Source organism: Ictidomys tridecemlineatus, chromosome 5 (assembly GCF_052094955.1).
Source record: "Ictidomys tridecemlineatus isolate mIctTri1 chromosome 5, mIctTri1.hap1, whole genome shotgun sequence".
Lineage (NCBI taxonomy): Eukaryota > Metazoa > Chordata > Mammalia > Rodentia > Sciuridae > Ictidomys > Ictidomys tridecemlineatus.
This window is the reverse complement of record NC_135481.1, coordinates 193,896,799-194,018,694: the sequence shown is the minus strand read 5'-3', so window position 1 is coordinate 194,018,694 and position 121,896 is coordinate 193,896,799. Positions and strand designations below refer to the sequence as shown.

The 121,896-nt window shown below is 48.6% G+C and overlaps 1 protein-coding gene and 2 long non-coding RNA genes across 3 annotated transcripts; 2 read left to right on the top strand and 1 right to left on the bottom strand.

Annotated features, from left to right (window-relative positions):
- Positions 1-2,061: 2,061 nt before the first annotated feature.
- On the bottom strand, positions 2,062-74,368 carry B4galt5 (beta-1,4-galactosyltransferase 5). The gene is made up of 9 exons (XM_078051953.1): positions 74,098-74,368; positions 19,371-19,505; positions 13,529-13,642; positions 12,299-12,423; positions 10,884-11,000; positions 9,300-9,487; positions 8,538-8,660; positions 5,601-5,702; positions 2,062-4,874 (listed from the first exon to the last, which is right to left on the bottom strand). The coding sequence occupies exons 1-9, from the start codon at positions 74,351-74,353 to the stop codon at positions 4,727-4,729; spliced, it is 1,308 nt and encodes a 435-aa protein (XP_077908079.1). The 5' UTR covers positions 74,354-74,368; the 3' UTR covers positions 2,062-4,726.
- A 34,760-nt stretch (positions 74,369-109,128) lies between these two features.
- On the top strand, positions 109,129-115,944 carry LOC144378189 (uncharacterized). The gene is made up of 4 exons (XR_013439850.1): positions 109,129-109,290; positions 113,012-113,949; positions 114,272-114,417; positions 115,659-115,944. It is a non-coding gene; the product is annotated as an uncharacterized LOC144378189 (long non-coding RNA).
- Positions 115,945-115,955: 11 nt separating this feature from the next.
- On the top strand, positions 115,956-118,562 carry LOC144378190 (uncharacterized). Its single transcript, XR_013439851.1, has 2 exons — positions 115,956-116,884; positions 116,976-118,562. It is a non-coding gene; the product is annotated as an uncharacterized LOC144378190 (long non-coding RNA).
- Positions 118,563-121,896: the final 3,334 nt, after the last annotated feature.

The following is a 121,896-nucleotide window of genomic DNA, read 5'->3' as shown; positions in this document are numbered from 1 at the left end:
TTCTAGCAGGCCTGTACTCCCTCACTGCTTTTATAATTAAAAAAAATACTATTAAACCCCTGGGAACAAAAGCTATAAAGAGAAAGCTACTAAGAGCACGTATGCAAAACAGAAGTTGGGTCAAAAGTGGCCTAAGGGTCAAGGGCTAGCACCTCCCTGGTTGGCTCAGCTGCTCACTTTGTGACTTCAGGCAAGCTGGGGGCTGCCAGTCATCTAGAGCAGCTGTTCCCACTGCTTCTCAGGAGTCACCTGATAGTCTGGTGACAGCCCCTATCTCCCTTTGTCCCCTCTATACTAACGACTGAACCAGGGGTGATTTCCACTAAGCTACATCCCCAACCCTTTTTTGACACAGAGTCTTGCTAAGGTTGGCCTCAAACTTAGTGACCCTCCTGCCTCACCTCTCAAGTGGCTTGGATTATAAGCATGTGCCACCATACCTGGCCCTGGTGACACTTGAAAGCCACTCAGAGGCCAGAGGTCAGGGGTGCTGGTAAACACCATACTAAGAGCACTGCACCCTATATTTAACCCCCTGTCCTGCCACGCTCCACCCCCCACTCCAGGCAGAGGATAACCTGGCCCAGAACGTCAAGTGGGCAGTGGAGGGGCCCTGCTCCAGGGCAAGGGTGGTGTCCACCCTGCAGGGTTATTAGAGTGGGGGTGAGGGTCTGGGTTGTATCCAATGCTCTCTGCACAGACCCGGCCAGACAGGTCCTCCTCAGACAACCGCTGTCTTTACCGCCGGGTGTCCCCAGGTTACGGCATCCGTGGGAGTGAGAAGGAAGGGGTGGACTGAGGACCCTGGTTGGCTGGGTTCACTCTGGGACCGGCAGGAAGCCCTCCTCACCCACAGCCGCAGCTTCACAGGGACAAGAATTCCAAGCCCTCCCTTTTTGTTTAATATTAATTTTCTAGTTGTGGGTGGACACAACACCTTTATTCTATTTTTCTGTGGTGCTGAGGATGGAACCCAGGGGCTCAGGCATGTTGGATGAGCGCTCTGCCCCAGCCCCCACCCCAGCCCCCGCTCTCCTTTGTAATCTCCTTCCCCGCCACCAGTGCGGGCAGTTCCTGCAGGAACACCCCGTGTCCCGGGTACCTTGTGCCACCTTTCCTGGTGATGTCCCGATGCCTCAAAAACTCCATCTGCTCTCGCTGGAAACAGCCCAAACTCTCGGGCGCCCCGCTCTCCTCTAGCACCTCTGCCCCCCACCCCTTCCCATTATTTCCGGCTTTTGTCTCCATCACTTTGCGACCCCACCACCTGCCACTCCCGTGTCCTCCCGCTGCCCCTCCTGCCTGCCGGCCGCTCGCGCCTACCGCTGCTCCGCCTGGCCCGGCTGGCGTTTCTACTGGGCGGTCTCCAGATCCCCAAAGGCAGGGGTCAGGAGGAACCTTGCGATCTTCCGGGCAGGGTGACGGCCCCCCATGTGCACCCTGCACCCCAGCGTCAGCCCCGCCGCCTCCTCCTAAGGACGCCCTGCAAACCCACCGCGCGGCCCGAGGCCCAGAAGCCTCCTGGCTGGGGCCCCACAAGGCCCTGTCCTGCACGGCCTGGCCCAGCGCCCAGCCGTCAGCACCCTTCACCTGCTCTGCTCAGGCCACACCACTTTCTTTCTGTCCCTTAACTGCCCTCTGCGCCCCCACGGCTCTCCTTCGGATGCCCCCGGGGCAGGACTTAGCCCACAGCAAGCTGCACCTGCCTCTGCGCGGTTTTGCGGTCCGCTGGCCCCAGGCACAGCCCCCGCCTCACTCTGCGCCCTGAGCGGTGAGCACGCAGCAGAAGCCATGGGTACAACCTCTGAGCAGGGTCAGGCCCTAGAGAACCCTCTAGAACCAAACTCCATGCCCCCCGCTGTCCCTCAACTTCACAGGTATGACGTGGTAATCCCTAAGAGTAAACCAGGCACGGGGATGCCCACCAGGCACGGGGATGCCCACCGTGGGCAGACACACCTCTGCCACAGCATATACCAGGGACAGGTCAGCTGGCTGCTGAGAAGGGAAAGGTCCCCAAGGAGCCACAGTGTGCTAGACAGAAGAGAGAGGCGACCAAGGTTTGGTTCTTGAGTATGTATTTTTTACTGAAAAAATCATTCATAAATTAACATACAAAAATGTACAAACACATGAGTAAATAATGTAATGACAAAGGACTATTTTTGTGAAAAGTGTTTTTTAAAACATTTTTAGATTTCAGTGCAAAAATGTACCCCTGGCACCTCTTAAAACATAAGAGCAAGCTCAAAACAATGTAGTGATGGAAAGAAGCTAGCTACCTTTCAACGCCATCATCAGCATGAGTGGAAGCCATCGAGACAGTGGCTGTGGCTCGGCTCCTGATGTCCAAGGAGCTCTGACGGGGTCCCTGGCAGGTCAAATGAACATTTCTGCAAATATCACCCCCCAAACACCAGCGTCAAGGGAAACCTTTCTCGAACACAACAATCCAAGATGAGATTGGCTTATGGGGACCCCATCAGTAGCCTTGAAGAATTTCAGCTGCCGAAATATGCTCAAGGTCACATTTAGTTCTAGGGGTGTTTTTAACACGAGAATTCCATGCTGTGACAGCAATGTGCCTGGCTGTGTGATCATAACGGTTACACATGGCATCAACGTGGGGCATAAATGATCAACAGTGCACATGAAGAAACTCCACCTGATAGAAGACTCAGACATGACTGAAGGGAATCTGAATGGTCCTGCAGCAGAGGAGAGCTTTCCTCTGTCCTCAGGAGGGTGTGGTGGCCTCCCACGTCCTGCTCCCGCCTGCCCCACACACCTCACCCTGGACCAGAACGCATCTGTTCTGGCAGAGAGTTCCAAATGACACCCAGTCCGTCACGGGAAAGCAGACCACAGCCTTCAGTGATGAGGGGGATGAGAAGGGCCGGTGGGCGCGCGGGTGGAGGGGGACCACTGTCGGCAGCATCGGGCAAGGGACATCCGACGGGCCTGTGCGTGCCGTTCCCTCAGGGGATTAACGCATGAAATGCATTACATTTCTTTTAATACATGATAGAACTCACCAGCATTTTCAAGGGCAGGTACCTGCTCTCTCATATGAGCTGGTAAGAGTTTGCAATGCAATTTATTCCTAAATACCACTCTGTTCTTCAAAAGAACAAAAACTCGAACCAAAATAACCAAAAAACAAAAAATAAGGCCTGGCCAATCACTCCCACAGCTCGTGGGGATCATACGTCCATGGAACCCAACACACACACACACACACACACACACACACACACACACACACACACTCACACACGCCCTACACACACCCATGTAAACCATGAAAATTCAGGAGGTTGAAGGCAAACAAGGCAATTAAAAAAAATATGAAGTACTCTTCAGAAAGCACTCCCAATCACATGTGTAAATATGCTGCGTGGAAAAGGAGAGGAGCCGGGATTCTCCAGGATCCTGCACAAGTGGACAGAGCTATGAACTGAGGGCTTTGGCTCAGGGGAAAGAAAGAGGCACAAATTCAAACGCAAGACAGAATCTGACCTCAGAAAGCACGGGCGCTCTGCTCACCTCAAAGCTGGGCTGGAGTCTCCCCTGGACCCCAGCTGACCCAGGACCCAGGGTCACCTGCTCTCTGGCTTCACTCCCCCAGTGCAACTGCTCATCATTCTGTGTGGCTCAGAATAGAACCATGAGGATAAAGAATCTTCCCAGAAACAGAGGAGACAGGAAGCAGAGGAATCCCTGAAGCCAGCTGGTCGTGTAGGGCACAGCTCCTAGAAACTGGCCAATGTCCACAGGAGGAAGAAAAACAGAGGGAAACGCCCACTGTCTTATGATGTTGAAGGCCCAGAGATGACGTCCAGAGAGCCGGTGCCTGGGGAGCCCGGGTCTGCTTGGTGCAGACAGCAGCGCCTCTCCTGTCCCACAGGGCCCCAGTGGGCCTCAGGGCCATGGGGAGGGTCTGCACAGCAGGAGCCAAGCAGGACTCTGTAGGAGGGACAGGGAGGGAACAGAAAGGCCAGCTACTGGTGAGGTGGTCAGATTGTTTTGCTCTTGGGTGATGTGCCCTGTCTCCCTTCCAAGTGACCACAATTTGGGAGATGATATTCTTCAACTGCAATTTAACTGAGTTCCTGCTTTTGCCAACCAAAAAAGTGATCTAATGTATAAATCCTCGCTTTGAATTGGAGCCAGCTATAAAATTAAATTTTAAAAAGGCATTTTACATGGCTTATTTACAATTATACTTCTTCAAGAAGTGACTGTTATATGTTTATGTCTAGTTGTTGTACCCAAAGCCCTCCCCCACCCTCAATCCCTGCCCAAAGCAGATAATTAAAAAAAAAAAAAAAAAATGAAACCAAGAGAACACCAGAGATGCAGGGAATGGTGGAGATCCAGCCGCCGCCAGCCACGCTGCCTAGGACCCAAGGCTGGCCAGGGGACGGCAGGGCCTCGGCCGCTCACGGCCGGCCAGGGTTCTGGAGACTGGCTACGTCAGGACGCTGGGGTGGGAGACAGGAGAGAGCAGCAGGACAGACGTCCACCTCGTGGGCACAGAAAGCTGGGGCTGGCCCTCCATCCGAGCAGGTCCTCAAATGAAGGCGTTGTGCGTGTGCTCGGTCACGTTTCCTCGAACCTTGAGGTCCTCTGCTGGACCGCTCTGCTCTCCCCGTGCAGACCCAGGACAGCCGGCAGGACCGTGTCCGTGTGGCGGTGGGAAAGCAAAGGCGTCCTCCCGGGCGTCTCAGTACTCGCTCACCTGCGCCAGCTCAGGCGTCAGGTTGACAGTGATGTTCTTGTACAGGGCGTCGTAGGTGACGTTGGCGACATAGTGGAGGTTGTTGAGGCCGTCCAGCCCCTGCCGCTCTTTGGACTTCCTCAGCAGCGCGTACCTGTGGAAACCACCAGATGGCTCTCAGCGGGGACTCCGGCGCTTCAGAGGCACAGAGCAGGGCAGCCCAGGGGGACGGAGCCAGGCCAGCACTTCTGGGCCACAGGCGGTGGCCGGCCATCCTGCTGCGGCTTCTGGCGGTAGTTTCCTAGACACCCCCAGCTGCCGCCGGGCTGCCCTTACTGGTCACCTCGCTAACCGCCCAGCCCCGAGCCAGCGAGGAGCCACGGCTCAGCCCTGTTAACTGACTTGCTGGAGGTGACAGAGTGGGGAAGGGAGGTGAGACACTATAGACAGATCCAATGACAGTAAGTCCGTGCCCATCCCTCCCCCAGGGACAGAGCTAAGCGGTCAGAATTGCTTTCTACAGAAAGTCCACCTCACAGTCTGCAAGGCCCGGGAAAAGTCACTCTAGGAGCATGGAGAATGTCACTGTGCCCATTTGCACCTTACTTTTAAAAGACAAGAGGGAACCCAGCTGCCAAGGCCATGCGTGAAGCTCGGGAGCACCTGTGCAGCCCCAGCTCCGAGCTGATGAGGCGACCTACCCAGGGGGCTTCTCCTACCTCCCTGTGGGCTGAGAGGAGACCCCCTGAGAGACGTGGCTGCCCACATTTCCTCCAATGGTCTGTCCCCCTGGTACCGGCCTCACAGTTACATCAGAACACTGCAGCCTGGGGCAGGGAGGGGGCTGGAACGAGAGGTCTAGCGGGGACACGGCACCAACCTTCCAAGAAACTGCACTTCTCCTCGGTGGTGGTGAGGGATGGACTTGTACTTCCCCGTGTCACCTTCCGGCCGGCTCACGGAGTAGCCTGCGTTCTGCACTCTGCAGGAGCAAGACCCGCCTGTCACGCCACCTGGACTTAGAGTTAACCGCTCCCACCCGGGACCAACGTGCCAGGCGCCAGCCTGCACCACCCGCCAGTCAGCCGCTCAGCAGAGGCCAGCGGTTCCCACCCAGACTTTATGCTAACTGTGCTCATATCAAAGTTTTGCAATTTAATTGAATCATACACAAATTAACAACAACACAAACCGTTCTTTCCATGAAAAGAGTTGACTGCTTTGAAAGAAAGAACGGCAAAGTGTTTTTTTTTTTTAAAGGAGGGTTTGGCAAAAAAATCTGAATTTAAAAATGCTTAAATTCTGCACCCCCACCCCATACTGGAGAACCCAGGGTGCTTCACCACTGAGATACCCACTGGGTCTTTTTAAATTTTACTTTGAGACAGGGTCTGATGAGTTGCTGGGGTCACAGGTGTGCACCGCCATGCCTAGCAGAAATGCATGGATTTCTTGGCTGTTAGCTGCACAACTATTTAGTCTAAATAAATGCCTGCACATATGAACAAGGAGGTTCACAGTTATAACTTCTGACAGTCACCAACAGGAAAGGAGTAGAGCTTGTTCCATGGGCACTACCAGGGAGAGGGGCAGGACGGCACTGGGAAGACTCTCAGAGCCTTCTGAGTTTGTGTACCTGTGTGTCATCTGAATACTTAGAGAAAACTAACTTCAGTTCATCACCAACATTTACTTTATTTTCAAAAGCTAAGCCAGAAAGTAAACAGCCAGTGGGAATCCTTTTGCACCTATTCCTTATTATTACTCTTCACTCATCAGTATGTAAACACCCACCACTCACACCGGGAGTTCACATGAGCGTGTACGGTGCAAGCCTCCTGGGACAGCAGGGACAAACTGCACGCAACCAAAATGCCACTTTACTAGGGAGGCTTTGGTGATGTGGGCACTTAGCACACAGAATGCTGGCCACGTGCAAACTTAAGGTATCCACTTGTCCTAACGTAGCTTAAGGGCCTTAAAACAGTCCTACTCTGGCTGCATCATTTCTAGGGTTTCTTCCCAGGTGCGAAAAGGCAAGCGCTTTGTTATGTCGTACTCTACAGTAGGGAAAGGGCAGGCAGCACTCGACAGGGACAGTTAGAGCAAGCAGGGCACAACCGCAGAAGGGATTACATGAGCCACTCACCGAACGTGACTTACCCTACCTGCAATACATCTAATGACGTCATACTGCCGGTCAGACACTGGGAAGGGGCACCACACATGTCCTCACCTGATTCTCACGTCCCTGAGACTCATGCTACTGTGATTTCACACATCTAAAAAACTGATGCTATTTTTTATTTTTTTTAATACTACTTTTTAGTTGTAGTTGGACACAATACCTTTATTTTATTTATTTTTATGTGGTTCTGAGGATCGAACCCAGGGCCTCACACGTGCTAGGCGAGTGCTCTATGGCTGAGCCATAGCCCCAGCCCTGCTCAGAGATTTTATATCTTTGTTTTTGGTGTGGGGGGAGCACAGAGATTTTATACAATTTTTGGGGGACAGAGGTAGTTACTGAGGATTGAACCCCAGGCCTCACACATGCTAGTCTGGTGCTGTACCACTAAGCCATGTCCCTAACTTTCCACTTATCACTTTTAATTTTTTTATTTTTTCTGGTAGTACTAGGGATTGAACCCAGGTTTCTCAACCACTGAGCTATATCCCTAGCCACATCCCCTCCCCCCCCAAGATAGAGTCTCACTAAATTGCCAAGACTGGCCTCAAACTTGAGATTCTCCTGCCTCAGCTGGGATTACAGGTGTGCGCCATAGTACCTGCGCCACCTTCCACATTTTAAAGACAAACTCACTGAGATGGTAATGAATGTTATTTCTGGGTGTTCAGGTTGTGGGTAATGAATTTTTGTAATCATAAGTATATTGATAATAATGAGTATATTCCTTTCTTTTTTTTGAGAGAGAGAATGATTTTTAATATCTATTTTTCAGTTTTCGGTGAACACAACATTTTTATTTTTATGTGGTGCTGAGGATCGAACCCAGCGCCCCGCACATGCCAGGCGAGCGTGTTACTGCTTGAGCCACATCCCCAGCCCAAGTATATTCCTTATTATAAGAAAAATCATTTAGGTTTATTTTTACAGTCAAAAGAGAACAAAAAGAAAACAGCTGCTTTGGTGGGAGGTAGTTTTTTTGTAGGGTGGTAAGAGGCTTTTTTTGGTGTGTTTTTAATGTTATAACTATCATTTTTTAAAATACATAAAAATCATTTTTCTGACTGCAAATACTCTGGTCTTTGACATGAAAGAAAACTAGTTAGCTGCTAAATTCCAGCCAGAAGAACTGTGTGAAGCGGCTGTGGCCAGCGTTGTGGCCAGGAGCCCAGCTGGCTGCTCAGAAGGGCGGGGGCTGTGAGCACAGAGTGCCCAGCGGCCTTCAAAGCCTGAGAGCGGGCCAACTCACGGGCATTTTATGTCGACTGCACACTGAAATACTATTTTGAATATAGGGTGTTAAATATTTTGTTAATCCACTACCAAAATGAATTTTACCTCTTTTACTTGAATCTTTTAAAATATGGCTACTAGACGGCACACGCTGCAATCCCAGTGACCTGGAGGCTGAGGCAGGAGGATGGCAAGTTCAAAGACAGCCTCAGCAACACTTTGTCTCAAAAGAAACAATAGAAAGGACTCACTGGTACAGCACCCCAGGGTTCAATCCCGCATCCTTGGGGAAAAAAGAAAGGAAGGTGGCTCCTGGGACATCTGTGTCGTCCTGGCTGTTGCTCTGCCTGGCGGGCAGCCTGCACGCAGCCTCAGCACCCGAGCTAAGGGCAGTACCTGTTCCAGAGGTCATCGTCTTCTCCGCCCCAGCCCCAGAAAGCATTGGGAAAGCCGTTGATCTTCCGAAACTGCTCCACTGTTAAGCCGCTTACTCCACCGAAGAACTCCGTGTAGGGAAGCCTGCAGGGAGAGCGAGCATGTCTCCTGTGTCGAAGGACGGCCTCTTGTGCAGCGGGCCAGCTCAGCGGAGGCCCACGGCCTCTCCAAGCTGCTGGCCTGAGCCAGTTGAATTTGTCTCCTGGTGCTGACACACACCAAAGGACAGGACTGAATTTCTCCTATTTGGTTTTTAACCATAGCTTTACAGAGATGTTCCTGACCCCCAATTCAAAGGGAGTGATTCAACAGCTGTCTGTGTATGAGCGTGCCACAATCATTATCAGTGTACTTCATCACCCTCCGAGAAGCTCTGCACCCATCAGCAGTCACCACTCCAAGCCCCCAGTCCTAGGTGCCCATGATCTCCTTTCTTACAGATTTGCCCTAAGTGGACATTTCACACACAGGACGTGCTACTCTCCCCAGGACCTCTGTGCCTGGCTTCTTTCCTTTGGCCGGGCTCACGGCTGCCCTGCGCCATGGTGGGAGTCAGCACTTCATTCCTGGTCTGTCAGGCAGCACTCCACTGCACGGACGTGCCACAGCCTGCTGTCCCTTCACCAGCTGCTGGACACGGGGCTGCAGCTAACTGCATTTCAGGGTCTCTGCATCTCTCACCCTTTCAGATGAGACCTCATCCTTCACGAAAATGACACTCACAGATACATGTACTTGTCCAGCTTCGTGGCAAAGTGCCTGGGCATCTGTCCACACCCATAGTAGTTGCGGTCACTCTCTGGAATGTGGTCCACATCATGGAAAATCAGACAGTCCCAGTCCAGGTCCTTCATGGCCTCTCGAAAGCCGACATTGAAGAGCATGGCTCGGTTGAAGGGCTGGGTCCCCACCTAAAGGAAGAACTCTCTTTGAAAAGGAGCCTGGGAACAACCCCCACAACCTTTGCCAGGCAGAAAGAACCTACTAGAACCAACGGAAGAGACCCTGGGCTCCTGTGAGTGGGACCAGCACCTCTCATCAATGACACCTGGTGTGACCCAGAGGTCAAAGGACCTCTGGCCTCGACTTCTTTGGCAGTAAGAGGTGAGAAAGCCGAGCTTCTCCCCCCAGACTGCCAAAGGCAGAAGTTCCAGCCCGTAACGGCACGCACAGGGAGACCAGGTGAGGGACACGGCCACTTCTGCTTCTTACCACATCCCTAGCACCTGCCACCAGCACGCTGACCAATCTGCCATTTCTATTTCATAACCAAATATAATAATAGAGGATTTTGTTTGACTGGTTTTATTTTGAAGGTTCAACTAAGACAATTGTCCCTGAACACACCAGAGACTCCTGCCCCTGAATAAAGAGGCTGGTGACTTATGAAGACGCTAGTGCACAACAGGCAGCATTCACTCACCCTTGCCAATAACAAAACTCCCGACTCAGGATGGGCGCGTGAGGTTTAACCAAAACACCTGATCTGGTACTTACTGAGCGGACATGTTTGACTGCAATGTCAACCAGCCACAGCAATGCAGACACGAGAGCTCCTCTCCAGAGCACCCTGGGCTCTTCCCCTTGCACACAGAACTCCCTCCCCTGTTAGAACAGCGGGGCTCATTCCTTGGGCTTCACTCCCTGTGAGACCCCCTGGGGAGGCAGACCAGGCTCAGAGGCCTGCCTGGAGGGGGCACAGGTTTGCTAACAGTGTGCAGAGTTGAGAATCGGAGCACTGAGGGGAATCTGTCAACCATTCATTTGTCCCTAGAGCTTCTAGTTAAAGGATCACATGTTTAAAATGTGCCTAAGAAAGCTGGTCAGTAATGTGACTGTAACTGACCCAGGCAAAATACCACATGGGACTGGGGGGAAAAAAGACTTAGAAGGAATCTAATCCAATACTCCTAGATTGAAGCAAAACCAACCCCAAGGCTTAGAAGTCTGTGAAAGTCCTGGGCCACGCGGTTGGTTAACAGCAGGTGCAGACTCCTGACTCCAAGGCCGTGTTCTCTGAGCTGGACCAACAGGCAGCTCCTATCTTAAGAGTTGGGAGCCTAAAGACGTCACCCAGAGCAGCTGCCAGCAAAACCCCATAACAAGAGGCCTTTGTTGGCAGGCAGGCAGCCTTTCCATCCCAGATTGAATTTGCCGGGGCCGGGCAACGTCTCCCACCAAGCGCAGAAGTGTCTCTGCCCTTCCCCCCTCAGGGAGCTCAGCTCCCCGGCTCTTCACACCGCAGACGGGCCGGCGTTCTACACTGCGGTTCCAAAAGAGAAAGGAGAGGGAGGCAGGACCACGTACCTGCTCGACCACATAAAACGCAAACTGCAGGCGCTGGCGCTGGAGCATGGGGATCAGGTGTCTGAGCAGGACCGGGAGGTGCTCGTGGCGGTTCCGGAAGGGGATGAGGATCGCCACCTGGAGGTGATTACAGCAAAACAGGTCACCTCAACTTCTTAGTCCCTGAACTTCTTAGTCCTTGAATTTCTGCTTCACAGTGGACATCCCTGCAGCATGGCTGGGCCATCCCCGGGGAGTCCTTGACATTCTCTAATACAGACCTGAGCTAGCAAGTCCACCCCAGAACTAATCGAATCTCATTCTTACATCACCACAGCGTGTATGGGGAGGGCCTGCTCCACCAATCCACGCTAGAACACACCCAGAAGACACGCATTCTACACTGTGACGCGACACGCAAACACACCCACAGACAGGTAAACATGTGGGTAAATCAGAAAAAGCTTTCAGCTGTATGCACACTGCACACTTACAGACTATCCCGCACATTATCCCATACATAGCCAAAAGTGCACGTGTGTCTGTACGTTTTGTGGAAGCGCAGCTAGGACTGAATCCAAGAGTGCTTTACCATGAGCTCGGCACCAGCCCTTTTGATTTTTTTTAAACTTTATTTATTTATTTATGTGTGGTGCTGAGAATCGAACCCAGGGCCTTGCATGTGTGAGGCACGCGCTCGACCGCTGAGCCATAACCCCAGCCCCGCCCTTTTGATTTTGAAACAGGGTCTTGCTAAGTTGCCAGGGCTGACCTCAAACTTGTGATCCTGCTGTACCTGGCTCCGTGAACATATTTCTAAGAGCTTGTTGTTAGGCTGATTTTACATCCCAGTGCTGGGTGGGACACTGCTGCGCTCCAGCCCTGCCTGACCTCTGCGCACCACGAGGGCTGAAGGGCCCAGCACAGAACCCGCTCCTGAAGAAACACTTGCTGAAAGAACAGACTTAAGCCGAGGTCATGCGCTCGACCTGCACCACGTCAAGTCTCCTCTCTTGACCTGGTCACGCGGCACACCACTGGACAAAGCTCAGTGTCGACCTGACTCTGCTCTCTCTCCCACTGATCTTAGAGCCATCAGGCCTGAAACACGAGAGGACTGGAGAGGACTCCTGCAAACGTGTCACCCCGAGACCTACCACCCCCTGTGCTTTGCTAATACTCCTGTGAGGAAGACAAAAGGGTCTGGCTTCATCATCAGGGCGATGCAAATTCCCGGGGCCACACAAGAGTCCTGGGGAAAGCTCATGTCTTCAAAATATTCAGTATTTTGCAGTCTAAATGCAGACGTGTTGGGGGCGTGGTGTTAGAGGAGGGCAAATTAGAAAAGGCCACAATGAGGAGTTCCTGGGTGGTTAGGAAGGATGGCCAACCCCACATGAACCCTCCAGCACTTGGGGTCCAGCTTCACGGCCTACCTTCCACCGAGGCAGGCAATCCGAAGGCTTCCAGTGGCCTCCGAGCTTGATGGTCGGGTCTCTGGAGAAGAGTGCGTGAATGTCAGCCATTCCAATTTCACTCATGTTCACGTCTATTGGGCCCTCTGAAGAGAGAGGGAAAAATAAAATTAAAAGAACAAAAAATGATTGTTTTCCCCCTCTATTCAGGGTTTCATTCTCTGGAGAAGTTCTGAGACTTCGCATCTGACTGTGTGCCGGGGGACAGTGGGGTCCTCTGTGTGGCTTTCCACCTCTGCAGTTCAGCGGAGCACTGCCATCCATAAAGAAGCGGCTCAAGGAGTCTGGACTTCAGAGTTCGTCCCAGGGTGCAGAACGGCAGCTGAATTTCTCAGAGGAGGACAGAGCAGCTGAGCTCAGGCTGTGTTAGCCCGCTCCTGATGCAAGTCCAGTCACACTGCTGTCTCTGGACTCACCCGCCCGTGAGCCAGGGCCCAGGGGATCGTGTCCAGTCTCAGAACACTAGCCTTTGACTCAGGCTGAGGACACACTCGACAATCAATAAATGCTAGCAAAAGGATGACCTGGTAACACTAGCTTCTGTCTTAAAAAATAAAAAATAAAAAGCACAACTAAGAAGCCCCAAAGTACAGAAAAAGTGTAAGCTGTCAATGTGTCAGATCACACGTGGAGTTCCAAATAGAAAAAATATCCCAAACTGATGTTATTGGCTGGCTGGCTGAGTGATGCTGGGTACTGATGCAGGCTGCCTTAGCACTGAGCTACCCTCAGCCCCTATTATTTTTTACTTAGAGAGAGGGTCTTGCTAAGTTGGTGAGGCTGGCCACAAACTTGGTGTCCCAAGTCACTGGGATGACGGCGTGTGCCACTGCACCAGGCCCAAGACTTTTCAAACACGCAGCAGCTTGTGAAGAAAACAACATATGCCTACCCAACCGGCTATCAACAGTGTGATCTGTACCAAGGGGACACAGCTGGCCGTCTCCGCCTTTTCCAGGACAACTAATAGACCACAGCTTATAAACCAGGGGCAGGAGCAGCAGCGAGCCCAGGCGAGCCCGGGAGGCGTGATGTGGAGCCAGCACCAATGCGTGCAGCGGGCCGCTGCAGAGGCCAGGAGTGTTTATGGGCTGCAGAGAGGGAGACCAGCAGACAGACCCACTGCGAGTTCCACAAACACAAACACTAATCTGCTTCAAAGCAGAGGCTGGGGAGCTGCGCTCTACTCACTCATGGAAGGGAGCCTCTCGGGGCAGGGGTGGTTGGCGAAGTAGGTGAAGTCTTCAGGAAGGAAGGTCGTGGTCTGGAGGAAGGTCTCACTGTGGTTCAAGTCAAGAGGGTAATCTGGGGGGACAGGGGAAAAGCAACTCAGAGCGGTCCATGAGAGCAACGCCATCCCTCCTGCCTCTGGGGAGCAGGCAGGGGTGGCTTTAAGCCACCGCTTAAAAACGGGAACCGACTGATAGAAAGGGAACTGGAGGGGCCGGCTTTAGGCAGGCTCCCTTCCTGCCACAGGCTTCTTCTCTCCCTCCTATCAGCCCTACGGTGGCCTCCAAGCTGGTCGGCTACTTCCTACTACAGGAGGTGAGGAGGTCACCCCCTCCCTTCTCCAGTTCCTGCCCCACGGTCACACACCCAAGCTGGGGTTGGGGCCCCGGTGTGGACGTGATGGTGCAGTAAACATCAGGGCTGAGCACCAGGAAGCCTGCCCCTAGCTTCCCTGGAGCCACCTCCTGCCTTTCCTCTGGCTCAGCTCACTGTGGCCCGAGGGCTGTCAACTCCACTCCCTGCGGGAGGTGTGACCAGTGGCTTTCCAGCTGTGTCGAGGCCTGGAGGAGAAGGCTGAGCCTCATACCCCCCAGCTTCCTAAGGGGAGCGAGAGGAAGCGCAGTCCTGAAACCTCGTGCATTTGAGAGTTTCTGTCTTTCTCATTTTGGTGTGGTTCAGTTTCTAGAATTCTCGACTGTAACTAATTTCCCTTTGCGACGTGAAGGTGCTGTGTCCCTGCCTCCGAGGTGGCTGCTAGGGCTGAAGCCTTCCAGTTCTTGTTTGTTTGTTTCATTTTTATGTGGTGCCGAGACTCGAGCCCAGTGCCTCATGCATGCTAGGCGGGCACGCTACCACTTGAGCCACATGCCAGCCCCCCCAGTTCTTAATCTTTACAGGTAGCCAGTAATTTCTTTCTGGATGTATGAAGAACTTCTCACATTTCAAGAGATTTCCTATCAGGGTGCCTACTGAGGCTCTACCGTCCCTCACTGTGCGGCCACCTGGTCAGTCTTCTGTCCACGCAGTGCGAAGAGGAAGAGGAGCAAGAAGAGAAGAGGAGCCAGAGGTGTGCTAGGCGAGCGCTCTCCCACCGAGTTCCAGCCCCAGCCCTCTTTGACAGAAGGTCCTGCTAAGCTGCCCGTGCCATCGTGCCAAGCAGGGGAGAGGAGATGGCTTGGATGGGGGCGTCCCGAAGCTCCTGTAGGGCAGCACGATTCAGAGGGAGAAGCCGGGTGGCAAGGGCTCTGACTCAAATCCCCCCTTCCTAGTTGGACTGACGGGTGACTGCAGGCAGGTGGGCATGGCTGGAGGAGGGTCACGGGGGTGCCCTGGGAGACGCACCTTCCCTGCGGCCCCTCCTCCCTCCTCTTTCCCTCTCTGCTTCCAGACCTGCCACGAGCTGAGCAGTCCTCCTCTGCAGTGGCCCTTCTGCCACGACGCGCTGCCTCACCAGGTCCCAGAGCAATGGAGTCGGCCACCAGTGGACGGAGTCGTCTGAAACTGTGAGCCCCAAGTAAACTTTTCCTCCTTTAAGTTGTTCTTGTCAGGCACTTGGTCACGGTGACAGAACAGCTGACTGAAACAGTGGGACTCTTAGGTCTGAGGTCCCGTCCTCCCGTGTCCTCCCGTGTCCTCCCGTGCTAGGATGCCTGGGGAGGAGAACTGGCCTTGGCTGCTTTTCCACAGCGTCCAGCCCAGCTTCATCTTCGCTGCACCTTAATTCTTATTTCCAAAAACAGCAGACACGGGTGATTCCTGGCTTGTGGGGGACTCTGGTGTCTGGGCTGGCTGTGGCTGTCCCTGCTGCTGCATGAGCAGTCTGTTTTCTCGGGACGCAGACGTCCGTTACCGCGGGTTGCTCTTATCCTCCGCTTTCCGACCTCCAAGGCTTTTGGCTGGGGGGTCCTTCCCCTCCTGATTCTTAAGGATTCCTGACATTAAAAAATGAATGCACCTTCCCCTCACTTCAGTGGGCTTTGCAGAGGGTGGCAGCAGACGCCCTTTTCCTAGGGACTATAACTGGGGCCCGCGAAGAGGACCTTCTGCCCTCGCCTGCCTTTCCAGACTGATAGAGGGGAGCGCCGAGCGCACACCTCCCACAGGAGGGGCTGGTGCGCGGCGGACTGCCCGGGCTGGGCCTCTGTGCCAGCTGTGTGGCTCTTGCAGAGTTTACTGAAGTCTCTTTCCCAGGCCTTTTAGATTCGTGATGATTCCATGAAAATGAAGATTTGGTGTTCACATTCACTTTGCAACCTAGAACCGCAGAATCTTCAACTCAGATTATTTTTAAAAAAGCATTGCGAAAGGGCCTCCAAGAATGGAATGAATCACTAAATTCTTTCAAAATACATGGACTTGGCACCAACTCTGTAAGCACCTGTGGCAAAACCCCAATGAGAGGCGGCCTGAAGGGGATTTTAACTGGGTCTTAACAAAGGAAGACTCTGTCCTTCTGGCTAGAGCTGTCCTGAGACACTGAACCTGCACTTGTGGAAACCAGAATGTGAAGACTATAAACCAAGAAAGCCCGAGCCAACCCTCCTTCTGAAGGTAATAACGACTTCAAAATCTATGTGAAGAACCCAAGTACTATGACCCTGGATGATTCTGAGATGTGTTTCTCTTAAGAAAACAAAAGGATGTTTCCTTGCTGACCAACACGTCCCTGATGGGTCTATGAGGCGGCAAGGGGCCCTGGTGAGGAGAGAGGAACGGGTGGGAACAGCAGCACCACCATTAGACACACCTTGAAGGCCACAGGCCACAACAAAATCAGAAGAGGAATGGTCTAGGCAAGGGCAGTTTCAAGCCTTAAAGGCACAACCTCAACAGGAAACAGGAAATTTGGGGGGGAGGGGTCAAAATGAGACCAGAAATTTCCATCTGGAAGGATCCTGCTATTTGGGGTGTGTCAGAAGATAAACTGCCTTCTGCTTCCTTCAAATATCGAAAAAATAAACACAGTAACAAGTAGCATGAAACAAAACAATCCTTTTCTTCTGACTACCACATTAATAACGTGCCATTTAAGGGAAAAAAAAAAACAACTCTCAAATACACTACACCTTAGAGGTAAAACAAAACAAAACCCAATTTCCTCATTTCTTATTTTAAATCCTTTAAGCAAAAATGTCAAAAAGGGCTGGGGAAGAGGCTCGGTGGCAACGTGCTTATCTAGCATGCACAAGGCCCTAGGTCCCATCCCAGCTCTGCAAAAAATAAATTAAATTTACTTTCTTAGCAACCATAGAAACCTTTTAAAGAAATGGAAGACAGCTGGGCGCAGTGGTGCACGCCTGTAATTCCACCAATTCCAGAAGCTGAGGCAGAAGGATAGTGAGTTCAAAGTCAGACTCAGCAACTTAGTGAGACCCTGTCTCAAAAAAAAAAAAAAAAAACAAACATGGGGCTGGGGATGTGGCTCAAGCGGTAGCGCGCTCGCCTGGCATGCGTGCGGCCCGGGTTCGATCCTCAGCACCACATACAAAGGAAGATGTTGTGTCCGTCGAGAACTAAGAAATAATAAATAAATATTAAAAATTCTCTTTCTCTCTCTCTCTGTCCCCCTCTCTCTCGCTCTCTCTTTAAAAAAAAAAAAAAAAAAAAAACATAAAAATGGCTGGGGATGTGGCTCAGTGCTGATCTCCCTGGGTTCCATCTCTGGTACAAATAACCAACAAAAACGTTGTGGAAGAGGCAGAGGAAACGAGCAGCTCTGGCCCTGGGAAGATGGCACAGGGACTGCCAAGAAGTAGCGGGTCACTGCACGCCCCGCTCAGGGGGCCTCTACACAACATCAGTGTCCTCTGTGCCACTGAGTGAGGCAACTGCTCAAAGTCAGGCTTGCGGAATTTCCAAGGCAGGGGTCGGTAAGCCACTACCCAACCCCAAGAGTATTTTCTCCCTGTGAAAAACTGGAGGGGCTGGAGTGTGGCTCAGTGGTACCCCATCTTAGCAGGCTTGAGGCCCTGGCTTGGATCAACAGCAAAGGGAGACAGGAGGGGGTGGCTAGGGAGGAGACAGAGAAATGATGTGGTCAGAAGACAAAGCAGACAGGGGCAAAACAAACATCTGGGTGTGGGGGCACCGCAGCCACTCAGGAGGCTGAGGCAGGAGGATCCCAAACCCTCAGCAGCTTAGCAAGACCCTGCCTCCAGGTAAAAAGCAAAAGGGGCCAGGGGTGTAGCTCAGTGGTGCAGCGCTGGATCCAAAGCCCATCGGGGAGAAGGGGCGAGGGCTTATCACTCTGCGGACTCACGCCCTACGTTGCTGCTAAACTGGCCAGCGGCAGGCTGATGGTCAATCTTTTAAGGATTTAACTTCCCTTCAAGAAGCAATACTTTCTCTTGATTTCCCAAGTACCACAGGGTGATTCTCACAGCAAAGCAATTTCACTTTCTACAGTGAACTTCAGACCATCTCAGAACTTATGACAGGAGAAAGGACTGATTCAGAAGAAAGAACCTACTTAAAAATATTCACAAACGGGCTGGGGATGTGGCTCAAGCGGTAGCGCACTCGCCTGGCATGCGTGCGACCCGGGTTCGATCCTCAGCACCAGATAAAAAAATTAAATAAAATATACACAAACAACTAGGCTTAGATGGAATCTAAGAAGCCACAGAAAAGCATATTATCCTTGGTTAAATAGGAGGCAAATTTTGAGTGCTTATGCAAACATCTCAGACCCTTCTAGTTTTTTTTTGTTCGTTTGTTTTTTTTAAAAACCGTCCCTGGAAAACCTCCTTTTATAAGGTCTGTTGTATTCAGTTTCTGGAAAGTTAAAAAGAAAGGAAAAGCTTCATCTTAAGGGTGAAGAACTTGATGGGCACAGTCTTTTTTAAAAATGTTTTTATTAAGTTATTAATGAAATTTCTTGTTTTATTTATTTATTTGGCCTCTCTCAGGCCCAAAGCAATGGTGCCAGCTGACCGTGGCCTGGGACCTCCCAGACGGTGAGCCACAGTGAGCGTCTCCTGGGCTGGTTATTTCAGGTGTGTGTTAAGCGACGGAAGCTCACACACCAGACCCAACCACGCAGCAGAGACCAGACCACAGGTGAGCGCCACACCTGACCAGAGGGAAAGCCAGCACACCCACTGCACCTGCTCCAGGAGCTGCCTTTCTGCCACTGTGATTTGTGAAAACTGTCCCCAAATCACATGATCATCATGAAATGGAAATCCATTCAGATTCGACAACAGCACCCGTGAACGGGCTGGAGACGTCTCAGGCTAGAAAAATTCAAGAGAGTCCAGGAGGACAAAGAGCTGGACCACCTCTCCTGATTCAGCAACCAGCACCAGATTATGACACCGCAGAGCACCACGCAGACACGACCCCTCCCCACCTCATGTACCTCAAAATCAGATCAACAAGCCCAGTGTGAAGCCACGCAGCATGTCCGAGGAGACTGATCAAGCTCCCCTTCCCACCAGCTGGACAAACACGTTTCCTGAAAATAAGTCAAAATCATTTCTTCAAGTAGCTTCTGAACTCCTGCTCTGCTGTGGTCCTGAACACACACTTAACCTGCTTACTGCAGGACACTGGTGGCCACTACGGGGAAGGCGGTCTTTGAGAGTATTCTGAAAGGCCCTTTACCTGCCTGAAAAGCATGAGGAGAGGTAACAAGCCACCCATTCGCCCTCACGGCCTGTGAGCAGGAGTGAGCTAGGCGTCCGCAGCAGGGCCAGTGAGGCCAGGCCGCCCGCCTCGCCTTCAAACACACCCTTTCCCATTTTGAAGCCGATTTACCCCTTGGGAGGAGACACCCCAGGACTCCCTTTTACTAAGAACATACCTGAGTCATTCAGGCTGCTGTTCCTCTTGGCGTAAGCGCTGCGCACCACCTGCTCATACACCTGGGCACCTATGGTCCGCACGTTGTCCCGCAGAAGGATGCCTTGAGCCTGCATCATGAAGAGGTAGGTGTTCACTGCAGAACAAGAGCGTAGAGCACAGAACTCAGCAGCGTGCGACTTTGGGTTTCTCTCTCTCTCTCTCTTTTTTAACGTTTATTTTTGAGTTGTATTGAACACAATGTCTTTTCTATTTATTTATTTTTATGTGGTGCTGAGAATCGGACCCAGGCCTCACATGCGAGCGAGCGCTCTACCGCTCTTTTCTTTATGCACCTGTAAAACCTCTTTCAGCTCTAAAACCCGACAAGGCCACACCTCTACTTTCCATACTGGATCCAGTGTTTTCAGGACACTAACTGCTGCGCCCCTCCCCTGACTCAGGCAATGGCAAGGCCCTACTGAGGTGGATGGCGCAAGGCGTCCATCCTCTGGAGGAGCGCAGTATGCTTCTGATGGGCTGATTTGTTTTTGTATTCCTTTAATAAGTATAGTTTTGATTTCTCATATGACCATTAAGTATAAAGGAAAAATCATGACTTTCCCAATTAATGCAACTACTTCTAAAGCATAGATCTGTTTGCTCTAAATGCAATGATTCAGCTGTGGAGTGTAAATTGTTAATGTCTAAAGAAAAACTCCCTGTATTCCTGTCAAGGAAGTTTTTGAGAAATTAAATTAAAATCTAGAGAAGAAAAATTAATGTTAAGAAGATAGATTAGTGCTTAGTACTGGGCAACTTGTTCTTGTTCCTGTGCACAATGGTTTGTGCTCTTACTTTTGTTTGATTAAAAGTAATAACAAGTCAACTACTTGCCGCAACCATGGCACCGGTTCCAGTCAGTAAGTCAAGAAAGAATAGTCAAGGTATAGGCCAATAGTTTGGGACATTTGTAACTATTATTAAAAGTTAACTAAGCAGAAACTGCTCAAAGCAAAACGCAAACTGAAAGTACAAATGCTTGCTTATGCATAAGCCAAGATACATTCTTCTATTCTAATTGTAGCTATGTAATATTTTGTTTTGTTTGAATAATGATTCCTGTTTTGTAACCACAAAGTACTGTAAGCCTGCCAAAATGAAAAGTATATATGATCAACTTCACAAGTAAAGATTGGGATCAACACCTTCACTTTGGTGTCTGTGTTGTTTCTCCACCCCGTTCGTCTCCTGAGACCCCCTGTTGGAGCTGGTCTCCGACAACTAACATTTCCTGGAAGGCTCAGGGGAATTTCTGTGAATATTCATCAGTTGTAGAAAAGCTGGTCTCCAGCCCCAATCTCTGTCCTAGCACCATGATGCTAGGAAGACTTTTTTTTTTTTTTAATATTTTTTTTAGTTGTAGATGGACACAATATCTTTATTTTTATTTATTTATTTTTACATGGTGCTGAGGATCGAGCCCAGGGCTTCACACATGCAAGGCAAGCACTCTACTGCTGAGCTACAACCCCAGCCCTAGGAAGACTCTTATGAGTCCATTAAATCATTTTTAAGCGGTCTCTGCTCTCTCTAAGGTCACCTTTTCCACACTAGATGGCCCCCACAGAGAACTGAAACTGCCGACTCCTCTGCCTCTGCACACACTGGAATGGGGTCTGGCCCTGTGAACCCTGAAATGGCTCCACACTCCTGTGGGGTCTGTAACAGAATGCCAGCCGCCCTGCGTCCCACCAAACCAGCACAACGGTGCGAGGCAACAGGGAAAGCACAGGCAGCATGGTCTTGTCACCTGGGCATACACTGAACAGATGAGCATTCAGATTAGCCAGCCTAATCTGTCACTGTCATCTCTGCAGGGTGACCACCTGATGTCCCTTAAGTCTCTCTAGAATGTAAAACCAGGAGATCACAGACATGAACAGAACCTGTGCACCCTGTTTGCCATCTCAAACATGAGGGCGCCTATTTTCAAGAAACTGTGTGGCGTTAAAACACTCCCAATCAGGCGTTCTATTTACTCACTGTCCCTCATCAGGGAGAAGGGTGTCCTTCATGGGTGGCCAGTTACAATCCAAGCTCTGTGTCTGAAGGTAGAACCACCCCAACATTTGGCTAGACTCTAGCCCAGCCGCGGGCAGCACGGGCCTCAGCAGAGTGACCCTCCAGGCAGCGTGTGCAGCCCGGGCCACCAATTCTGCTCTTCAACAGAAGCATCCTGCTGACACTGATCATTATTACCAGAGTGTCCGGGACATAATGGGAGTAAACGGTGACTGAGCAGATGAATGAATGACGCTCAAAAGTCAATTTACTTTATTCCAAGCAGCTGTGTTTGGTATCTATGCTGGTAGTGGTGACGGGAGTGAGGCTGGGGACAATGACGGGCACAACTCCCCAGTGTTAAACCCCGAGGCCAACATGAAATGGACACGAGCTCGTCCAAAGATTCCAAGTCCCCTCTATGAGCAGAAAGTCAGTGTGCAGCGCGTCAGGAGTGGGGCGTGGCTCAGAGCGCTCTGCGCTGACCAAGGCGGCCGCTACTTTCCGACTCGGTCAGAAAACAGATCAGATATCATGGCTAGAAAAAGCTAAGGAAAAAGAGGGCTTCCAAACCCGAGCAACATGTAATTCTGCGAAACCTAAGCAACAGGAGTGACGTCTCATTTTCTAACTCCAGAATACAGCACAGTGCTGGCTCGCAGCGGGCCGGCCATCCGTGAATAGCCAGTGACCCTAAGATTCCAACTTTGCACCAAGTTTCTAACTTTGTTCTATGTTGTCATCTGGGCTATATAATATGTTGCTGTGGCCCTGAAATCTCCCCTCATCCCCACTGACTGCTAAACCAGTGACAGTGTTCACCGAGCAGCACGGCAGAGCCTGTGCTGGGCCTGCAGAGTCCACTCCTCCCACAGGGGCTCAGCCGCTTCAGCCTTCCCCCCTCGGCTTTGCTTCCAGCTGTGGATTCCTGTGCGATGGCCTCCTCACGCCTCTCCAGGCCCGTCCTGCTCCTCCAGAGCTTCCGAGAGCCTGTTTCCTGCAAGGCTCCGAGTCCTTGGGTATGCAGGGCCCACAAGCTTGCACCTATAACCAGCTCTCGGGTGACAGATACCATATTGCTGTCCCACCGCTACAGGGAACTTCAGTTACAGGATAAATAAAAATCGTCCGTATTTATTGTGTCCTGAATTGTGTGATTCTTTTTCTCAATCCTTGAAATTAACCTAAGAGGCCAGCAACTATGACCTAACTAACGCCAGTTGCCTTCGGCCTCGGGTTCTCCAGGCACCACGGAAGGCGCTGGAGTGACCCAGTGTGCCACCCTCTTAACCCTGCTTCACTGGTCCAGCTACACTGTCACCACCTCCCTCCCAGGTTTCAAGACCCACGTGGCTCTCAAGTCTTCAGCTCCCTCCAGACTGCAGGATCGTTCCTCCTCACAGTCCTGGCCAAGCAGACGCCGGCCCCCTCCGCCTTCATCCCTGAGCTGCCGCTGACCTGCAGGGGCTCTGCCCTCTCTGCCAGGCACATCCTATTAACCCCTCAAGCCCAGCTGACGTGGTTCTGGAGGAAGCCTTGGTACCAGGCCAGTTCTCTTCCATTTCTCAAACAGATCTCAAAGATTGGCTTTTGTTTACTTTGTCTTGAGTTTGCCGCCCGTGTCTCCTGTGCTAGTCTCGCTGTTCAGCTAATAAATTCACACTTGCTGATACTATTTCTAATTATCCACAGGAACTAGTACAATGCTTAAAAATAAAAAAGACTGAGGAAGTAAATATTACCAAACAAAAGGAAACAATCACAAATTCACAGGCTTGGGACCAGCTGGGATTTTAAGGACACTTCAACATCCTCTCATGCTTCCACACTACCCAGAAACGACGGATTCCAAGCACACAGACACAGTCCGCACACCATCTGCAAAGAAAAGTCTACCCTGGTTCAGGCCCAGTGTTTCCCAGTCCCCTTCACCTCCTGCCTCTCACCTGCCTCCCTCTCCATCCCCCCCCCTTGCTCTTTCTGAACACTGGCCCAGCTGTCTGCCTTCGACAAACCAGCGCCCACAGTGACAGAGTGGTCCAGGTGCACTAGGAGGAGCCCAGGAACAAGGAAAGCCACTAGGAGCCCTGCTCCATCTGTTGTGAAAGAACTGTCCACTCGGCCCCTTCTGGAGATTTGTGATGTACAGTGACTCAAGGCCCAGAAATTCCCAGAATGTTCAGCTACCTAACCTGCCACTTCCCAACCCAGCACCTTTCTCTGCATAATAACCAGTGACATGGGGCTGGGGATGTGGCTCAAGTGGTAGCGCGCTCGCCTAGCATGCGTGCGGCCCGGGTTCGATCCTCAGCAGCACCACATACCAACAAAGATGTTGTGTCCGCCGAGAACTAAGAAAAAATAAATAAATGTTAAAATTCTCTCTCTCTCTCTGTCCCCCCCTCTCTCACTCTCTCTTAAAAAAAAAAAATAACCAGTGACATGGAGTGGCTCTCTGCAGAGATCACCGTGGGAAATTCTGTTTGGGGGACTTCTGTGAGTGGACTTTAGAGGGCCCTCCCCTTGGTCAGGTAGGTATTGGGCTGACACCTGATGCCTGTTGTGGAAGCAGTCGCTCCTCAGACCCACACTGAGATCAGTGGAAGCGGAATCCCCTGTCTTAGCAGCAGATGCTAAGCTCCCTTCTGTTTTGTGCCACTTAGGGCCTCCCAGTGTCTCTGTCAGAAGCCTTACTACTCAGCCCAGGGCTCTGGCCCAAAGGAGGAACTCCGTGCCCTCCCACACCAGCGTTCCCTTTACGGTTCACACCTCTGTGACAGATACCATCTCAACTCTCCATTTAGGACATCAAGCCCTCCAGAGGTAATTCGCCTAAGGCTATATGACTGCAAGTTAAAACCCAAGAGGTAAAGTTAGGTGCTTCATGACCTAACTCATGCCCTTCGCCCTGGAAACTGCAGAAGCATGCGCCTGAGCCAGCAGCCGAACAGCAGTTAAAGCACAGGATTAAGTGGGCAGTGGCTGGCTGCTTGTTAATCCTGAGGTTCCTGCAAGTGCCTGCTGGGCACCTGCCCCACTGTGCGCAGCTCTAGCCCCAGGGCGCCAGGATGAGCTCCCTTGGCAGGCAGGGGACAGGCGGCAGGTAGGGGGCAGGCAACGGAAGGCTGCGGCCAGAACTGTGACTACAGGACGAGGACCCTGCGTGTGCATGTCATCAGATACCAATTTTCACCTCTTCCTGAGTCTAGGTGAGGAAGCTCTCAAAACCACAGTTCAGCTGAGAAAAATCAACCCCACTGAGGTTGCAATCCGAAACTTCCACCCAGAGGCCAGTGCAGCAGCCTTGGGCCAGGGCCTCATCCGCGGCAGGGGACCAAGGTTACCTCTTGCCAAGAGAGCAGCCTGCCCTCCTTTTGCCCAGGACTCTAACAGGAAGACCTACTCTCCCCCTCCGTCAGAATCCCGCCAGCCTCCATCCTGTCATCAGGCGACACATGTCCCCTTGAACACACTAAAAATGACCATGACTTGGAAAAATTCCTCACGAAACAATGAAACTGACTCTCCCGATCAGGAGCCACCTGATCTGACATCATGAACCCGACAGGGGAAGAAAGAAGCAGGACACTTAAGCATGCATGGCAGGCACCCTCCGCTGGCTCGCCAGCCCCTGGAGGCCAGCAGGGTGGGCTGAGGAGAAAGCCGCCCTCCAGAGCCCCTCCACACCCGCCCCTGCGTCCCCTGGAGGGCCACACATCTGCAAACCTACCTGGCCTCCCACTAGGACACAAGCTCCAGGGGACCAGGAGGGCACCCGGTGGCTACACAGAACAGGCGCCAGGGACACGAGGACACATGGTGAATGTGCTGATAAAGGGCGAGGACTGGGACAGGGCAGTGGACTCTCCTCAGCGCCACCCTGCTCCAGAGGGACCCGATGGGACTGGAAGCCTTTATTCCCCACAGCCAGCCTGTTCTCGGGAACCCAGCACGGTGTGAATCTGCTCCAGGAAAGGCCCGGCGCCCTCACCACTGCGCAGAGCAGAGAGCTTTCTCCCCAAAGTGCTCCCTGCTGCTCCGCCTGCTCAGAAAAGCTCTTTAAAAATGCCCCTTACTATAAAGCACAAATTTATCCAGAACTTGTGCGACATTAATTGTAACAGGAAACCCTGGGAAAAAAAGAAAAAACTCAAAGTTCATCCGAAGGCAAGTGGCTGAATAAGGACTCGCAGCGGGTGGAGTGCGCGAGGGCATAAAGGAGACCAGGAGTTGTTGGGAGGGTCCTGAACATCAAATGGCCCAGAGGCTCAGTGACCTGCCCCCATCTGGGGACTATTGCACACCAACAGGAAAGAGCTGGGACCTCGGGAGGGCTCCCATACGTCATGTGGAGCAAAGCCAGACACCAAAGCCATGTGTGGTGGGATGGGTGTGCGCATCGTCTAAGAGCAGCACCCCAACCCATGTGCCCACGGAGGGCCCCACCTTGGGCGTGGGGAGGGTGAAGGTGGCTGCTCCTCGTCCTGCCTTTGGACCTGCGTTCCGGTTACCTAGGCATATCCACGCTGTAGAGATCCATCAAGCTGCTCACTTGCTCACACGGGTTTTAATATGTACATTACGCGTCGATAATAGTTACCAAAAAATGAGGAAATCCATGAACTAATAACCAGGAAGAAAAACAGGGCCCACAGAAAACAATTCAAGTGACTTGTGAACACAGCACTCAGACATCTTAATGGGGTACACTTGAAGGACAAAAAGAACCATCAAGGGCTGGGCAGTGGCCCCATCTATAATCCCAGCCACTCAGGAGGCTGAGGCAGGAGGATCACAAGTTCAAAGCCAGCCTCAGCAACTCAGCGAGGCCCTGTAGCTTAGCAGTTAAGGCCTCTGGGTTCAATCCCCTGTTCAAAAAAAAAAGAAAAAGAAAAAAAAGCCATCCCTACGGATCCGGGACTCTGGCAGGTCTGGTGTCTGAAGCCTCATTTGAGTCACCCCCTGGCACGGATCTCAAGGGCTCAGGGCTGCTAAACCCTCAGGGGAAAGGGAAAGGCCGACTGGAAGGAGGCAACCACAACACAGCCCCATGCCTCACCCCATGTATCACATGCTAATCACACAAGGAAGTGTAACGCTCAAAGGCGGGCGCTCGCTGACCCCTCACCAAGGTCCCAGCTCATACCTAGGCATGGATATGCCCAGGAACCAGAACCAGATCAAAAGGTAGGACGAGGAGCAGCCACCTCCACCCCTCCCCCACGCCCAAGGGTCCCGACCCAGGCACCCCAGCATCCTCAGGTTGCACCTCCTAACACAGGCAAGTAAGAGGAGCCGGCTCCTCCTGCCCAATGGTCCTCTAGCCTATTTCAGAGGAGATCAGAAGAGAATTCCAAAATGTGGGGCATCACATAAAAGTACTGGAACTGTTCTAGATTAAGAGACATACCCAGTGCAGCCATGAACTCTGATTAAACCATGAACAGGAAACAGGAAGGGCGAAAGGCACACTGAGACAAGGGGGAAAAACCTGAACATGGAATGCACCAAGCCCACCTCGGGTCCTTCAGTGATCACAGCGCTGTGGTCATGCAGTGCCCTCTTCTTAGGAGGAGCACATTTAAGTGTGTAGAGGGCTAGCATCAGACGTCTACAACTTTACTTCCAAATGGTTAGAAAAATGTGCACATGCATGCAGGGGCCCTGTTCAGGAGTCTGTGGAGCCACATGGAATGTGGCAAAATTCTAGCAAGTGGCAGATGCAGGTGAGGGGGGTTTGCTAATCACCACTAGTCTCTCTCCCTGTGAGGCTGCCATTTCTTTCTTTCTGAAAGAAACACTTGTTGTTAATTAAGTTTGTTGCAACTGCCAGGTTAAGTAGGTTACTACTTTTCTGCCAGACTCCGAGCTGACCTGGAGCTCAGGTTGCTTACGGGGAGAATGTGGAGAGCCAAGGTTCCCCGAACGTGCTTAGCAAAGAGCCCTCATGACTTCCCACAGCCTCACAACAGACAGAACCCCAGTCAGAGACTGGTGACGAGCCCTTCCAACTGTCCCAAGCACACTGTCACCAAGAGTCATCACATAGGTGTCACGTGCCAGGACTGCCCTTCACTCCGGGAAACGACCTAAACAGTCGTCCCAGGGTCGTCTTGGAAAAGGCTAACAAGGAGGCCTGGCCTCCAGTCACATCTGTCTGGGAACAGAACTGTGCGGGGAGAGGGCCAGGAAAATCCTCCTGGAGTGGAGGTGGGGTCTTGAAGGAAGAGCCCTACACAGGAAAGGAAGAGCAGAAATAAAGACTTTCGGGTACAGGCAGAAAACACACCTGAGCAACTAAAGTCAGCCCGGACGGTCACCATGAAGGGCATCTATGGTGCGGCTAGAGCAGGAGCATCCAGACTACAGAAGGCTTCACATGCTGCACTTGGGGTGTGAAATTCATTCTCAAAGCCCTGGCATGGAAGAAGTGGCCAGGACTGCACTTCAATTCAAGGGGACCGACTCGTAGAAATCAATCAAACAAGTAGATTCACCCCTAGTCAAAATCTGGAGCTCCACATGATTATGGACTGAACTGTCCAGACCCAAGCCTCCTGGATGAATGAGTGAGGCTTTGTATGTAAAATCACGGTTGGTTACTCTAAGCTGGGCGCCCAAACCGTGCCAGTCTGTCCTTTCTGTCTACATGAAGCAGCAGGAAGAAAGCACGTCTTCAGAATCCTGAAGAGGTGGGCAGGAGGAGTGAAGCCATGGACACCCTCATGCTAGGCAGACAGGGTGGGTGGCAGTGAGGGCTGCAGAGCCAGCAGGGAGCTGCTTAGCATCCCCATCCCTGGGGGGTCCTTTCCCTGGGCTCGCTCATCACATTTCTCTGCTCTCAACACCCTCCAGACAACAATGTGGGAGTTTTAGGAAAACACTGGAGCCGATCTCTGAATACGTGGTTATACCTTATTCACATGCCCATGCTTTCAAAATAAAATTAAGGACGGGAAGAAAACAGAGAACAGAAGCAAAGGGGACTCAACAGAGGGAAACGAGAAAGGGGCTTGTGGCCACTCTCACACCGTGCCCTTCCCAGGTGAGAAGCATGTCCCCAGGACACAACAGGAACTAGGAAGGGGGGGAGGCACTCGGGCAGGGCGCTTGCCTAGTGTGTGTGAGTTCAACCCCCCGACTGCAAAAAAAGGGAAAACATAGTGTGTCAAAAGAACACTCTTTTTTCTTAAGTTGTGGATGGACACAACACCTTTATTTTATTCACTTATTTTTATGGAGTGCTGAGGATGGAACCTAGTGCCTCACATGTGCTAGACAAGCGCTCTGCCACTCAGGTACACCCCCCAGGCACAGATTTTTCTTATTTATTTATTTATTTATTTATTTATTTATTTATTTATTTATTTATTTGCTTGCTTGCTTGCATGTTAGGGTATCTGCAAAACCTGTGCTATCTAATTATTTATGTATTATTTTTATTTGTTCTACTTAGTTGTACATGACAACAGAATGCATTTCAATTCATCATACACAAACGGAACGCAACGTGGTTGTACACAGTGTAGACACGCACCTTTCATGCAATCATACGTGTACCTAAGGCATGATGACCACCTCATTCCACCATCTTTCCTATCCCCATTACCCCCTTTCATCCCACCTTGGTCCAATCCAAAGTTCCTCCATTCTTCCCATGACACCCCCCCCCATCATAGATCAGCATCCACTAATCAGAGAAAACATTCAGCCTTTGGTTTGGGGGGATTGGCTTACATCGATTAGCATAATCTTCTCCAACTCCATCCATTTACCTACAAATGCCACCATTTTATTCTCTTTTAATGCTGAGTAGTATTCTATTGTGTATATGTGCCACAGTTTCTTATCCTTCATGTATTGATGGGCATCTAGGTTGGTTCCACAGTTTAGCTACTGTGAATTCAGCTGCTATGTACACTGTGTGTGTGTATGTCATTATGGTATCAGAACCTAAAAAATAATTGAACTCTACCCTCAATCTGAGATTACCTGCTCCACCCATCAGGTGTTTTGTAAAAAAATGAATCCACTCATTCTGCTTATGAGGAAATGGATTCCTACGAAAATATTAATGCACTTATTTGAGTCTTTATGTGCTGTTCCCAGACCCCTGTGTGTCATCTCACTTCATCTGCACAGTAACGGACAAGCAGGTGGTTACCCCCTTTTACAGACGAGGAACTGAGTCTGAGGAAGTCACTGACGTCTGGAGCAGAGATTTCTCAGCAGTCTTCTGCCCAGAGCCCATGTCTTCAGCAACCTCACTGCAAGTGTCCCAGGGGCTCGACACCTAGCCCTCAGCTAGGTTCCCCACAACGCCCCCCTTCATCTGGATCCTTACTGTGTACATCTCAGGTGTAACCGGTTTCCAATACTCCACTTCAGCAGTGGTGCCAATACTCACGATGGCATGATGCATCCCACACATTTTATAAGGTTTATGAAATCTTCTAAATTTGAAGCTCTAATGGGGATCATGAATGTCGGCATTTCCAATCTATTTAAAATAGAAGCTCGTAGCAGGCACCAGGAGATGCTGAGGTCCAAGGTTGTGAGCACAAGGTGGCACACATTTAAGAAACAAATACAGCTTTCTTATTTTAAGATGAAAGAAATTTTTTGGCAACATTGTCACATCTATTCAAATGTTTTGGAGCAACTGTGTCTATTTTCACATAAAAAGTGGTTAAAGAAAACTGGGGGTGGGGTAGTACACATATTAACAGAGAAAATGATCTCAAAACTTATTTTGGGGCCCAGGCACGGTGGCACACCTGTAATCCCAGCAATTCAGGGGGTGAGGAAGGAGGATCGCAAGTTCCAAGCCAGCCTCAGCAACTTACCTAAGCAATTCAGTGAGACCCTGTCTCAAACTAAAAAATAAAAAGGGATGGAGATGTGGCTTAGTGCTTAAGCACCCCTGGATTCAATACCTAATACCTCCCCAAAAGAATCATTTGGGGAGAGAAACTCAATTTGATCTTCCCAGTCCTTCCCATTTCAGACAGAAATCCAGAGTCAATCTTTAGTTACTCTCCATGCAGTTACTCCCACTAAAACCAAAAACCGAAAGTGAACAGCTGTGAAGTACTGTGTAAACATTTCCACTGACCTGGGGGTCTATTACCTGTATATTATACTCTGTATAAAGAAAAATGCAATAATAAAAGATTCATATCCAAAAGAATGTTTTCTGAAGGTTAAAAAGTTCTTATTTCTTTCCTTCTTTAAAAGATAAAATAAATTCTAATTACAAATAAAAATTGTAAATTCTGAACGGCACCACACTGACCCCGTCTACAGGCACGTGCTCCTGCGGGGGGCCAGCAAGTGAAGATGCCCTAATCCCCTGCCGCACACCCAAGTGGAACCCAGGTCACAGAGAACCACCAACACCCTTGGGTGCTGCCAGCACTGAACGGATGCCTGGCGTCCTAGCTGGGGAAGTCACAGTGAGGAGGGACAGCGTGCTGCTGGGAAGCTCAGGGCACAGATGCCAACACAGGGTGGGTCCCCTGGGGGGGGTGTGTTTCCAGCCGATCCCCGCCCCGCCCCACCCTGTCTACAGTTCCAGGCTCCTACTGCTCAGACCCAGCTTTTGTCTTTTTTTCCTCTTCTTTCTCTTTTGAGGACTGAGGACTGAACCAAGGGTCTCACCCCGACCAGCCAAGTGCTTTCCATCACTGAGCTGCACCCTGACCTTTTTGAGACAGGGTCTCACTAGTTGCCCAGCTGTCCTTGAACTTGCCGTCCTCCTGCCTCCTGGTAGCTGGGTTAAGTTCCAATGGAACTCTTCCTAGCTTCTCCTGTTGTCATCCCCCAAGACCAGACCTGTCCACTCCCCACTTTGAGCTCTTTTCCAGCTGACCCAGGACTTCTCCACGTCTCTCCTCAGTAGGCTCTAAGTTCCCTAGGAGTACAGAGCGTCTGACTGTCCCCTCTGGGGTGTGGATGAATAGCAGCATTTGGCCACGTGTTAGTGATTACAGCTTGGCACAGGCCGCTGTGCTGCCATACCTGAACCACTTCCACATCCACGTTCCGTTCAGGAAAGGTGCCAATACGGTGCCACAGTCTTAAGTTGTCCCTGAAGAGCTTCTCAGAACCAGAACTGTCCACAGAAACCAAGAATTGAGGCATATCTAAGACTCTGGTGGTCTATCTCTTGGGAGCAGTGGATAACCCACCACCTAGAAAACAGCCATGACGGGAAGAGAAAGAAACCAGCACAAGATCCTCCTCCTGAGGGAGAAAGATGGAGGTGGCAGAGAGGGCAGTCCTGGCCTGAGGAGACCAGTGCTGGTCACGACCCTGCCCCTGGCGGGCTCTCTGGACCTCAGCTCCTAACCTGACAATGGCATTAGTAAACTGGAGCAAGGTCCTGACCCTGCCCCGGACAGCCCAGGAAGTCATCGGCAAACTTACTTTGTCAGGTTACAGAACAGCTTCCTGAATAAAAGGTGTCACAGTTTATATCTACGTTGACTGTTTCCCAAACACAAACCACAGAACTTTAAAGGGGATTCTATAAAATCACACAAACCCTGGAAATTTCGACTCATCTCTCTTCCTCTTGGACTTGAAAATCACTAGTTGCAAAGTGTCTTTGAAAATCTGGGGCTGGGGCTCAGTGGTGCAGCGCTCGCCTAGCCCGTGCGAGGCCCTGGGTTCCATCCTCAGCACCACACAAAAATAAGCAAATACAATAAAGGCATTGTGTCCAACTACACCTAAAAAATAAATATTAAAAAAAAAAGAAAGAAAATCTCTATAATAGAGGCTGGGGTTGTAGCTCAGTGGTAGAGCGCTTGCCTACCACGTGTGAGGCACTGGATTTGATCCTCAGCACCACACAAAATAAGTAAATTAATTATAGATACCGTGTCCATCTACAAATGAAGAGGAAAAAAATTGTTTTTTAACCTCACAATTATAGGGGCTGGGGCTGTAGAGCTAATTGGCTGCAGAGCGCCTGCCTAGCATGTGTGAGGTCCTGGCTTCAATCCTTAGCACCACATTAAAAAAAAAAGAAAAGAAAGGCTTTCCGTCTATCTACAACTACAATTTTTTTTTTTAAACAGTCTAACAATTAAATAATTGTTTCTCCCTTCTTCCCAAATGGAGAAACTGGCTTTCACACACCTCAGGTTTACAATCTTCCCCCTCCCTCTCCCCGCTTTCCACAAGGCTCCATGCCCCCTGCTGCCTGCCTGTCCTCCCAGAGGAGGGGCTCGGGAGCAGAGCCTGAGTCAGTGGGGCAGGGAGGGACGGGGCCTGCCCACTAGGGCCAGCATGAACCACAGGAGGCATCTAATTCTGCGTCCTCTCTTACCATGGTAGAGAGAAAATGAATTTTAATGTTTGTCTCCTTTGGCTCCTGGGAAGTTCCTCTCAATGAGTCATGATTTAAAAGAATGCAATTCTAGAGCAAAGAGCTTAATTTCTTCAACTCTGAAATGTTACCTGCCTACAACTAAATTTTTTCCAGCCCTTTGCAAACATGTGATGAAATTTTAAGACAAAGCTAGAAGCTGCTTGTCTAAATGACTCAAAAGCTAATGTTTTAGTTGGCTTTTGCATCACTGAAAAGACCCAAAGACCGAGAACTTACTAGAGGGAAAGTTTACTTTGACTCATGGTTTCAGGGGTCAGTCCATGGTCAGTGACTCCACAGCTCCGAGCCTGCAACTGGGCAGAGCGTCAAGGTGAAGGGAGTGGCAGAGGGTCACAGCTCAGGGCATGATAACCAGGAACGAGAGAGAGCTCCGCTTGCCAGGGACAAAATATAAACCCCAAAGGCACACCCCCAGTGACCTACTTCCTCCAGCCACACCCTCCCTACCACCCAGTTAATCCATCAAGTGGAATAATCCGTGGATTAGATAGATTATAGCTCTCATGAGCTACTCATTTTGCCTCCCAACATCCTGGCACTGTCTCATACATGAGCTCCTTGGGGACACCTCTTTTTTAAACCAAACAGCTAATAATGAAGAACTCTGGTGAGGCTCTGCTGAAATAAGCATCTCTTATCTCATTCATGGCAACGTAAACCGGCATCAACTGGTAACTGCCCGTAGAGGGCTACTTGGCCAGAGTCCAAAGATGCTCACAGCCACCCAAGAGCTCCTACCTTCAGGTGTCCACCCTGAAGAAACACGTACATACGTAAGAAGTCCACTCTCAGTTTGAGAATGGCTATGGAATACGAATTTTTATGGCAAAAAAAAAAATGAACTTTTAAAGATTTGGTAATAAGAATAGGAAAAAAAAAGGAGAGATGAGGGAAGATGTTTCCCATGGTATTGGAAGGGCTTGGTTCTTACTTGATGTGTTGAGTCAGTCATGGAGCTGAGGGACGTGACTGTCACCAACAGTACCTAACTTGGTTCTTGGATGTACAGACCAGCCACTTCCGAAAGTGAGGTAGGACAGAGCTTGAGGAACTCCTCCAGAAAAAGAAGTGCATTCGAGGATGTCTTTCTCAGTGACAGCTCTGAACTGACCAACCCAAATCTCCGATTCCAGAGTCACCGAGGAGGCCTTATCACACAGCACCTGCTCACTGTCTAGGGTCGCTCACTGTCTAGGGTCGCACCTTAGGAGTGTGATCTCAGGCGCTGCCTTAGCACGGGGTCGTTTTTTTAAAAGGTGATTGTCGAGTTCCTAGACACTCCAGGTGAACTGGGCAGCACAAAATAATCACACAGAGACAGAAAAATACCTTTTTCTTTGGGTCCTGTGATGGCTCCTCCAACCTTAGGTTCCGTGGAAAGAGGGAGAGAGCACTCGCTGAACCCTTTTACTGGGGAGAAGCCATTCAAATGAGGCAGAGGGTAGGATCACAAGGGAACAGGTGAGTGCAGCTCAACCCTTTGAGTGCCGCCCACTCCCAGGGTCACGCCTTACTATCCCAGAGAGGGAAAAGATGGAGCCAGGAGTCATGGCACTACCAGGCCAGACTACAGAGATCTTTCAGATCCCGAGGTCATCAGGACTTGGAGGTGACAGCATCTGGCGTGGCTGTCCACAGGTGATCAGACCTTTTGTATGAAGGGGACATGGAGACACACCAGGCTGTCTTACTAAGGGTTCCCCATCTGCACTGCTCCAGGCTCAAGTCCTCCCCTGCCTAAGCCGTGGCTCCACCTTGGCCTCCTCCCTAATAACTCCTAATTACCCTTCCGACTGGGCACTCCTAGCTTTAACTCTGCCAGCCAGGCTCCTCTATCTGGCCTACAATCCAAATGCACTCTTCCACGGCCTGTTCTTTGGTCTCGGTCCTGATCCTCTTTTGAAAAGGAGATTATTCTTCATGTCCTGTGGGGATAATATATTATAATCACATTACTGTTAGCTGAAGATTGTAACACACTAATGGGGTTATCTACTTTTTTGGGGGGGGGGCTGGGGGTGGAGCCCAGGGACTGGCACATCCTAGGCAAACACTCCACCACTGCATTCCAACCCCAGTGGGGATCTGTTCAAGAAGGCATCATTGTAGCTGATATCAACACCGCAAGTTTGAGATCAGAGCCATGCCTTCCAAGGAAAGGCAAGAGACGCCAGAGAAAGCGCTCCATCACTTCACCCAGAATCAGACATTGATTTTTCCTTTTTTTGCCCCCCAGCAGTGCTGGGGGTCAAACTGAGAGTTTCGCACGTGCCAGGCAAGCACTCTACCACTGAGCCACACCCGCAGCCCTGGTTTTAATTTCTTGGGTTGTATGATGTTCACCCACTAAAACAATTCAGACCCAAGTCCACGGAAACAGAAGGGCCAGCCTATTCGACAGGCAATGCAGAAACAGCAGAATGATTACTCAAAACTCAAGACTGTATTCTGGAACATGAAAAACAAATTCTTCCCACAGATTACTTCATTTCAAGGGGGAAAATGTGTATTAACAGTGAGGTACTCAGCTACTCAGGTACTACTTAATGAAGGGACTAAACTGGGTACCACTAAAACCAGAACCAGCTAATATTATCTTCAGAATATGCTTGCCAAGCACTTTTAACCTAAATCTAATCAAGATTTTGGAACTATCTTCTCGTTTACAAAATTATAGATCATTAAGGAACACATCAAACTGACATCAGGAAGTCCCAGAATGTAGGGTACTCCACAACCACTGGCCTAGAGGAGAGAGGCAGGTGGATAGACCAAAGGGACAGGGGGAACATGGCATGGGGGGGGGGCGCAGCTATAAAAACACTTTGAACAGCCCAGGGAAATCCAGATGTGGAGTGGATATTAGAAGATATTATGAAAGAACTGTTAATTTTCTTAGTTGCAACAGTTATACAGAGGAATACTGCTTATTAAAAGAGACTGGAACTTAAATATTTAGAAGTTAACTGTCTTGGTAACCACCAACAATTTAATTTCCCATGGCTCAGAAGAAAAAACAGAAACAGAGTTACAACAGGACAAGAACGGTGGCCCACACCTTGTCATCCCAGCTACTCAGGAGGCACAGGCAGAAGGATCGTAAATTGGAGGCCAGCCATAGAAATTTAGGGAGACCTTATCTCCAAATATAAAACAAAACAGGCTGGGGGTGTAGGTCAGTGGTAGGCAGAGACAGAGTACCTCTCAGATTCATCCCCAGAACAACAACAAAAAAGCAAGATGATGATGACTGATGACTCTGGGCGGAAAGTGATATGTCCCCTGCGTTAACTTTCCTGAATGAAAGTTTTTCATGATAAAAAGATGAATAAAAAATTTTTCAATTTTTCACAATTAAAAAGATGGATAAAATTGTATGTATTAATTTAGATGTATCTAAATTGTCAGTTAAACCTAAATCCAAGTATACTAAAAATCCCATAAGTGGGTCAAGAACTGTAATTCAGTAGAGAAAGGGACTCAAAGGGGAGGGAGGAGGAAGGAAAAGGAAATTTGAGGGAATGAAATCAACCAAATGGTGCTATGTGCCTGTAAGACAGAACACACCCCACTTTATATATGATCACAACTTACCAATTAGATGAACAGAAGGGAGATTAGTAAAGAAAGGGAGTTGGGGAGGCAAGGTAAAGTATGGGGAATTAAATGGAGCCAAATGTTACATGCATGCCTGAACAGGTCCCAGCAAGCCCCAATACTATACATTACTACAACATGCTAATGAAGACTTTTTAAAAATAACTGTAATTCAGGGAATAAAGATCCTAGTAATGTTCACACGTGGAGTTAAAGCATTTGGTGGCAATACTCCACTCCCCAAAATTCATTATTTGTTTTCTGGAATCATCAAGAATTCCATTTATGGGCCCGGCACAGTAGCGCATACCTATAATCCCAGCAGCTTGGGAGGCTGAGGCGGGAGGATCACGAGTTCAAAGCCAGGCTCAGCAACTTAGCGAGGTGCTAAACAACTCAGTGAGACCCTGTTTCTAATAAAATACCAAAAAAAAGGGATGGGGGTGTGTCTCAGTGGTTAAGTGCCCCTGAGTTCAATCCCTGGTACAAAAAAAAAAAAAAAATCCATTTATTCTTTTTCTATAATTTCACAGAAGGGCTAAAAGAAATTACAAATATACCTTCCGGCGGACACAACATCTTTCTTTGTATGTGGTACTGAGGATCCAACAGGGCCGCACGCATGCCAGGCGAGCGCTACCGCTTGAGCCACATCCCCAGGCCATCTCTCACAGTCTTTGAATGGCTTTCCACTGCATTCAAGGTCAAATCCAAATTCCTCATGCTTAGCATGACTTAGAAGAGCCCATAAAACCTGACCCCTGCCTCTGCCATTTCAGTTCTTGCCACTCCCAACTCTGGCCATAATGGACTAAGAGCAGCTCTCAGGTTCAGGCCAAGATCCCGGACAACGCTGACCCTGCTGCCTGAACTTAAAGACACAATACACAGACTTCAAAAGGAATCATGACACAACCAAACTAAATTCTGAGCTTAGGAAGAAAAGAGGGAAAGGGCTAGAGGAAAGGGAACGAGGGAAAGACTCCAATGAGGACCACAGCCAGCATCCCTGCCGCTCGGCCCTGAGGCTCTCTTCAACCCCACAGGCAGGCTCACCCAGGCAAGTCAGAGAGATCCCCAGGCTGGGGCTGCTGGGGTGACTCTCAGATAAAACCAAGCCCCAGGCCCGGCGTGGTGGCACACACCTGCAATCCCAGCATCTAGGGAGGCTGAGACAAGAGAATTGTGAGTTCAAAGCCAGCCTCAGCAACCACAAGGTGCTAAGCAACTCAGTGAGACCCTGTCTCTAAATAAAATACAAAATAGGGCTGGGGGTGTGGCTCAGTGGTTGAATGCCCCTGAGTTCAATTCCCCATTACCCCCCCCACCAAAAAAAAACAAAAAAAAAACAAGTCCCAGGCCAGCACACATCAAAATTAAAAACAAACAAACAAAAACTAAAGAGGTAAACAACAGTTAAAATTTAGTTGGGACAAAGACCTTTGGGTATGGATCCTGTGCTGGCAGCCACATAGCTCTGAAATGCAACAAAAATTAAATTACAATGCTCTGTAATAGATTTGGCACTCTTTTTAAATACTAACAAGACTGCCAGAGGGAGTAAGTTCACCAAGGGAAGAGAACCCTACCCTCGGGTCTCCTTATTCACTCGAGAGGCCAATTACCATTTCCCACCACAGCGTGGTATACCGGTGGCCCTGTGGATTTCCCGGATGGCCTCTGCCCCAGAGCCTATGCCAATCAATGCACCAACGCCCGGTTCCTCCTGCCAGGGAGGCAGCGCCGGCAATAACAGAACTGCCAGAGCCAATCTAGTATTGCTGGGTTTTGTTTCTCTTGTTGCCCGAAGATCCCAATCCCAACAAAGCTGGCCCCTCTTCCCTTGGTTCTCCCTTCTCAGAGTTATTTTTAAACTCAGCAAATGCCTGACATTCAGAATCTGTCAGAAGCCACCTGTGCTTCTCAGTTAGATCGCTGCTAGAAAGGAGCACTTTTTCAGCTCTAGGCCTTTTTTTTTTTTCAATCTAGCAAATCTTTAAGAGGTGAGCGATTTCACCTTCAAGAAGCAGCTGGACTCTAAGGCTATCCTAACACATCTCACCACTGACCTCAAACGACAGCGTGCCCTCCTGCCCAGACTCCTCAGGTCCCCTGCTCACTAAGGACCCTGGTCTCACTCCAACCCCAGCCCCACACAGCTCCACGTTTTCTGGATCCTCATCTATACAACATCTCTGTCCACCCTAGAGGGATTAAAATATGATCGGGTAAAAAGGTAAATTAAAAATTTATAAATGGTTACGGGAAAGCTATTAAATATATTAAGAATAAATGAAAAATTCCCTCACAAGAAAAAATATTGACCAAGTAACACTGACAGCAACCTTACATCCAAACTACCCCTGTAGATGAATCCACAGACAGACTCTCTTCCTGTGTTGCTCATTTGCAATTAGAGCACAAAACACTCAAAATGATGCTCACAGCAAGACACTAATACTAAGTAATTTTATGAGATTATATCTGCATTTATGAAAAATAATTGGTGCTGGAAGCAGTAATAAAAGCAGAGATGAAGTTAAGCTATTGACTAAATATCACACTAATACTAAAAAAAAAAAAAAAGAGCACCTTCTCCAAGACCCAGCCTAGATGGCCTGCCAACCTCTTCCCTCTTGGAAGCTCCGGGGGCTGAGCCTGGGTAGCCGTGAAGACCCCACAGTCCTAGTGCTGGAGCAGGGGCACACAAGATGCTTGGAGGTCGGCTGATCAAAGGTCCGTACCTGGGCAGGAGCGTGTGCACCTCTGTTTGGCCCTCTGAGGGAGGAGAGATGAGATCTGAAGGTGAAAGGTCTCCCCTATTTAAAAGAACAACTTAGACAGCATTAGTTCTGTGTTTGAGGCGACCGCCATCTGCTGTTTTTCTGGTGATTAATATGGGGATCATCCGGAGACACAGCGATGTCTTCGGTGTTCCTCCACCTACACAATCGTCCCATACCTGTGACTGGGGCACTCTAGGACGGGTACCTGTTCTTATCTTTAAGCAGTCATTCCATTTTGTACGTTTTTTGTTTCCTGGGGTATTTCTGCAAGTTTTTCAGAAGGACCTTTGGAGTATCAGAGAACACTACAACTTTTTAATGGCACTGCTGGGCAGGGCTGAGCGGGGAGTGCAGGGTGTCGGAGATGTCAATAAAGACAACCTGCGTACAAAGGAGACCTAAGAGCAAGCTACAGTGGTTTCATCCTCTTTAAGTCTTGTAACCTCCTTCCCAAAGGTCCAGCCTTAAAAGCACCAGCATGGACACTATGGAGCCTCACCAACCTCCTTCTCCATGTACCACCCCCCCTTCCCCTCCACCCAGGACAGCGCTGCGCCTCAACCCCTGACCACTGAGCATCGGTCACAGTGGACTAGTTCTCCTCACACACCACTTAGACTGTGAGCATACCAACCTCTGAGCCCACATGCCAGGGACAGACGTCTATTGGCAATTACGTTAAAGCAGGCTCCTCGAGAACAAGTAGGAAGATGAATACGTGAGAATGTTCATTCAACGAATTCCTGATTTCGGAGGTGGAAGTGTCTGCACCTGGAAAGGGTGGACACTGCCTTCTTCCCTTATGCACTAGAATGGATAAAACAAACATCGTATGTAATCGGAAGGCCATGTAAAGCCCAGGCCACACCCTCCAGAATCGCATCTCTGGTTTGGTTGATGGAATGGGTAAATACCTCTTAAATTATATGTTGGCATGTGCTCTAAAAGACATTCCACCCTAGGCGAGAGAATAAACAAATTTTATTTATTTATTTTTTTTAAGAAAGAGTTAGAGAGGGAGGGAGGGAGGGAGGGAGGGGGGGAGGGAGAGAGAGAGAGAGAGAGAGAGAGAGAGAGAGAGAGAGAGAGAGAGAGAGAGAATTTTTTAATATTTATTTTCTAGTTTTTGGCGGACACAACATCCTTGTTTGTATGTGGTGCTGAGGATCGAACCCGGGCCGCACGCATGCCAAGCGAGCGCGCTACCGCTTGAGCCACATCCCCAGCCCCCAAATTTTATTTTTTGAGAGCAGGGGAAAACTAAAGGCAGAGAATCAGATGACACTGCTGTTGGCCTGGACCTCCACCCTCCTGGTGTGCCCGTGCAGTACAGCACAGGCCACCGGGCTAAATGAAAGACAAGGTCATCCAGCTTCCCCGGGACAGCTCAAAGGAATCAGGACAAAAACCAACCCTGGAACTCAAACAGGATGGGAAACGTGTCCCAGCATTACCTACATACAGTCCAGGACAAGTGAACGAGCATGGGGTTGGACAAGAGGGCAGCCCTTGCCTGGGTGTATTCACCTACAGTTCCAAGAATGTGGACACTGTCCTCTTGCAGCCAAGAGTCACAAGTCCTGGAGGGGATACCACCAATTGGTGCAGGTGCTCCCGGGAAGGGCAAGAGATCTAGGGGAAAGCTCAGTAAGGAATGCTCAGGAAATCCACCACCAAGCCCTGGAAGACATCCAGGGGCAGACCGGCTCAGAGGACGAGCCCAGACGGAAGGGTGACTATGACACATGTTCTTCTCAGACTTCCTTCCTGTTCATGCCTTCATCAAAAGGAAAATTAAAGCTCAGAAGTTTCATTTAATTTTGAGGAAGGAGGCATTATTCCCATTTATAGAAAAATGAGTTGAGAATCCAGCGTTGCTCTGATCTGGCTTAAGAGTCCACTGCTAAGCGAGCTATTAATATGAAGGTCTTGGAGGGGCTGGGGTTGTGGCTCAGTCATAGAGCGACACCTAGCAGGTGCAAGGCCCCGGGTTCTATCCTCAGCACCACATAAAAATAAGTAAATTAAATAAAGGTTTAAAAAATATATGAAGGCCTTGGAGATCCTTGGCCTCCACAGTGACTTCAAATGACACTGCTGGTATTGTTACTGCTAAAGGACAGAAACACATGACCTCAGGGCTCCTGGAGCCCAAAGCAAAGTCCCTCCAATTTCCTAGATACATTAGTAAAAATTTTTGCTTAGCAGATGATTACACAGGGACAGGGACGATAAGGCCAATCCCCAAACTAAGCACAATACAAAGGAGAGAACAATGGATACTTGATTTTCCTTTTCAATTTTCATTACGGCTGTTTTCAGAACTGCTGAGATGACTCTGCTTATGGGAAATGACCTGGAAGGTTTACTTGGACTCTAGACTAAACAGGCTCCTCTTAAAAATAACCTCTTGCCTCTTAATTTTCTTCTCCCCTGACTCAAGGATTTTTCCTGCAACTGCCAGTCCTGATGAGAAACTGAGAATTAATTTTCATTCTGTCCTTGGCAATTCTCTGCCGCCTCAGTCAAGACAACACTGGACCCTGCCCACAATGCTGGCTGCCAGCTGAACAAACAACACCTTATTCGCATTCGGTGGACTTGACTCCTGAACCCCAAAGGAGAGTCAGTCAGGTTGAGGCATATCACTGCCATAAATGCAGCTATTGGGCAAAGTCTGAATATCTTATTTAGGAGAGCGAATAACTCACTGTTCCACTGTACATGCCTTAAAGCAATAGGGAGGCACTGCAGGACTTGCCCCGAAGTCAGCAATTTCTCAAATGAGCAAGCTACAAAATTATACTCTCCAAATACCTCTCACTAAAAACAATTTATCCCATTTTCAAAAAAAGAAATCTATTGACTCGATTATTACCTTTAAACTGGAATTTTTTCATGTTTTCCATTTCAAATGAGACAAACTTACCCCTTGATTTAAAATGCCACATATATCACAAAGTTCATGGAATCATGTTAGTCTGAGAATGCTCTTCCTGTCCTTGTTAATGGCAATCTGATCCTTTCAAATAGCAAATTATCCCACTCTGGTCAAAAACCTGCAGTGAAGCAGTATGGAGATTCCTTAGAAAACTTGGAATGGAATCACTTTTTGGCCCAGCTATCTCACTCCTCGGCTTATACCCAAAGAACTTAAAATCAGCATACTGCAGTGATGCAGCCACATCAATGTTTACAGCAGCACAATTCACAATGCTAAACTGTAGAAGCAACCTAGATGCCCTTCAATAGATGAATGGATATATATACACAATGGAATATTACTCAGCATTAAAAAAAGGAAAAAATCATGGCATTTGCAGGTAAATGGATGGAGTTGAAGAATATCATGCTAAGTGAAGTAAGCCAATCCCAAAAAAACAAAGGCTGAATGCTTTTTCTGATGAGTGGATATTAATCCATAATGGGGGTGAGGGGGAGCATGGGAGGAATGGAGGAACTTTGGATAGGACAAAGGGGAAGGAGGGGAAGGAAGAAGGCATGGGATAGGAAAGATGATGGAATGGGATGGACATCATTACCTAGGTACATGTATGAAAACACAAATGGTGTGGCTTTACTTTGTGTACAACCAGAGAAATGAAAAATTGTGCTCCATTTGTATACTATCAATTGAAATGCATTCTGCTGTCATGTGTAACAAATCAAGACAAATAATTTTTAAATTTTTTTAATTAATAAAAAAATGAATAAATTTAAAAAAAAAAAAAAGCCCTGCAGTGAATCCTCATCTTACTCAGAGAAAGCATCAAACTCTGAACAAAGCCTTCCAAGGCTCTAAATCAGAAGTCAAGGACTTTAGGGTTGAATCCTGCCTACTGCCTGTTCTTATAAGTACAGTTATAAATAAAGTATCAGCAAAAAGCATGCTTAAGTTCCTTGTAAAAAATGACCTAGCATTTGGTATAGCCAATGCATACCCTCCCTATACTTTATTTGAACAAGGGGGCGGGGATACTAGAGATTGAACCCAGGGGTGGTCAACCACTAAGCCACATCTCCAGCCCTTTTTATTTTTAGAGACAGGGCCTCACTAAGTTGCTTAGGCCTCACTAAATTGCTGAGGCTGGCCTTGAACTTGTGATCCTCCTGCGTCAGCCTCCCAGGTTGCTGGGATTACAGGTACATGCTACCTTGCCCAGCATCAGTTGAACAATTTTTAAAGCTGTATGTGAGGGCTGGGGATGTGGCTCAAGCAGTAGCGCGCTCGCCTGGCATGCGTACGACCCGGGTTCGATCCTCAGCACCACATACAAACAAAGATGTTGTGTCCGCCGAAAACTAAAATACAATAAATAAATATTTTTAAAAAGTTCTCTCTAAAAAAAAAGCTGTATGTGAAAACCAGAATTATAACTTCAGATGACAAGTAGCAAATAATAAACCTAACCCAAGAACATTAAGTTCTGAAGTTAAAATCCACTAAGAGTCAAAAGTGCTACAGGCACTGTAATAGCTATCATAATGCCTAATACAACATAATGCTGCATAAATAGTTGTTATGCTTTATTGTTACTGGAATAATGACAATAAGAAGAAAGGCTGCAGTGCGGAAAAAAATGCTCAGTGTAGAATTATTTTTCTGACTTTTTTTAAAAAATCATTTTTTTTTAAAGTTGTGAATGACAGTAGAATGCATTTTGAAACACTGTACACAATGGAAGTGACTTTTTTGTGTGTGTGTGGGGACTTGAATCCACGACCCTGAACAAACCAGGCAACTACTTCTGGATGCTTCAGCACAGGCAAAGCCAAGCCTGTGCATTCACACCTGCCCTTAATGGAGCAAGTCTGTCCACACCAGCTCCATGATCTGTATTCCCCCGAGCTCAACTGTTGGCCTCCCTCTCTCCACACTAGCCACGGTGGCCTCCTGGCTCTTCTGCAGACCCTCACGTGAGCTCCCACCTTGGGGCCACTGCCCATGCTGCTCTCTCCCCTCCGGGGCGTAAGGGAGTATTACACAGCCGTCCCTGCAGTGAGACCTTGCCTGAACACACTACTTAATATTACACTCTCCCCACGCCTCCCCAGAACCACACCTTCCCCCTTTTCTGCTTAGCACTAATCACCTACTATGACACGTGATTTGCCTTTTTATTTGTCCTATTTCACCCCTGTACAACAGAATATAACTCTGCACATGCAGAGATTTCTGTATGTTCTGTTCCTGTATCCCAGGCCCAGAGCAGTGCACAGTATTTGGTAGCACAGCAATAAATATTGTCAAATGCAGTTGAGAGCATCTATGTAATATACTTAGTGAGCCTAGGGGAAAGTTCGTGACTTCTATTCTAACTGGGGGGAGGGTGGATAAAATAGTTAACAGAGATAGTCAAGAATATGACCCAACTGAAACTAGAATATGAAAATACAATTTATAACACATTTCAAATACAAAACAATGCTCCAAAATCCAAGGTAAATTTCTCAATTAAAAAGGACTGGAAAGTAGGCCTGTGTGAAAGCACGTGTCCAGCACATGGAAGGCCCAGACGATCCTAGCACCACCACCACCACAGATGTCACCATTTAAATGACACATATCCTGTTACCCTCTTTCAGTCGCCCACGGTGTACTTTCCATCCCTCCTTTTTAGCTGAAATAACCAGAACCAGAGGGAAATTCCTCTTTTAATGGAGCAGGTTAATAAAACGGGATAAGTTAGTGAAAAACCACCAAACCTGCACTTAAAAAATTGGTGACTTTACTTTTTAAAGGAGTATTTAACAGAAGGAAAGAGCAAGGGAACTCAAAAAATCAAGGAACCCAAAAAAGGCCACTTTGAAAGTACTCTAGTTTTGGATTTAGCAGCTGTCAGGCAAAGGCCTTGACAAATGCGGCTTCTGTCTAAGGTGCTGGGTGCCATGGCACTCACCTGTGATCTCAGCAACCCAGGAGGCTGAGGGAGAAAGGTCATGGATTCAAGACCAGCCTCAGTGACATAGTGAGACCCTGTCTCAAAAAACAGAATTCAAAATGTAGCTCAGTGGTGAAGTGCTACTGGGTTCCATTCCACCCCCAACCCCCAAAAGACTGATATACCTGAAATAAACTCAGAAATTATATAGGTTTATATTCAGGAAAAAGCTTAAAAGAATGCTAATGACAGTTATTTAGAGGAATTGATGGAATTACTGAAGAACTTTTAACTTTCTAAATTATATTATTTCTTTCTTTTTTTTTTTTTTTTTTTTGGTACTGGGCATTGAACCCAGTGGTGCTTAACCACTGAGTCACATGCCCAGTCTTTTTCTATATTTTATTTGGAGACAGGGTCTCGATGAGTTGCTTAGGCCCTTGGCAAGTTGCTGAGGCTGGCTGTGAACTCCTGATCCTCCTGCCTCAGCCTCCTGGGATGCTGGGATTACAGGCATGCCACTGCACCCGGCTCCATGATTCTTAAATTTTATGAAACTTTATCTCGTTTTCTAAGTGAAAACTAAAACCCAGTGTATGGAGAATCAGCTGCCAAACAGGAAAGGTACAGAGAGATGGAAGAAAGAGGCAGGCAAGGCACACACCTGTAATCCCAGCAGCTCGGGAGTCTGAGGCAGGAAATCACAAGTTCAAAGCCAGCCTCAGCACCTTAGTGAGGCCCTGAGCAACTCAGCGAGACCTTGTCTCAAAATAAAATATAGAAAAGGGCCAGGGATGTGGGTCAGTGGTAAAGCACCCTGAGTTCAATCCCTGGAACCAAAAAATAATAAAGAAAGGCCGGCAGCTCCAGGATTGCACAGAGAGCAATTTGTTAGGGATTTAAGGACGGATGTGTCTTGAGTGGCAACAGGACAGGTGGACCTCTGGACGCAGAAACGAGAGAAAGGAGTTAATATGCTAAGCTAGACAAGCCGACTGACATCAGAACACACCTGGGCTTTCTCAAAGTTATTAACGTGTTAAATGCAGCTAAGAAGCAGACTGGGTGGCCAACACAAACCACTTGGTTGGCTAGCTTAATGATTATGCTTATCCCATAGGGTATGGGATGCACGCCAGGGTCACTAGCTGGGCAAATGGTGGGTACCACCAAGATGGCTGTAATCATATCACGATAGATCCCAACACAAGTTATTCTGATCTCATGAATAGTTAATGGTCGGCTCAGAAGTTGCAAAACATCTGCACATAAACGTGTTCTGTCTGGTCTACCAGATGTTTTCTGGTTTTCTTCCTAGCTATCAACCCTGGAGGAGGACTGTGTGAGTTTAAATCCTCATCAGTCAAGTGACTTTGGGCAAATTATTTAATTATTTTGTGCTTCAGTTTTCTCATCCATAAAATGGGGATAACAATATCCATAGTTTGAATATTTGTAAAATACTAAAGAATAAAGACTGGAACACAGTACATACTATATTTATTTAAACATTGCTAATAACTCACACAAAAACTCGGATTTCCAGCTTCTCTTGAAATACTGAATGATCTAGGAACGACAGTCAAAGGATCTCTACCATGAGGCTTAACTGTGGGTGTGAGGGGCTTAGGAGCTGCCTCTCCAACAGAACATCATCTTCAGCTGACCCAAGCCCTCGCCAGTGCCTGACCAGCCCTTACAGACACAGCATGAGTTATGCCCTCTGAGAGAAGCGAAAAAGATAAAAACCAGAACTGCTTTGTTACCTACCTTGCTTTTATATTCATTAATTTATTTATCCATCAACATCTAAGGAGCTCACAGACAATGAGACAGACATAAAGCTTGGTGGCTAAGAGCCAATCCTCAAAGACTAACCAGACGTGAGCGCTGGCTCTATCACACATTAACTGTGCAACCCTGCCAAATCACCTAAAGGCACGGTAGAGCCTCCTCATGCACAGAGGAAAGTCACATAGCAACCTCACTGGCTGGCAGAGAAGCAACACAGGCGGGCTCTGCAGAACAGGGCTGGTACCGTTAGCCCTAAATTTGTAAGCTCAGAATTGACATTTTAATTACTAAAAAAAAAAAAAAAAGCTTCTCCAACATTTGAAAGAGGCCACATTCCAAGGACACAACTGTGCAAATAAATAAGTGCCATGCAAAATTACTGGGGCTACATCAGAAAGAAATCAAGGCGTACTCCAGCGGACCATGATGCACTGAGCCCCTACTGGTTGAAATAATTCTCTCCCAACTCCCCAGTGAACAGAGATGACATGGGGTGAGGTCAGGCTTTCATTCAACTGGGACAGAAGTCTGAGCCCCCAACTCTGCCGGTGTGTGGTCCTAATAAGCTCATGTCCGAACTTCCTGGTCCTTCCAGAGTGAGAAACAACACATGGGAGACCCAGAATGCAGTGATCAGAAATCGGGCTTCGCTCAGTCAGACAGTGGTCACTTTTATGAGCCTTTTATTCTAAGTTTAGGTCTGTAGAAAAGTTGTGACTACAGTACAACTGCTTTTGTGTCCACAAGCTATTCTGAATATGGAAACAAGTAAATAACTTTTAAGACACTTTTAAAATCCATGGCGACAGTGAATCCTGTCCCCGGGAAACCCCGGCTCCAGCACTTAAACACCCCGTCCACATCAGGAGCTGACTGGACAGGTCTGCTCGGCCGGACAGAGCTTAAAGGCAGCAAGAGTCAGAGCGATGCTCATCCCAGACAGCAACCCTTCTCCACGTTACCATCCCAGAGCTCCCGCAGGTAGCTCTAATACATCTTTTCATCCCAGGGACTCTCAAAACAGTGATTTCCTAACCAAGAGACAATGAAAAACTGCGGCGCAGACAGGACCCCACTTGAAGCAGCGACGGAAGCGGGGGCTGGGCTCTCAAAGGCCAGACTCTGCAGAGCCCATCCAGAGAGCAAAGGCAGGGGGAAGGGCTGGTTCCCGGCATTCGTGGAGCAGTTAATTCTGTCCCGTTCCTTCATATCTGTCTCTTCGACTCTCAGGCATAACGAGGGTTTTGTGAAACCATTTCTAGTTGTACAAAATAGAAATCAGAACTCAGAAGAAACACATCCAGACAGGAAAATACCAGCGCCATCCTGGAAACCAACGCAACGCTCACGAACATTCAGAGCCCTGGCTCAGAGCTCTTGGGTCACCAGACATTCTTGGATAGCTTTTAAAGTCTCATTCTTCAGGAATAATAAAATAGCATCCTCCAAACAGAAATTTTGAAGCATTTAAGGAGAAAGGCTTGCCACAAGACAAACATGCACCAACAATGGCCCGTCCGGGCGCTGCAGAGGACCTCCTCCTCACCGGTCCTCGGTCTTCGGCTGGCTCTAACAGTCTCCTCTGACTCAGCACCTGGAAGGCTCGGCTGGAGGGAAGGACTATTTAAGAAGGCATGCATTATTAATCAGACCTCTGGCATCAAAGCAGAATGACTTGGAAAACCAGAAACTGTCCGCAGAGTAGGAGAAACAGTAACTAACAGCTGCAATCATTTTTGGCCCTCACGCCTTTCAGAAGTGTCCACTCCAACTCGTGTCTTCTAAGTTATCCTCCCCTGCCCCCTTCTGTTGTTTCGACCGAGGGTCTTTTTGCCCACGCTGATCCCGAACCTTTGTTCTGTTTTAACTCTCAGTTTTCGCCCTAATTCTGAGTTATTTTTTCCGATGAACTTCCCACCTTGAATTTCTTATGGTTACTCCTGCGCTGATTTGCCCTGTTACCTTAAGAAACGACTGGACATGCATTAGATAGCAAAGACGGGCCACGACGGGGCTAACAGCTCTGCAGAAGGGAATACCACAGCCAGGCTGTGCACTGTCACCTAGAAACCCAGAGAGACCATCTTCTCTACCCCAAGTCAGAGAAAGAGCCACCAGAGCTCTCGATTCCCAGAAGGCAAGCTAATGATGAAAATCATCCATTTACTCCTAACACCATGGGCAGCCCGAGCACCACCGACTGTCAGGCCAGACCCGCAGACAGTTCAATGGTCAAAAAAATGACCAGAGTGATTCAAAATTCAACTCCACTCCTTTGGCGATATTAGAAAATTAGGAATGCTAATGCCTGCCTTTAGACCAGCAGTTCACCACTAGGGACTAGGGTTGATTTTGCTCCCCAGAGTACATCGGGCAATATTTGATGACATAGCTATTGGTACCTAAGTGGGTACAGGCCACAGACCTGCTAATACCACAGCGCCAACTATCCAGCCCAAAATATCAACAATGCGGAGACCAAGGAACCAGCACTGCCTCACATCCACCCTGACACTGTTGGATACAGAGAGTGCTGGTGACAGGGAGCGTCGAGTCATGCTGCAGGGTCACTTACAGATTAACAAATAAACACATTTCTTTTCAACTCCCTATAAACTGTCCCTTCCTTAGTAAGTACAATACAGGTTAACAAACATCATCTCTTCTACAACATGAGGAACAACACTTGCATGATTTGTGTAAAGGTTTGCATGAAGTAGCTTCTGTTACTAAGGACTGCCAGATCCACTATCGTTGCTGTTAAGGATCTCCTGGTGGCTTTCTCATGGAGTCTGGATTTGCATAAAGTAGCTCCAGGTTTTGGTTATGACCAAGTAGTAATGGCAGACCAGAGATCCCTAGGAGAACTAGAAAAGCCAGAATACAAAAGAAAAAAAGTTTGAAGTCTTCAGAGAGCTGCCAAGGCAGCCCCGAAAAGATCTGAAAGAAGTTTGAGCCCTTAGGGTGGACCCACCCCTGAGAACTTGGACAATTCTGGGTGCCAGGAGGAAGGCCGCGCGGCAGCAGGCACACAGCCGGAGCACAGAACTGGAGTCACTCCAACAGGCAGAGAACTCAGCAGAGCTTGTGATGGTAGCTCAGGTCTGCAGAATCAAAACTAGAGGCAAAAGGCCAGGATTCTGGTGAAAAGGACTGAGTCAATTTCCTCCTGAAGGCATTTGCAGAATCTCAAAGAAAGCCTCTGAGGAGCACAGCAGAGTCTTCAGTGATTCCATGTGCTGGGGAGATAAAAACTGAATGAAGGCAGCATGGGGCAAAGGCCAAGGTGCAAGCCCAGGTCCTCAGCTAGAACCACTGCTGGGCACAGACAAACCACAGGCAGAAGGAGCCTGACTCCAAACCACATTACAGCTGTGCTCAGCTCAGGTGCTGTGTTAGGCAGCTTTCGGTTCCTGTAACAAAATACTTGAGATAACCAATTTAGAAAAAGGTTTATTCTGGCTTACAATTTTAGAGGTTCCAGTCTATAATCAGGTGGCCCACGGCAAGGCAGCACACCATGGAGGGAACGAGCAAAACCACTCATCGGGAAGCAAAAAGAAGTGAGGAAGGGACCTTGGTCCCACAATCTCCTTCAAGGTCATGTGCTCAGTGACTTAAAGACCTCCTCCCACTAGGCCCACATCCCAAAGATTCTACCACCTCTCAAGAGCATCATCCTGGGACCAAAACTTGACACACATGGGCCTGTGGGAGATGTCAAGACCCAAACACTGGTGGTTGCCAAGAGGATATATGGAATCAGTCCCCAGCCTATTTGCCTAGCAAATTGCATGAGTCACCTTTGACACAGATAAAAGCCATCCAGGGCTACTACAGTTTTTTATATACAGTGCCCAGTTTTCAATCAGAATTACCAAGAGACAGAACAAAAATAAAGAACAAAATAGGAAAAGATCCAGATACCACTATGGGTTTTAAAAATAACTCTATCCAATAAAGTAGAGGGGCTGGAGACACCGCTCAGTAATAGAGCGCTCTTTGACAATTATACAGTTTATTTTACCTAATCACTCCCAGGATAGTACAATAATCAGAAAAGGAATCTTTAGACAATAAGAAAGACAAAGGGAGACCCTTAAGACAATAAAGATGAAGAACCTCAACCCTCCTAGTTAAAGGATTTGAGTGTCTCCATTACTGCCCTCGGGTAATGAGAGCTTTAAAGATGCTAATCTATAACATGTTTAAACCAAGGTCTTATTATGAAGAGTTTCAAATGTTCAGCAAAAGTTCAAAGAATTTTAGTGAACACTCCCACATGCTCAGCATCCTGACTCTGACCACCACCACCCTCTCCATCTTTCCACCCATCAACCCATCTTACTCTGTGATGCTTTCCAGGTAAACACACAGATCAATACGCTTCCTGATAAAAACGTCAGCATACATACCATTAATTAGAGATCAATGTAGCTTATTTCTCTCCCTTCCTGGTAGGGTACAGTCTCACACCATGCCTAATGTACACATGCTGGGTGTGGGTAAACGTACGCCTGTATGGCCCAAATCTCTATCAGGAGTATGAGCATCACCATCACCCCTAAAATTTCCTCAAGCCCCTTCCCCAAGTCCTACCCTCCTTTTCCCCTCCCAGAAAAAGCGTTGTTTTCAACCACTGCATTTTGAACAATCAAGTCTCTGGCGTTGATCTTAGAAAAGTAATGATTAATGTACTGCCAGTACCTTTAATGAAATAATTCTGTATTTAGTTCGAAAGGCAGCAGCACCCTGGTTAATTGCCCAACGTAGGTATAACAACTCTTCTTGTTTCCTGAAATGCTGTTTTATAATTTCACAGAGGCACAAAATATTCTAGGGAAGAATCACTACCTTCGATGTCAATGTATCTATAGTATCTATAATTTATATTCCTTGAGTACTTGGTTTTCTCTTCTGCATTTGACCAAATAGAACCCTAGCTTGGAGAGGATGGAATGCTGTTCCCGCTGTGACCTGCAGTTACCCTGCAATCAGTTAATTTAACATAAATTAGCGGACTATGGCTGTGCTCTGGGTATTATTTAACAAATGGCAGATAAGAGCTGTAAATGATCAAAATGGTTTGTTGAGTCAGGCAAAACTTCCTTGAGGATTAAGGAATTTGTTATGACTTTAATTTAAAACAACCTATAGATGGAAAATATGAGTCATTCTGATAAAACAGAGATACACACAGAAAGACAAACACCGCATGTTCTCAAGTATGCACAGGAGTGGGTGGATCTCAAAGGGGTACAGAGTGGAAGGATGACCTAGCCTGGAGAGGCTGCGGGAGGGAGAGAGGGGCTGACAGGCTCAGGGTGAGAAGAACAGCCTGATGTTCTACAGCACAGTGGGACACTTGTGGCAGACAACAATCAAATAAATGACTATTCTGAATTAGGACTCTGACTGTTCCCGGCACAAAGAAATGACATGTGACTGAAGTAATATGTCAATACTTTGATGGAATCAGTGCACATTAATACATGCATTGAAAGCCATACCACACCCCATAAATATGTACTATTACTGTGAGCCAATTAAAAATATGTATTAATAAAAACTCCACAGATACAGGACAGTCACCAGCTTCAAACCCCGCCCCTTAATAAAGCACACCTGGACGCAGGTCTTCTGTGGGATTTGTAGAGTCAGCATTTTTTAGTAGACTGAAAACCCTACACTAGCTTTGCCTCTAGAATATTTTCTAACACTTTCAGTGTACATGCAACACGAGCTCAGTAATGTTTTAAATTACACACATACAAAACTAAACTAAGAAGTCAGACGAGTCAGCACCAAAATGTCAACAGCCTGTGATCATCAGGTTATGAGACTTTAGGCTGCCTTGATTTACTATATGTTTTGCTGTATTTCTCAAATTTTCTGCATTGAATATATTATTTTATAAGCCAACTTTTTCATAAAAGTTACTGGGGAGAAAACAAAACCTGACCTGAAATGTAACTGACCTGTAATGACCCCTATGTGACAGATCTTATCACACTCTGGTGATGATGGAGTTACAATGCCCTTTGTACCCGATTTGTCCTGCTGCCACTTCAAAGACCCACATAACCTGGCTCTCCCAGCAACGAAACACCTGGGCATCCCACGGGCATCCCACTCACCCCACGTTTGTAAAGCAGCAGATGGCTGCTCACCTGTTCTAAATTCTGCCCCTAGAAACAGCTTCCTCACTGTCTTCAGGGTGTTCTCACCTGCCAACTTGTCTTAACCTATTCACTGTCATCTGCATTATAAAAACAATGGTAGGCTGAACAGCTGCTTCCATTTACTCACAGCCTCTCTGCCCACCCCAGCTAAACCTCCACCCCTGCCGCATCACCACACCAGCATCACCACACCATCTTCGTAGGCAAGGAGAGCTCCTGCTGTAGCTGCAGAAACTCCGTCCCAGAGCTATGCTGGGCCTCTGATCTAGTCTGGCTGTGCAGACCCAGTAACAGCTCCAAGATTCCACATCTGTAAAATACAGAGGTAGGCCCAGGAATCTTGAATATCTGCTTTACTTCAAATGTTGCGATTCTTCAGATCCTCTCTATATGTGAATTCCCACGGAGACCACATCCAAGATTATGCTGTCCCAGCAGGCAGAATAGCAGTCCAGGCCGCAGCTGATATTACTGGGCATGCTCTCCACGGCAGGCCTCGCTAATAAGCACTTCGCCATTATCACTCCTCTACGGACACTGGTGTAGAAACAGGACATTCAGCAATTGGCCCAAAGACACAAAATCAGCAAACTGCAGGGCTGGGACAGGAGCACAGGAGGTATGGCTGGCCTGAGCTCGCGGCAGTATGTGATCGCCCAGGTACACGGGATTCCGTTGTCCCACAGAGCACACGCGAGCGCAGAACTGGCTCGCGGTTTCCAAGGGCCTGTGAGCCAGGCTCTCTACACCTCTGATTTCAGGGGCTCAGGAATTCTGAGCATGAATAGCCTTACCCCTCTAATGACTACGCATCATCAAGAAACCAGCTTCCTTTAGTTTTGCCACTTTTAGAGACTTCAAAAAGCCTGCTGGGATGCAGCTCAGCAGGCGAGCACTTGTCTAGCATTGGTGAAGCCCTGGGTTGATCCCTTGCACCAACAACAGGAAAACGAAATCCTGGCTGGCGGTGGGTGCTTCTGCTCAGACAAGGACTGGCCCGGAGTTAGAAGAGCAAGTAAGGGTAAGTGCAAGTGCGACCCCAGGGCAGGCCTGCAGCTCTGCAGGAAGAACCACTCTGCACCCAGAGGCTGGGAGGGTTCAGGGTTCCCCTTCCCCAGACAGCCACCTCACAAACGCCTAATGCCAGGGGCAAGGGAGAGCTGCCACGAAAAGGAACAAAGGCACAAAACAGTTAACCTCTGCACCTGCCAACACTGAAAGCACAGGACAGACACTGCACTCCTATCGGACATGAGCCACATGACCCCGGGCAGGCTGGAGAGAGGAGGCAGCGCACTGCAGAGGTCTGCGCTGCTCTTCTTTTAAAAGCACCAGTCAGCTTAAGTATCCACTTTTTAAGACTCTAATGTTCACACCAGTTTCCAGAGGGAAATCAGAAAAGCTCTCTTCTTCATATTTCAAAGTGCACTGTCTATGTAAAGAGAACACCCGTGACGACACGAGAGTCAAGGGGCTGGCTAGGCTTCGTGCCCACCACTGCTTTGCACCTATTTAAGCAATATAGCCACTTAAGCAGCAGAGTTTCCAGATCGTTAATGGCATCTACTTTTCATTTTCCAACTACAGCTTTCAAGAGATGGGCATGGTGGCACAAGCCTATAATCTCAGCTACTGAGGAGGCTGAGGCAGGAGGATTGCAAGTTTGAGGCCAGCCTCAGCAAAAAACAAAAAGTTATTCAAGAGCACAGGCTGGAGTAGCGGTGAGACATCTGGGCTCCAATCATGGATCTACCCTGTACAAGTTGGGCGACTGTAAATCAGGGATTGAACCTGGGGGTGCATAACCACTGAGCCATATCCCAGCCTTTTTTTTATTTTTGAGACAGGGTCTCCCTAAGACTTAGGGCCTTGCTAAGTTGCTGAGGCTGGCTCCTCCTGCCTCAGCCTTCCAAGATGCTGGGATGGCAGGTGTACACCACCAGCCTGGCTCTGAACCGATTCTTCAATTTTTCCAAGCCTTGGTTTCCTCATATGTACCACACCTACGCCTCAAAGAGCTAGTGTGCTAACAGGCTGGCTCATGCAAAGCGCTTCTGCAAAGACAGAGCAGCACCTGCCGGCTGCTCCCGTCAGGGCGGGAGGGGGGCAGGGATGGCCAAGGAACAAGAGCGCCAGCAAGACAAACCACAGGCTCATTTTGCGTGTTTGGGAAACCAGTTTATCAAACACCCAGTCCCTATCTACAAGGGAAGGCTGAAGAGGGGAGGGCGAAAAGTTCATCATATTATAAGGGATGACTGCTTCACAACATTGTCACCCTATGGTTAGCTAAATACAGGCAGTCTGTATGAAGACATCAAGAATATCTAGACCATCGAGAGTCACAGAAAATAGTCTTAAAGAATTTCAACATGGCATGTGGTATCTATGGACTCAGCTACTTGGAAGGCTGAGGCAGGAGGATCAACTGGGGATAAGAGTTAGAGGCCAGCCTAGGCAACAGAGGGATACCCTGTGTCCCAAACAAAACCAAGCAAAAAATTTTTTTCCAACAGATATGGGACTTTATTTTTGGGATGTAAAACTAGATGACATAGCCAAGGCAAATATTTTTCCCTAAAATATGAATTTATCAAAAAGTCTTATATAAGCCAGGCACGGTGACACACACCTGTAAATCCCAGCAGCTCGGGAGGCTGAGGCAGGAGGATCATGAGTTCAAAGTCAGCCTCAGCAGTAGTGAGGCACTAAGCAACTCAGTGAGACCCTGACTCTAAATAAAATACAAAATAGGGCTGGGGAGGTGGCTCAGTGGTGGAGCACCCCCGAGTTCAATCCTCATTCCCCTCCCCCCCCAAAAAAAAATCAAGGCCCGCCTTAGCAACTACGTGATACCCTGTCTCAAAACTTAAAAATTTAAAAAGGGGGCGGGGGTGTAGCTCATTGGTAGAGCACCCCTGCAATTTCTGTTTGGGGGCTTTCTTCCCCTTTCTTTGGGGTAGGTGAGATGCACACTGGGGAGCCATCCCTTGAGCCTGGGAGCGTCAAAGCCAGGAAGGGCGGGGAGGACGCTGCTGGCCGCCAGCTTGAGGGGGCTGGAGCACAAGCTGGAGCAGAGGCGGCCCAGGAGAGAGCTGGAGCCTGTGCGCAGGGAGGACGGCCAACAGGGGCAGGGCAGGGCAACGCGGTCCCACGGAGACTGACCCAGAAGTGCGTAAGGACAACGGGAGCTAAAAATATGGAAAGGGAGCAAGCTAGAATGAGCCCTGGGGTGTGGCGCCACGCTGGCGTCACTGTGGGAATCCCACGGGGGGGGGGGGTCGGGGTCTCTTTCACACACACCTTCCCACTGAGAAGGCTGCGCCACACCCGGGCTAGGGCCCAGGAGCAGTGAGCGCAGCCAGCACCCAGATGCTGGTTCCCAAAGCCCCACTCTCCCCAGAACAATCGAGAGGTTTCTGAAGAAAGCCCATCCCAGGTGTGGACGGGTAAAGCACCACCTGCCTCCAATACCCTCATCTACCAGAACGCGAATGCTCAGGAGTGACGGACAGGGCCAGACAAACAGCCGAGCCAAGGGCTCCCCATGGCCAATCAACACAAGCACACAAGAAAATTAACACAAAAACTGCAGGTTGGTGCCAATTTTAAAAAGAAAAGAAAACCATCAACCCCTAGCACTGTGAAAACAAATATGTAAGTCCACACTGACAGGAAGGCGGCTCCACCGACAGGTCCCATGATGAACACCAGGCACCTGGTTCTACAGAGGCACGTCACACAGCCCTGCTGCTTTGGTGTTTGGGCTCAGTGTTTCTGTGCCCTGAGTTCAATCCCCAGGACCCACTCCCCCACCCCAAAAAAGCAAGATCAAGGCCAGCCTTAGCAACATGGTGATACCCTGTCTGAAAACTTAAAAGTTAAAAAAAAAATGGGCTGGAAAAACCAGGCACATACCCCATGGAACAAGTGACAATGTGGCCTTCAACAGCAATGCAACAGGTCACAGTCCGCATAGCCTGTGGGTGCACACTGCAAGGCAGATACAAGGGAAGCTGAGGCAGGAGGATCACAAGTTTGAGGCAGCCTGGGCAACTCAGGAAGACCCTGCCTCAAGACAAAAACAGAAGGGGCTGAGGATGCAGTTCAGTGGCACACCCAAGGCACAAGGGTCAACTCCTAGCAGGGAAAAAAATGAATATGGGACCACAAAGAAATGGATTCCCAGTGAGGGACACACTTCAGAATAGATGGCCTGTCACCCTTCAAAGTGTCAAAGTCATGAAAGTCAAGGACTGAGAACTTTCCAGATTTTCCAGAGACCAAAGAAATAGGACAACAAAATACTATGACTTTAAATTGGATCCTTTTTTAAAAAAAATTTTTTTAATATTTATTTTTCAGTTATCGGCGGACACAACATCTTTGTTGGTATGTGGTGCTGAGGATCGAACCCGGGCCGCACGCATGCCAGGCGAGCTACCACTTGAGCCACATCCCCAGCCCAAAATTGGATCCTTTTGATATAAAAGGGACATCATTGGGATAACTGGATAGTAGTGAAGTATTAATATTATTTTCTTAATTTTAATGGCTGAGTTTCTCTTTTGGACAGTGCTTGTTGGTAAAACACACTGTAGGATTTGGGGAAGACAGAGCATCATGTTACCAAACAGAAAAAACTGCTGGACTAAACTTGCAACTTTTCTGTAAATCGACATTTCAAAGCTTTTTAAAAATTCCATACATTTATTCAAATTACATGTCACATTTTGTCTCCTACCGTCAGTTCTGCTATAATGCTTGGATACCTAGGAACAATGAGCGTGACTCAAATTCTGTTTCTGCATGTGTGACTTCCTCCCTGGTGAACACCCAGAAAACTACCCCCACCTGAACAGGCAGCGTGCACCGCACAGCTCCAACACCCAGCAGTGACCTAGCACACAAGAGGGCCACACCGGGGCTACCTTCCTGCCACCACTTCCCAGTGACTGGGCCACAAGCTGCAGAGACCCAGTTCCACAAGCAAACTTCAGGACTATTTCAAAGTAAAAATGCCACATTTTAACTTTGAAATAGTAATATATATATTAGGTGTAGATGGACACAACACAATGCCTTTATTTTTATGTGGTGCTGAGGATGGAACCCAGGCCCTGCCTGTGCTAGGCGAGCGCTCTACCGCTGAGCCACAATCCCGGCCCCTCATGGTATATCTTAAACATTTAATGTGCAAAACTGTGCTAATGTTGTTTCTTCACTAGGACCTTTTTTTTTTTTTTTTTTTGGTAGTGCTAGGGATCAAACCCAGGGTCTCACACATGCCAGGCAAGGGCTCTACCACCAAGCTACAGCCCAGCCCTTTTTATTTATTTATTTGTTTGTTTGTTTTTTAGTTGTGGATGGACACAAACCTTTATTTTTATTTATTTATTTTTATGTGGTGCTGAGGATCAAACCCAGGGCCTTGTACCTTCCGCTGAGCCACAACCCCAGCCCAGCCCAGCCCTTTTTATTTTTTCATTTTGAGACAGGATCTCTCCTTAAGTTACCAAGGCTGCTCTCAAACCGGCAATCCTTCTGCCTTTCTGCCTCAGCCTCCCAAGTCTCTGGGATTACAAGCAAGCACCACCTTGCCCAGTCCTTTTTTTTTTTAATTTAATGTGTCACTAATGGAATGTGTGAATGGTAGATACATAACATTATTTTTCCTCCAAGCTCTCTGGCTTTTACTGAACAATTCTGTATAATACAGTGATTTTTTTGGAAATACTTAAGACACACTATAGCAAAACTATATATAATTACCACTGCAGAAAAAAATTATATGACATCAATAATATTCTCATACAGCATGTACAGATGTTAAAAAGGGAAGTGGAAAAGGAACATACTACATTTAATTTCAACCTAATCATTTCCAACAGCTCAGAAGCAAGGAAATATTCTGAATGTGCATTATACCTAGCACTTCCAAGCAGACCTCCCGAAGGGCCAGGGAAGCCGCAGGAGAACTCTGAGGATGGATTCAGAGTGCCGATGCATCTGGGGAGCGAAGGACAGCAGAGACCTGGGTGCTGTGGCCAGCGCAGCCAAGCCTCAGGACTCCAAAGAAACAGAGGGGACCCTGGGACCACCTCTCAACAGCAGATTAACAGTCTTAATCTTCCAGGGTCCCTCTTTTTTCCCTTTTGTACTATTGGGTATCAATCCTGAGGCCTCGGTTGTGCTGGGAAAGTGCACCCACAGCCCATTTTTAAAATTTTAATTTGACACAGAATCTCACTAAGTTGCCCAGCTGACCTGGAACTTGAAATCCTCCAGCCTCACCTCCCCAGCAGCTAGGATTACAGGAGTAAATAAATTAAAAAAGTAAACTCAAAGTAAACTTGGATGCCTGACCCAAGTTTACTCATTCCTAACAGGCAGAGAAAAGCAATCACTGAGTCCAACAGCTCCCTAAAAAAGGCTATTATCTCCCCTTAGTGGGATCCGAGCAAAGGAAGAAGTAGGGTAACACTCAATGATATTTGAAAATCTTCTATTTAATTCTGTCAACAGTATTTCGGAATGAGATTAAACACACTTGACACCAAAGAGGCGAGAAATTCCCATCAACATTCCCCCATGGGTAAAACCAGCAAGTATGTTTTCTTTACAGCTTTCTAATCAAGAACCCCTGGCCAGAAATAATCTCACACGCAGACATTACTGCGTGTGGTAAAGTACCAGAAGCAGATCAATCCTGGAAAAGGGTCTCACAGCAAAAAGACTGCATCACAGACCCAGCACTCACTAAATTGTTACCATGCTTTTTCTCTTGGCCTAGCAATTCCTAAGTCGCAAAACTTACAAATATCTGCATGTGTGTAAAGAAGAGAGGCAAACACACACTTGTGATGAAGAGATGATTATGAATAAATTAGTGAATTTCCTTTTATCACTCTTAAGGTTGACTTAATGGCTTAAAAACATAGTTCAACAGAACAAGGGTGGTAACATTTGTTAGTTCCTAATTAAACATGACTCATTCTGGAATGTCTCTGATGACAAGCTTACTTACATAAATAATCTACCAGTAAGTCTCAAACTTCACAATGAGGATTGCCTGATTCTCACCCACACCCCCCACCTGAGACTACGGCTTCCATCTATGCAGACTGTTTTAATTATAAAGCTAATAAATTAATAAAACTAAATACTAAAATAAGACCAGTGGTGGTGTCTGACTTGTGGCTGCTGGGGAACGTCACTAAACACACACCACAGTAGCTGTGCCCAAACAAGTCCTACTTGGGCATTACTGCCACCCTTTCCTTTGTAAGCCCCATGTGGCTTCGGTCAAAGTGCTATAAATAGCTACAGAAATTAACAAGAGATTCTCAGGAAAAAAGGCCAAGGGAGTCAAAAGGACACAGGTGCCACGTACACTAGAGTGTTCCCTAAGCACCTCAGAGACTTCAGCAGCTACAGTGGCCCTGGCACCTGCCTGCTCCTGGGGCTCAGCAGCACCTTCAGGGTAAGGCCACCACATGGGAGGCACTCGCGGCTCTAAATTTTGAGTTCAAATTAAAACACTAAGTAATCAAAAAGAAAAGAAAAGAACTCCTCCGGAAACGCCAGTCTCCTCTGCACGCAGAGACTGCTGCGCTGCGGTACAAGGAGGCTCTTCTGTAGCTGGCCAGCTCTCTCCTCATCCACCTGTGGACAGGCCACTTACCTGATGCAGCAAGCCCTGACAGCCTCCCTTGAATCCTCACAGTGTTCCTATGGCTTACACATTGTTAGCCATTCCTTTTCAGAGGTACCTGGGTCAGCAAGACACCTGAACCAAAATGCACTCAGTTACCAAGAAGCTTAAAAAACCCAGATTAATGGGCTGGAGCTGAGCTCAGTGGTGAAGTGTTTGCCTCACATATCAAACTGGGTTCGATCCTCAGCACCACATAAAAATAAAGATACTGTGTGACCATCTACAGCTTAAAAAAAATTATTTTTAATGTTAAAAAAAAAAGATTAAGGATGAGTCTGTGATTATGTTCTACTTGGGGGCGGGGCTCTTTCACCTTTATGTGTTGCATGATAAATCCCTGGTCACACCAAAAAATTACTTTTGCCCATTCTACTATGCACTTTACACTTATATGTTTGAAATTTTCTATAATTATTAAGGAAAAAAAAATTACCTTGATCATAAAGCCAACCCAAAAAGCAGCCCTTAACCTGGAGTTAATTTCCCCTTAGTGCCAAATGAAATTCAAATCTTCTAATTCCTACAAATCTTAAGATTCCTAATACTTTAAACCAGAATAAAAAAGCTAGGTGTGCCAAGTCAACAATGAGACAGAAAATCAATCCAACACCAAAACCCAAACATTGAACTTCCTCCCACACACAACACAGGCCCAGCACACACAGCGAAGGATTCCAGTGGCCACTTTCAGACAAAGCAACCACCAGGTTTGGGCCTGGCCTAGCTTAAATAATCGCAGCAACAGAAGGAAAATTATTTCCACTTCCTACTCAATAATATGGAACCAAAAAAACAGCTGTTTGTGAATGATGGCCGACTTTCCACATCACCCGCTCGGACTTCATTTTCAGAAAGTGTTTCTTCTTTGTCCCTCTTTCAAAGAAATAAAGAATAAAACAATCTTTCATATCCAAAGCAAAGATTGGCAAGCATATTTAAGCCATAAATATATATCTTACCATAAACTTGAAAACTTAAGTGTTTTCTAATTAAAATTGGAAGCAATGTTCTCAGCAATATGTAAGAATTACTATACCAATGGGTGCAGTGATGCACCCCTATAATCCCAGCTACTTAGGACATGGCAGACAGGATCACAGGTTCAAGGTCAGCCTGGGCAATTTTGTAAGACCTTGTCTCAAAATTTAAAAAAAAAAAAAAAAAAAAGGTACTGTGAATTTAATTCAGGAGCATTTACTATCCCCAGGCCCTTTTTGTTGTTGTTTTGGTGGTACCAGGGATTAAACCCAGGGGCACTTAACCACAAAGCCACATCCCCAGCCCCTTTACTGTATTTTATTTAGAGTAAGGCCCCTTACTGCGGTTGCTGAGCTGTCTTTGAACTTGATCCGCCTGCTCTGCCTCCTGAGCTGCTGGGATCCCAGGCATGCGCCTTCCACACAGCTGTTGCTGTTTTTTATTTTGAGACAGGGTCTCACTAAATTGCTTAGGGCCTCCTCGATAAATTGCTGAGGCTGGACTTGAACTTGAGATCCTTCTGCCTTAGTCTCCTGAATCACTGGGATTACAAATGTACACCACTGTGCCCAGTTCAAAATAAAAATCTTAGAAGGGCTGAACTGTAGCTCAGTTAGAGTGCTTGTGAAAAGGCCTAAATTCAATCCTTGTCAGTACTAATTGTTTCCTTACGTTTGTCAATTTTTTATATAGATTTCAGGTTTAGGCATAAGACAAAACATTAACACACAGATTTGTGATTTACAGTGTCAATATACATGCTATATAAAATAAAAAGTACTGGGACTTGAAATTAATGTTAAAATTCATCTTGAGTCTTAAGTGGGCCAGAAAACATTTCTCAACTGTGCACAAACCTGGCCCCCGAACAGCCTCCAAGCATCTGACTGCAGGGGGCATCATGAACCTGAATCTGAAATTGTGCTGTGAATCATACTTCCAACTGTAATTAACATTTTTACAAATCCATGTTTTTATTTGATCCTCTTAGTTCCTCACCTTAAAGGCTCAATTGTGCAGCAAGTTTCAACATACACAAATGAGCAGGGAACAGTAGGTTAGTTTACACCTTAGAACTTCAGATCTGCCAACCTTCACCTGCCTTCATTTGCTTACCGACTATTTACTAAACAAGATATACAAATGGGCGGCAAATCAGACAAATACATGCAAAGCCAAATTTGTAATTTAACCTTTTAACCCAAGCCCCCAAATATTAAACATTTCCTAGTACCACCTGCCTATAATCACTATTATTATCCTTCTCACTTGGATAACACCACATACAATTCAGCTGGTATCAAGAAAAATATACTAGAATTGCCAGGTTTTACCAAAGCAGAGTTGCAGGGGTCCAGCAGGTTTCTCTAAGTTAGATTGTCCTTTTTCTTCATTATTTGATTCTTCACTTTCTGATATTATAAAGGAAAAGGGGAAAAAAATTCTGTGGTCACACAACACCTGTCTATGGTCATCAAGGACCATCTTGGGAGCCTGTGCCTGTGTCATGGACTAGGGAAGCCTGAGGAGACAGATGGAATGTTCTAGGGAATAAAGAATTTAGAATCTGAAGGCACACACACAAACTCCCACAATAGCAGGCTTGAAGTCCCACCTCAGCGCCTTTACTATAATCACCACTTATTATTAAGTAGCACCACGTGAACAGGTGAGAACCCAGCAGATGCCAAGGGCAATTTACTTTTCCCTTTCATTTCCATATGAAAAAAATGAGCCCCATCTCATTAACTGTTTACCAACCCCTATTTTACAAAGTTCTCTTCTGTATTTATGCATAACCTGTGAATGGTACAGTCTCCCACACCAAAAATTAAGACAGGGCTAAATGTGTCCCAGCATTTAGCCCTGTCTTACATGGATTTACAGAACTGCAGTTAGAAGCAGAAAATGTTAAAAAAAAAAAAAAAAAAAATTGAGTTCTACTTAGGTCCTGCTGAACAAAATAACCAACAAACAAGAAATACAAAAGATATGGCTACCCACTGCCTTCAGAAGAGGTGCCAGAAGACTTTTCCTTCAAACACTTGAAACATCTAACAATGGAGGGCATCTCAGCTTTGGCAAACAGAGGAGCAATATTAAAGACAAAGAACCTGAAATCAAGAAACTAACACTAAGCTTACACTTAGCACAAGAGAAAAAAAATAAATAAATAAAACAAAACTTTGACTCTAACTTTCTCAAAAATCAGATCAGGCCAGGCTCTGCAAGGCATGCTTATAATTCCAGCAGCTAAGAAGGCTGAGGCAGGAGGATCACGAGTTCAAAGCCAGCCTCAGCAACTCAATGAGACCCTGTCTCAAAATGTAAGAAGTCTGGGAGTGTTGCTCAGTAGCTGAACACCTCTACTGTCAATCCTCAGTACGAAAAACATAAAATACAATCAACTCAGTAGCTTCATGGGCAGAAAAAGAAATGGGAACACTGTAGAGACCAAAAGTTAAGTGATACTACTTGCAGGATAGGGTATCTTTAAAGTACAAAGGAAAAAAATAAATAAACTGGACCGCATTAAAATTAAAAGCTTTGCCCAACACACACAAGACCCTGGATTTACTTGCAGCACCGCTCTCCCCCACCCCCCCCCACACACACACACAAAAAAAACTTAATTTTATACACTTTGAGCACCAAAGGACACTATCTGGGGAATGGAAAGACAGCCATAGAATGGGACCAAATATTTGCAAATCACAAATCTGATATGTGTCCCTGGGTTCAATCCCCAGTACCAAAAAATTGAAAAAAATTAAAAAGCAAAAATGGGCAAAGAACCTGAGTAGACATTTCTCTAAACAAGATATGCAAATGGCCAGTAATACATGAAAAGATGCTCAGGGGGCTGGGGATGTGGCTCAAGCGGTAGCATGCTCGCCTGGCATGCGTGCCGCCCGGGTTCGATCCCCAGCACCACATACCAACAAAGATGTTGTGTCTGCAGAGAACTAAAAAATAAATATTAAAAAAATTCTCTCTCTCTCTCACTCTCTCTCCTCTCTCACTCTCTTTAAAAAAAAAAAAAAAGAAGAAAAGATGCTCAGCACTGTAGGTCAACAGAGAAATGCAAACTGAAACTGCAGTGAGGTACCATTTCACATCTACTAGGACGCCTAGGGTATTTTTTCTTCCAGTGCTGGGGATGGAATCCAGGGCATGCTAGGGAAGCACTTGACCACTGAGCCACATAATTAATTTTAAAAAGAAAGAAAATTACAAGTGCTGGGAAGATAATAGGAATCTAATAGGAAAATTTGAGGAATAAATACATCATAAATCCCCAAGTCAGTCTACTATCGTTTTTGGTTCATCTGGTTTGACTTCCTTAATCTGATGACTATTTTTATGAAAAGAAATAAAGGGGGGGCCGGGGGCTGGGATTGTGGCTCAAGGGTAGATCACCTGCTTAGCATGCATGAGTTGCTGGGTTTGATCCCCCAGCACCACATTAAAAAAAAAAAAGAAAAGAAAAAACAAAATAAAGGTATTGTGTCCACCTACAACTAAAGATATTTAAAAAAAAAAAAAAAAAAAAGGATTTTTCTTTTTAAAATTACACAAAATGACCACAGCACCAGGTGTGGGTACACACCTGTAACCCCAGCAACTCCAGGCTGAAACAGGAGGATCAAATGTTCAAGGCCGGGCTGGGGATGTGGCTCAGTGGTAGTGTGCTCGCCTGGCATGCGTGCGGCCCAGGTTCAATCCTCAGCACCACATACCAACAAAGATGTTGTGCCTGCCGGAAAACTAAAAAATAAAGATTTAAAAAATTAAAAAAAAAATGTTCAAGGCCTCCACAGTTTAGCGAGAGCCTACCTCAAAACTAAAAATAAAAAGGACTGGGGAAGTAGCTCAGTGGTAGAGCGCCCCTTGGTTCATTGCCCAGTACTATACACACACACACACATCACGATCACAGGTCGATGGGCTAACAAACAGAAAAATACACACATCCGATCACGAATACACTTTAGGCTTAGTGCCTAACAGCAGGACTCAGGATGAAATAACCAGCAGCTTTTAAGGAGAAAAAAACTGTTCTGTTTTCTTTTCCCCCATCTTTCCAAGTTTTTGGCTGTTCAACACAGGAGAATTAAGCAAAAGGTTTCAATATCTATTAATTGTACTTTCAGGACCCCTGGAGGGCGGGAAAAGCTCCCTGGGTACTAATATTTATTTAGTTATGCTCTCTAGTACCCCAGGTCAATTTAGGTTTCAGACACAACCCTGGGCTGCTTGGGTCTTTGCTTTCTGGCACCTGACCCTCAGCACCACAGTTCCACCAGCACCCTCAGGCCAACTCCCGGGAGATGCTGTAACTAAGGCACCTCGGAAACAATGGCCCGCTCCCTTCTGCTGGCAGCAAAGTCTTTGGGCAACTCTAACCTCAAAAGAAGGAGGACAATGCCCAGGGGCAAATAATTGTTCACTCCAACTAACAAACTGAGAGAGGACTTTGAAAAAAAAAAAAGTAGCACTGTGAATTATTGAACGTGACTCCCATGCTTGGGAAAACACCGAATGAATCACAGGACTGGCAGGAGTCTGAATGCTCCTCAGCATAAAGCCACCCTGTAAAAAGAATGAGTGGGTCAAAATGCAGCCCTCACTTCCACTTAACATCCAGCTTCCTAGAGCACTGAGGAGGGGTCCAGGGCTCTGCCCCATGCTCAGCAGCTGAAGGGGGAAAACTGACTCTGCAGATTGAAACTTAAAAGGACTGCCCTGGGGACAAAAGAGGACTGAAAAGGAAAAGGGGGAAAATGCTCTTAACATCCCAAAAATATTCCCATAAAATTCCCAAAAATATTCCCTGTAAAATTCTTTCAGTTTTTCCCTTTGACCAAAACAACACACCTTCTTTTTTCCCCTTTCTTTGTCAAAATGATTTTGGAAGACAGACTCAGTGTAGCAATTCTAAGACCTATGTTCCCAGGCAAATGTCCTAAAGAAAGAGGCTGCTCACAGGGGGCTATTCCCTCCCCCCAAAGACCGAGGCTATGCTGCCTGAAGCAGACACAGCCCCTCCGCAGGACCTTTAAGATTGGAGTTCCTTAGCCAGGGGTGGTGGTGCACACCTGTAATCCCAGCAACCCAGGAGGCTGAGGCAGGATTGCAAGTTCAAGGCTGGCCCCAAGAATTTAGCAAGACCATGTCTCAAAATAAAAATTTAAAAGGACTTGGGGTGGGGGGATACAGTTCAGTTGGTAGAGTGCTTGCCTTGCATGCACAAGACCCTGGGTTTGATTCTCAGTACCACACACACACACACCAAAAAAGAGGACTAGGGGAGCTGGAGCTGTGACTCAGTGGTAAAGTACTTGCCAGGCAAACATGAGGCACTGGTGTCAATCCTCAGCACCACAACAAAATAAAGGTATTGTGTCCATCTGCAACTTAAATTTTTAAAAGGGATGGAGGGGCTGGGGATGTGGCTCAAGCGGTGGTGTGCTCGCCTGGCATGCGCCGGGCGCTGGGTTAGATCCTCAACACCACATAAAATAAAATAAAGATGTTGTGTCCACCGAAAACTGAAAAATGTTAAAAAATTCTCTCTCTCTCTCCTCTCTCTAAAAAAGGGGGTAGGGGATAGGGGGATTAGGGATGTAGCTCAGTGGTAAAGCTCCCCTAGGGTAAAAAAAAGGTGGGAGGTCCGAGAGCTGGGGCTGTATCTCAGCAGTGGAGCACTTGCCCAGCACTTACAAAGCCCTGAGTTTCATCCCCAGCACCTCACACACACGAAAAGGCGGGGAGGATCTTTACTGGATAAAAGGAATCACTACCCTGCTTTCTACTTCGAGGTCCCAATCACACACCTGCTCCAAATCATTAACTTCAGATGTCAAAGGGACCCTGGAATCAGTACAGAGCAGGAGGACATCACCTACGGTAAGAAATAATGACAAGCATGAAGGGCTCTGTACCAGTCTCAGAGCTCAATTCTGACAACTGCCCTGGGAAAAGCAGTATCCTCTATTTGATGAGTAAGAAAATGGAAAACAATCTGCCCACTCAGTCAGGGCTGACTGGGCGGGTGATCTCTCAGCTCAGGTTCACTCCTCTTCTGTGATCTTCCCATGGCCTGCACTGGCACCCAGCCTACCTTCCTGAACAGGAAGGCCCCTCACGCACAAAACTGCAGCTACCTCCACCCAAGCTCACTCCTGTCTCAGAGCCCTTCTGTGTGCTGGGCAGCCCCTAACATTTCATCCCAGACTGGTGAGTGATTGGCTCTACCCCAGGCCAAACATCACTTCTTCAAAAAGCTCTCCCAAGTCACTCCCAGCACGATACAAAGTAACCCGTACTTAGCGGTCTCCCCATCATAGTGAAAGCACAGGTACAAAACCCTCCCGCAAGAATCACAGTACTATGATAAAAGATAGCTCGACCTCACCCCTTCTAGATCACTCAATTCCCCAACGCACATCTGACAAGAGGAGGTACCAAAAAACTATGCTGAGGGCTGCGGTTGTGGCTCGGTGGTAGAGCACCTGCCTAGAATGCATGAGGCACTGAGTTTGATCCCTAGAACCACATTAAAAAAAAAAATCATAAAACTAAATTAAAAAAAAAAAAAAAAACGTTGAGCCAGGCACAGTGGGGCACACCTGTAATCCCAGCAGCTCAGGAGGCTGAGACAGGAATATCACAAGTTCAAAGCCAGCCTCAGCAAAAGCAAGGCACTAAGCAACTCAGTGAGACCCTGTCTCTAAATAAAATACAAAATAGGGCTGGGGATGTGGCTCAGTGGCTGAATGCCCCTGAGTTCAATTCCTGGCACCAAAAACAAATGAACACCTTCTCCACGCCTCTCTCCCAGATCTGAACCCCATCTTTTTAAGGGCCAGTCTTGCATAATTGAGCACCTAATTACATACTGCCTTCTATTACTCTCTGTCTCTTGTGACATTTTTTCAATCATACTCAGGAATATCTTACTAATTCCCCAATTTGGGCAAGATAATAACCTAATCTGGGTTTATATGATCATCTATGAAATAAAAACAGCAGTTCAAACCTTAGAATTCACCCTGGAACTGCCAACTTGAAGACTTTTGTTAAATAGAGTAATCAAATCTCTTATTGTTTAAAAAAAAAACTGAATTCAAAGATCCCCCATATTTAGGAACATGAAAGACACTCAAATGCCAGATTAACGACCCAGTGACCTTAAATTTCTTTAACTTTCTCACAATATTCTACAAAACACACACGGTGTGCAAGGCAGGCAAGCCCTCATCCGGGGAGCGTGAAACCTGAAGGATAACTGTGCTTTCACTGATAGCCCCCACAGGCCCGCCTTCTCTCTTCCCCTAACCCACGCCCAATCTGCTGGCTTCAATTATTCTGATCTTGACCACTGTTAACCTCCACTTTTCTCGCTCCTCTTACAGGCCCCGTTTTACACTCCCGCTTCTGGCCTGCTACAAGTTTGTGTCTGTTTCACATCCCTGGATGAGCGCAGCACATCTTCCAGGGTCGAAAAGGCACAAAATACAAGGCACCAGGACAGCCAGCAGCATTGTGTCCTGCCACCTCTTTGCATTTTACCTTCCCAAAGAGCTCTGAGAGGCAAGGCCACAGAGACCTCCTTCCTGGGGCTCATCACACACTGCTCCCACTAGCCTGTCCAGCTCAGGAGGGGAAAACAGGCCTGTGGCAGAAGCTGCTCACTGACTAGAGTACCCATGTCCCAGAAGAGTGACCAGGACTGTGTGAACAGCTGCTCCCACAGACTGTCCAGGACTAACCTGTTTTTGCTATTAAAGAAAATTTCGGGGTTGGGGTTGTGGCTCAGAGGTAGAGAGCGCTCATCCAGCACGCATGAGGCACTGGGTTCGATCCTCAGCACCACATAAAAATGAAATAAGGGGCTGGGGATGTGGCTCAAGCAGTAGCGTGCTCGCCTGGCATGCGTGCGGCCCGGGTTCAATCCTCAGCACCACATACAAACAAAGATGTTGTGTCTGCTGAAAACTAAAGAAATAAATACTAAAAAAAAAAAAAATGAAATAAGGATACTGTGTCCATCTACAACTAAAAAATAAGTATATATATTTAAAAAAAAGGAAACTTTCAACTCCAAACCCAAGACCTTGCTTCCAATATAGCAAAACCTCTGCATAGGGGCTGGGATTGTGGCTCAGGAGTAGAGCGCTCGCCTAGCACAAGCGGGACCCAGGTTCCATCCTCAGCACCACATAAAAATAAAGGCATTGTGTTGTGTCCATCTACACCTAAAAAATAAATAAATAATAAACCTCTGCATAGAGGACAGAAACCACCCTGAGAAACCCTGGTCAACGGTGGTGCTGCTCTGTTTTATAACTCCAACCTGTTCTCCAAATATGGATTCCTTCTAAGAAAGAATGCACAACACTATACTCAAATATGTGAGCCAGAGTGTGTGTGTGGGTTGAGGGAAATTCAGAAGGTGTCTTTAGCAGGATGAGGTTTTTTAATTTTCTAAATGAAATAATCCACATTTCCCCATACACATTTCATTCGAGAAAAGCCCAGGCATTAAGTACCTGGTGTTCAAAGGGTATGTTGGTGTAAAACAAACAAAAAAAGTCTATTTCATGATATACTTGACTGGAGGAGATCTGAAAAATTTTAGTGATTATTAGAAAAAAAATGATATTGATTATATAAAACACGTATCTTCTCTAAAACCTTAGGTCCAATATTTGTATAGCACGTACACGAATCATCAACCTTCTACATACTAAACATTTCCCTAGCTCTATTGATGTATGATATTTTTCAAAGCTGACTAAAAACTCTATTAAGATGCAGTTCTATCTTCTTTTTCAAATAGTTTCATTTTGTTTTTTGAAGTATCAGATCACAGAAGTCAAGTGACTTGCTCAAGGTCATTTGATCAAGTCAGGTGAAATTAGAGTCCTGGTTCCTGCCTTCTAAAAGCTAGCCATAAATCAAACTTTTCTTGAAACTAAGCAGGCCAAAAAAAGAAAAAAGAAAGAAAATCATTCATTTCCTTTTTCATCAATCAAAGAACAAGAGAAAAGTAGTTTAAATGGCAGAACAGAATTTTAATTAACAAAATTCCATTAATGTATAAACTACTACCCTTAACCACACAGTACTGGTTGCTGTGTTAACAATGTGCAGAGGTCAAGAACCTGTACCTTGCCATGATAGCACCATAAAGTCCCTACCATGTTTTAAAATCAGCACTTTTATGTATATTTGTAAATAGCTCACTCCTGTTATCTTTTAAAAGACCTGATCAAGCTAGAACATTAGAAGTACTCTGAGCTCTTAGATTTCTTTTAAGTTAAAGGGCCATTAATATGTTCAAAGTTTTCTTCAGAGTCCTGAAAGGAAAAGGGATACCTCAATCCTACAGGTGAAACAGATGTTAGTGATGAGGGCAGAGGCCATACATGTTCATGATCTTATCACCTTCCTCTTCCCTTTTCAAACCCACCACTTTTCTCATACTTTCTGCCCATCCTTTTAATTTCTCCTACAGTGCTGATATAAAACACTACTTATTTAAAAAAAAAAAATTTATATATTTTTATGTGGTGCTGAGGATCGAACCCAGTGCCTCGCACATGCTAGGCTAGCACTCTGCCACTGAGCTACAACCATAGCCCTAAAACAGTACCTCTGAATTTAACATAACATCCAGCACAACCATATTTTTAAAATACTCACTGGATTGGATAGGGATATTAGAGTACTTTGGATTTGTTGCAAACACACTAGGGTCACATTCAGGAATTTCCCATGTACCTAATTTTCTAGGTCAGTTGGTATCATTACCCCCATTTCACAGAAAACTCTCAAGTCCAAGAAAATTTCCATTTGCTTTTGATTATGGATCAACAATGTTAAGAACTACAATCACCTAAAAAATACTAAGTTAATGGTTAGGCTGAAATTTTGTCTAGGTGGTATTAAACACAAATAACTTTAAAACGTTTATAACTAACATGATTTTTTTCATTCCAAATTCAAGTCTACCTATTTCTGAATATAATTGTACTGGTGGAGTGATAATTTCTCTTTGCCCTTGAGCACATGGCCACAAGTTATACAAAATAAATCAAGAGCAAGGACGGGGAAAAAAAAAATTAAACCTAGGAGGAAACAGGAGTCTGCCACTTTCCATTGTGCCAGAAAAGAGATGTGTCATTATCTGCAAATGTTTCAGACCAAACTATATGAAACAGTTAATACACTGTTTTGACCTACAAAACAGAATTTCATGTGGTTCAAACTAATATATTTTCTAAGCTCATTTTAATAACTGTCTCAAATAAGGTCTTCATATCCCAAGGCACATGAGACGATGTATTCCTTCAGGCTGCCTTAACCTTTTGGGAGCATCTACCTCCCCACAGTCCAAAGCTAGACATTTGGAAAATTAAGTTCATTATTAACAAGGCAAGACAAACTGCTAAACCTAACAGTGGTTGTGTAAAGACCAGGACTCCTCCACATCCTTTTTACTGTTCCTCTTTCCCACTAACAGAACCGAAAACTAAGTAGATCAGCCTTTGCAAACACTTAGATCCAAGGAGACACCAATGAAAACTGAAGTGCTTTACATCTTTCAGTCATACAATATATGGCACTTTAAGCATAGTTCCATGGACCAAAAGTCTACCATTGGGGAATCTTGATTAATCCTAATTTTCAACTCTGTAGAAGAATTTGGCTCCAAACCTTTCCAATCAAAAGGGTGATTATCTCCTCCATGGGACACAGTCTCCCCTTTAGATACAGCTGACTTATGGAACCAGACCAGAAATACCTGTCACTTTCACAAAAGGAGGGGGAGAATGGCTCTACCACTGCCTCTGGGTCCAAACCCATCACTTTGGATCCACTTTTAAGAAATCTAATATCCAGTATGCTAATGAATTATTTTCTCAATTAATTCCACTAATTAGTCATCTATTCTTGTTCTGCCAGAATCCCTATCTTTTTACCATCTAATCATTCAGTGCCAACAAGCCACATATTCTACCTCCCTAGAGGGATGCATTTCCCTAAGACACTGGGTAAATAAATGGTTAGGGTAATCTGATGCTGCCTGTTCCAGCTTCCCAGATCCAGTTCACAGTACCAAACATCAATATTAACCATCAAGGGAAAATATGCTTCTTTAAATAATCAGGAGAGAATCTCCTGCTCTATCTGGAAACTTCTCTGTTCTGCCAGTTCAGTATTGGCAGTCAACAGACAATGGCACTCGTTACTACTACAATACTAAAAGGCATTTTCCCTATAGCTAAACCATCATCTCTGACACCGAAATAATCAGAATTTTTTAGCAGAATTTACTGTCCTTGCCTCTCCCCCCAACTGCATCTTCTGCTCATTTTTCGCCCAACACTGAGGTTTTATCTGAGTTCCATGGTGATGCCAAGGCAGGTAAAGATATTCTTTAAATCTTCCACCTACTCCCTTATTTTCTGAAACTTACACATAATCAATGTTTTTACTTATTTTGAAAACTCTCATGCACCAGGTAGAGTGATAATAGCTTTAAAAAGCATTTATCTACTTCCACCCTTAAATCTTTATGGGTTGGGGTTCGTACCCCCATTTTACAGAGGAGAAAAGCTGAGGCTCGGTCACCTGCCCAAGGTCATCCCGGGCAGGGGCTGGGATCCAGGTTTGACCTGGATGTCCTCTGTCCTCCGCCGGCTCGGTTCTCACAGTGCGTGCGGGCGGGGTGCGCTCCTCGGGGCTGTCTTCCTTGGAGGACGAGCCTCTGAGAAGAACCAGTCCCCTTCCCTGTCTTCGCCGCGCTCCCCCCACTTCCACCTGGCAGCGGCTCCGGAGGCCCTAGTCACAGTCCCTCCTCTGGGGCCAATTCAAACTTCCCCTCGGTCCCCAAAGCAGGCACCGGCTGACACGAGGAGCCGCCTCCTCCCCGCCCGCAAGGCTGGGAGCGGGCGAGTGGAAGAAAGGAGGGCGCGGATACCCCCCTTCCCCGGGCTCGGACTCGGGGGCCGGGGGCGCGCAGGACGCGGCGGGGGAGTGGGCAGCGCGGGCGGGCCAGGGGTCGGCGGGACCCGGGGACCGGGGGACCGGAGACCCGGCGCGGGAGCGCGGCTCGGGCGGGCCGGGGGCTCCGGCGCCGGGGGAGGATGCGCGGGCGGCGGGGCGCTGCCGCGGCGCCCGGTCGGTGCGCGGAATGCCGGGAGCCGCGCCGGGGCGGCGGGAAGGGGTCCGCGGGGCGGCGGGCGGGGCCCCGGGGCCGGGCGCGCCGGGCGGGGAGGTGCGGCGGCCTCAGGCGCGCCGGGCCGGGTCGGGGTCGGGTCCCGGGAGGCCCCCTCCTACCTATGCCGGGCGCCACATAGACGAAGTAGAGCAGCGAGGACGAGAGCGAGAAGAAGAAGAGCGCGGCGAGCAGCGAGCGGCGCGGCAGCCGCAGCAGCCCCCGGCGGGCGCGCATGCTGCAGCCGGGCGGCCGCTCGAGGGCCGGGCCTGCTCCCGCCGCCTGGGTCTCGGCCGCCGCCTCCGGAGCCTCGCAGGCCGCCGCCGCCGCCGCCGCCTCGCGGATCCCAGCCGCCGGCCGCCGCGGGCCGGGCCACATGAAGCGGGCGGGGGCCGCGCGGCCCGGAGCGAGCGCAGCGACGGGGGCGGGGCGGGCGGTCGCAAGGGGGCGGAGGGGCGGGGCCAGCGCCGCCGGGCACCGTCGCAAAAGACCCGCGCGCGCGCTCGCCGCCCGACCCCCCGTCGCCCCCGCGGCAGCGCGGCGGCTTTAGGGAGCGTCACCAAATGACGACAGCCCCTCTCCCCGCGGGGCCACCGCCCAGGCTTGCGGGGAGCGTCTCTCAAGAGCCAGCCGTCTTCGCGCTCCGGCTCCTGGAGAAGGGGGCCAAGGGGCTATCTGCAAAGTCTGACCGTCTGGTAGCCCACTGCGGCAGAAGAACTGGGATTGTAACGTTGGGGGGCTCGGCCTGGTATACGCTTTCATTCATTTGTTTATTTATTCATTCAATCAATTCATTATTTATTTATTGAATGCCAGATGCAGTTGGTGCTGAGAACAAAACAGATTAAATCTCTTGTCTTCTTTGAACTTACATTCATGTGGAGGAGAATCAACGCAAATCAATCAATAATTATCTGGTACTAATAACAGATATGAGCAAAATAAAACAGGAGGATGTGTTGGCAGTAGGCTACAGTAGACAAGGAAGGTCTCCCTAAGCAGCTGACATCAGCTGAGACGAAGGGTGAGAAAGAGCCAGCCACAAGTGAGGACAGAGCAGTGCCACCAGGGGGAACAGCAGGGCAAAGGCCCTGAGGTAGAGAAAGCCCACTCTGGCCCCAGGTTGAATCCAAGGCCAGCAAGTGAAGTAGGAGACCTGTAGACAGGTGCACATCCCAGGGAACAGGGAACCAAAGAGGAAACTGACATTGCTATAAGGAGAAGCAAGTCACAAGTCACGCCCTTCCCCGCAATACTGTCCTGACTCTGAAGGCAGGCCCTTGACTACTGAGCCGTAAACTGCCTCAGTGGTCTCTCTGGACCCTGCAGCTCATTCTGTAGGCAAATCGGTGCCCTACCCCATCACTTTAGCACAGGACCATATCTAAAACAGTACCTCAAGATCAGCCTTGAGCCAGAGCACCTCAGAAGGCAGTGAGCAATAGCTAGAGACCCATGGGGAGTGACAGTAGCACCCCACCATCTTCAAGAAGCTCCCAGATGAATCCAAGAGGCAAGTGTCCCCCATGTGGGCACATCTGAAACCAGAGCCCTGTCTTGGAATATGTCAGAAGCCAGGAGTGGGGAACTTTTCAGGGATTCTGTGAGAACCAAAATTAATCCTACTCTATATTCCTAAAGCAATTTGAACTTTTTCCACTGTTAACTTGACCCTTTTAAGGGGAGGCTATAGAGCCAGACTGCCGGGGTTCTTTAACTCCCAGCTCTTCCATTCTTAGCTTGTGACCTTAAGCAAGTTACTTAAACTCTCTGTACCTTAATACAATGGGAATGTCATTAGTAATGACCATATGAGGTTGTTGTGAGGATTTGACTGATACATGCAATGCCTGACACATGGTAAATGCACAGGGGTCTCGCCTTATCCAACAGTCCTGGGAAATGGGATGGGAGAGAAGAGGCTTTAAAAAGAGAAGCAGAGAATTTTGATTTGGATAGATGTGGGTTCAACTCTCAGCTTGGCCTAAACTTTACTGTGTGACCTTGAGCAAACCTCTTATCTCTCTGAGCTTCTGTTCATTTGTGAAATGCGCCCGCCCCGTGCCACCTACCCCATAGGGATGTGATGTAGATTAGGTGAGGTTAGTGTGGAAAGGCCCTGAACCAAACTCTCTAAACTAATCTGATTTTGAATACTTTTTCTTTAGCCAATATAATAACCCTTTTTAACACCCATGTCTAAGAAATATTTTTTTTTTTGAGAGAGGGGAGAGAGAGAGAGAGAGAGAGAATTTTTTTTAATATTTATTTTTTTAGTTCTCGGCGGACACAACATCTTTGTTGGTATGTGGTGCTGAGGATCGAACCCGGGCCGCACGCATGCCAGGCGAGCGCGCTACCGCTTGAGCCACATCCCCAGCCCCAGAAATATTTTTTAAATGCACAGAAAAGTTTTAACTTTTAAGAACAATCCAACACATTTGTACACTCTCCACCTGAATTCAACAATTGTTATCCTTGCTGGCTGCGATGGCACATGCCTATAATCCCAGCAAGTCTGGAGGCTGAGACAGGAGGATCACAAATTTGAGGCCAACCCAGGCAATTTATCAAGACCCTGTCTCAAAATTTAAAAATAAATAAATAAAAAGGATAAAGCTTGGTGGTAGAGTGCCTGCCCCTGGGTTCAATTTCCAGTGGGGGAAGGGGGGCAGCAAGAACAAGTAAATTAGCAATCGTATCATATCCTTATAACTTCTGGTCTATTCTGGAGGCCTTGACCAGGAGACCTTGCTACATCTAGACTAAATACTGATGACCAACCTCTGTTACATCTCTCCCTCTTTTTCTTCCTGTTTGGCAGTACTGGGGACTGATCAGGAGCTGAACTGTATCCCTAGCTCTTTTTATCTTATTTTATTTTATTTTGAGCCAGGGTCTGACTGGCCTCAAACTTGCAATCCTCCTGCCTCAGTCTCCTGAGTAGCTAGGATTACAGGTTACATTTTTTTTTTAATGGACGAAGAAGGGGGAAAAAAGATATTGGGGTTCCTGTCTCAATTCCCCCCATCATGCTCCTTTTTCATCTCCAAGTCAAGTTTCCAGCTCACCCCGGTATTCGTTTTTCATTCATTCCTTCCCTGGACTGCTCAATCCCTCCGTCAAACAGACTTGAATTCTGCTTCCTGCTAGAGTGTTACCTCTCCCAAGACTTTCCTCCAAGGGAGCTTCCCTGTCCCCAGCCTCTCTGTCCATCCCCTGGCATCGTATGGTCCATGCATGTGTTCACTTGTTCGTTTTTCTGTCTCCCAGATCAGAAACTAAATTCCCCAAGGGCAGGGATTTTGTTTCATTTTCTGCCATATTCTTGCATGTTATACAGTGTCCAGGGCCAGTAGGTGCTCAATAATTGTTGAAGAAATGCTGGAAAGACACCAGATGTGCTTTGTGCGCATGCTGGGCCTGGCAGGAGCAGAGATGACTAAGTGGAGGTTCCTGTAGTCCTGCTGTGGGATGACAGGGAGGTGAGCAAGCTGGGACAAGGAGGTGAAGGCAGGACTCATTGTAGCTGGCCTTAGGGAAGCCAACCTGAGAAATTCTAGATTGACTTTGAAGGGACATGAAACAGATTTGCTCAAGGGGCAGTGACGGAGGCACCTGGCTGGCTGCAGCAGCTGGTTCCTGCAAGAAACAGGAAAAGGTGAGGACTGAGACTGGAAGACCTTGACCCTCGAGCTCAGCAGGCCCTGGGGCCAGCCAGATCTGATGATCAACCGGTCCTACCTCCTCCTGGCCCTCCCCTTTCATTCACACCAGTTGCTTCATCTCCTGGACCTTCATTTGCACAACTGTAAAATGGAGATCCTATAGTTCCTTGCCTTAGAGTTGCCAAGAGGATTCAGGAAAGAGTCCCTCCAGTTCCTGGCATGTAACAGTGCTCAATCCACGGGAGCCTTGCTGTTCTTACACTGTTTCCTGAGAGCTGTACAGAGCCCTTGGAGGTTCTGGAGCAGGGGAATGGCCTAAAGAAAGGGAGGCCCCCCCGAGTAGATCTCAGGAGAGCATAGTTGAGCCTCCTGTGCTTCTAACCGCCCAGCTGCAGGTTAGCCCAAGCCAAACACACAAAAAAAGGATCCAGCCTAAAGGTAAAAATCGTAAGTATCACCTTGCCCTGCTCACCCCTTCGGACTCTCCTACAGCAGGTCCCAGGCCCACGCCCTGAGGAAGCCATTGCATAATCCATAAACATGCAGGAGTAAGATAACACACAGAGCAGAGACTATCAGTTCAAACTCCAGGAGCAGCAGCAGATAAAGAGCACAAGCATGCATATAACTGCAGCCATCAAGGGCTCCCAGTGCCAAGAACTCCTGAAGGCTGAGCAGTGGTTGACCCTGAGATTCACCCTGGTAGCCTAAAGCTGAGCTATGGCTAATCAGTCACTCTCAGGAGAAATGAGACTCAGAGCAGAAGGGACACTTATCACTTCCTGTCAGCAGCTATAAAAGTCAGTGGGTCCTATGCCATTCTTTTCTCTCTACCAAATAACCATCATGTTCTACAGAGCAGCTGAGTTCTAGAATGAAAAGGAATCCTCCAACTGCCTTGGTCTAGTGACGAACTCATAGCATGAACAAGAAAGAAAACATTGTTTTAAGCTTTAGATATCAGGGCTGTTTGTTACTGCAGCATAACCTGGCCTATCCTAACTGAATATAAATATACTCTTCTGCAACTTGCTTTCTCTTGACATCATTTCTGTAACATGTATCCATAATGATACAGGAAAATTGAGTTTATTTATTTCTACTGCTATATAATATTTTATTATATAACTAGGTCACACTTTTTTAAAAATCATTTTTCTGATGAGGTCTATTTAAGTCATTTACAATTTTTTGCTTAGTTTTTTTTTTTAAGAGAGAGAGAGAATTTTTTTTTAATATTTATTTTTCGGCGGACACAACATCTTTGTTTGTATGTGGTGCTGAGGATCGAACCCAGGCCGCACGCATGCCAGGCGAGCACGCTACCGCTTGAGCCACATCCCCAGCCCTGTTCTTAGTTTTCTATAGCTCTGTAGCCAAGTTCTTTTGTAAAAGGCAGATAGTAAATGTTGTACAAGCTGTACAATCCCTGGCACAACTACTTAAATCTGCTATTGTAGCATAAAAGCCACCATAGACAGTAAATGAACAAATGTGCATGGCTGTTCTGATAAAATTTTATTTACAAAGACAAGTGGTGGGCCAGATTTGCCCAGAGGTGATTGTTTGCTGAGCCTCGCTTTAGAGGATGAGCCTTTATTTCATGAAAGTATTTACAATAGGTTATTGTACTTAGTAAATATCGATTTTTTGTTTTGTCTTTAAAATTAGTTTTATAAACTACCACCCTTCAGTTTATTTGATCTATTTCTCTTACCAGATTAAGCTTCTTCAAATATAATTTGCTTGTTTGTTTTGTTTTTGGTGCTGGGGATCGAACCCAAGGCCTTGTGCATGCAAGGCAAGCACTCTATCAACGAAGCTAGCCAGCCCCAAGCTTCTTCAAATATAATTGCATCACATCATTCTTCTACCTCAAAACATTGGTGGCTCTTTATAGTCTGTAGAACTATTCCTAACCTTCATTTGGTCTTTAAGACCCTCCATGATCTGGCCATGCACTTTGTATCCCCCTACTTCTTTCCAACATGTGATAGAGCACAGCCATGGCCCAGGTCTGCTCTCTTCCTGCCCTTCAGCCCTCCTGAGGACTTCAAGATTTTATACTGAAGAATGTCCTTAAGTAACAGCCTGTGATTCCACACCACCAGGAGACCAGTCAGCATTTCGGGAGTCTCTCCATGGTTGGGGGCTCAGTCAGCATTTCAGGAGTTCCTACAGGGTTGGGGGCTCAGTCAGGGTTCCCGGAGCACATATGTGGGAGAGAGCTCAATCAGCCTCCCCTAATTCCACACAGAAGGGGTTTCTGCTAACATTCCAAGTCCACACAGATGAGGAAGCTCCGCAGATGTTCCATCATGATAAGGAAAGCGGTTCTGTGGACGTTCCATGATTTCCTACCCAGGCAGGCACAAGAAGGGGCTCTGCAAACATCCCATGATTAACTGTTCTTCATAATTCTATATACAAGACGAAGAAGTTGTTCTACGACCCCCAAATTCTATCCTCAGGAAGTACTCAGGAGTGTTTCGTGATTTCATAATGAGGAGGCTTTATTGTGTTTCATAGTTCTACAGACAGAGACCAGCTGTGGAGACCTTTTGTCAAAGCAGATTCCACACTGCGATCCTAAGACAGGAGAGAACTCCTCACAATGAACAACTCTGCCGAGGGAAGGTGCTCATTTGCCCCATTCTTTTAGATCTGGGATCCCACCGTATGAACCTGGGGGACTCTGTGTGCGTTCAGGATGCGAGAGATACGAGGCCATTCTCTAAATATGCCCCTCTCCAGAGGAGGAGGCTGGCCAACAGGCCACGGCTGTACTCACAATCTGAAAGTCTGCAAATATCCTGTGGTTTTATCCATACGTAGAAGGGGGTTCAGACCCCATTCCGAGATCTTACACAGATGAAGGGGTCCAGCAAGATTCCTTGATTCTGCCAAGGGGAGAAAGAATCTCTGCAATATCCACTTACTCTATATAAAGGGGGAAAGGAGGTTTGGAAGCAGCCCGTGATTTTAAACCCAGGAAGGTGCTTGGGGAATCCTTGGCGATTCTGTGGCTATCAGGATCTTGGTCAGTCTGGTCTGATGAACGTTGGTGGCTGGACCGTTTCACCATCAGACTCCATAAGTCAGAGCCTGACTGTGTGAACATTTCAAGGACACAGAAAGACACGGAGACCTGGAGACCAATACAGACCCCCCCCCCAAAAAAAACACTGTAAAATGGAAACTAACCAATGTTTAATTAAAATGTCTACAAAATGTAGTATCAGTCAACTGCCTCTGGATTCAGATGATTGTATCTAATTGCACCTATTGACAACATGAAGAGGCAATTTTCTTAGGCTTAATAGGATGTGGTAGAGACTTAAAAGTAATGCAAGAGGCCCAGGAAGATCCTGAAATGGCCCTAGAGGAGGAAGCTGAGGGCAAGTTTCCATGGGAAGTTCCCATTTTGAAGCCACCCATGGCCCCTTCTCCAACCCAGTCCCTGAGAGCTGACAACCCAAAGCCAGGCCCAGTTCATTCACCATCCAGTGACTCTCGGGAGATGGACCGGGCTCCAGATAGCACCCAGCTTCCCTGTGGCCACAGTGGAAGCCGATTGGCCAAGGACAGTATGCTGTGGCAGGTGTCTGAAGGGATCAGATATTGTCATGGCCTCAGGAAGGAGCAACAGCTGTTTCAGCTTCTCTTTCCCTCTCCCCACAAGTGTCCCACGAGTCCCAGGGGAGGGCTCTGAGCCAGCCAGAGCATGGAAATGGGGCCAGAGCGGGGAGTTATGGCCCAACTAAGCCCCAGGGTCACAAGCGGGAATGAAGGCTGTTGATCAAAGGCAGGGAAAGAGAATCCGAGTCCAGGGTCTTAACATCCCGGAGCCCAGCCACGATCCATCAAACCCACATGACAGCGAATACAATTCTGGCCTGAGCTCGGGGTCTGTAGACAAGAAAGCTTTTCCTCTACCCATCTGAGGCTCCTCGCTGGACGCTTTCAACTAGACCAGTCAAGATGAACTAACAGAGAGCAGGAACACAAGTTCATTAACGTGGGCATCCATCACGTGTCCGCAGGAGCTCCCAGTGCTGTCGACCTCAGGGGTGAGTGGAACTTGGGCTTCAGTGACAACGTGTGCTAAACATAGAACAAAGGGCTTGGGGGCTACTGGGGGGGGTGTGGGGGAGGCAATTTACAGGAAAGTGACTAAATTTCCTCTATCGATGTAAATTTCCTCTACAAAAGGAAAATGTGGTTCCTATTTTTAAGCTTTTCTGCTGGTTCTCAGTGACCTTTAACTCAGAATATCCATACGCCAAAGAAGCACATTTCAGGTGGCGTATTCTGGTACCCTCCTGGCCAGAGGATGGGAAGAGGCGATAGCTGTTGCTTCTCAAGTTTTTAAACCATGTGCCCTTTTATGGAATATAAGAGCATCTTACAGATTCCTCTGGCATCATTAATGTAATTTTATTGTGTAGACAGGGTTATGCTAAATTGCCCAGGAGGGTCTTGAACTTACCTCCTGCCTGGGCCTCCCAAGTAGCTGGGATTATAGGCACACACACCACCAAGCCCACCACATGACACTTTTAAAAATTTTGTCTTCAAAAGCTCTGAGATGATTTAAGGAAGGCAAACACAGAATATCTTTAAATTAACTGAGACAGAAAGAAATTTGTTTGTTCGTGGTGCTGGAGCTAAGCAAGTGCTATACCCCTGAGCTGTACCCCACTCCAAGAAAGGAATTTCTTAAACCAGGCACAAAGAACATAAACTGTGAGGGGAAGAATAGTACACTTGCCTACATCAGAGTTCAATATTCCAGCCAGGTGCGGTGGCACATGTCTGTAACAGCTACTCAGGAGGCTGAGGCAGGAGGATCGCAAGTTCAAGGCCAGCCTGGGTAACTTAGGGAGACCCTGTCCCAAAATAAAAAATATAAAATGAGCTGGGATGTAGTTCGGTGGTAAAGCACTCCTAGATTCAATCTCCAGTACCTACCCCTTCCAAAAAAAAGAGAGAGATGAAGAGAAAGCATCAGTCCAATCACAAATAATAAAGGATTTCAAAAGGCATTTTGTTGAGACTAGGAAACCCAAAGGGCTCACCATCGTATAAAAAGTTGCTACCACTCAGAAGTATTCAGAGAAATGTGCTTAAAAACATAATGAGATACCAGCTCACATCTAGAGATTGACAGAAACTCTGCTTCTAGAAATGTGCTCCAAAGAAACTCTGGCCAAGTGAGCAGAGAAGAGCCATAGAGGGCTGCCCCCCCCCTGCCCACCCCCCCCCCCCCCACACACACACAGGGTTGAGCTGGGCAGTAAAAACTGCAGGCAGCTGAAATCCCATCTCTGGGGAATGGTGAATGAAATATGGGTTGGTCACTTGGTGGCACACCACGCAGCAGTTACAATGAATGAACTAGAACTTCCTGTGTGTCGGTAATTGATATTTATAATGTTATGAGAAAAGAGGGGGCTCAAAACGAGGCATGAGATGCACAGCGGGGTGACATTGGCTGGCCTGGCACACACCAACAACGGAACCGTCAATATTAGAGGAAAAAATGGAAGAAGGCCCAGCCCTAGCCTTGCCTGGCTCGCCTGCCTGCACCTCTTCCACACCGTGTTCACACAGCGATGCTGGGCACAAAGGAAAGCAGGGCCCGGGTTGGGAGGCAGTTCAGGGGGAGAGCTCATGCTTACCATGCCAGGGCTGCCGCCACCCCAGCAGGACACCAGAAACTAAAGTAAAAGGTATCAAAAAATCAGAACCTTCCTGCCCTGCTGGGGGGAAATGTAACAACATTGCGGAGCTGCTTTGGAAAATAAACTAGTGCTTCGTCAAAGAGTTAAAATCAGCTACCCTGACTGCCATTCTGCTCCTAGGTGTAGACCCCAGAGAAATGGAAACTCACGTCCACAGAAAAACCATACACCAGAGTTGAGAGTAGCATTGGATATCACAGCCAAAAAGTGGAAGCAAGTCAAATATCTATTGACCGCTGGGCACCGTGGCCCAGGCCTGGGATCCCAGCAACTCAGGAGGCTGAGGCAGGAGGATTGAAAGTTCAAAGCCAGCCTCAGCAAAAAGCAAGGTGCTAAACAACTCAGTGAGACCCTGTCTCTAAATAAAATACAAAATAGGGCTGGGGGTGTGGCTCAGTGGTCGGGAGGCCCCTGAGTTCAATCCCTAGTACCAAAAAACAAAACAAAACAAAAACAAAAACATAAAACCAAATATCCATTGACTGATGAACAGATAAATGTGTTATATCAGTATAAAGGAATAATATTCAGCCAAAAAGAAAAATAAAGAAAGAAAAAAAGAAGAATAAAAAGAAAGAAAAAAAGAAAGAAAGAAAGAACTGACACATGCTACTATGGGAATGATCTTGGAAGCTTTATGCTGGGTGAAAGAAGACACAGATTGTGTGAGTCCATTTAAGGCAATGTACAGAATCTGCAAATCTATAGATAGTAGTCATCTAGGGATGGGGGATGCAGGGAGGTGGGGGGGCTGCTAACAGGTGTGGGGTTTCTTGGGGGGGTGATGCAAATGTTCTAAACTTGATTGTTCTAAACTTGATGGTGGTTGCACTCTGTGAATACACTAAAAAGCATTGAATCCTATGTTTCTTTATTTTTTAATTGTATGTTTAAATGGATTCATTGTATGCTATGGGTAATGTTTCTCAATAACATTTATATATGTGTGTGTGTGTGTGTGTGTGTGTGTGTGTATAGATAGAGAGAGAAAGAGAGAGATTGTGTGTGTTAAATCCAGTTTAAATAAATCAACTTCCACACTTATTTTTTAGTTGTTGATGGATCTTTATTTTATTTGCGTATTTGTGTGTGGTGCTAGGAACCGAACCCAGTGCCTCACACATATAAGGCAAGTGCTCTATTGCTGAGCTCCAACTCCTGCCCCATCCCACACTTATTTTTTATTGAACTGGTTCCCCTCTCTACAAGTCTCTCATGACACACACACACACACACACACACACACACACACACACAGAGCTAACCACTATTGTTCATTTCTCTTTTTTTAATTTTTTTTTAGTTGTTGGTGGACACAATATCTTTATTTCATTTTTTTATGTGGTGCTAAGTTTCATTTTTTTTAATATTTATTTTTTAGTTTTCGGCGGACACAACATCTTTGTTGGTATGTGATGCTGAGGATTGAACCCGGGCCGCACGCATGCCAGGCGAGCGCGCTACCGCTTGAGCCACATCCCCAGCCCCATGTGGTGCTAAGTTTCGAACCCAATGCCTCACATGTGCTAAGCGAGCACTCTACCACTGAGCCACAGCCCCACCCCACTATTGTTCATTTCTTGTTGATTTTTCCAGAGTTTTCATGCATATAAAAGTAAATATAAGGTTTGGGGCTGGGGCTCAGCAGTAGAGCTCTCTCCTAGCACGTGTGAGGCCGTGGGCTCCATCCTCAGCACCACATAAAAATAAATAAGTAAAATAAAGGTATTGTGTCCAACTACAACTAAAAAATGAATATTTTTTTTTAAATGAATATTTTTTTAAAAAGTAAATATAAATATGGATTCTTCTCCCTCACCCTGGTACAAAGAAGCATCATCTTGCTTTGCCCTTCCTATAATGTGCCAGTGCATTTACACTTTCCTGATTCCTCTGATAGCCACATAGCATTCAATTTTATGGATAAAATTCGTTTAACTAGTCTTGGGATAGACATTTGGGTTGTTCCTAACTCTGTTCTTGTGCTGGGGATAGAACTGGTGGCCTAGTGCTCTACAACAGAGCTATACCCCCAGCCTCTACTCCATCCCCAGCCTCTACCCCACCCCCAGCCTCTACCCCACCTCTTTTTACCTTAACAATGTTACAAAGCATAGCTGTCCGATGCTTTGTAGCATATCCTGAAGGATAAATGACCAGAAATGGACTTTCTGAATCAACAGGTGCATCTCCGTAGTGGTGACTGACACTGCCAGATGGTGCCACACTGGCCCTACCCTGCACGTCCCCAGCAGCAAAGTGCGTGGTGCCTGATTTCACCCGCCTCGCTGAGGGAGGCAGCGTCTCTGTAGTTTAGTTTGCATTTCGTTTTCTGTGAGCATTCTTCCCACATGTTCAGGAGCCATGTGTATTTTTCTGGTCATTCTCTCTGTCGCTTCCCCACTGGGTGCACACTTTTCTTTCTATTTCTGAAAAGAAGATGCTCTCTACTAGGAGAACTCAGCCTTTTGTAGTGAGCGGAGGGTGCTTCTCCGTCCCTGTGCTTGGGTTTCTTGGCCTGCTTAGCTCCTCTTTCCTGTTCCCTAGACCTCCGCCCGCCCGCTGTCTTCGTCCAGGCGGGGCTATAACCAATCACCATAAACTGGACGGCTTATAAACCACAGAGGTGTGTTTTTCACAGTTCTGGAGACTGAGAAGTTCAAGATCAAGACACTGGCGGGTTCCGTGTGTAGCCAGGCCTTACCTGCTGGTTAGCTGGGGTCTTCTCACAGTGCTCTCCAGGGTGGAGGAGCGGGGAGGCAGCTGCCTGGGGCCCCTTATAAGGACACTGGTCACAAATTCCATCCAGGTGGGCTCCATCCTCATGACCTATCACTTTGCAAGGTGCGGTCTCCTGATACCTGATTCGATTGCCCTGCCTACGAAGAATCCGGTCCTCTACGATTACCTGAGGGGCTGCTGCACCGCGTCTGGTTCCTGGGAGTGATGTCCTTCCCGCTCCTTCTCAGCCATGAAAAGTTGGACTAAGTTGTCGGCTGTAACTTAAATCACTATAGTAATAAGAAACCTGAGGGAACACTTTTAAAAGTTCTGTGTGTAGACGCCGCCGTACCGAGGACACGACACACCGGATCCAAAGTGCCCTGACTTGGAACCCAGGAGAGCAAGTCGCCCTGGGAAGCCCCTCACATGCCCCTGACCCGCCACTGTCTTGTCTCGGGGTTTTCTCTGTTTCCCAAAGTGCTGGGAGGGGCTTCCTCTGAGGTCCCTTTCCCAGAAGGACTGCAACAATTATGAAATTTCATTAATCAGGCAAGATTAACCAGAGAGGAAAGACTAAAGATCTCCACACCAGGACACCTGCCTGGCTGGACAGACGTCTCATCTATTCTTCGGAGAGACTTTACCTGTAATGAAACAAACTTTGTTACCAGGTATCTCTCCTCTCTCCTCTGCCATCCCTGGTCACCAGCACCTCCAGATCCCCCAAAACCTCCCTATTCAAAACTATTCATTAAGGTAGCTCAGAAAGTTACTTAAGCCTCCACCATCTGGCTGCTGGAGAGTCTCATGTTTTGTGTGAGTCCTGTCTCTGATTTTTTCCACATTCATGTTAATAAATGTGTGTATCTTTTCTCCTATTTAATCTGCCTAATGACAATTCATTCCAGTAAAATTTCAGAGGGTGGAAGGGAAATCTCCCTCCAGCCTCCAGTGTCTGCATATGAATCCGGCTTTCAGGCAAGGGCACCCCCTCCCAGAGGCCGCTCCCAGCCCTCTAATTCCTATTTGTCTCTCATGCAAAACACATTTGTTCTGTCCCAACAGCCTCAAAGTCTGAACTCACTCCTTGAACTTTAAAGTCTAAGTCCAAAGTCTCATCTAAAGATTATCTAAATTAGATTTGGGCAGGACTGGATGACTCACAGGAGGCAGATTGCTCAGACCTTCCTGAGGAACTGGGAGGAAGAAGGGGTAACAGGTCCGGGAGCAGCTCCAACACCCGAGACTTGAGAACGGTCTTGGACTCAAGTCTCTGTCCCCAGGCTCCCTGGGTCGCCTGTGGCCTTCCAGACCCCCTAGGGTGGAGGTCCTGCCCCCACGGTCCTGCCCCCACAGCCCGACTCCCAGGACAGACTCCCAGGACAGCCCGACTCCAAGGCTTTGCTGGCTGCAGCTTCTGCACAATCGGGTGGTTAGAGTCGGAGCCTGGGGCTCTCCGGGGCTGGACTTGTGCTTTGGGGGCTCCAAGGCAGCCCTGCCCCAGAGCCCTGCTGGACGCTTCCTTCGGGGGATTCTCTGCTGTCCCTGCAGCCACTCTCTGCCTGAGCCCCAGAGCTTGTGGCCATTCTTGGAAACCTAGGTGTGAAGCCAGATTTAAAGTTAGGCAGTCAGTGTGGTCAGGTAAACCGGGTCTAATATCCAGTAAGATCCAAAAGGGAGGCCATGTTGAGAAGGAATTCCCGGAACAGCAGAACAACTGGAATGTTAATGTCCCCAAGGCCCAGAGCCCATCCCCAAGAAATGTCAATGAAGATGACTTCTTTGGCCCACCTGTGCCCCACCCCTCGGGCCTTCCCACCTACATTCCATCACCGAAAGAACTATAAAAGGGGGAGACAACCACACTTCCACGGATTCCACCTCTTGGTCCCCTTCTTGAGAAGTCTTTTCTGCTGTCCTTTAATAAACTTGCAATTTCTACTCTGACCTTGCCTCGGCGTGCTTCTCTGTGTTATTCTTCAACATTGGGGTCAACAGTGGTAACAGGTGGATGCAGCCGTACCCCCCTCCCCAGATTTGGGGGCACAGCGTGTGCCATACCGGGACTCCCAGGGTCTGGCAATCCGGGCTTGTGATGGGAGGGGCAGGCCAGTGACCCCCTGCAATGCCTTCAGTCATTCTCTGGTTCTCTAGGACAACCGACCCACACTAACCTTATCAGAATGTCCTTTGGTGACACCTTTGTTCTCTCCTGAGCAGCATTTCATTTTTCCCCAGTATGCCAGGATTCAGACCTTTTGATTAACACTTCTGTCTTCTCCCATTTACTGTAAGCACTTAGGAAAGAGCTATCTATACCTACAACACTGCTTAAAAACATACTTCTTTCTTTCTTTCTTTCTTTTTTTTTTTTTTTTGTGTGTGTGAGATACCAGGGATTGGACCCAGGAGTGCTCTACCACTGAGCTATATCCCCAGCCCTTTCTACTTTTTATTTCAAGACAGGTTCTCAATAAGTTGCTGAGACTAGCCTCCAACTTGCAATCCTACTGCCTCAGCCTCCCAAATCACTGGGGTTACAGGTGTGCACCACCATGCCCTGCAATATTCAACTTTACTGCTCACAAGGTTCCATCTTCATGAAGCACCATGACATCAACACAACTGAGTCAAATTTGGTGACACTTTATAACAAGGGTTGCCTCTCCCCCAGTTCCCAATAACATTCCTCATCAGAATGGCTTACTCTTCATAACCCCTCAGCATTCTGTTCCTGGCCTCAAAAGTGTTCTCTTTGATGGTCAGAAGGGCAAGCTCTCTCTGCAGCTTCCTCTTTCCTTTCTGGGCTTTTACAAGAATCAGCCTTAATATATATATTTTTCACCCTTAATATTAATAGTCTGTTCATGGCAACGTAGGTTTCTCTTGGCGTGCACCTCAAAACTCCTCTAGTTCCAAAGTTTCTTCCACACTATGAATATTTGCAACAGCAGCTCCTCCCCCATTTGTGGGTGCCAACTTTCAGGCTTTGTCTTTTGGGGTGGCTCAGGTGGCTTATAAGCAACAGAAACTTATCTAGGTTTGTGCCAGGGACCAGGATCTCTGTGGAACTCCCAAGCTTGTATTTTAACATCTCCGGTATGCTTGAAAGGGTGGAAAAGGTTTTTTTTGCTAGTGAAGATTGGGCTCCCTGGACTTATTTAAGAAACAAGGCTGGAGTACAGCTCAGTGGTAGAGCATGAGCTTAGTATGCACAAGGCCCTGGTTTTGATTCCCAGCACTGCAAAATCAGAAGAAAAAGAGAGAAGGATCAAAGAGCTAGGCATGGTGGCTCACGCCTGCAATCCCAGCATCTCAGGAGGCTGAGGCAGGAGGATCACAAGTTCCAGGCAGACTCAGCAACTCAGTGAGGCCCTAAGCAAATTAGCGAGACCCTGTCTCCAGGACCAGCTGGAAGAAAGAAAGAAAACAGCAGCAGCAATTATCAAAACAGCTGGTATTTATTAAGTTCTTATTCTGTGCCAGACACAACACCAAGTATGTCACACATATTAACTTAGCTAATCCACTCAACAACCCTACTAATTAGTAACCTTTCCATCCCCATTTGCAGAAATAGGGACTGAAGCCAGGTATGGTGGTGTGCTGAGGGCCATTGCCAAGTAGGAATGACGCATCGAAATTTCCTTGCCAGCGTACCCCATGTTAAATGGACTTGCCTTGGAAATTTGCTGTGACATTGCATGTGTCTTTGAGAAAGGTGACCCTGCTCAAGGACCAAGGTGGATCCAGGTTTAAGGTGTATCCTGCAGGTTTTAGGAAGTATCCCGGTTTAGGATAATTTGGGTTTAAGGCGTTCCGGGTTTAAGACAATCTGGGTTTTAGGGAAGTTCCAGGTTGAAGGCTATTCCTGCTGGGAATGGGGCGTTCCTGCTGCCTGAGTTCCCATTGAGTTCTCGAGGAATTCAGAAAGTATTTTGGGACGTGAATTGGCGGCAGAACTTGGATTTCCCCAGAACGTGTGTAGAGGCCAGTGAGAGTTGGGGAATAAAGAATTGCTGTTTGAATCTACAAGGTGTGTGGTGGCTCGTGATTCAGTGCCCAGCCAAGACTGCGGCAGTGGTGCACACCAATAATCCTGGCAATTCTGGAGGCTGAGACAGAAGGATTGCAGGTTTGAGGCCAGCATCAGAACTTAGTGAGGCCCTGTTTCAAAAAATAAGAACTGGGGATGTAGCTCAGCTATAAAGTGTCCTTGGTTTCAATCCCCAGTACAAGAAGATGAAGAGGAGGAGGAGGAGGAGGAGGAAGGAAAGGGAAGGAGGGGAAGAGGAGGAGGAGGAAGAGGAATAGATTAAGGCACAGATTTATCCAATTCCCATAGCTGGTAAATGGCAAAATGGGTACTGCAACCCAGCAGCCGTAGCTGCAAGAGGAAGGCTGAGTTGCATGCTCGGGTGGGCGTGGCTGAGTCAGGTGGAGACCCCAGTGAAATGCATAGGGGAGTCCAGAGAGCAGGCTGAGGACGGGCGTGAAGACATTCTTCCAGGACTCTGCACTGGGGAGTCAGTTGGGGCCCAGGAGGGGGACCCCAGTCTCCCCACCAAGCCTCCCTTGGGCAGAACCAGGACTGCCCTGCCAATCCTGCTCTCCAAGTCCTTCCCATCTGTATTCAGAATAAAAGCTGAAGGCCTCCCGTGGCCCACAAGCCCTTGCTCCTGTAGCTGGCACTGGCTTTGGGTCCCTTGGATATCCAGAGAATATCTTGGCAAAGGAGAAGCAGGGAGACTCCAGCAACCTCCCTCAGAGCTCCTCCCCACTTGGTCTGTGCCCCCCAAACACAAGCAGACACTGCTTTCAACAAGCAAAGCCTCGATTTCTTCTGTTTTCTGTCCTAGTTGGCTGTATGCAGCAGGTGCTGAGGCACGGTGGTTAAGACCCAGGGCTTTGGAGGCTGCCCTCGGAGTTGAAGTCCAGCCTCCCCACTTAATAATCCGGTGTTAGGTTGGCGCAGTGGCACACGCCTGTAATCCCAGCAGCTCAGGAGGCTGAGACAGGAGGATGGGGAGTCCAGAGGCAGCCTGAATAACTCAGGGAAACCCTGTCTCTAAATAAAATACAAAAAGTGGCTGAGACTGTAGCTCAGCGGTTAAGTGCCCTTGGGCTCAATCCCTGGTACCCCCCGAAAATAATAATCAGGTGTTAGGTAGTAGTTGAGATCTCAGTTTCCCCATCTGTAAATTGGAGGTGATATAGTGTGCTGACCTGGCAGAGTTGTCCTCAAGATTAAAAAAATTAGTCTGTGTAAAGGTGCCCAGGGGAAGGTAGGCGCTGCTAAATGTCATTAGGAAGGGCCTGCAGGGCCGTCTTCGCTGCTGGAGCTGCTGTCTCAGGAGCTTGGATCACTTTAACCCAGGTGCCCAGAGGCATTTTGCAGGATTTTCAAGCCTCTGGGGCTGCAGAGGCCTCCTGTGCTGCCTTCTCCTCTGGTGTGTGTGTGTGTGTGTGTGTGTGTGTGTGTGTGTGTGTGTGTGTGTGTGTGTGTGTTGCAATTCTCGCAATAGGTTCCCATAGAAGCTTGCCATGTTAACACCTCCCAAGGCTCCACGGGTCTCCTGGGCAGGTAGAGAGGATCACAGATGCAGCCAACCCCAGGAGGGCAGGCGGGTGGCCCAGAGCTCCTGCCCAATGCACAAGGGAGGTAAAGAAAAGTCCCAGAAGGGTTAGGCCACGAGGTGCACCTTAGGGTGAGAATCGGATGGGAATCCAGGTTTCCTCTCTCGGCAACTGGGGGCTTTCATTTCTTTTTTCTTTCTTTCTTTCTTTTTTTTTTTTTTTAATATTTTTTAGTTGTCAATGGACCTTTTTATCTTGTTTACTTATTTATATGCAGTGCCGAGAATCAAACCCACTGTCTCACATACACTAGGCAAGCGCTCTACCCCTGAGCCATAACCCCAGCCCCTTGTTTCCTTTACAAAGTGTAAATTATACAAGTAAGGAGTCTCCTCATCTGAAAAACATGCAGGTAAGTGAAAACAATGTGTCATGGCCACCCTGTGTCACCGGCCCGCACTCTGTACCCAGGCCCTGGCCCTGCTTTTCCACTTGACAAACCACCCTCTGGCATGGGGGCTCCCCGGGCGGCCATGGGTCTGCTTATGCATCCGGGTAGCCCCAGTGCTGAGGACAGCGGCCACAGTGAAGGCAATAAATATGCATTCAATCCCTGTCCCCGCCATGCCAAGGTAACTGCCATTATCAGTTGGCCTTTCTTTCCTTCCAGATCCGCACCATCCAATAGAAAGTTCTGCAACAACAGAAATGTCATCGTTAGCCACTGCTGCACTTCAAGTACGCTGATGGCTTTGAGGAACTCTAAATTTAATCCTATTTAATTTGTATCTAAATGTAAATAGCCAGCCACCAGTGGCTAGAGACAACCGCCCCAACCCTGACACCTTCTTCTGAGCATCTACAAATACATGTACACTCCGGGGCCATTTTGCACTTTTGTGTTTTATGTAAACTCTCACCCTCTCTGTATTCTTCTGCTACTTCCCCTTTTTCACCGAATGCTGTATTTTGGAAGTCTTATCATATCAGGATATCAGGCCACGTAGATCTACCTCTTTTTTTTTTTTTTTTTGAGGTACTGGGGATCTACTCAGGCTAAGCAAGCGCTCTACCTCTGGCTACATCTCTAGGCCTTTTTAGTTTTTAATTTATTTTGAAAAAATTTCTAGGGAGCCTGCGGGAGAGAAGCCTTGTTATTCCATCGTAATAAAATACGAGCGATTTTATTATTATCTCCATAGTGCAGAGACTCGGGTTTCGGAAAGTCGCCCTGAATTACAGTCAGTAAATGACAGAGCCGGGATTTGAACCCAGACACTGGGGTCCAGTTTGCGTGTCCATTTCCTGTTTTCCCAGCTCTCATCAAACCAGCCTGCAGAGGGGCAGCGCCAGTGCCACGCGGGCCTGGGTCCTTCACCCACAGAGCAGACGCTCCGGGGTCTCTTCTCAGGGGTGAGACCCTGGGCCCTGTGACAGGGGAGTCAGAGGAACAGGCGGAGTCACTAAGGGCGAAGTGATGCAGGCCAGCTCGCTGACCTGATCTGCAGCAAATAGAAACGGAGTCCGGCAGAGCTTCCTGGAATCCAGGACCAGGAGCTGCCAAAAATGGGCCATCTCTTTTAGGAACAATTGAATGTCACCGGGGTAACCCAACACGCCGGCCAGAGAGGCCTCCTGCCCACAGCCTCACAGAGCAGCCTGTGTGAGCCAGGCCAGGCTCCAGGGGTAAAAAGGGCTGGCAGGGCGCCCTGGAGGCCACTTGAGGAGACACTGTGCTGTCCCTGGCTCTGCACCGGCCTCCACTACAACAGGGCGACAGGCTGTAGGTGGGGGACTCCCAGTCACGTCTCAGGCAGAGATGCAAAGTGGAGGTTCCAGCCCTGAACACAGGAGCCAGGATTCCTGAGCCCCTTTCCTAGGTTTTTCTGCCGTGTTCCCTGAACCTGGCACAACATTGTGAGATTCAGACTTCTCATTGGCAGAAAGGGATTAAAAATGGGATAGTAGATAAAACGGGATTAGCAGAAGCGGATAAAAATGTTATAAGACTCAAATAAGACAGGGTTTGGCAAATCCTTTAGGTAGAGAGCCATATAGTAAATATTTTAGGCTTTGAAAATCATCAGTCTCTGCCACAAATACTCAGCTTTGATGATGTAGGGCAAAGAAAACAGATGGGTAGAGCCGTACAGGTGCCAATAAAACTTTACTTTAAGACACTGAAAGTTGGATTTCATTGAATTTTTATGCATCACAAAGTGTTATTCTTTTGATTCTTAAAAAAAAAAAAACATTTAAAAATGTGAAAAGCACTCCAAGCTCAAAGGCCACATAAAAGCACACAGTAACACAGAATTTAGCACAGTACTGAGTATGCTGAAGTGCTCCAAAACATTAGCAGCTACCCACTGAAGGGACACACAGAATTTGTAAAAAGCATTATAGGTCTGTGGTGGCGCACACCTGTAATCCCAGTGGCTCCGAAGGCTGAGGCAGGAGGATCATGAGTTCAAAGCCAGCCTCAGCAACCACAAGGTGCTAAGCAACTCAGTGAGACCCTGACTCTAAATAAAATACAAAATAGGGCTGGGGATGTGGCTCAGTGGTCAAGTGCCCTTGAGTTCAATCCCCAGCACTCCCCTACTCCCCCAAAAAAGTATTATAGGTGACCCTACAAGACTTCTGCAAGTCAAAAAATAATTGTTAACATTTGTTAGATCTTGCTATGTGACAGGCCCTGTACTAAGCACTTTATTTGTTTTGTGTAGCAAAATAGTCCTATTATTGCTGGGCATGCTGGTGCACACCTGTAATTCCAGCCACTCAGGAGGCTGAGGCAGGAGGATCACAAGTTTAGGACCAGCCTCACGATTTATGAGATTTTTGTCTCAAAATAAAAACTAAAAAGTGCTGGGGATTAGCTCAGTGGTAAAGTGCCCCTGAGTTCAATCTCTAGTACAAAAAAAAAAAAAATACATATATACAAGCATTACACTATTGTGCCGTTTTACAGATGAGGAAGATGAGGCACAGAAAAGTTAACTGGACAGCAGGGCTGGGACTCCCACTCAGAGAACGTAGTTCAGGAGCCCACCCTTACCTACCACTCAGGTGATAAAGAATGTTTTAACCCTTAATCTTCCTGAGATCCGTCATTCTACAAAAAAGGAAAGTATAGCTCCTAGGTGTCAAATAAGTTGACCAACATCATCCATCTTCCAGCTAGACGAGGGCAGAGAGCAAGGGTTTGAGCCCAGATAATCTGGTTCCAGAGCCTATGACCTTAATCATAACCTATATACAGGTTTCCCTAGCGTGATCTGTCTTATCACGTTTTATTTAAATTTCCATTCAAGGACATTTAGAATGGTTCCAGTTCACTCCTGTGCTATGAAGCCCACGACCTCAAGGACAACTATCCTTTGTGTCATTCCTTCTTTCTCTCTTCCTTCCTTCCTTCCTTCTTATTTATTTATTTTAGTTGTAGGTTGATTCAATGCCTTTATTGTTTTTATGTGGTGCCAGGATGGAACTCAGAGCCTCACACGTGCAAGGCAAGGGCTCTACCCTGGGCCACAGCTCCACGACTCCAGAACCCACAGCCTCCCCACTCGGTGGGACCCTCACAGCCGTAACCCTGGACCAGACGCGCGGGGGTTCCCACTTCTCTTTTTCCCAGAGTCTCAAAAGAGAGTCGGGAAAATGATCCAAAGCCCCAAACCGGGAACCCACGGGATCCCCGGGAGGGCACGTGGGCGCGCTCCGTGTCCTGGTCCGGGCTCTTTGGGTCAGAACCCGCCCGACGCGCCCTCCTGGAAGCAGGGTGCCCAGTCCGAGGGTCGGGAGCTCCCGCGGCGACAGAAACCCACTGAAATTCCTTTAGGCGAAACGGGAGGATTGGCAACACCAGGAGCAGTGCCAGCTCAGGGACCTTCCCTCCACCTCCAGCCACTCCCCAGCTCCGCAGTGAGTCCCCCTCCTGGGGACAAGACCACCCGGAGCCTCTGGCAACTGCAGGACCAGACGCTCCGGCTTCAACGAGGCGGGACCAGTCTCTTTGGCTCTGACCGAGCGCGGATCCATCTCTGAACCAATCCCCGCAGCCTCGGGCGTTCAAAGGCTGTGATTGGCCGCCTGGAGCCAGGCCGCCTGGGTAGCGGCTCCGCTAGAGCATCCTGGAGGAGCTTGGAGGGGGGAGCTCTCCAGGGAGCCTCGGGTGCAGTTTCTGGGAGACCAGAAAGGCAGAGTCGGGAGGTGTCCACCATCCCACCCAGCCGGATTTGGGGATTGCTGCTGGCACCACATCAAACGTGAAGGCCAGAAGTGCCTCACGCATTGCTAGATCTACACCTAAAAAGTCAAGTACCCTACGTCTCTTTGTCCCTGCCCACAGGTTCCCTGTCTCTGCTTCTCTGTGCTCTCCCTCCTTCCTCAGGCCCATGTCACACACATGGCCACCTCACACCTGCCCACACACCCAACTTCCTTTGACAACAACCCACAAGAAGCATCAGGTCATCAGCCCGTTTTCCAAGAGAGATGCTCTGATCCGCTCACTCAGGTACCCGCTTTGTGCAGTCGCCTGTGTTGGGAGCAGTCTCCTGGGCTAGGAAGCATGGCTTTCGGAGTTGCACACACCTGCTTCAAAGAGAGGGATCCCCAGGAACTGAGCAGACACCACAGTATGCGCAGGACGCTGTGTAGCCCAGTGAGCTGGTTCACAGAGACCCAAGCCACGTCCACGCAGAAGCCCGGCAGGTGTTAAGAATTGGCTTCCTCAGGACTGACACAGTCCTCTCCTCTGGAGTGTGACTGAGGCTGCTGGGATGGGTGAGTGGACCAGCTGCCAGGGTGAAGGTGTGGAGAGCCTGCAGGGGCCTCCCATCTGAGCAGGGCTGAGAGCTGGAGCCACCAGGAAGCCACCTGGATACCTATCGGAAATAATAATAAGTCATAATGACCCACTAAGTTGCTGAGTCTGGCCAAAAACTTGCCTCTTGCCTCAGCCTCCCAAGTAGCTGGGATCACAGGTGTGCACCACCCCACATACTTTAAATGCATGCCCTCAGTCCCCATGGTGATAGGAGATAGGTATCTACTATCTTCCTTTGCAGGACATTGATTGAGCAGATTAGCAATAACGGATCTCTTCCTTCATTTACTCATGCAGTCGTTCCCTCACACGTGACTGAAAGCCAGTGGTGCTAAGCGCCAGGTGCACTATATGTTGAAACAAAAATAGGCCTGTCCTCTTGAAGGTTGCAGTCAAGTGTTAGAGATCCTGACGGATAAGTGGTCATTAATTAGGCAAAGAGAGGGAGGGAAAAGCATTCCCGGTAGAGGGAACAGCGTATGCGAAGGCCCAGTGAGAGGAGGGGGCATGGGAGTGGGAGCAACGGGAGCAGATTGATTGATGGATTGCCAGGAGGCAGAGAGCCCAATGGTTCAGACCTGCCAGGTCTCCGACTGTGTTGGTCAGCTTTCTGTCACTGCAACAAATAACTGGGATGACCGGCTTATAAAGGGAAAAGGTTTGTTTTGGTCACAGTTTTGGAGGTTCAGTCCATGATCAGTGGGCTCAGCTGTTGAGGCGGCACATCATGATGGAGGCCGATGCTGGAGCAGAACCCTCACCTCAGGGCTGGGAAGTGAAAAACAGGAGAAGAGGGCAGAGCTGGGCCCGCAGTCCCCTTCAAGGGCATGCCCAGGGACCAGAGGCCTCCCGCGAGGGTCGAGCTCACAAAGTTTCCGTTACCTACACCTTCACCAGGCCAGGGACCAGGACTTTAACACCTGGGCCTTGGGGAGACGTTCCAGTCTGAAGGTCAGCGCTGACACTTCCAGCCGTCCTGCAAGACAGCTGCTGCAGAGGAGCAAACCCAAACACAGAGGGGTAAATAACCTCCCCCAAAGACACACAGCACTACCATCAGTGACGAGGGAGCTGGGGTAGGACCCAGACCTCTCTGGAGTCCTAAGCAGCTCTCGTCCTTAAGTGAAAGTGAGAAACTAATGTGACTCCTTTTTTGAAAATAAATAACAGCAGCTTGTACCCCAAGGCCTGTCCTAAGGAAGGGGGCGTGATCCTTGTCCTTGGAAAAATCCATAGAGCCTTTCTAGGCAGATAGCCACCCTGCTGAGTTGTTTGTCTGCAAATAACAGGAGAGATCTGCAGAGCCAGGTGATCCTGACTCAGTCAGGCTAGGGGAGGACCCATAGCAACCTCTTAGCAACCACCAATCAGCATGAGACAGGGAAATACCTGGGATGCCAGGTGACCCCCCAGTAGTTTATGGTGGTTGATAACTTGTTGGGAAACCATGTAGTTCAGCATGTACACCCCTCGTGGCCTAAACCCATCAGTTCAAAGGAATCCCCTTCTTGTACTAACCAATCACCTCACCCAACTTGTTCCCACCAGTGAACGTGCTAATCAATGTTAAGAGTTGTTGTTTGATTTTCCCGCGGTGTGGAATGATTTGCTGCATGTTGTTGTTATGCATAGAGTATCCCCCCCAAAACCTATAAAATCTCACTGAACAAAGGACCGGGACTCACTCCCTAGGACTGCTGTGTCGGGAACGGTTGTGAGTCCAGGCTGGAGCTTGCAATAAAGACTCTTGTGTGATTGCATCGGATCCGGCTCCTGGAGGTCTATTGGGGTCCCACGAATCTGGTATTACAAAAGAAAGCAGATGTGGGGCAGATGTGTCATCTGGGGACCACCCAGGACTATTACTATTTTCTTTCTTTTTTTTGTACTGGGGATTGAACTTCTGGACATTTAGCCACTGAGCCCCACCCCCAGCCCTATTTTGTATTTTATTTAGAGACAGGGTCTCACTGAGTTACTTGGCACCTCACTGTTGCTGAGGTTGGCTTTGAACTTGTGATCCTCCTGCCTCAGGCTCCCAAGCGGCTGGGATTACAGGTGTGCGCCACTATGCACGGCCCCCATTCAGGACTTGCAGCTTTAGCCACATAGGGGTTTCCATAGTGGAGGGAATGAAGATGCACAGTTTTCTTGGCCACGGGAATCTTAGTGATGCTCAGTCAAAAGAGATGCCACGGGGGATGGGATCGTGGCTCAGGGGAAGAGCACTCGCCTAGCACGTTCGAGGCCCTGGGTTCGATCCTCAGCACCACATACAAATAAATACAATAAAGGTCTATCAACAACTAAAAAAAATTTAGAGAGAGAGAGAGAGAGAGAGAGAGCTCTGCTACGGTGAGACACAGAGGAGTCACCCAGCAGAGGCAGAGGACAGGACTGACCCTGGGGCCTCCTTCCAGCCAGGCCAGCTTCAGGTCAGATGGCTCTGCTGCTTCTTTATTCAAGCAGAATAAAAATTCCCAGAAAAAGTAAGTCTCCCAACTGTCCCTCCCTCCCCTATCCTCCTGCCACCTCTCTGCCCCAGAGGCCAGGCTGTTGACTAGTCTCAGGCGTATTTAGATAGATAGACAGATAGACAGACTTGTAGAGCTGGACACGATGGCACATGCCTTGTAAATCCAGCTACTCAGGAGGCTGAGGCAACTTCGAGGCCAGCCTGAGCAACACAGGGAGAACCCATTTCAAAATAAAAATTTTAAAAAGGGTTGGGGAGTTCACAGAGACAAACCCACATAATTGCATTTATATTAGATAAAGGCGCCAAAAACATGCATTGGAGAAAAGATAGCCTCTTCAATAAATGGTGCTGGGAAAACTGGAAATCCGTATGCAACAAAATGAGATTAAACCCCTATCTCTCACCATGCACAAAACTCAAAGTGGATCAAGGACCTAGGAATTAAACCAGAGACTCCAAAGTAGGCCCAATCTTCAACATAACCCCTGACTTCCTTAATAAGACTCATATAGCGCAAAAACTAAAATCAAGACTCAATTAATGGGATGAATTCAAACTAAAATGCTTCTTCTCTGCAAAAGAGAGGTGAATAGAGAGCCTACAGAATGAGAGCAAATTTTCACCACACGCACATCAGATAGAGCACTGATCTCTAGGATATATAGAGAACTCAAAAATCTTACCACCAAAAAATCAAATAACCCAATCAATGGGCCAAGGAATTGAACAGATACTTCTCAGAAGGTGATATACAATCAGTCAACAAATACATGAAAAAGTGTTCAACATCTCTAGCAATTAGAGAAATGCCAATCAAAACTACTTTAAGATTTTATCTCATTCCAGTCAGAATGGCAGCTATTAAAAACACAAACAACAATAAGTGTTGGTGAGGATGTGGGGGAAAAGGCACACTCACACATTGCTGGTGGGACTGCAAATTGGTGTAGCCAATATGGAAAGCAGTTGGAGAATCCTTGGAAAACTGGGAATGGAACCATCATGTGACTCAGCTATCCCACTCCTAGGTCTATACCCAAAGGACTTAAAAACAGCATGCTACAGGGACACAGCCACATCCATGTTTATAGCAGCACAATTCACAATAGCCACACTGTGGAACCAACCTAGGTGCTCTTTTGAGGTGAATGGATGAAGAATGTGGTATATATTCACAATGGAATATTACTCTGCATTAAAAGAGATTAAAATCATGGCATTTTCAAGTAAATGCATGGAGTTGAATATAATGCTACATTAAGTAAGCCAATCCCCCCAAAAAAAACAGATGCTGAATGTTTTCTCTGATATAAGCAGGCTGATTCATAGTGGGGTTGGAATGGGGAGCATGGGTAGATTAGATGAACTCTAGATAGGGCAAAGGGAGGGAGGGAAAAGAAGGGCTTATGGGGGTGGAAAGACAGTGGGATGAGGTGGACATCAATACTCTAAGTACATGCATGAAGACACGAATGGTGTGACTCTACATTGTGTACAACCAGAAATACGAAAAATTGTGCTATATGTGTGTAATATGAATTGTAATGCATCTTGCTATCATATGTAACAAACTAGAAAAAAATTTTCAAAAAGGGTTGGGGATGTAACTCCATGGTAAAGCACCCCTGGGTTCAATCCCCAGTACTGTTTAAAAAAAAAAAAAAGGAGAGGCATCTACATGTATATGTGTGTGTAACATGCGCGCACGCGCACACACACACACACACATATGCATATACTGCATTTGTTGGGAAGCTTTTGGCTACAAGACCAAAACAACCTACACATGTGTGACGGACTTCTCAGCCTGTCCAGAAGCTGTCTATTAGGAACCTCAATTTTTTTATTTGAACTTTTGCTTTCTGACTCCCCCAAACTGATTTTTTTTTCATTTTCTAAACAACTGGTTGCTTAAGCCAAAAAAAAAAAAAAAAAAAGAAAGAAAGAAAGAAAGAAAGAAAGAAAGACCACATTCAAATCACTTTGGATTTCTCTCTTTCGCTCACTTTTCACATCCGATCACTCAGCCGGCCCAGCTTTCCTGCAAATGTGGAAGTAGATCAACCCTAAAGAAACGAAGCTAACAAGCTTACGCCAGGACTTCAACTGGTGAGAGCTGCCAAAGCCCTAGCCAAGTGTCCTCAGGGTCACAGGCTCCCCCAGCCCCCTGCAGAGGTAAGGTCCTGCAGCTGCAAGCAGACCACTGTCTGTCCCCGACTGCCCCGCACTCCCAGGACAGGTGTCAGGTGGCACTGGGGGGCCATGGGCAGTGTCACCTAAGGGGAAGCTGAAGTGGGGAATCCACCTCATTCAGTTCCGTGGGAGGTGATCATGTTGCTCACGATCTCTTCTCCGTGGTATTGCTCATTGTCCTGGTGTAGAGGTGACTTGCAGGACACTCCTGCTGCACATGGTGCTCACTCACCCAGTGTCAGGATCCACAAGTCTCACTGCTACAATGGCCAGAGCAAAGGAAGAACCGAATCTGGTTCTCTGGATTTACGTGCCCCTGAGTGCATCCATAGGGACTCCTTGACAGCCCAAGTACTTACGAGGAAGTCATGCACGTATAGGTCACATGTGGCTCTGTGCCTGCTGCCCAGAGCATCCCAACAGCACTCACAGACCCCAAAAGTGTTCAGGGAAGGAGATGTACAGCTGGGCATGCCTCTGAGGAGGGGGACATCAGTCCCCGAGAGGGACCGACTTATTTTCCCTACATATTTTTATTGTCCTTGAATTTTGTTTATCTTGGGCCAGTTTTCACCATTTCAAAACTAGGTAATAAGACTTCAAAAGACAGTGGAACGATTGGGTTTTACATTTCTTTTAAGCGGGTGAAAGAAATCCATTCAATCTGGCAAGACTGGCTCTTGCTGAAATAGCCTCAGAAACCGGGAAAGTAGGAAGGCAGTGTCCTTGGCAGGTTCACTCACCAAGGGGCGGAGACAATGTCGTGGCACTTGCATCTCAGAATCAAGGGACATTCAGAATTCTTTCTGCCTGACCCTACCCCCCCCCCATCCCATCGACTCCCCCAGCCCAGCCTGATGTTTCAAAGGATTTCCAGGATGGGACCTGGCGCCACGGCCCTCCCCAAGGGTCTGAATGCCTACTCCTCTTCAAAGGCTGTAGAGAAAATGTGACCGGCAGCTAAGGGACCTCAAAGACAGTGTTGTCAGTTGTTTTACAAGTCAGGAGGCACAGGCCCTGGGAGGAGGAAGGGCTTTGTCAAGGTCACACAGAGTTCATTGGTGGCAGGATAGGAGTCACCGAGCCTTTTCCTGTTTAAGGGGCCTCCCGGGTCCTCAGAATGGGGGCACCCGGCGATCTCCGAAGAAAAAGGACCTGGACACCCATGGGGTCCGCCCACCCGAGTTCACGTTCTCAGTCATCCATCTCCTACTTTGGTGGCTTTGGGCAAATTGCATCATGACAAAAGAGAAACAAGATTCATGTCAGGACTGGGTTTCCTCGTCAGGAGCCTGTTCCCTTGTCTACAAAATCAAGATCTCATAGGGCTGGCCTCAGGGTTGTCACGAGGATTGGTGTCACAAGTCCATAATCTTCGGGCAGAAGTCATTGTTTCCAAATTTAGACATGTTTAGATTTCAGAGGGGGGGGGAGGTTTATGAGCCGCGTGTCCTACCGCGTTCCATCGCCATTTCTGTGACGCGTGATGATTCAAACTAGGGCTCCACGAGAGTCCAGGTAGCCTCAGAGCAGCCCGGGATTTGTCCTCGAGTGAGTCGTGGCATCAGACTTGGTGGAAGCTGTGGGTTTTCATAGTCTTTTGGGGGCTTCAGAATCGAGGGATTGTAGTAAAAATGACAGCCCATCTTCCCTGCGCGGTTCCCTGGAGCTGGGCGCCTCGCGGGTGAACTTGCTGAATCCACAGAACAAACCCACGTAGAGGATCCTGGTGCAGCCCCCAAGAGGCAGGAGAACCCAGGCCCCGCGAGCAGGACCAAGGGACGCACCCGGGCAGCAGAGCTGAGGTTAAGTGAGATCATGATGTGAACTGCCGGGGACAGCACCCAGGCCACGAGGACAGCGCCACAAACCCTGGCTGTCATTCCCCTCGTTCCTGTCATCCTCCTGGTGAGGGACTCCCCGCTGGCTTCTGCCTTGGTTGTGCCTGGGCCATTCCTCATGGTACTGAGCCGTCTATGGGGGGGGTATAAGATTCCGTTTCTGAGTGGAGCCTAACTGCTCAGTTATTCTGCTGACTCTTTCTGTTGGGCTTGATGTTAATCTGCGCAGAAATGGATCTTTCACCTCCAAGTGGACTTCCCAGGGGACAACCAGACCACACATTTGTCACTTTGTGGTCGCCCTTCAAGAAAGAACCTGCCGTGGTCCTGGAAAGTGCCATACTCCTGTGGGACCCGTCACCACTGTCAGGTCTAGGCCAGCTCCTCTTCTTCTTCTCCTTTTTTGGTACCAAGGATTGAACCCAGGGGTGCTTAACCACTGCGCCACACCCCACCCCTTTTTTCCTATTTTATTTAGAGTCAGGGCCTCACTGAGTTGCTCAGGGCCTCGCCTTTGCTGAGGCTGGCTTGGAACTCGTGATCCTCCTGCCTCTCCTTTCTGACCTCTGGGATCACAGGCCTGTGTCACCACGCCCAGCTGGGCCAGCTGTGCTTGAGAATCCCCCAGCAATGACGGAGCTGGGGGCGGGGTGCCAGGGCCTAGCCAGCTCTGTCCATGGGCTCCCTAACGTGCAGTCCCCCTGCGCGTTGGGGAGCAGTGGCAGCCGTGCATTGCAGTGGGACACCCCTGCCCAGTTCTGCTCCCTCCCCCGTTGGGTTTCGCAGACCCACCTCTCCTCCCACCTCCCAGGAACCTCGTGCCCTCCTGGCCATCTGAGCACTGGCTTCCCAGAGGACCTGCCCTGACCAGAACTGACCTTCATTCTCCTACAGCTGTTTTTAGCCCATCTCCACATCGGCTTGGATCTGGGGCTCACCTCTGGGCCTTTGCAAATACGGATCCTCTCCCTCTCCCCCATTTCACAGGGCTCTCTCCTCACCCTTCAGGCCTCAGCTCAAGTGCTGTCGCCTCCAGGAGGCCTTCCTGGATTCCTGGAAAGGTCTGGGACCCCTGTGGCCTCCTGTCTGCCTCACGCTTTCCTGTGTTACAGCACCTCTCTGTTTCCATGACTGGTGGGTTTCAATTGTGTGCTGTCCTCTCTGCTGCTTCCGGCTCTTTTTTTCCTAACTGCTGGCCCTGCTGACCAAAAGCTGGCTAGGCCCGTGGCCAGAGAGATTCCTGGCTCTGGACCCACAGAGGCAACGGCTTCCCATAGACCTCTCCAGGAACCGCTGTGATGGTGTAGATGAGGTGTCCCTCAAGTGCTCCTGTGTGAGGCAATCCAGACAATGTGGAGGTGAAAGGATTGGGCCATGATCAGAGCATTAGACCACTGAGAAGCAACTGGGTGGTCCCTTGTGGGCAGGTCGGTTGCGGCTGGAGGAGGTGGGTCACCCCTTTGGGTTCACGTTTTGTCCCTGGTGAGCAGAGCTCTGTCTGCTTCCTCGCTGTCCACTCTCTTCTGCCTGGCCCTGAGCTGTTCTCCTCTGCCCCACCCGTCCACCGTGCTGTTCTGCTTCCCGTGGGCCCAGAGCAATGGAGTCAGCCATCTATGGACTGAGACCTCCGAAACCAGGAGCCAAAATAAACGCTTCCTCCTCTACATTGTTCTCATCAGGACTTTTGGTCCCAGCAACAAAAAAGTTGACTAAAATAGCCCAGAGTAGCGCTGCACACCTGTCATCCCAGCAGCTCAGGAGGCCGAGGCAGGAGGATGGCAAGTTCCAAGCCAGCCTCAGCAACAGCGAGGCACCAAGCAACTCAGCGAGACCCTGTCTCTGAGGACGTGGCTCAGTGGTCAAGTGCCCCTGAGTTTAATCCTCGGTACTCCCCCTCACCCCCCCAAAAAAAGTTGACTAACACAAATCCCCTTTGCAGTTTTACTTCGGCTGTTGGGTGTGCTTGGTTTCTCAGTTTGACTGATGATGCTTCTCTGATCCTCTAAGTCCTCTTCTGAACCTTCACTTTCCTCCTGCTCCCACAATTTGAGGCAGTCTGGTCCCTATAACAAGTCCTTCCTGCTAAACACTCACCGTTCAAAGGCAGACACCAAGTCCTGGCTTTGTGGGTGGAGACACGATCCAGGACTCCAGCCAAAGAGCTCTGCCCTCCTACCCACTGATTGGTTTAGGCATGGGGACATGACCTGGCCTGGGCCAATGAGAGCCTGCCCCAGGATTTTTGCAGGAACAACTGGGAAGCAGGAGCAGACTTCTTCATCCAGCGGGTGCTTCGGAAGCCTGGAGCTGTTGGCAATCATCTTGTTACAATGCGGGAAGAGCCTGCTGGAGAATGGAGCCAGCGGGGAAGAAGGCCGACTAAGGGAGACACAGAGGCTAAAGCTACGCCACTGGACATAGCCCAGCCCTAGACCTCTTTTGTTTCTTGTTTTGCTTGGTTTTGGGTTTTTGGTAGTTCAAGTCAGTAGGAGTTGAGTTTCTGTCCCTGCCCATCAAAAAAGAGTCCTGGCAAGCTGCACTTGGTACCTGTAATCCAGCTACATAGGAGGCTGAGGCAGGAGGATCACAAATTTGAGGTCAGCCTGGCAATTTAGGGAGATACTGTCTTATGTGTATCTTGGTGGTAGCATTGCAAAAAAAGAAAAAAAAAGATAATCCAGGTCAATATGGGTGAACAGGAAATACATGCTAAATGAATGAATCTGAAATCAATAGAAACTATTGACTTTTATTCTAAACTTTGTCACGTGTCTCAAAATGAAATTTGAAAGGAAAGAACTTAGAGGATGGGAAGTAGTTCAGAGGTAGAGCACTTGCCTAGCACTTGCATGTGCGAGGCCCTGGGTCCATCCCCATATCTGAAAAGCAAAATCAAAACCCCAACAGATGTGAAGGGACGTTTTAAAAAGAAGAAGAAGAAATGAAAAAGAAAACAAACAGTAAAATCCCAGGAGGGGTTTAATCATCATTTAATCCCGCCCTTTGGTCGTTGCTGTTGTTACAGACGAGGAAGCTGAGACTCTCAGGAGTGTGCAGTCAGGGTTTCTGACAATCAAGATTAGGAGCCAGGCAGAGAATGCAGACTCTGAAACTGATCATGGGGAAACATCAGACAAACCCAAAGGAAGAATATTCTTTAAAGGATGGAGTGGAGAGAAGGTAGTCTTCAAAAATGACGGCATCGTTGGGTGCAGCGGCACAGCCTGCAATCCCAGTGACTCGGAAGGCTGAGGCAGGAGGATCACAAGTTGGAGTCCAGCCTCAGCAACTTGGCAAGACCCTAAGCAACTTAGCTATGGCTCTCAGCATTAGTGAGACCCTGTCTCAAAAATAAATAAGATAAAAAGGGCTGGGGATGTGGCTCTGTGGTCAAGCTCCCCTGTGTGCAGTCCCCAGTGCCAAAAAAAACAAAGGCCGTGTCATAAAAGGAAGTGAAAGGTTGTGAAATGATTCAGGCTAAAGGAGACTAATGAGACGTGACATCTAAATGCACCCTGACCCCAACCTGGATCCTGTGCTGGAGGTGGAAAAAAACTAGGCCGTTACCAGACCCATTCACAAAACTGAAACACAAACGGAAGGGTGGAGAGAGAAATCTCATCTTTTTTTTTTTTTAATATTTATTTATTTATTTTAATATTTATTTATTTTTTGGTTTTTGGCAGACACAACATCTTTGTTGGTATGTGGTGCTGAGGATCAAACCCGGGCCGCACGCACGCCAGGCGAGCGCGCTACCGCTTGAGCCACATCCCCAGCCCAAGTTTAAATTCTTAACAAATAAAATCTGACAATGTCCTGGGCCCGCTCACTCCTCCCTCAAAGCTGTGAATGCGCTTGAGGTCGCAGACTTAAAAGGAAGTTTGCAGAGCTCAGCGGGGTCTGAATGCATTACTAAGGCTCCTCCAGGGCAGCCGTCTTGGCCACCTTCAGAAGGTGGGGTGGGAGGGGCTGCCCAGCTCTGGAGCCAGAGGGCCTCCGAGAGCCCGGCAGCTTCTGTCAGTCTGTCCTCCCGGCCGGCAGGTGGATCTAGGAGGGTGCTTTGGGCTGCAGGCAGTGACCACTGCAGTTCCCATGTCCAAGGGCTGCAAGATTGTGTGAGAGAGAGAAGGAGTTGGGGTCAACACCTTTCCTCCCTCTGTCTCTCTCCAAATGTCTTTAAAAAAAATTTTTTTTTGAGGCAGGTAGGATGTAGAATTTATTTTGAGCCTGATTAAGGAGGGGACACCCAGCAGCATCTGCCACTGGCTCAGGAGCCCAGGACTGGAGACGTGTCTGGCTGTGTAGCCTTGGGGGGGCCACTTCTCGGCCACAGTGTCTTCAAACTCACCAGCATTGAACCTGGTAAAGCCCCACTCCTTTGAGGTGTGGCTCTTCCAGAGGGCTGGAACCCTGAACCTGGCCCTTGTGGGTTCTTCAGCTTGGTGTGCATGGGACGATGACTTGGCCAAGGGGAACCCTGGCCACTGGGACTCCCAGAGGCACCCACATGTGCAAGAATGTGTGCAAAAGCAATTTTTTTGTCCCTTAAAAATGACACCTCCACTCTAATAGAAGAGCTGGAGACGGCACAGGTCCCCTTAGCCTCAGGTGTTGGTGGCCGTTGAGTACGGGCAGCAGCCAGCGATGACAGGCCATAGGTCCAAAGTGATGGCCAACTCTGATACTGCAAAAACAGGAACATGTTCCCCAAAGTGCTCCACATTCCTAGGCTGCAGATGAATTCCCCAACTCCCTCTGGGCACCACAGCTCCTTTCTGGGTTCACGTGGAGGGAAATCCTTCCCAGCAGGCCCCAGCAGACTTCCTGATCCTCCCAGGCCAGGACGGGGGCCTGCGCTTCCCCCAAGTCTCAGGCCAAGGGTCGGACCACGTAGAATCGTCTCCTGGGACTGGCGTGTTGCTCTTTGTCTCAACAAAATTAGGTCCTGTTGGCACGGAGAGAGAGGGTGAAGGGATCCCCAGGGTGTGCTTTGTTGGGTGCAGAGCAGGTGAACAGATGTTGGCTGCAAGGTAGCCCACGCACTCAGACCCCCCTCTACCTGGTCCTTTATCACCTGTTTGTGTCAAGTCTGAACATTCAACCCCGCTCAAGGCTGAGCACTCAACCCCCCCTGGGCCAACAAGGCAGCTTGCAGACCCAGAGGCCCCATTAGATTTGGGCTGTAAAAACTCCCTCCTGCCAGGCCCCCCTCTCTCTTGCTCTCTCTCTCTCTTGCTCTCTTTGTCTGTCTTGTGTGCGCTCTCTGTCTCTCTCTTGCTCCTGCTCTCTCCCTCTTCATCTCTTCTCTCTCTCTCTCCCTCTCTTTCCTTCCTTCTTTTCTCTTTGTTGCACTGCTGCAATAAAGATCTTTTGGTTGCTCCGAGTGTGGGGTCACTTTTCTCTCATGCTTCATGGCTTTGGTGGGGTCTTCTGTGATCTGGTCCAAAGAGCAACTTGGACCTACAAGGAGACCCCGAATCTCCGAGCCTCCAAATAGGAGGGTGAGATCCCGGCCTAGACCAGGGGTTCCACACAGGACACTGTGCCCAGCACCCCCACGTCGGCCTCGGCACCCGCTATTCTTCCAGTCCCTCCCGTTCAGGTGGGGTTCTCCCACTCCTTGCTCGGGACAATTAGGGGGCCACCTTCCTTGTGCGAGTGAGAGAGAGATGGGCCGTGACCGGGTCAACCTGATCGCAGGGAACGGTGGCCATTCAGCGGAGTTCCCAGGAAATGACCCCATTTCCCACCAGACTCGCCCCTGCCAGGATGTGGCCTGCAGCTGTGGTTGCATCTTGCTGGCAGCTGGGGCTGAAGCAGGACACCAAGAGATGGCAGATGCTGTGTCTGTCCGGGCACCTCCTAAAGCCAGCCAGGCCTGAAGCCAGGACTCTTCAGATACTTGAGCCAACAAATTGCTTTTTTTCGTATGAGCCAATTTCAGATGGGCCTTCTAGTGTTCAGGGGTAAAAGAATTCTAAGTTTTTCAACTTTCAGAGAAGCTGAGAGGCTTTGTTTGAAAGGCCAATTCTTGAATCCTGTCCCCAAAGAGTGTGACTAAGTCATCTGGGCTGGGGCGTAAGAGTCAGACCTTTGAAACAAGATCCTCCGAGGCCCTGTGTCAGGTGCCCTGCCCAGTCGATTCTGAGATTCTGGCCCAGGCCTCGGGAAAGGATGGCCTGTGGATTCTGCCTGGGAGGCAAAGGAAGCCCGATCTTTCCATCACAGGCCCCACTACCTTCTTGGCAAACGGTAGGGAAATACTTCTCATTCTTTCCCAATGACCTGGAGTTGAGAAAATGGAAGGCGGTTGATTTCTCAATCGGGCTATTGGCCACCACGCTTCCCATAGCTGTCCTTGACGCATGGTTACCAAAGTAACTGGAAACTCAAGCAAGAACTGCCTCCCAGCCAACCTCAGAGACGGCAAACTCCCACGGCCACAGAGGCCAGGCAGGGAAGGCAGCCCTGTGGCCAGGCAGGGAAGGCAGCCGGGGAAAACCGTCCTGCCCACGGAGAGCAGGAGAGCAGGAGAGCCGCTGAGCCTCCCAGATGACATGGACCTTCATTGGTGCACTGAGCCGGGAGGGTGGGGCCTGGCTTCTCTTCCTCCTCCCAGGACAGCTGTCCTCTAATATGGCCGCACTCTCCAGACCCGTGCCCAAGGCCAGCAGTTCAGGAGCCCAGCTGCGGCGGTGGCTCCTCCTCACTGCTCCGGGAGAAATCCTGGAAGAGCTGTCCCCGGCCTGGTTTGGGGTCACAAGCCATCCCTGACCTGTCACCTAGCTGAAGGAGGCTGGTGGTGGCTTAGTCAGGTGGGAATCATGGGTCCATCTGGAGGCGGACCAGGGAGCCCAGCAGGTGGCCCATCCCTTGGTCTGGGACCCCCAGAAGCAGGCCCTGAGACAAAGACTTCCTGCGGGGGGTCGCTTGGAGGGGTCCCAGAAAGCACCATTAGGGGAGGAGGAAAGGAGACAGCGGGACGGCGGTGACACGAGATGCCTTATCCGTGTGTCACCACTAGAGATGATGGGAGCGGTGGCCCCAGGGGCGCTGGCAGCCAGGGCTGAGGTTGCTGAAGAAGTTTCTTCATTGTCGGAGAGCTGCTGCCAGGGACATCCCTTGGAAGAAAGTCCTCAGACAAGACCTTGAAGGTGGACAGCCAGGGCGCCAACAGCACTCGCTACATCTCCAAAGGACAACGGGCCCTGAGGCCGGGCGGGCCAATCAGTGGTTGGTCTGGGGAGCCCGCTGGCTGCCCCTGGACTTCTGAGTCTTTCAGCCACACAGAGGCTGTGGGGGCACAGACCGGGCCGAATGCGGCTTGGCCACTCTCACCTGTAATGTGAGGCTCGTCCCTGGCCTTTCCAGGCTCTGTCTCCTCATCTGGAGGATGGGAAAATGACTCCCATCCGCCGTGAGTGTGACGAGTTAAATGGACAAATGTCAAGTAGCTGGTAGCAGGAGCTGGGTGATAAAGAGCAGCTGACTGTGGTGTGCTCTGCAGCCACCCCTTTCCCCCAACTCATCTCCTCTATTTTGTGAGTCATAGAAACCTCAAGTTTAACTGGGCACATGGCCACGGTAAAGAGACTGCCCTTTCCAGCTTCCCTGGACACTAGGTATGACCATGTGGCTATGTCCAGCCAGTAGGATGCCAGTGGAGGTGATGTGCGTGACTTTTCAGATGTATCCTTAGAAATGGCGGTGAGCCTTCCAACTGTTGGCAGGAATGTAGACCTGATGGCAAGAGCTGAAGCAGACACTTTGGGCTATGAAGTGAATAGTTTATGCTGAGGGTAAGAAACAGCAGGAGAGACCTACAGTCCAGTAACAGTGTTTCCATCCCTGCCCTCCTGTTCAGGGTGGTTATGAGATGAGAGACATGGATCGGATAGTTCCTCAGCTGATTTTACCTTACCTGAGCCTCTCCTGGGGTGAACCCTGTGTCTGTATTGGGTATTGTCCTAATATAAGCCATTCTTCAGGTGAAGTCAACTAGCTTTGAGGGGTTCCAGTGCAGATAATGGGCACGAAGAGATTGGCAGTGTTTGGCCACACTGAGACAATGATGTACACAAGCTATCCATTTCAGATATGTTAGGGAACACTTGACTATGATTTTCACCTTATTACCATATTAGATAGTATATTGCTTAAGACTTAGGCCTGGTTCTAACTTTTGAGGTGTACTAAGAATTAAACCCAGGGGTGCTTTGTCTCTGAGTTACATTTTTTTGGAGACAGCATTTCTCTAAGTTGCTGAGAGTCTCACTAAAATTGCTAAGGCTGACTTCAAACTTACGATCCCCCTACCTCACGCCTCCAGAATCACTGCACCACTGCACCCAGCTTGGTTCTAATATTAAAGATCCAAAATAACTATCACTTTAAAAAGATCGGAGCTCACTAGCTTTCCTGTATGCCTACAAATGAGACCCATTTGGAAGGCCCCAGCAGTGGCCATGAGGGGGCTTTGAATGCCTCCACCCCCAAACATTGGAAAGGAATCCTGGGGGAAGGATTATGTAGGCAGCCTTGGGCCCAAGCATGCCTGGGATGGGTGGGGTCTGACCAGGTCCTACTTGGCTCCTTTTTAAAGGGGCTAATCTCTTAAGCAACCCCACATGTTCTCCTTAGTCCTAACTTCATATTTTCTACTTTTCCAATCAAACTTGCAAGCATTTAAAATCTTTCTGCTCTGCTTTTTGCTCCTTATCCTCACTGAAAACCTGATGGGAAAAAAAAATCCATCAATATCCACACCAGACACTGAATTCTGCATTGCCTTTCCTCTGACAGATGGATTATTCTTCACACTCCGTCTCACACAAAGTCTCAGGGCATGGACAAACTACGGACAAGTTCTTTCCCATACTGCCGCATGGCCTCCAGCCCAGTTCTGAACGGAACCCTCATTTCTATCAGAACCCTCATCAGCACAGTCTGTACTCTCACAGTTCAGTCAGCATTCGGGTCTTTTGGGGTAGAGTCACCTCTCAAGCCCACTTTCAGTGTCCTAGTCTGCTTCTCCAAACTCTCCCAAATTCTTTCTACAAACCAGTTCTAAAGGCTTCTAAACCACACCTTCAGATAGAATCAGAGTGATGAGCCCATTTCTTGATACCAGCTTTCTGTTTTAGTCAGGTTTCTGTTACCATGACAAAATACCTGAGAAAAACAACTGAAGAGGAAGAAAGATTTGACTCATGATTTTAGAGGTTTTAGCGGGTGGTCTCTTGACTCCACTGATTTTGGTCACTGGCAGGGCAGAACATCAGGGTGGGGAGTGTGTGGGGAGAGAAAGCAGCTCAATTTATGGTCGTCAAGAAGCGGAAAGGGAGGGAGGGGTACCAGGGACAAAATATACCCTTCAAAAACATGTCCCCAAAGACCTCCTTCCTCGCGGTGAGCCCCACCTCCTGACGTCTGCACCACCTCCCAAGGGCTGATTAAGCTTTGACTCCATCGTGACAGTAATCCGTTTATGAGAGCACAGCCCTCAGGATCTGCTGACGAAGGCCTCACCTCTGAACCCTGCTGCAGAGGGTCCACGTCTCCCACACCTGAGCTTCCGGGGGACATTTAAGATCTAGACCCTAACAGAGGCAGGCTGAGCTTCTCAGCCTGTGGAGTCGTGCAGGACTGAGGGGAAACGATGCTGAACTCAAATGCATTCTCTTACCTTTATTTCCTGTCACTGTAGACCTGGCCCTGAACCCCGCAAGCTTCGGTGTTCACACTCATTCCATGTGTTCATTCAGCACCTCCTGTGCCCGGGTCTTTATGCCACCACAAAGGGCACTCAAACCAAGGAGAGAGCGAATCTCTCTGGTTTCGTGACACTTGAGAGCAACGACTTCAGCCTGGAGGCTAAAGGACAGATTGAGCGGGACAAATCCTGAGACAGTAAGTGACGCATAGCACCATTCAATCAACACCCATTTCCTTCTTTCCTTTCTTCTCCCACCAGTTTCAGGAGACTCAGCTCCTCGCGAGGAGAGAGTTTGAAGATGCCCCGGTGGCTTGAGCCGGACATGTTGCCCTTTGGTCTCCGGCAGGCTCCCTCCAGCTCCATCCAGTTCGCTGAGTGGCCAACGTGTCATGCTTCCCGAATGCTCTTGAAGGGCCCTGTGCGTTCCGCCCGGATCTGGGGGACCCTCAGGCCTTACTCAGGAAGTAGGAAGACCTTACACAGGAGTCAGACTCAAGTCAAGGTCACTTCCAGGTGCAGTGTGGAGCTGGGCACTCCAGCCTCCGCCGCCCTGCTCTGCTGCCCTCTGCGGCGCGACAGTGGCGCTCTCAGACCTTCTTTCCGTTCAGCGCTGGACTCTCCGCCCCGCCTGGGCAGGTCCCCGCAGCGGGCAGCTCAGGTGTGCGCTGGGTCATAGAAAACGCTCCTTGGCCTGCTGTCCACGGGGCGCCGGGGACACCCTAACACACAGAACCCAGAGCTCTCCACCTCCGCGCGCTGACCTTGGGCCTCGACTTCTAGAGGCACCTGTGCACCTAGGGGGCTCGGCAGCGCCCCCACCGCACTCACTCGACGCCAGTAACAGCGTCCCCCAAGCTGCGAGAACCAAAAACGTCTCCAGACTTTGACAAATGTCCCCCGGGAGCACAGTCACCCTCAGCTTTGAACCTCTGAGTGGGGAGACTATCACCGTTTTCCAGAGGAGGAAGCTGAGACTCGGCAAAGAAGGACGGCTGTCCCGGCGCAGGAGGATGGGAATGTCTCCCCGAAACCAGCCATTCTCAGATTCCCCAGCTGACAAATCCCCGGGACCCTGGCTCACAGAGGCCTGGCCCCAGCCCAGACCTGTGGCTTGGGAGGTGTCAGGAAAGGGCAGGAGCCCGGCATCTGCTCCAGGGTGGATTTCGGATACCACCGGCCCTCGCTCTCCCTCCAAGGTGCTGGGATCTAGCCCAGGACTTCCCCCTCCACACACACCCAACAATTTGAAATTCTCTTGCTTTTCAAATGAAATCTGAAGGTCATCATTCAGTCCCTTGCCAAAAGAAATTAGCTGGGTTGGCAAGCAGGGTTCAGAAGGTCATTGTCATGCATCAGGTGACCCTGAAAAAAAAACGATAAAGGTGTGCTCAAACCACCACTAAGCAACCTGTGTCTGGTTAAGACGTGTTGCTGACTCCCGCTGAGCACTGGCCCTGGAGCTGAGTTCTTTTGGGGTTTTTTTGTTTTTTTTTTTAACATTTATTTATTTTTTCTTAGTTCTTGGCGGACACAACATCTTTGTTGGTATGTGGTGCTGAGGATCGAACCCGGGCCGCACGCACGCCAGGCGAGCGCGCTACCGCTTGAGCCACATCCCCAGCCCCGAGCTGAGTTCTTTTGAATCCTACAGCAAAGATCCACAGGTAAGAACCCCCCGTTGTAGGAAGAAACTGAGGTCCAGGTTCCAAACTGACCAAAATCACACAGACCACAGGAAGGGGAAAATGCAATTAGAGAGAGAGAGAGAGAGAAAGAGAGAGAGAGAAGAGAGGAGGAAGAGGAGCAGGAGAGGAGGAAAGAAACAAGCAAAACCAAACCAACCAAAATCAAGGAAAAAAGGAAAGTGAGACGGAGGTCCTGTGCCTAGGCCCCCATTGACAGGGACGTGAGGGACGTGTGATCCACACCACCCCAGACACACCCTCCAGGGCTGAGTGAGACCCTGCCTGCGGTGACACGCCTGGCTGTCCAGGGCTGTCCCCAGCTGGACAAAAAGACGGAGCTGTCCAGGTGTCCTGCAGGGGGGCCTCCCTCACTTCAGAGATGACAGGTTCCTGATAGGGTGACCCCCAGACCCCTCCCCAGGCCAGCAGGCTCTCCACAGGGATACCTGGGCCACTCGGGAGGCCTCTCCCCTGCCCTCAGCTCCTGGGAAGCCGTTTCAGGAGCTGGAGGTGACCTCTGGTCTCTAGGGCACTCCTGTCCGAGAAAAATTCCATGAGTCACTCTCCAAGGTTCCCAGGGAAAAGGACTCCCAGATAAGGAGCCCATCCCAGAAAGAAGGGAAACTTTGGCCCCGGGCCCAGCGGCTCAGGGAAACCAGCTGGCCTGCCCTGGGGGAGGGGCAGCGGTCACCTTGAGCCAAGTCTCTTCCTTTAGGTTCCGTCTTTCTTCAACTATTTATAGGAGGGACATTTGTTCACTCGATCAACAGATATTTATTGGCAGGGGCAAGGCCACCCTCGCCTTTAACTACAGTGTCCCCTCCTTATCTGGCCGGGGCTTTGCCTTTCTCAAGTGCAATTACCTGTGGTCAACCAGATTGCAAAAACATTAAATGGAACATTTCAGAAATAAGCAATTCGTAAGTTTTGAGGTACCCACTCTTCTGAGTAGCGTGATGAAACTTCCTGGTAATATCCGAGTCTCGGGCATCGGCGGGGGGCTTTGGAGTCTGTCCCTGCTTGATTAAAGGGGACCCAGGTATACACTTTTGAATTGTTGGCATTCCCTGCTCCAGTAGGCCTGGACTGCTTTTGTTTGCCTGAATCGGCCTGGGGTCTGATGTTTTCTTATTGTCATTATTTGCGGTGCCTCACACAAGCTAGGCCCGAGTTCCACCACCAACTTACAACCCTGCCTTTCTTTTTTTTTCCCCCTTTAGGCAGGACTTGGGATTGAACCCAGGGGTCTGCTACCACCGAGCCGCATCCCCAGTTCTTTTTTCTTTTTCTTTTGAAATGGAGTCTCGCTAAGTTGCTGAGGCTGGCCTGGCACTCAGGATCCTCGGGCCTCAGCCTGCGGAGTCACTGGGATGTCAGGGCTGGGCCCCACGCCTGGCATGACGTCTTCATTGTGTGCCTACAACCTGACGCAAGGGCAGCTCCTCTTTCCTGGCAATTGCAGCCAAAGGCCCAGGAATGAGGCTCAACCGTCCGGCGGGGATCGTCCATCCCGGGGATCGTCCATCCCAACCAATTACCATGATCTGAGGAATGTGAAAACCTGGAGCCAGGGGCTGGACCCACACCCCCGGGGCAAAGCTGGGAGGGAATGGTTCCCAAAGAAGAACTGAGATGCCGTCTTCCCATCCAGAGAAATGAATGTCACCCGGGCGAACGGAAGATCTCCACTGCGCACGCTTCCTGGAGAAGCCGACCTGTGAGTGAAATCCAAGAGTGACCTGGACTTTGCCAGGTGACAGGAAGGAAATGACCGGAAAGGGAACACGTCTTGTTCTGGAAAAGGAAAGCAGTTTAGGCCAATACGGCAGGTGGAGGGAGAGGAAGAGAGGAGGCCGGAGAGGCCACGGCCCGCGCTAGGGCACTGCGACGTGACCCTGCCTCCCCCGCCCTGCCGCCCGCCCGTCCCACTCTGGGCACCAACACTGAGTCAAGGGGCTTCACTCTGTCCTGCTCCAAGACCGGCACAGTGGCTGTGCCTCAGCCCACGTGTCCTCCGTCAGTAGGACTTGTCACCCGCTGATCCACAGCATGGTGTGCGACGTCAGCCGATTTCCACAGACGGGACCACAGATCTCCCAGAGTCTCACAGGATGGATCCCCTTCCTTCCTTCCTTCCTTCCTTCCTTCCTTCCTTCCTTCCTTCCTTCCTTCCTTCCTTCCTTCCTTTCTTCCTTCCTTTCCCTTGTTTTTTAAAAAATTTAAAATTATTATTATTATTATTATTATTAGTTTGATACTAGGGATTGAATCCAGGGGCACTTAATTACTGAGCCACATCCCCAGCCCTCTTTTATTTATTTTTTTTAATTTTGAGACAGTGTCTCACTGAGTTGCTTAGCACCTGACTAAGTTGTTGAGACGGGCTTTGGAGTTGCGATCCTCCTGCCTCAGCCTCCTGAGCCGCTGGGATGGCTGATGGACCTTAGTAAGTATTATATCGCCAGGTGTGTACCCTACAGGTATTCGGGCAAGTTTGGTTTATTTATTTATTTTTTCTTTAAATATTTATTTTTTAGTTGTAGGTGATATCTACAATCAATACCTTTATTTCATTTTTATGTGGTGCTGAGGATCCAGCCCAGTGCCTCACGCGTGGTAGGCGAGCGCTCTGCCACCGAGCCCCAGCCCCAGGCAAGTTCCATTTAACTGGAACAAAGGACGCTGGTCCCAACTGTGTCTGGCCTGTGGTGGAGGTGCTGCCTGCAATCCCAGGAACTTGGGAGGCTGATCACCTGTTCACGGTTAGCCTGGGCCGCTTAACAAGACCCTGTCTCAAAATAAAAAATGTAAAGGGGACTCAGCTCCGTAGTAAAACACTTGTGTAGCATCACGAGGCCCTGGGCCCCTCCCCGGCTTTGCAAAAGAAAAAAAATCAGGTCCCTGGCCACCACCGTCCCTTGGCTACGTCCAGTCTCTGGCAGCTGTGTCTCCTGCATCCTCAGAAGACTCCTCAAGAGGGACATTTGCTGTCCCCATTTCTCAGATGGGACTTTGCCCCAAACTCAAGAGACTTGCCTCGACTCTCACAAACATGACGGCTTCTCATCCCTGCAGCCCGTGTAAGATACAGGAAAACCTCTCTTCCCACAGAGTTGAAGCAAAAATCGGGGGTGTTCACACACTGCTGGGGTATGAAGGGGCAGCCACGCTGGGCTACAGTACAGCAGCACAACAAAGGGTTAAACCGGGCCTGCGCTCCCCAGCAGCTCCACTCCTAGGAACACCCCGAGGGTGGAAAACCTGCCACAAGAAGATCTGTACATCCTCCATAGCAGTATTGTTCCTTATAGCCCAACGTGGCAGCGACACCAGAGTCCAACAACCAACTAAGGCTCAAATGAAGTGTGGTATGTCCATACAGTGAAATCTTATGCAGCACTAAAAAATGAGTGGAGTTCTGATAAATGCTATGGGACAGGTTAACTTTGAAAAGAAAACAAAACGCAACATATGTTATATGATTTGTTTATATGAAATGTCCAGAATAGGCACATTTACAGAGATTCCAATAGAGGCATTTGGGGGTAAGTGGGAAGTGCTGCTAATGGGTGTGGGGTTTCTTCTGGGGCCGATGCTAGGACTCTAAAGTGGACTGAGGAGACGGCTGTACAAGTCTGACTACATGAAAAACCTTTGATTGTATACTTTGCTTTTTTCCTTGAGTGAAGTTGCATACGTTGAATGGGTATACTGTATGGGAATTATATCTCAATACAGCTGTTACACAACAAGAGTTAACAAATCATAATCAGGGGGTGGGCTGTGGCCATGACCTTCACCACAACTCGTGCTTGAACCCCTGTTCCTATTAGTGCTCAACCAGCCTGAGCCAAAAATTGAGAGGCGGGAGCAGAATGTATTAGTTCATGTAGTTGAATAGTCCAGGGGTATTTCAGGCGCGGCTTGATCCAGGAGCTTCAATAACGTCACTGGTCCTTTGTTGCTCCTCAGATTCGCCCTGCGCTGCGTTCCTTTTCAAGCCGGTGACAAGGCTAGACTTGGCAGCTCTCATCTAGGGGACTCTTGCTCTCCTGGCCCCTCTGGGAAACTACCTTTCTCCTTATTGATTCCAATAAAGGTCTCAGGGCAGCTTCACGAAGATACAGCTGGGATCACCTCTGAATTGGTCACCGTGGCCAGGACAATTTGCTGCTTCGGTGGCCAGGGCTGGTGGCTGGCTCATGGTCAGCCGTGGCAGGGTTCCCCGAAGGAGAGCTGGGACTCCGGGCAGGTGGGGGGACCGCGGGCTCCAGGCTTCTTCCGCGTGTGGCGCTGTGACCTTGGCAGAGAGCTTATCCTCTCTTCCCTCAGTGGCTTCATCTGGACAAGGTGGGACCTCCCTGTGGGGTCACCCTCTGAGCTTCACGGGTCTGACTTCAGGAAGGGGCCTCGGATGGTACCCAGCGCGGGGGGCATGGGCTGCCGTTCTCACCCCCCTCCTCAGCGCCAGGGAAGGCACCACGTGGCTTTGGGGTCAGCAGGGAATGGACATATCCACTGTCGGCCAAATGGAGACGCCCATGAGGAGAGGACAAGGCGGCTCTGGGACTTCCCGGGTGACGGGGTCCGAGCCCACATGACCTCTGCTTCCCCACTGGGGCACGGGGCACTGTGCTGGACCTGCTGGCCCCCTCAAGCGCCGTCTTTAACTCAGGGCACCTGAGAGAAGTCCTGGCCCCGCAGAGGGGACAGGGCTGCGGGTTCAGAAGTGCAGGCAGCTCTAGAGACAGAACTCAGGACCGTCCGTGTGGAAGCCAGGGAAACGCAACATCTGCAAATCACTCGTCTCAAGCAACTGGACGCTGGAAGAGTGGGGATCCTGTCCTCTGAGTCCTCTTCAGGCAGTTTCCCCGACGTGCCGCACAGGGGCTGCCCCTGCCTCCCTCCAGGACACGCAGGAGCTCCCCGCACCACCCAGCACCGAGGAGTCACGGCAGAGCTGCCCCTGGACCAGTAAAGAGTCTATGTGCACGTGTGTGTGTGCGTGTGTGTGTGCACATGTGTGTGAGCGTGTGTGTGTGCGTGTGTGTGTGTGCGTGTGTGTGTGTGTGTGTTTTGGAGGATGGAACCCAGGGCGTTCTACCACAGAGCTACACCCCAGCCCTTTTCATTTTGAGAAAGGGTCTTGCTAGGTTGACCAGGATGACCTTGAACTTGGGATCCTCAGAGTCACTGGGATCCCAGATGTCCTCACATACCCAGAAGTGAAGATTTCTAAGAAGTGTTTGTTACAGGCCTGGCTATAAGCTACACCCTGGTTATTTCCTACCTCAGACACCCACACCCACAAAGCTGAAAAGGCAGATACTCGGGTTTTTTGTTTTGTTTTGTTTCGTTATTTTTGTTTTCTTTAAGCAATGAAGAGTTTTACAAATCCCTCTCCTGCCCAATTGAGTCTTGAGGACTCTGAAGTGAAACTGACCTGGTTAGCTCCCTGCTCCGAGTTCTGCGCTAGGTGAGTCACCTCCCTGCTCCCAGCCTCAGTTTCCCTCACTGTGCAATGGGAGGGGACTAAGTAAGATCATGTCAGGCTAATCACTAGCTTAGCAAAGAGCCTAGAATTTGTGCCTAATACATTTCTTTTCCATTTTCTACTTCTCTGTTTGATGAGGTCCTGCTTTCAAACAGCCCAAAAGGGTAGAAAATGAGTCTCCTTCTGGGTGTGGGGACAAATGCCTATAACCCCAGAGACTCAGGAGGCTGAGGCAGGAGGATTCCAAGTTGGAGACCAGTCTCAGCAACTCAGTGAGACCCTGTCTCAAAATTAAAAATAAGAAGGGCTGGGTCCGAAACGCACGGGAATACTCCTGGTTTCAATTCCCAGTACAATAATAATAATAAAACATTCATAACACAAAAATATACACACTTGCCAGGCATGGTGGCTCATACCTGTAATCTCAGCTACTTGGGAGACTGACATAGGAGGATCCCAAGTTTGAGGCCAAACTAGACACTTAACAAGACCCTGTCTCAAAATAAAATTAAACCAAAAGGGATAGGAGGGTAGCTTGGTGGTAGAGCACTTGCCTACCATGTGCCAAACCCTGGGATCCATCCCCAGTACAGCAAGGAAAAAGGGAGGGGGCTGGGGCTGGGGCTCAGGGCAGAGCACATGCCTCGCATGCATGAGGCACTGGGTCCGGTCCTCAGCGCCACAGAAAAATAAATAAATAAAGATATCGTGTCCATCCACTACTAAAAAAATATTTTTTAAAAAAAGAGGGGTGGGCGGGAGAGACACCCTTTCCCCTGGTTCCTTGATCCACTACTTCCTCTCGCAGATGCAACCGTAAGTACAGGTTTCAAAATCCTTTCCAGTTTACAGAAATGTTACAAAAATAATTCAGAGAATTGCAGAGCACCCTCTTCCCCGAACCCCGGGTCTTGGGTATGTGGTGTCTGTTCCCCTTCCTTCATGGCGCTCACACACTGACCACCAATGTCATTTGTTCTCAAACCGTTGAGGGGCCCTGCCCGTCTCCTCCTCAATATGTCAACACGTGTCCTCGGAGCTCGGGAGGCCGTGGTGTGCAGCCACAGCACTGTGGCCAAATTCAGGAAGCCCACCTTCATGCCACTCCGCCACGCCTGTGCCCTGACGGGGACTCACTCCGAGAGTCCCACCATCCTGTGAAACCTCCCTCCCCTTCGGGGACCACCCTTTGCCTGCGCCGCCCTTCCCTGACAAGCACACTTGTGTGGCCCGGCTGCCCAGTGCCACCGGGGCTCCAGTCAGGGCCAGATGCCTCTCATGGTGATGTGGTTCTGAAGTGCCCCGAGGATGTGGCCTCCCCGAGACTGAAAAGTAACCCCTGGGGTGTGGGTGGCCGGCCGTGAGGGCCACCTGGATATTTTGTTCTCATCGAATTTCCCCCCTTGGTTTTAGCACCCAGGGGCGGTTTTTGCCTGAAACAATCTGGACAATAATGGTTATAAAATGTCGCGTGTGTTTTAACCCAGGTAAATATGAGTATTTCTGCACCTTGTGCTCCTTGGTTTGTGGGTAACAGTTTATCTTGGAGAACATTCCACCGTGGCATGATCTTTTCTTTTTAGCAGTGCTGGGGATCAAACTTAGGGCCTTACTGCACCCCAGCCCTGGCATGATCTTCTTTTAAAAGTAGCCACTACGTGAATGATGTTATTATGAATGAATAAAGATATTATTATTATTATTATCATTTCTGATCTAGGGTCCTGCATATGCTAGACAAGTGCTCTACCATTGAACTATGTCCCCAGCTCTTTTTTATTTCTAATTTTGAGACAGGGTTTTGCTAGGGCTGGCCTCAAACTTGCCATCCTCCTGCCTCGGCCTCCTGGGTGTCTGGGATTGCAGGTGTGCGCCCCCACGCCCTGTTGGCTCATGTGTTTTGAATGACGGTTGCTCCTTCTCAGTCTTTCCTCACCCACTCCCGCGGTCCACTCATCTTC

What these genes read in the sequence shown, in the direction of transcription:
- B4galt5 (XM_078051953.1), bottom strand. Translation starts at nt 74,353, where the DNA reads ATGTGGCCCGGCCCGCGGCGGCCGGCGGCTGGGATCCGCGAGGCGGCG. An exon ending in CAGCAGCCTGAATGACTCAG is followed by an intron (nt 13,643 to 19,370) that starts GTATGTTCTTAG and finishes CTGTCCCCCCAG; the next exon opens with ATTACCCTCTTGACTTGAAC. An exon ending in CTGGACAAGTACATGTATCT is followed by an intron (nt 8,661 to 9,299) that starts GTGAGTGTCATT and finishes CTCTCCCTGCAG; the next exon opens with GCTTCCCTACACGGAGTTCT.